The sequence below is a fragment of the Perna viridis genome, chromosome 13 (assembly GCF_037379345.1).
Source record: "Perna viridis isolate PV_CMFRI_1.1 ecotype Kerala chromosome 13, ASM3737934v1, whole genome shotgun sequence".
Lineage (NCBI taxonomy): Eukaryota > Metazoa > Mollusca > Bivalvia > Mytilida > Mytilidae > Perna > Perna viridis.
Window position 1 is genome coordinate 12,216,288 of NC_142457.1, and position 103,947 is coordinate 12,320,234.

Below are 103,947 nucleotides of genomic sequence, written 5' to 3' on the forward strand. Positions count from 1 at the left end.
TAAAGTTTTCCTTTAAACTGAAATGAAGTGTTGCTGCATGAAAATGTATGACATTTTTACTTACCGCTTAAGGAAGTAATCCACACGAGTACTTCGGGGAGGGTAAGCAAAAAGCTTAAAACTGTGCTTATCGCCTAGATACTGCCTCCTTTTTCGATGAATTGACTTTTGCTTTGTATTATAATGACATTTTGATTAGGTTAGTTTCAGTAAAGAAATAAACCACTAGATTAGGTTGTAGAATTAGTAAGGACTAAGTGTTGCTTAGCCTTAAATCTTGGATATTATAAGAAAATAATTTTTCAGGATATCTATAACAACCGTACTTATTTCTTCTTCTTTTCTGTAATGTGAAATGATAGGGTCTTCCTCAATATTTGGATCTGGTTTTTTTTTGTTTTGTTCTTTTGAACTAGTAATTTTGATTTGTTGGCTCTCCGCATTCCTCTAGGTTTCCATACTGTCCAGTCTTTTTAAGAAGATGCGGAAACGATCATCATCATTTTGCGTCCCTCGTACAGAGCAGCACCTACACCCGCAGACATTTTTAAAGAGTTAGAAATCATTTTTTTCCGTGAATTTGTTACAATGCGCCCTTTGTGAAATGTGACGAAATATTTTTTTTGTAAACAATGAAGATATAAAAACAATTACAAAATGTATTTGAAATGTGTGCCATTCAAAAAATATATATCCCAGCCGGGGTTAGTGAACGCATTCTAAGATATGAATGAGTCATGTCTTAGAGTAACCAAGGTTTTAGCGGTTTTAAAAAAAAATGTAATCCAGGGACAAAGACCAGACATGGAAAACAGACATACACAACACAGAACATAAAGTAACTAAAATCATACATGCAAAGTAACAAAAGTATATGAGCAACTCAGACTCCACTACAAACTGGGAGCATGGACCAGGTGCACCGGTAAGGTAAGCGTCCTCTGCTTCTCTAGAAATACCCACCGAGTTGCTCATAAAAAGTCAAGTCCGGGATATACAAACGAGGAAAGGAAAACTTATATATGAATACAATTAAGATGTCTGAGACGCTCGGTGTAAACCAAAGCTATCTTAGGATTATCCTTACTATGATCATCTTGAAAACAAGATCATCGATTGAAAACTAACATGGTCAATTAGAGGTCAAAGTTTAGACACATAAAAGATTCGAGCAGAGGTCCACTTTATATCATTTACTTTAATTTCAAAATTCGTTAAACACCTTAAGAAGTAAAGAAAGGAACCCGGTTTTTTTTTTTCGGAAAGTGTAATTTAAATTAAATTGACTTAAGTTATTCTATAGAAAGAATAAGGGAGTAATATTTGAACAGAGTATCTAATGCTATTACATAAAATAAAGAAGAGAATATGCCTTTAAGAAAATTCCGTGAACAGTGAATGTGAAACAAAATGATCTAATGGGTTATCTCTGCCCTAAATACTCTTTTTCATCAAATTTGTATATTCTTTCGTTATGACATAAACATATACAGCGTCCATGTGTGTTATTCTTTCAACTTATGACATCTTAAATTCATTATAAGTTTGAGGAATATTCTAAGATTATCTTAGAACACCTTTCGATGTATCCTAACTTTGAGCTCCGTTCATCATAGGCAAAACATAAACTCATACCATTTTTTATTTCTTATTTTTTGTTCTTGTTCAAATTTCCAAAGTATCGATTCATGGTATTTCCTAAACAGCTATTGAAAGTTCAGTGATACGCACTTGACATTTCCGAATAAAGAATGAAAATCGGATGTTTCGTTCGATGCTTCCATCGTATTATGGCCAAATATCCAGCTTCTAATGTCAATTTTTGACGATTGCTGTTGGGTTCCGGTAGACTGTAGGTTATCAGCTATGTTTCCTGTATCTCTCGTTCCCAACGAGATATCATGGAGATTACCAAAGACATAGATCACCATCAACATAGACATCGATGGAATGGCAAGAAAGTATAACAGTCCATGTATCAAGCACCATACTTCCTTAAATAGACATTTCTTAGTTTGATGACAATATATATTTTTAACAATCGGAATAGACAAGACTATCCAATGAATTGGAGCACTTGCATTGTTTACATTGTCAAACCGGGCCATGATTCTGATATCAAGGCGATATTTGGTCTTTGACGAAAACTAATTTCGTGCCTAAAATCTTTCTTGGAGGTTATCGTTCCTTTCAAATGTTTGTTTAGTTTTAAATATTTGTGATAAGTTATATTTTTTTTATATTAATATTTTAACCTAATAAATCTTGAAACTTTGACTTTTTGAATCTCAAAATTTCAGCACTAGAAACCTCGAAATTAAGACTCCAAACTCGAACAAGGTTTACACACTTAAGGCCTCCTGTCTTCCTATAGCACTATCTACTACAATCTAGCCCTAATTTGTTGTTTACTTTAATTTTCTAAATGAAGTTTCTAAATCAATTGTTCACGTCTTACTTTAGGGTGTAACATAGCTGATATAACAAACACAAGAGGCAGAAAGAGGGTAGTAACAGAGCACCACTTTGCCTCTACAATCTCCTTCAAAAGCCCTTTTACGACTTTTGCCAATGATGTTGGTACTTTTGTATGTACATGTAAAACAACTCAGCTTAGAACAAAATACCAAGTTTACAAATATTTGTTTCTTAGGAACCATTTCTAAAATAAATAAGGATATTCAAACTTTCCTTAGTTCCTATGTATGATTCCAATAAAATTATACCCATATTCATGGTCAGAAAGATATATTGGCCTCTTTGAATAAATGGCAAAGAAGAAAAGAAAATAAAACCATAAACAAAATGTAGGAAAAAGGCACTCGTTTGTGCAAACTGGACTTTTCCATTGGTTGGAGGATTTAAAAAAATAAATTCAAATGACGTTCTTTGGGACCACCCCCATTTTTTTTATTTTGAAGTGTACCTCTGTAGCCTAAGCAAAAATTAGCATCGTTTTACAGGGCGCTACATTGATAATTGAATAAACATGAAATCTTATTTTAACTATAAAATATTCAATTTTATATTACTTTAAGACAAATTATCTGTCATAGTCATTATTACTTTAAGATAAAAGTCGAACTTCTATTGCCAAATATTTGTAAGTGCAGTTAAATGTGGTCGTTTCTGTGCGGAAAGCTGTTTGCTGTTTGTCGAAGCAATTTCCTTCGTTTGAAACTTGGGCACAGTTATATTTGTTACTTTTACAATATGTTTTGCAAGCATCCATCAATTAAGAATTTTGTTGACTTATATGAATACCTATTCACCCTCTGGTGGACATTAAGGCAAAGGTATTCTTTGTTTTTGTATAAATGTAAGTTGAGTTTCCATTCATTTCTCTCGAAGATTAGTAAGTTAAGAATAACGGCTAAGATAATATTGCTAGGAAAACTATATGTATGTAAACATTTCAAAATTAGACACACTTGCGCGTACCTTGCAAGCAATGAAAATAATAAGATGGTCGATGAAAAGGGAATATTAATTATGAAGTGGCTTTTTAAGGGCAAAAATGAACAATAAATAAGTGAACAATAGCTACACCTTAAAGAACAAAAGAACTAAATTCCAATAAAATACAAATTAAAAGTGATAAAAGAAAGGAAGTGATTCCAAAATATTTGGCCTTTCGGTCTTCGTCAAGGGGCAGAACTAGTAGTGGAGAGGATAACTGTCAACCAAGAATATAGAGAAAAAAAGTAACGTTCAATATCGTTCTTGATCTTTGTAGGAAATACACACACATTTCAAAATGAAAAAAATAAGCAAAAACAAGTAGAAGTAATTGACAACTAGGCTAAGATTTGACAAAAACCCTGAGATTGGGCATTCATATCAAAGTGGTGGAAACTGACGATCCGTTGTTCAAGGATTGCACCTCCGCTGTTTGTCACCTGAACAAGGTTCCAAAAGATAAGTATTTTAATGTCATTCATACTGTGTTTGACCTCCCGAAAATGTCCACCGACTGTACATTTCGTCGTATATTGGTGAAGCTTTGTTTGTACTGACATCCGTTAAGTCTCGTGCAAGTGAAACATTTTTGCAGCATTTGCAATTACGGCGAAGTCGTGGAAGTCTAGATTTTGGAATAACATTTATGTGTGACTGAGCATAACAGGACTTGTAAGTTACATTGGCCATCTGTGGGTTTGTAAAAAATCTGATGCAAATATAAACATTTTACCATCTTGAATTTTATCACCTATTACATGAACGAAGAGCGAACCTCTTTTATTTTTGATAATGTTAATCTGAACTTTATAAAAATTCTTCTATCTTATATATGTATAGTATTTTTTTGAAAAAAAAGTTGTTAGTGAAGCATTCGTCTGTGTTTCACAGACTTTTATCAAAACGGAAATATTAACCTTTCACTGTATTGAAAACTGAAATACATTGGATTTCGGTGGCCTTGCAATATTGCTTAAACATTATCTATCGGGAAAGTTGCAAAGAGCCATCTGATACATTTATCTTAAACACACGTAACTAAGATAAGAGGCCAATTTAAACAGGTATTCCAGACGTCTCCATTCTAGGAATGTTGTTGTTCATATCGCCATTATTGTATCCGACAAAGGAGCGTCTATCGATGCTTGTTTTTTTGTTTTTTTTTTTGCAACTTATAAAAACAAAAGTGAAGGTGAAAGTTTCAAAATTCAATAAAACTTGATATGTGGAGAAATCTCCTGTCATCGACAGTAGACAGTCAAGATACATTAATTACATTTCATAAAAGTTCTTTTGTAGAATTATGTACAGCAATAAAATTAAGTAAAGAAAGTAAGACAATTTATGTTTAGCTTAATATTCTCAGTCGCCAAAAATAACTATATTTCTCTAGAACATGTTTAAATTCTAATAAGGAAAATATGCTGAATGAACTATAGCATCACACTTATTAGAATAGTAGAAATCTTTATTTGGTAAAGATATTTCGCTAATAAAACCTTGACACTTTCCGGCAGATAATGGAATGCATAACCACTAGTATAGATTTAAAATAAAAATACATGTTTGTATAATTAGGCCAACCATATGTTAAATGTATTATATCTACTAGTAACTGGTCTCTCAGAAGGACGAAAATAGAAAGACTGTTAGAATCTAGATATATATAATTCAACCTCTGCCAATAGGGTGGATGCGACCACATGTAGCGCCTACGGCAATATTCGTCTTCATTCTGTCCACGAGCAGTTGCACAGCTGACGGCCGAAAGTCTACGTCGCCATCCAATGCGAGGATAAACGTGTTTTCAGCAATAGTTTGCTTACTCTTTTTGCTCTTCTTCAATCTAAGTAGTTTGTGTCCCAGAAAATAATACATATACATCACCTACAATTGAGTTTGTTAAACAAATACAAAAAAAACGTATTAAAATTGTTGTACATTTTGTATGTTGTGAAAAACATAAGCATATCTTTTAAACAGGTAAAAAGGTTAGATATCAAGGCATATATTTATGCAAATGTTTGACCTTTTTTCAAATTTCAGCCTTTTGAAGTCGTATGTTATAAAGTTTAATGACTTTATGGGTGACTTTGATGTTATAATGAGAAATTAATTGAAAAATAGCAGTCTTTTTCAGCAACAATGAAGTTATTTCTCACACTTCTAGGTTAAACTTTACATGATGCAAATATTTGTAGGTAGCACGAGTACTCCGTATTAATAACCATGCAGCAAATGAGTTGCAGGTGCCTTATTACAATGTACTTAGAATAGAAAACTGTAGTTCGCATCATTGCAAAGGTGTAATTGTCTTTAAAATAACGTCTATACATGCGTACATCTCTGTTTGCGTAATTCTAACTCGATCAATCACCTATGCAGAGAGCACACTCGCTATTCCAAGGTTTTTACAAATTAACCAATATCCCAACTTTATGCAAATCAGAATTTTGTTACGTATTCAGTTTCGTTAGTCATAATACACATTTACTGTACAGAAGAGCATGTATGTTAGCGATGTGATACACAGTAAAAAGGGAAATGACTGCTGACGTTAAAAGAATGTATACAAACCCACAATACAGTAAATTGCGATAATAGATAGAGTGAGATGTTTTGTACTGGAACATTTTGGACGGAATACCGTTTAAAAATCCGAAAAGTCGGTAAACAGAATGGCGATAGGTCTGAAATTGCATCTAACGATATGGGACCACATATTGCAGTTGTGTACCAAATATATTGCGACTGTGATTTAAAGTTGTTTCAATTATGTTACAGAAATATTTCCACGCCCGGCCGACCAACATTTACCATACTATAAGCCAATTTGCCCGAGTGCAACCCAGCTAAAGATTGAACTTCCTTGGTTCCATCTCTTCTTGTGGCGAATCTTTTGTTTGCCTTTGAGATGAGCAATTAGCTTCTTCCATCCGGGAAGCGTCCAAATCAGCTGGCCACCATACGGAGTAGGGACCTTTTTAGGACGTTTGACCACTATCAGTTTATTGTAAACAATCCTGAAATATTTAAGTAGTTTTCAAATATCATCGAATTTCTAATCATTCTTACAACAAGATTTTCTTAACATGTCGGTACCTTGTTTGAAGTTCCTCTCTCCATTTTTATATATACAAAAGTATGTGAAAGTTGATATCATTAACTATGTTCTTTTTGCAAAAATTTTTTTAGAAATATCTTTTTTATCTATAAAATTCCAAACGAAATAAGTTTTGACAAGAAAACTACCCTTTGTCAGCAACGATATATAGGAGGGAAACGATGACAGGGTGTTTTTTTTTATAGCATTAAATAGGGAAATATCTGTTTTAGTGTGTTTTCTTTTTTATACAAATGAGATCAGTTCTAACCTCTCACAAAACTGTTCCACAGAATTGTCTGAAAAACACATCTATGACAGATTTAAAACAGATTTCGGACAATTCTAGAGCTAGCTATTCTGACAATTATAACAGGTGTCGGTTCTACTAATTGAACTGTTCTCATAAAAGTCGGCTCAGCTAGAACTGTCAGAAGTGCTGGATCTAGTAGTGGAACAGGTTCCGCTAATAGAACTTGTCAACTAAGCTGGCTCTAAAACTGTTCTATGACACCATTAGAACTGTTCTTGAGCCGGCTCTTCTGACAGTTCCCCTGAGAGATTAGAATTTATCTCATCTGTATTTATTATATAATTTTGTTTTTAGTACATATATTTATATGTTAAGTTTCTTGATTTAATAGAAATATTTTCACAGAGCTGTCATACATGATCCATCAATATCGAACTAAAATACTATTTTAGTTGCATATATGCACACAGCTTGGAAAATTCACAAGGAAGTGTATAAATCAATGAGCAAACATCTTTTCATATGGTGTAAGATAATATTTTTGAAATATTTGGAAATAATTTTAAACACAATATTGTTAAATTACAAACATTCATTTTAAAAAGCCTTTTTTAAAATGAAAATAATTTTGCGGGAATATGCAAGCAATCTGCTGTCTGACCCCTATGTTCTATTTGAGTAACAGTTTTAGTAACAGTGGCTATATTTTGTAACCGATCCTAATACAAACGGTTATTTTTTTCAAGATACCCTAAAACAGTAATACCAACTTTCATCGAATTCTGTATAGTAGTTTCTGGGGAGGAGATGTTTGAAAGTAATAACAGCAAGACAGTGAAAAAACATCCACAAAGGGTAATAACTTCATGGGTCAAAAGAGTTTTAACAAAAGTTGACAATATGTAGATCTCATCGTGCTGAATACTTTTACCCATGTCCGAATTTGGTTAAACCTAACCCCGTTTTGGAGTTATGTGCGAAGAAACAATCATATCAAGTTTCAAGGAAAAATCATATTTAGTTGCATCCACATTTATTCAGTAGTTTCAGAGGAAAAGATATTCGAATAGATTGTTAACGACGACGCGAGGCACACAAAGTGATCCCAATAGTTGGCATGGCCTACGGCCAGGGGAGCTAAAAAAAATGCAAAATTTCCTATAACTTCAAACTGATTATGGTGTTTGAAAAAACGATGGTCAATCCCCATAGCCATGGTCAGGACTATAACAAAATAGGGATTTTATGTCTAACTTTGATAAATAATTATTAAAATTACATGAAAAGGATTGCATTGTCGATATGGGGAAAATAAAAAAAACACCATTATTTCTGAAGTGATTCCTTAGTAAGGGGGCATGACTAAAATATGGACAGTGTAGGTTGATAACGTTGAACTATTCAAAATTTCACAGGAATTGAAATATTGCGAAATCAAGTACAATAAACTATATTGTTTTTATTCAAACGGTTTGAAATATGTCCATTAAAGGTCGTCGTTGAGAAAAGTTGGGAACGTATACATATATTAAGTACGATATGAATGTATTAGGTTATATTCTCCTTTAATCAGCTGAATTTATACAAACCTAGCAGCAACGCTAACACATCCTATTAGATCCTTGACGTAGGAATTGACAGTGTATTCGTCTATGTTTTCATCGTGGGGTTCAAAAGCATCGTCAAAGAAGATATGAGCTAATAATTATAAATTAAAGACATTAACAATTCTTTAGTTGCATGTCTATATGACTACTATGTGTTAATGAGAGGATAAATAACTTTATAAAAGTATTATTTTAATATGAGAATTGTTTTTATATTGATAACTTGCAATTTATAACTGGCTATTTGATCAGAATTTATCAAAGGTTTAAACGAGTGTAAAATTGACTTTTCTGCAGACTCCATATATCGACAACTCCTTTTTAACCACTTTTAATGAAACTCTGTAAATTGTTATTTTATCGTCCTCATGTTAAACAACCATTTAAATGGATGCTTCAACCTTTTTTTATTTGGATATGATTCACTTTGATTTGTTTTGCAGTATTTCGTGGTACAATACTTTAAATGTTCAAACATTTAACATTCAAAAAATTTACCAGGTGAAAAAAAAATATCACTCAAATATCTTTTTAGATTTTTGATGAATTTTTGTATTTTACCCTAAAAAATCAATATTGTACTAATAATATTTAAAAGAGAAACTCTATTTTATTATATCATTTTATTATTCTAAGAGTAGAATGGGAGACGGGGGAAATTTAGACTAAAAAGTGTGGGACAATGGAAAAAATCAAAAGACAGAATAGCGTTTTAAAAAAGATCTCTTTAAAACAATTCTTTTTACATTTATTGATAAAAATTAGACACACAAAACATTGTATTAACGTGTGAATTCATAAAAAAGGTATTTAACGTATGATACGATGAATACTGTCAGTAATGGAAAATAAACAGCTTTGGGAATGGGCTGTTAAATATGCAAAATATGTAAGGTAGGTAATGACGAGAATGAAAAATGAAGAAGATTTACCTTCCATTTCAAAGTAACCAGGATCGTTAACATAAAAAAAACAGGCTTGCATTTCTTGTTGTGCATTGTTCCTCGTACATTCTAGTAAAAGTAACATAAATGAAGTTTTCACAATTAAATTCTAATCTAAGTCGAATCAAAGTTTAATCATTTTATAAGGTTAATGGTGATGTTAACAGAAGTTCATATTTCTACTGAATCTATACATTTTTTGAATTATTAAGATTACTGGCACACAAGATAAAAAATGTATTTGATAATAAAGAACCAGAAAACACATTGAACAAAATACACCGTCTAGTCTTCAATGAATTTCATTGTAAACATCATAAATTGTTGACAATTCAAACGCGTTGCATTTTTCTATGCGTCATCATATAAAGTACCTGCAGATACTTTTTAGTACTTGTGTCATTTCATTCTTTGTTTCGTGCCACATGGTGGCACACATGTATATTATTGGAGTTTCGTTTAATCTCAGTTTCGACCAATCTTTTGATGGATTAAAATCTGGATTATCGGGCCATTCTGGGATCGGAACATTAGGTTTGTTGCTCTGAAAAAAAAAAACAAGAGAAAGACAGTACTGTTATTTTTTTTTGCTTAGTCACCTAACTGTACTGAGATCGTATTAACCCTTGATCACCCTTTGAAAATTGAAAAACTATTCGCCATCTGCTAATAGAGACAAGGAGATGGTCTAATGTCCATAAAGAAAAACGTTTTTGCAGAACAAAATAATAATCGGAGATGAATATTATTATCTTTTCGAATATGATTTGTTCAATTTGAAATATAGAGTGTATCGATTGTAAGTATATAATAAATACAATGGAGTGACACAATTAAATTCAACACTCTAAAGAATGTGTCAAGAAAGATGATTTTAAAATAGATTTATTAGAATTGTAAAAAGATTTGGGTTCTCATTTATAAGCCATAAATTATTCATATATTCCATACTTTTCATGTTTGCAATTTGTTCTTTTACACATGAAACACTTATTGCATGTAATTAATTTACTGTACTGTCTGTTTGCCGTTGTTTCAATGGTTGAACAGAATAAGGCATACAAGCGATGATGCATTGGTTTATTGAAATGCAATGGTATACATGTACGCTTAATCCATAAATATTCATGGGAATAAATTCAAAATTGGCTACTTTATGAAATGTATGAACTGTTGCATGACAAATATTTGTTGCTCTTATACGATGCAATGTCTTTTTGCACCTAATATTCGGCTTTTATCTTTCAGGCTTATCTTAAAGGGCATTCTAAATATTCGTAAATTCGGTAGAACTGGTACGGTTTCGTCGTAGATTGCAGGGTTTCATCAAGATCCGTCCAACCGGAAGTAGGTTTTTGAAAATTAAAATAGACGTCTTTAAAACGTTATGGCTATCCTGCATCTTCACTATTTCTGAAGCTTTAATGTACCCAGGTGTAGTATTTCGCTATGACAAAAGTTTCTCAAGTGTCAGTATACATTCAAGAGCGAGCTTAGCTTACTTATAATTCAAAATCTAATTGATTAAAGTCAAAATTAAAGTTAAAATTAAGATTTGTGCCTTCATGTAGTCATTTTTAGCTCGAACATATTTTAATTGCGGACTGCGAAACGATCGAGTCACAGCACCAGGTTAGTTTATAGAAAATAAACAATAAAATTAAATTATTGCTTTCAACAAAATGAAATGCAAGCAATTATGTAAATCTTCTTCTTTATCGAATGCAGTATGTAAGAACGAGCACATGCATAAATTTGCAAACAAAATTATCGAAAGAGTAATCAAGGGAACCAAGGTTATAGCGGTAATCAAAAGAATGTAACATGGAAAACAGACATACACAACAAAGAACATAAAGTAACTATAATCATACATACAAAGTAACAAAAGTAAATGAGCAACTCGAACTCCACTAAAAACTGGGAGCATGGACCAGGTGCACCGGTAGGGTAAGCGTCCTCTGCTTTTCTAGAAACACCCGCCGAGTTGCTCATAAAAGGTCAAGTCCGGGGTAGACAAACGAGGGAAGGAAAACTATGACCCGTTGAATAAATCAGTTTTCATGGTGCTGATGGATACACCATAACGATCCACGAGTTCATGATGACGACCATAAAACTTCTGTAATGATGACTTCAATCTTGTAGCAACATAACCCTCTTCCAGAACTCATAATCATATATCATGGAAGAAGATAAATACTAATTCAAACTTAATTTTAACCGTGTGACACTGCAATGAAATGATAATTTTTTTTTTTTTTTTTTTTTTTTACTAGCAGTTTACAATGCAACCTACGCAGTAATAATTTTACTTACAAATAGATGTTCAATACGTAAATGATGTATCAGGATTAAAGATAGATTAGTGACTGGCAGGTGCAGGTCTATATTTAGCACAACATTGAGTTTTGTGTGATGTATAAGTATTTCCAGTGACTTGCTTCCAACAAACATATATATCGTTGGTGAAAATTCTCTATAAATGCTACATTTTATTATGTGTGTGTGTAATTAATGTACTTGAAAAAAAAAAGAATAATAAAAAGTCTCAAGTACTGACGATGTCTCTTATGAAAAACAAATGCGTGATAAGAATTATGAAATCGGGTTGTTTTAACTTTCCAATGTGATGGACAAAAAGCAACTATAAATTTATACAATTGTTCATTTAACATTAAATTCTAATTAAGGAATGACGTCGACTGTTTTAATCTTTCGGTATGTGACGAATTAACCTAAACCACGTGACCACACTAAATAGTCTGTTTAGCACGTTAAATGCCAAGTGTGCACCACGGCCAGTGAGGTATTTTAAAAAGACCGACAACTCTTTCAAGATAATTCAAGTGTCAAAATTCATCAAATAAATCACTCTAAAAGAATGATGATGCCACATTTTCATTTCAAAATTTGAATTATGAGATGATGGTCAAATTTTTTTTTATCCAATCAGAAAAAAGTGTTGCTTCTGAAATTGAATCATTATGATATATTTATTGTTTTGTTGCGCTGCACTTAATATTAACTATTAAACCACCTGAAAAACTGCCATTGAAATATTTGAAATGTCAAAAAGTCTCTGAAATTCATGGTCAGTACTTTGTTCATAGAAAAGAATTTCTCGCTAATTCTATAACTTACACATTTAAATACACCATAAATTTGTTTTGTATTTGACTTAGGACCCAACGTCAGTTGACTTTTTTGTCATGAAATTGAAAAATTTTCTTTACAATTACAGACCAAAGCGGCTTTTGAACTGAAGGATTAGTTTGATAAAAATAATTTTATTAAAACGCTTAACAAAATAAAGAGTCAAGCTCCACTTAATATCGTTTTACAACATTGACTATATGGTGCAAATGTTCGGCTACAAATCAACATGCTCTGTAAAGTAAATTTGTAATAACTGGATAAGATTTACTGTTCGTATCGAATGTATTGCTTTCGTGGAAATTTCCAATTAAAAATGGAAGATTTTCACCGATAAAAGTATGCTCTACAAATGTATCTTCATTTTTCACAAATATGCGATTACTTTTATTTCTTCTTCTTCAGAGAGAAAGAGCTCTAGACCAGTCAAGTTCGTCATTAGGTTGCTGTGATTTGCGATAATTCAATAGATTGTGTATGAAATTGGCTTTTGTAAGTGTTACCGTTATTGCGTAAAGTGGGAGATGTATGTAGGGTTTTCCGAAAACAAAATAAAAATACAGATATATTTACCCAAAGGACTAAAGTTATGTAAAATACAGCATTTTGGACCAATATTCCAGACACTAAAAAACCTGAATCGCTCACCTTAATGAGACACATTCGGGTTTTTGTTCTTATGAAAGTTGTCATTTTTTTCTTGGATAAAACATCCCAACGCTTATTCTTAACGAAAAATCATATCTACTTTGATTGAAGTTTCACATATGACAAATTATGACAGTAATAACTGCTGTCTGACCTTTTTGTTCATTTTCTTAGTAACCGCGTTCATGTTTTCGATGTACATGTACCAAAAAACATCTGATCATTTCTAGACAGAATACTCTTAACAAAATCATACAAGTTTGGTCAAAATTGGTTTTTCTTTCCCTTTTAACTTACTTATTTTTGATGGAATTAAATGAGGTTTACTCACCTTTTCAACGGTAGATTTATATTCTTCATCTGTTCTTCTCCTATTAAACATCAAGGATTGTTCAAGGAGAACACCACAATAAAGTGGATTTACAAACAGTCTGAAAAAAATATTAATGATAAATACAAAAAAAACGATTACATTCATAGTTCAATTCATATTTAAACATTCAATTTTTGATATGCTGCACACATGTTTCAAGGAAACACGTCTGATCAGTAGTATTAGAAATACATAGGAAGATTTAAGTAAAAAATTAGTGTTTACAAAAAGTACTTAAACACTCGAAATATTACAGAAGGAGGAAAATCAAGCAATAAGATGTTCTATAATGTATTGTTAAAGGAACGAAGCGTCAGTTTTTGAGGAATTTTGATATGTAATACTGCAAATTTAAACTAAGAATATATGAAATACTTCGGGGTCAGACATGTCTGACTACTTGGTTGGTAATAACCCACGGAGACTCATGATCCATCAGTAGTGGTATCAACCCGATGGTTATCATTTAATACAAAAAATACATTTTATTAGCATATAAATAAATTATTGGAATGTCCTCATTTCATGTTTAAAGCCGTTTTTACAAAACAACAACTTTTACATTTTGTTCCTTGAACTAAAATTCCAAAATGACACCTTTACACGCATCACAATAAAATGGATTATATACCTAGACTGGAAAGAATTTGTAATATTTATATTACAATATAAATACGTTCAATAATGTTTTTGAAGATATTTTGTGTAATTAAACGACAACTTCAAAAACAATTCTAGTGACATCTTTACTTTGTATTAAAAATGAAGCCTTTATTTACTGGCTATAATTATGGATATTTGAAATAAAATTGCCTTTAATTATGCTGTAATTTGCAAATTTGGTTTGTTCCCATTTCGCATTAGCTGTCAAATTTAAAATACAAAACTATTCCCATATCGCCTTAGTGAAATTTGGAGTGAACTAAGGCGAAATGGGAACTTGTCATGTAATTAAACTTGTAATTAAGTGCTACTTTATTTGTTTAGCATTTAAACCTTATGAACACTTATATTTTGAATATGTAGATCTTTATATTGTTTGTTGGTATTTTTATATTAATTATTTCATTCATTTTTATTTTTTCGAATAATTAAGTGTTTTTTTTTTTTTTTTTGTTTTTGTTTTGGTTGGGGTACTGTCTTAATAAGTTTTATATAAGACCTTTTCATTTTTTCTGATTTTATCACTGGTTTAATTTTTGGATACAACATGTATGGATAATAATTGAAGAACTGAATTCAAAATGAATATAATATGATTTAGAACTCTGAAAATAATTTCACTCAAAAAAGCACATCCAAATTTGTATAAGTTTATACAACAATGAAGGTTCATTTCCAACAAAAATTGAGCAAAATCTTAACAAAATCATAGCAGAAAAAAAAGAATGGCAGAATACAGTTTCAAGCTGAGATCAGCAGCACAATATTGTGAAGATTCATAAACATATAATAATCACTGAAACTTCAAGACGTGTAGTGATGAATCCTCAAAAATGGATACATTTCCTTTAACTGTAGTAGTCAGACTGAAGCTGACAAAATGATCTGGTTATGACACTAGCATACATGTACCTCGATGTTTAAATTGTTTAAGGAGTTGTAAAAACAAAACTGCAACATGTTACAAAGCTTTAAGTTGAAGCAAGTTAATTTTCAATTAGACCATGTTTAGCTTATTTTATTTAAGGATCAATTATGTATGCACCCAAATAAATAATGTCAATTTATTGGTATTTAATACAATTTTATTTTTTTATTAGTCCACGAATTGTATGTGTACTAAAACATGTGATATACATCTAATTAGTTTCGTTTTAAAAATAATTTTTATCAAGACAAAACTTGAAAAGTATTTAAATACCTTAAATTAGTTGTTTAAGATTAAAATTAACTTAATAACTATTTTGTCTTATAATTATTATAACAACACCTCATTAGTTCACAGTTTTGTTTTTACAACAAAATATAAAAATTTCCATTTCGTCTTAGTACTTTTTTACCTTTTTTTACCTGTAATTTACAGCTAAGGCGAAATGGGAACACACCGCAAATTTTACAAGATGAAATGACAGGTTTAAAATATATTTAATTGCATTGTTCTTGCTTGTTTGGTATTTGCTGATTTGTTTTATATGTTAATTTTATCTCTGGATAAGAGTTTAAACAAATCTGCTAATATTCTGGGGTATCGAATTCTAATACATGTATTTTTTTTAAAGATATTCCACCCCGGACTTGACTTTTTATTAGCCACTCGGTGGGTGTTTCTAGAATAGCAGAGGACGCCTACCCTACCAGTGCACCTGGTCCATGCTCCCAGTTGTTAGTGGAGTCCGAGTTGCTCATTTGCTTTTGTTACTTTGTATGTATGATTTTAGTTACTTTATGTTCTTTGTTGTGTATGTCTGTTTTCCATGTCTGGTCTTTGTCCCTGGATTAGATTCATTTAATTACCGCTATATCCTTGGTTCCCTTGATTACTCTTCCAAAGATACTAATGAGCGATATTGTCGTCATTCTATGTCGACGTCTTTTCCTCGCAAAAGAGTATGTTGAATAAATGTCATTTATTGGAAAGTTCTTTAATTAAAATATATATCATATTCTGTTTAGAATTTATTAAATAGTTGTTATTCAATATCATAATTTGTAAAGACGAGACTTTATAGAAACTATCGCTTTATTAAGAAGTAATATAGAAGGAACGATATAGTTGGAGATACGCTTACCTTTCTGTGGAGTAGAGGCGATCTTTCTTTGGCGACCAAATGTAGTTAGTTATTAGTAGTAGCGAGAAGTAACTTAATACACCACCAACAAGCAAAGGCCAGAAATACGTATAGGAATTATCACAAAACTTTAGTACCGGATTATGGTCATCATTTAACCAATGTGGAAATCTTATTAGACAATTACCGAACATGAAATCCCCTTCGTTTTTGCCGTTATTCAGGTTTAATATAGTAAAGTAACTAAGGCGATAGGTGGAGTTAAGATCAGAGGTAATCCGAATGCAACACGTTGCGCAACCACAATACACGCTGCTTTGCCTACTTTAAAACACAAACCATTTCGAAATATGTACGTGAATGAAAGGATAAATAGAAGCCATTTCTTCATATGTTCACAAATGCTTAAAATTGATCCATCGGTTAAAGGAGTATCAACAAAAATAGTCGAACTTTGGACCGGTATATCACCCGAATGCTTAAAATATATCATATCGATAAAATCCCTGCCACAAAGAAAGGATCCATAAATTACAGGTAAGACACAAATTGTCAAGAAAAGATTCCAAAACATTGTTATGAATAAAATTTTACTTTTACATTGTATTAAAAATCTTTTTAAACCTGGTAACCCGCCCGATTCTTTTTTTCCTTTCAGAACGAAGTTTTCCCACCAAATAACAGATATGCACACATTTGCCACTACTAATAATACTACGGTATTTCTTCTTTGATTATCATGATCTTGGGAAGGAGAATTGATAATGTAATAACATATCAATCCAAGACTTCCGGCATGTATACGTGCTATAATTGCATTCATAATAACAGTAAGTATTGTTTTCTGTAAATTACTGTCGTTAAACTTTGCGTCATCCCCTTTTATTCCAGGTTCATTGTCATTATTCATGTTGATCTCGTCTTTGCTATATGCAAAATTGCCTCTGTTTTCAATGTCATTGCCTCTGTTTTCATTGCCATTGCCTCTTTTTTCAGTGCCATTGTCTCGGTTTTTAACTTCTTTGTCTCTGATTTCAAGGTCATTGCCTTTATCTTCATTACCTTTACCGTTGACCCATTCGTGATTACGGTTGTCCCTAACACCAATTTTTTTATTGTTGTCTCTCTCCATTGCCTATCCTTTCAGAATCGTTATCTTTAATTTCATCGCGACTGCCTTCATTTTCGCCGCTTTTTTTTAAGTTCGCGCTTCCATTTCCATATTGTTTAACTTTCTTGTGAATGTCTTTCCGTTTGTTTTTAGCATTCTTGTTCGTTTGATGACACTTATTATTGCTAATTATAAGTTTATTTCGGGTCGGATAAAGAATTTTTAACAAACCTGGAATCGTTTGAACATTCATCATCACAATCATACCGACCACAGGATCGAGATTGGGTAGGACGATGAAAACCAAAATGCAGAGTCCGACTGAGTGTATAGTTTCAAAGATGCGTGCCTGAAAAAATGACGAAAAAATAGGAAGACGGACAGTAAAAGAAGTCATATTTAGTAATTGAAAACTTTGTTATCTCTAGTACCGTATATTTGCAATATTGAGTACTCAATGTATGCAAGAAGCATTGATAATGTATTTTTGTTTAAGTATTGATATTTTGGATCACTTGTTGACATTTGTGCAATACTTTTATTTTACAAACAAAAATGATTGTCGTTCCGTTCTTTGCGCAATCGTTAGTAGTTGGTATTGACTGAATGTGAAAAGCTTACTGCTTTGTTCATTTTTGTATGCACATTTTTGTGTGAATCCATAAATTCAAACATTGCTTTTTTGGATAAAATAAACACATTTAAACATATTTTACAAAGACTGGAACCATACAAATTAAAAATTGTTTTAGAGGATTTCATTGGTATGAATTCGCCACCTCACTCACAAAATTTACATGAAGTATTTTGCTTTATTTCATTTGTTTGATAATTCATTGGTTCTGGTCACACACCGAAAAAATTCTTCAAAATAACACTTTTTTGCTATAATGACATTTCACAGTTGTTCTTGCCACTAGTGCATTCCCACTACAAATTTGCAATTTAATAATTCGTAGATACGTTAACGCTTAACTATAATGCATTATTAAATTTAGATAAAAAATTATTTACAAACCATACTTTTACTTATGACATTTGAAACACGTCAATTCTAATTCAGTAGAATAAGAATTAAACTAGTAATGAAACTCTTTATATGCAAAAAATCTGTAAAGCGATTATTCTAATCTTAAATGTATCAGAAAACCCAAGAGAAAAACGAAAATCGAGAAACATTGATATCAAGTACTTCATTCCTAATTGAGTTCATTTCGTGAGATGCTTCGCATTTTATTAATCAAACAACGGCATACCTGAAATTACATAGCTGAAAAAGCATATAGTGGCCCTTCTATATGTAGCAGAATGATTAACTGAACTGGCTTTTTAAATTACCATGGCAACAGGTGACAGAAATAATTGAATAATTGTAACAAAAGGCCTTTTTGAACATTTGAGTTTTCCCATGTTATCAATATTTCCTGGTCCTACCAAAACGTCAACAATACGTATAACAGCATGGTTTTAAATGTGTAATCGCTTTTAGTGTAATTTTGATATTCTTAATACTTTTATAAATAATGAGCAAAATAAGCAAAGGCTACACTATACAAAAGGAACTAACAAATGCTGCTTAGAAGTCAACAAAAAAATTAATCGTACGTACCACACAAAGCACTGGTATGTCAAGAGGTTTAGCCGTCTTAAATACGATTTTCTGGAAACATTTAACCATAGTAAATAAATATGGGGCGATTAGACACAGAATGATACCCCATATCCATGCCACTGCTGTTTTTTTATGCTGATAAACGACACTTCCATTTAGTGTTTTCAGACTAGACTCTACAGATGAGCCCCGTGCATTGAGCATTGACAGCATACAAGTAAGGTTCAGTTTTGACAAGACAGCAGTTGCACATACTATGGCAGCAAATATGGTGACGACCCCCAATCTAGTTCCCTTGATAATGATTTTCAACCACTTATCAGATTTACTTTTCGGGTTTTTGTTTTTTATCTCAAAAACGTCCCATGGCCTTTTTCTGAAAAGTAATAAAATAATTAATCAATTAAAGTGAATTATCTACAATTACTCAAGATGTTTGTTTTTTTTATCGCTGGTGATACTTAATATTGATTCCCAAATGAAAAGAGTTAGAAGAAAGCCGATAAGTAACATATTTGATAGCTGATAGCCGGTAAATAATTATGCAAGACTTATTAATTGAATATGTATAGCTGACTATATACATGTACTGATAAATATACGGAAAAACATTATTGCGGCCACAATACGGATGTAAAACAACAGGTGGTCTCATGACTGTATCTTCTTCTCAAGTGTTGGAAATGTCTGGTAGTAACTGCTTCGTGGCCAAGTATGCATCATGCAGGGAGATAGAACGACGAATAGGTGACTCGGACTCAGGATAACTTGTTGGATAGAAAGAAACGCCAAGTAGATTATAATTCCAGGTCGGTGAGTCGAATTTTTATAAGTTAGGTTATGTTCGATTGATCAAGGTTCCTCTTGGAATGAATAAGACTTCGCAAAAAGACGATCAATCAATCAACTAATTATTCATGGCCAAGTAACGCGTGAGTTTCAATCCTTGAGAATAAGAGTGTGTGCAAATTCAACACTAAGATCCCAAGATTTTACTTAGAGCATTTACGGGAGGAGTGTTCTAAAACTTAAATATATGTTAAAAAAATTAATTGGCACCAAAATTTAATTTTGTTATCAACGCAATATATCAACAAGTTTATACACGTGTAACATCTTTTCCATGATGTTGTTTTATACGTCATGTGGTATATCTTTTTCCAAAATATCACTTGTCTAGAGTATTTCGCGTCAGATTACATTCTTTTTCCCAAAATATCAAACTTTATTCAACTGTTTGGGCAATGTATATTATAATCAAGGATATAAAAATTTCCTTATTCAAGATCAGAATTAATGTAAACATTTGCCAAAGATGTCGTTATTATCACGATAAAAACTCATCCAAATAAATAATGGCTTATAGAAAGGTTTTAAAATGAAGTTTGAATAAATAAATAAACAGATGAACTTTATAAGGTATAATATGCAGACACATTTCTGGTATTTTATTATAAACTCCGAGAAAGTAAGAACAAATTCTCCCCAATAGTTGTCTTCCTTTAAATCAACTTACTTCTCCCTAGACTCTCCGTTGACTAAGTATCTGTTTTCGTATCCTCTCGGTTTTTGTCTGTAATATGACTCCTTTTTTCCGAACAGATGACGAGTTAGATAAATCATTGTCCGTCAGATCTTGTGATTGCTTGTCGAAATTTGCAGCTTCCATCCTTGACTTTCCTTTGACAGACTGATTATGAGTGCTATAACACGAATCATCACGTGAAGACCATGATATATAATAATTCAATGCGTAGAGATTAGCAGATTTTGTAGTCATTGGTTGTCGAAATTTATCAATCGCAAATTTAGGAAAATCAATTTTTGCAACACAACAGTGGTAATTTCATTCGATCATTTTTTTTTAACCTGAGAACTCTTATCAGAGGAACCATTGTCATTTCACAAAGCAATGCCAAAATACTGTCAATTAATATGATCGATTAATTCACAATCGACTGCTTACCTTTTATCAAAGAAAGTAAGAAGTATCCTATACAATATCTTTTGTAAATCGTTGTGTATCTTCCCTGACTTCTCGGTTTAGTCAGTATTAAGACTTAATAAAAAATAATATCAAAACACTCATGAGCAAAGTCTAGCAGCTACTTCACCACATTTTGTTTTGGTTATGTTAGTAAAGGTTCCAACTTTTGTTCACATTCAACTTTTAACGGTGTAAATGATTTGAATAGTGTTGAATTTTATTTCAAAACATTACAATATATCAGCGTATTGTGTACGATTAGATATCCACTTTAGAAACTAAAGAATTGAAAAACACCACATCAAGTGTTGGTCTTGAACATTGCTATTGTGGTTTTGAACTTTTGATGACATGTAAATATTCATCCGATATAGGAATCTTACTTTTTTGAGTTTCAGAATTTAAAAAATGTAGTTTTTACGATTTCAAACATTTTAAATTCACAATGATTTTTATTATTATGAATACAATTGATTAATCAAGTATATGAGACACGGAACTTCTTCATACCTACATAAGTGCAGAATTGTAGCCAAGGCAGCATTATTGCAGTTAACATACTACGTCTTTCATATCTAAATGAGCGATTTTGTGTTACGTATACCTACCTTGAACTAATAACTCAACCTTTACAATTTGGTATTTCGATCCTGTTTTAATTACATCTTTTTTTCCGAAGGGATAGTCATAACCTTTTTTATCATGACAGTGCGCATTTTCCCTCACAATTTTACTAGTAAATATATGCTCACTCAAAGTTTACTGTTTTTATATATTGATCGGAAGCTTCATGTGGTATTTTACGTTGATTATTTTAATTCTTTTATTTTTGGAAATCCATAGGGATTTTAGGAGATGACATGTGCACATACAAAATAATCTTTATTAATTTAATCGAATGTTGTTTCTCAGTCCTTGAAAGATGCCCTTGTTCAATTAAATTTTGAGATTATTGGAAATTCATATTTCTAAGAATAACAGTTATACAACGAAAACACGAGGGGAAAAATGTCCTAGTATTTTCTTCAAAGAAAAAAGTACTAAAGAGTTATTGTTTTTTTTTTAATTTCGTTGTATTGTTTAAGCATGTGAATTTTTGTTGTGTAATGAATACTTAATATGGTTTAAGGCTTCATTGTGGCGGAGCCATAAGTACTTCAATTATGTTGCTGATAAGGCTTCGCTCTGTTGTTACAAATGCTTTCTCGACCAACGGGAACATGTAAGAATACGCTACAATAATTGCTGTTCATATGCGTGAAAATTTCATTCAATAATTGTAAACGTAATCTGTATATATAATTTTGAATTAACGAAGGTTTGGATCATTCATGTTCCAGAGCATCTGCATATATGTCGCTGACGCTCTGTCCCTATGATAGTATATGTAAGAGCATTTAAAATCCTGTCCGAAAACAGCACGCAGCATATTTATCATGGTCTTTGCAGCATCAATATCTTGATCAAGACCCCTTTTGGAACGTCACACTGCGTTAATGCTATTACATTTTCGAAGATACAAGTATAGACTTTTGGTACAAGAACGTGATACAACACAGTTATTAAGACATTTTTGCTTTGGAATGTGGCATTGTATAGCTATCGTCTCTTGTTGCTTTACTGTAGAAAATCAAATAGTAATAATAATAATATATGTAGGTTGTTTACGTGCATAAAAGAATTTGAAATATTTCCCAGATGCGTTTAGCCATGTATAACCAGTAGTCAACACCGCATCTTTGCAGTTCAGTGTTGTTTACTAGAAAGAACTTCCCTGATTCCAAATACTTTGTGTTCATTCCATGTAAAAGTTCACATATGTCAAATAGAAAATAGCTATCGTCTCCTGTTGCTTTACTGTAGAAAATCAAATGTATGATAAAGAAGTATTATATCACAGACGGCTAAATTATTACTGATTCAAGACGAAAGCTTGGGTATTTAAACAGCAGTTGTAATTGATTAAACATAATGTTATCCAAAAAAAATTATAAAATCTTCCATTTGCATACACTGGCAAATATTGTCAATGTGAAATACATGTGCATCAAACTTCATTTGAAATACAAAAGAACTTTTAATCATATGAAATTAACCCAACGGAACATAAACTTCGTGTGAGATGACCACATGAAATTTGTAGAAAGATTCGAAACAAATGAATTTCACGTGAGCTCTGTTACATTTGTAAGCTCTCATCATGTGAAATACTTTTGCTTGATTACAAAAACCTCCGCTTTAATGTCTATATACATAATATATGTAGGTTGTTTGCGTGCATAAAACAATTTGAAATATTTCCCAGATGCGTTTAGCCATGTATAACCAGTAGTCAACACCGCCTCTTTGCAGTTCAGTGTTGTTTACTAGGAAGATCTTCCCTGATTCCAAGTACTTTGTGTTCATTCCATGTGAAAGTTCACATATGTCATATAAAAACTGAACAAGCAGAAATATACGGTTTTATCGGGAAGACTAGCGGTTGCATTATTGAAAGGTCTGAGGTAGGATGTAGGCTTTTTATGCTCATACATATAATTATCTTACATCTTACTTTTGTCAATGACTTTCATTATAAAAGTCAAGCTTGATTCAATGTTACATCACCTTGATACACAAATAATATATTTTAACACCTGTACCAAAGTTTTGACAATACTTTTTGAGTATGTTTTCTGTTGATAGTTATAAATAGCTAAAATAACTATATACAATGGGTGTTTTCACGACTATTGTAACTACAATGTGAAAGAATATTGCAGGCCACAGTACTTATATAATATGACAAAATGAAAAAATCAAAGGTAAATGCGCAGTGTTGATTAGTTTACAATGTTTCTTTATTTGTCAAAAAAAAAGGTAAATGTTGACACGCCAATACCGACGGAATTTTTTTTCAAACTGTTTGGATTGCCAACAAAAATCAAGCTAATACGCAGTAAAGAGTCATTCTTTTGTTATAGATATTTATACAATATGTGTCAAACGGTGAAAAAATTGTTGACAAAACACATCTTTCAATTTGATCTTAAAAAAACCAAAAGAATAACAAGTCAATCCTCACACCGCTAATACAATAAAACGTATACACAGAAACGAGTAGTAGAAACTTCTCTGCAAACTGAATGGATTCATTTGTTCCGGAAAGGTAAACAATCCATTTATTTTGCAAGATTATTTTTCGTGAAACAAAGCTATCTAACATCATATAAAAGGATTTTTTAGTTCACGGCATTGTACTTGGAACATCGCTTACATGTAGTTTCAAGATTAAATAGGAATAAAAGTACTTAGTGGCACATTATGAGTTCATGTAAGTCAAATTTGCAGGGTCTTACATACAACCAACATGCTGTTCATGAGAATCGCATTTGTATTTTATTTTCATCAATCAACGTTTATTGATTAGTTGAACATTGTCGTAATCCTTTGATCTTATACATTTAAAATCATGCATGCGCATGTACATTCATCTTGATCTTATATACGTGTAGAAACTTATTTTACCACGTAGAATCCAGATTTAATTAGTTATCTTTTTTTAAATGCAGTGTTTATATACATAATATTTTTTTTGCCCTTGAATGAATATCTGTATGTATCATTGTTTTCTTTTATATACCATCGTAAACAGAGTCGTGTCGTGGAGGTATAGGAATCACCGAAGAATGTATACCTGTTTGTCGGCCCATTCGTCTGTCCACACTTTTATAAACACAACTTCATCCGAACAGTTCGCTTTGATAAAATTATGTAGAAAGGTAGGGCACATTACATTATATCTAGCTGAAAATAATGAAGGCTATAATAGTATCGAAGAACTCTAAAGGAAGATTATTCACCTTTTACTTGTTGAAACCTCGTATGCGCAGCTACACGTACTCTTTATTGTCCTGCTTAAATTCTATAGGAAGGTTGTAAATAGTAACAGACTTAATTTGAGAGGCTAACACAGTTAGTTTATATCATTATACAGATAGCAGTGATTTGCCCAATGTTCCAAGTGTAATAAATTTCGATAATTCACACTGTGAAATAAAAAAAATCGGTAATTTCACTCTCGGGCTTACTCCTGCCAGAACTTTTATATCAATCCGCAAATGACAAATTTTAAAATTCAAGTTGAAAATATTGATAAATTTTGAAGAAAATATTGATAAAGTTTGAAGAAAATATATACAATAAATAGAATAATCAACTGGTTATCGTGAATAACTGAAATATGATCACCCGTGCCAAGAACGCATGAGTATTTAAATAACCGAAATATGATCATACGTGTCTAGAACGCATGAGTATTTAGATAACCGAAATATGATCACACGTGCCTAGAACGCATGAGTATTTAAATAACCGAAATATGATCACACGTGCCTAGAACGCATGAGTATTTAAATAACCGAAATATGATCACTTGTGCCGAGAACGCTTGATGATATAACTCGTGCGCGAAATTCATACAGAAGTCCGCGCACTTGTTAAATTCTTCGGCACTCCTGATAATATTTTTGTTATTTATCCTTTGCAATTAATTATCCTGTAAAGAACTAATCTTCCATGAAGCCTTGATGCAATTCACATGGAGACAGAAATTATATACACATAAATATGTTTACAAACATGCCAAAATAGTACAAGGAAAAAACAAACAAAACAAAAACAAAACATTCAAATATGTCATCATCATCATCATACTTTACTTCCTCTTTTACAGAGATATACATTCAACAATAGAAAAGCAAAATACACTACATGACAAAATTAAACAGCTATGGAAAATAGAGAAGAAAAAATAAACATGAAAACGCTTGAAGCATTACTTGTTAGTTAAATCGGCTCAAACAAGTTTTTTGAAACATTACTGATAAAATTTGCACACAGGTTAGAGAATTCTTTTAAGGATTGTTCAATTCCTGGACAATTTTCAAGTATACCAGTAGTACGTCCTTTCATAATATGAAGAAATTCATCAGGAGTTTTGTTGTACAGTCCATCAATAAAGAGGAAGGTCTGAATTCCGAAATTGTCAAGTATTGTCGTCCAAAAGTGATCCCGTAATTCTAAATTGCATTCACAGAAAAGCGTAAAGTGTTCTATTGTGTCCTTGTATTCAGAGTTGCATTTTTCACAAATTTTTGAGTCTGTTTGTGGTATACATGTCACAATTTTGGCTAAGAGGAAAGCGTTATGTAGCTCTGAGACATTTTTTGCCATCTTCCAGCCTCGGAAGCATGTCTGTTCTGGCTCACACACCTCGACAAAACGTTTAAAGTCATGACTGTTTTTCATTTCGTATTGTTCGTTCCCGGTGACATAGTTCAAAACACTGTTCCGCACTATTCTCTTCCATTCATGTTTATTGGGAGAAACTTTGAGACTAACATAGTTAACGAAGTATTCATCTAGTTCATATTTCACGAAAATCGCATGAATATGTATATATATAAATATATATATATATATATATATATAAACGGTATATAAGCATTCGTAGTCTTAATGTAAATGAGGAAAGTATATAGTCTATGCAAAAATAACTTTTTGGTTATAGTTCCTGGAGGAAGAGCAACAATTTTTGGAAAAATATCAGTTTCTTAATATCAGTTTCGTGAGATATGTCAATGACTCCAAGTAGTATTTCCACTATATCCGATCTGGTGCTTTCATTGGAGATGCTGTATGCGTTTCTGGGAGTAGTGTTGCATATTTTGCAACTTCTGCTCATCACGGGCTGTTAAAGAGGTCCATTGTTCACATCCATATAGTACTGATGTTAACACTACGGTTTTGTAAAGATGGAGGCTCGTTAATGGGTTAGTATCCATTTGTAAACCACATATTCCAAAGAGTCCGTGAGAAGCTTGACGTCCTTTCTCACACGCTACACCAATAGCTTCATTAGGCTTCAGCTGTGACGTCAGATTTACACCTAAATGTGTCTTCACTGTAGTAATATCAATTTTGTCGTCACCCAGATCCACTGAAACGGAAAGTCATTAAGCTTGCGCCCCTGTTTGAAAATTACAACAGCAGTTTTTATACTGCTGAATTCAAACTTCCACCGTTTTGAATAGTCAACACATATATCAAGAAGGGACTGAAAAGCCACTGGACTTAGTGCTAGGAGTGCAAGATCGCCCACAAAAGCTGGGTTTCCACAATCAATCTTATCAACAGCGGTCGCATACTTAGATGATTCTAAATCACAGAGCAGCTGGTCAATGTACAGTTTATATAGAAAAGTCAACAACACTTCTCCTTGACGGACACCATGGGATACTGGAAACCACTTGAAAGTTCACTGTTTAAAAAACGGCGCTATACATATCCGCATAGCTAACGTTGATAATCCTCAACATGTGTCCTTGTATACCAAGTTCCTGTAACTTGGTCATAAGTCCCGCATGCCATACTGTGTCAAACGCGCCTTTAATGTAAAAAATGCTGAGAAAACAATACTTTTGTATTCTACCATCGACCAGATCGCTTCCGTGCAAGAGAATGATGTAGTCAGACAGTTTATTTTTTTTGAAACCCCTGCTGCTGTTTTCATTTGGAAATGGCACATTATATAAGTCAATCCAAGTTTGAATTCTGTTTGAAATTGTGAGTTCGAATAGTTTGTATAAAGCAGATAACAAAGCAATTGGTCTGTACGATTCACATGTATAAGTTGGTTTATTACCTCCTTTGTGGATCGTGATTATCATAGCCTTTTTCCACACTGTAGGAATATATCCAACGGATAGCAGACGCGTGATAGCAATAATTCATTGTTGCCCAGCATATTTTAAGTGTTCGTTTTGTAAGTTGTCTATATCCGGGGCTTTTCCTAGTTTCTATGTCTTAATAGCTGAACTGATTTCTTCAAAAGTAATTTTGCCGTTTAAGATCATGTTCTCTGTCGAATCGTGGATTTCACCATAGGTTTCATCATATCTTTTGTCATTCGAATGTGAGATTTCACAGTAATAGTTCGCAAACTCATCGGCAATTTCTTTGGGAGTACGTATTGTTCTGTCCGACACCCGTATCTCGTTACAGAAAGTGCATTTCTTCTTCTTACGTCCGTTCCACATTTTCCAAAAAAGACGGAGATTACATTCATCTGCATTATTCAGTTTATCAGCAATGTCATTTTGATAGTTGTTATAAGCCTCATTTTGTTTACGATTAGATGTTCGTTTCGCTGCTTTATACTTCTTGTAGCTTTCGTATTGCATCCCGCGTGGACGGCCTAGATCGATCCATTCTCGTCGCATTTCTCTCGCAGCCCTGTGCGCTTCACGTACCTCTGTAGTCCAATACGGTTTTAATCTAGCTTTGTAGTTGGTATAAGGAATGTTTTGATAAGATGCTTTTAACGCAATATCAATAACCGCTCTATTCAGTTGGTCTATTTCTAATTCTGAGTTTGTATCTACTAGTGTACACAGTAAATGTCACATATCTCTATCGATTGATAACTGATAGTTTCATATATTTTCTGTAGTGGCCTTACACCAGGACACTGTTCGTGGTTTTTCGCTATTTGTATCGTGTTGCATAATCGGAACTTTAAGTTGGCAGTAAATTGGCAAGTGGTCCGAAGCTATCTCAGTGTATGAATTAAAAAACATGCTATATTCCGATACACAGTCAATAAACGAAAGAGAAATAAGAATATAATCAATGGTGGTCTGTAGAGGAGAAAATGTATAAGAGTATCCCGAACAGGTATTTGATTGGTTAACAGCAGTTAATGAATTCGTGTGTACAAAGTTTCTGAATAACTGTGCTTTGCGCTGCATTGATGAAGAGAGTGGAATCGTATCATATTGTGCATTGAAGTCACCCGCAATTATCACAGTCCCCTCATTCGAATAATAATTGTACAAGTCATGAATATAATTAAGACACTCTTGGTAATTTTCCAACGAATTGTCACTAGGTAAGTACACTCCGAACAAGTAAATGCATTGGATATTATTACATTTCAATTCTATACCGTGAACTCTGTCACAGAGATTTGTGTCGATTGTTTTAGTGCTAAATTCTATTCGACGATTGCCGAGAATTGCTAGATTTCCGCTTCCAACGTAGCGGTCGTAACTGTCATTTTCAAGGGTACATAACCTATACTTCGGATGCAGAGAATCTAGAAAAGTTCGGCATCTCTCGGACAATCTTAGTTCAGATATCACAACAATATATATATCTAGTGTTTCTAAAGTTTTATTTAAGCTATATGAGGATGAAATTACTCCTCGGACATTCCACGCAAGAATTGAAAAGTTCAACATTACGGCTATAAAATAGTACAAGTCATAACATGTGATCGATTCATGGGTAATTCATTCCATAAAATTGAACCAGGATATTCATAAGGCTCTCTGTAATGTTCAATTTTGAGTTCTTGGACTACAAGTATTTTGCTTTTTTACATCTCATTCTTTTAAACAAAAGGGTCGGGGCATCGTAAACTATGCTTCGGCTACACGATTTTCTCATTTTAGACAACGGTCTTAGTTAGAAAAATTACCTAGAGAATAAAGTACTAAAAGCTAAAAAAAAAAAAGAAAATAAATATAAAAAAAAATAAACGAGAAATTCTAAGGGTCACTAATACGAAACGGTATTAGTCGTGCAATACGGGGTACGGAAAAGAGATTGATATGAACCGAACCCTACAACATCCAAAAAGCCATCTAAACCGAACCCTACAAAATCCAAAAACCCGTGTAAACCTAACCCTACAAAATAAAAAAAAATCGTCTAAACCGAACCTTTCATAAATATTATTATCCACAAACCCATCTTAACCGAACTATACATTATTCACAAACCCGTCTAAAAAGAACCCTACATTAATATTATAATCCACAAACCTATCTTAACCGAACCCAACCGTTTTACTTTATATCATATAAAAAAACTATTCGCTTCTTTTTAAGTAGCATTCTTTATTCAAATCAGACAGGAGGTGATTCATTATGTCAAAAACCACCAAATTCAGTTTTATTTCTGTTCAGATACAGTTATTAATCACATAACCTGTGTTAATTTTTCCTTTGGTTGTTGCGCTTTTGAGACAAAAATAATTTTGATTGTACATGAAATTGGCACTTTGCAAATTTATCGTTCTTCATTTTGTCTGATTTGTCTTGATAGTTGTTGATAAACTTGTCAAAATCGCGACATTTAGACTGTCCGTAGTAGAGTGGTATTACATTTCAAGCGCAATTAACATGTACTGTAAACCTTGGTAAACCGAACACCTTGTTAACATCTAACCAATTTTATACTCCAAAAACGAGATTTATTTTGGCAGATTTCACTATATAAAGACCCGTTATCAAATAGAACTTGTATTCAGTATATATGTGAACAACCTATCAAAATTTCCGATGGCGTATCACACGGTACGGTTGGCATACCATATCGGAATTATCTATACATAAACCGCTGAGACTGGAATTGTAGAAAGCCAATACAAAAACCTTTTTACTGAAAAGGCTTCAACTACTAAATGCATTATCAATTACTTTTAAATTTGGCAAATTAATTTTGAAGTTTTGTCAGTGTTGTTTCTCTCTGTTTTCACTTTTTACATGTAGTAGAATTTTGTAAAAATAATTGAAATGTACAACATTATCATTCACTAAGCAGTTCTAATTACCTAACCTTGTGTCTGCAAACTGGAAGTGTTGAGCTGCACGGGGTTTTATACCACCGAGAAGTAAAAGCCCTTATCCGCCCTACATGTAAACCGTGCAGCGGGGAAAATGTATTTCTAATACATGTATGTAAAATATCATGGTTAAATTTATAACGGGTTTCGGATCATTGATTAGTAATTGAATAAGTTCATTCTTCAATTCTTATAGTGTTGATAAAAAGTCATGTGAAACTGTCTTATAAATTCGAGAACAAATTCTACTGTATGAACCAACTGATGTTTTAGGAGGACGGGGTGGCGGTGGTAGAGGCCAGTAATATTATAAATAAAATAATTTGGTCCTGTTTTTTTTTCTTCTTAGATCATGAAATAATTTGGTCAGCATCTGCAAGTAAAACAAATTCTGGTTTACATTTTGCTACTAGATTAATTGTAAATTTTCCAAAAAAACTTCTGTATTAATCTTAAATAGAAGAAAAATACCAGGGGTTTTTGACCTGTATAAAAAATAAAAGAACGTCCCCATTCGGATTCGGATATCAATTATCAATACATGTAAACATTTTCTATTAACTCAAATGATAATGTCTAACTTTTCTCCTCTTTTAGTCTCTCCTTTTCAAAAGGGGTGGGACAACAAACCCTAAAGACGCAGATCTCGACAGAGATGACAGGGTAATACCGTTATAAAACCTACGAATGTTTGCGGTCGTATAAAAAATAGGAAGATGCATATACAATGTATATGCATATCTATTGTATTTTCATTCCCCTTTTTATTATTTTTAAAAATTCTGGACCGTATGCATGATATTTTGTCCGTATTTTGTCGGCCCTTTATTGACATGTTATTGAAACAAACTACATCTTCGGTCTCGCTACATGTATGTTAATTTATCTGCTAAGAACGAAATTTCTAATTTAGTGTATATGCCCCCCTCCTCCCCCCCCCCCACAAAAAAAATCAAACACACAAATAAACAAATCACAAAACAAAACAACAAAAACAAAAGAAAAAAGATCACACATTCTTTGGTACAAGTATATATCTTGTACATATTACATTTAAAGATGTAGGATGAAATAAATTATACATGTATTTCAACTCACTGATACGAATTAGAACCCATTATAATAAAGAAATTGTATAAAACCGATTTCAACGAACGGCGGAACGAACGACGAGCGTTATGCAATATTGCGCCAGGAAGTAAGAGGTTGGGATATGGAGGAACGGAATTCTGGCCTAGTTCAGCCGGGAAGCCAGTGACTAATAATGTACATCCACTCGTTATTCTTAAGGTTTTTCGTCCCAGGGGAGACAATAAAAAATCAACCAGAAGGCGTGAAAGTCGTTGAGTATTACGTGTGGTTGTTTACATCGGGCACTCAAGGAATTCGTGTCTATTTGAATAATTTAGTTGATCCGTGAACATAAGGAAGAAAAAGTGTCAGGCAAATGAATTATTTCATATAAAAACAAGACTGAAAGCTTAAGGGCAATAATTTATATTTTATTACTAAAATACTTATAAAACCACAGCTATATTAATGTTGGATAAATAAATAATTCCTTTTTCATTAATGAGTATCTGCTTAAATAGCATATCAAAAGTACAATTTATGATATCTATGAAAAGCTTGAACAATATAAAGATATCATTAAATCGTGAAGTGAACAATGTTTGAACTTGTCGACATGAACTGTACAAGCCACAAATGAATGTTACACCACATATCAATAAAGAAGTGCTTTAAAATCTTTTACAACCATAATGATTATAAATATTAATATGTATTTGTTTTTAACTAATTACAAATTACGGTATCTAGTGTGATTCATCAGGTTACCTTGTTATTGAAAATATGTCGTTGAATGATACTATTTAGAAGAACAGGAGCCAAAAGGGGAATGATAACTCTTGATTTCACTTTCAACGTAAGTTCCTTCCTCAAACCATTTGTTTCATATGCTCTTATACCAGTAAATACAATATGCACATGTGTATATGTGTATTAAGTAGCTGTCTTTGTAAGAATCATGCAAAATCTGAAAAATGTGATACACCCCAAAAAAGGCTACATCTTTTACTTTTGTAATTAAGTTGTTTTATGGGTCTATACTATGAAATGTGTAATTATTCATTCAAATCTGCCTGCTCTTAGGTGATAGTTGACATCGAAAATACAGTAGATTCTATTGTATTTGATAGCCATTTACAGAGTTATTTTCCCTTAATTTTGAAATCAGTGCATTCTATATAATTTTTATCTCCTATGAGCACGGGTTATATGAAAAACCACATGTTTATTTCTGTTTACTTTGACATTTTAAACAAAATATCAAAAATAAAAATATGTAGGCTTTTTACCCATGAATCACATTTTGCATGATTCTTAGCTGGAGTGCTACTTAAATTATTTTATGCTTAAACCGTAGAAGCGACCGCTTCACCATACAATTCACTTGAAAGTACACAATAAATCAGAAAAAACACAACAAACTTGGGAGGTACAAGTCTTCAGTATGTCAGATCTCTATTAATATAATATCACAGAAATCTCTCTTGTTCATTAGATCGACTTCCGCGGCGCGCACTTAATTTTTTTTTTAATTAATAAGCTGCAAAAGATGACTCCAGGGTGTAATGTGACGACTTCCGGTATTTGGAAGAGTGAGGCGTGCCAGCTTAAAGCATTATTAATGATATGCAAGTTGAAACATGCTTGAATTTTAAACAATTGTTAACGAAACACAGATGATAACAACAATGACATCAGCCATTTTGAAGTTTTTCAAAGTTCTTTTCAAGCAACACACGGAGTTTAAATCGTTTAGGTTTGGTAGAGCTCAAATGAGGAAATAAAAAAAGTTTTGAATGACTTTTTTTTCATTTGAAAAACAAAGTATCAAAATATGTTACATGTAAAGAGACCGGTTTGAAAAGCTTAAGGAGGTAGGCCAAGGGAAAGGGACATCACTCTTGAAATCAGTGATATGTTTGTATCATTTTCAGTTTCACCAAAGCTTATCAAGCTTATATTTAAAACAGAATGAAATCGTCCAAGTTACTCTGATTCAAACATGAGATTGGTGTAAAATGCGAAATACTAACGTTCCAATGATTTGTATGAGTTGTGTCCCTTATCTTAGGTCTACCTCCTTAAATTAACTATAAAGCTACAGCATTTTTTTCTGGACCATTTCTAACGACATGACATACCTTATCATGTTACAAAGTTTGATGTGAAAAAGAAATATAATAAATCTAATGAAATAAAATCAATAATAATAAAAACGCATAATCTAACAACTAAACAATATATGTATCACGGTTATTTCCCTAATTCAAGAATGAAGTTACGATTGAGTTTTTCATTACAACAGTTATTTCTTACTTTATAAATGAGGCCAAACAACTATTAAAATAGGTGGGTTCTGAAATAGCAGCAAACTTTTAAAACATGGGTATTTACAATGAGTAATTAAACAACTTTTATACATTGTGCTGTACGATTTTTGTAAAAACGCGAATTTTCATTTACAACAGCGTTTTAGGACAAAGTCTGAGTCACAGTAAATTATACATATTTTACCCTTGACCTATCAGACCCAATGAGGGACTAATTTCAGTTCAACAGTAAGCAATCCGCTGTGTGAATCACGTGGTGCAAATAGGATGTTAAATTATGGGGTAACTCGTTCCGCTGAAAGTCGTCCCAAGTCTACTACCTATGGGGTCTCTCTAGCTTATACGTTTGTCCCCTTACAGGATTCAATTGCCTCATAATCGGATATCCAATATATAGCTAACAAAATCTCAAAAACAGTACTATAAATCATGTACGCCGCTGAAGAGGAATACGTATACTATCCTTAATTTTATGATAAATATGGGACCAATCGGGTGAGTTCTGAACAAGTAGACAAAGCCTCAATACAAAACAGGTTGTTAATATATTTACATGAAACACGCGATGTAAATTGTGGGATGCTTTAGCACTTAAAAAAAATCATGTAAAAAAAAGTTGAAATCATTTTTGTTTACGTATGTTTTTTTGGTAAATGTGAATACAGCCAAGTTTGTCTTAAATGATCTTCCACCGGAGAACAAAAATGGTGACCAACAGGTAGTCTTAATATACTTGTTAATTTCATAAAGATTGTAATACACAGAGCTTTATCTATCATAGCCTTTTAAGACAAATTACTTCTGAATAAATGTGGCTGCTACATGTAAGACAGATCTGACTGTATATTTAACCCTTTCCTTAAAACAGAACATCAGCATTGTGGAAATTACCCGGTCCTTTTAAGGAGCTAACATGGAAGCTACCGCGTAGCGGTTTCCCGCTCGATTCGTAGTCAGAAATGTCACTATCGTCGGATAAATGGTGACCTGAAACGATGTTGTCATCATCGTCGTCGCTGTCGGAATTCTCCGAAATATTTTCTGTCTTTTCCGTGACTGAAGGAAGTCTACTAAATCTATTTTCTGATCCAAGAGTTTCAGATGTAGGTCTTGAAGAACTGTCTATATTTGGTTTCAATTTTTCTATCTCACCCTCTATCTTTTCAAGTTTTTCTCTTTGTTTGGCTTGATCGACTAAATTTGCGAAATTTTTTCGTCCAAAGTGCTTCTTGACTACACCCTGGAATTTTGTTTTTGCCTTATCTTTTTGCAGTTGCTTCAGTTTGTGAAGATGCTCCGCCTTCTTCCTTATCTGTTCTTTTATACTATCGTTTTGCATCAAAGTTACAACTGTTCGAATTGACTTGTGCGTCAGTCGACTCGGCCCAAACGCTTGTCGTACAAAGCCTTCTCGTTGCTCATCTGGATTTTTGTCAAATTCGTCCCCTGGTCTAACTGGGCTTATACTTGCTGTTTCCTCGGCATCGACAACTTGTTTGAATTTTGTAAAATTTTTAACAAAGTTTTTACTTAGTGCGTCTCGCTGAACTTCGTTTTGTCTGTCTTTAAATTTTCTCATCATGTTGGTGGGTTTCTTGGTCTCTATAAGGTCGTCACCATATTCAGATTCTACATCACTCATGTCTAAAGAATATACGGACGATGTATCAGAATCAGTTTCTTGCTTATTGTTCTGGAGTTCTCTCACGAGTTTTAAACCTTCATCAGGAGTGATATCTTGTTCGGCAGACTCCTCGTCGTAGTCCTTGAAGAATTTTTCTTTTAGTTTTCTTTGCAAATTTTTCTGCAGATTAACTTCTGCAGTTGGTGATGCAATAACATGGATGAGAGTAGAATAACGATGGAACAACATACAGATGAACTGCACGAGAAGCATTAAACCGAATACAGCCGTAAAAGCAAAAGAGATTGGTTCAATGTGACCTTGACCGTATCCTGGATCGTTTGGCTTTTTTCCTGAACCACATGGGAGAGGTATTGATAAACTACCCTGTTCCTGTTTGTTTACTTCTGTTAGTGTGTAAACAATGGTCACAAACAAGGCATTCATCAACAGAAAAGCTAGACATACTTTGTTTCGGAGTTCAAGTAAGGACTTCTCCACACGTTTCTTGTGATCTTGGTCAAAATCTAAAGGTTTGAGATATCTCTCTATGAACTTTTGCCAAAAGTTGATCTCAGTCACTGCCATGTATTCTGTTTTGCTTCTATTTCCCTTCCTTGTACCATTTATTTCTTCTATCCAGTACGGGTTTTTCAGGTCATCTCTTTGTTTTTGTTTTTCTGGGGTGAACATTGGGTTGTCTGCAAAATAAACGGATATGCAAGTAAGTTTTCAAATAACAGATGTCACACATGTTTACAGTAACTTGTATTTTGAAAAATAAATAATTATATTAATTATTTTTATAGTTACATGTGCATTTCAGATTAAAAGGTGATCTGTACACATACTATAATGAAAATTACCAATTGTCGAAACAATAGGGTGATCATAACCCTGGAGCCCCTAACCACCCACCCCCCACGGCCCCAATCACACACACACCTACCTTGTATTGAAAAATGTTAACAGTTGACCTTTTAAGTAACCTTTCGAACTTTGACCTATACGATAGTGGATTTGTTGGATTTCACCATATTTGTTCCTTTTCTACATGTATTAAAAGTGTCTCAAAAAACGAAATGATTTGCCTTTGAGAGTGATTTATACATGTAAAATGTATATACCATTTCTTATTTTAAAGTGGCATATATATAAAAGAAAAAGTAGGCCAACAATACTGTAGATGATGAATGGATACGTCCTTTTACATGTAATCCAACTTTAGCGTTTTTTTACATGGTATTCATACTACAATACTTGAGTATTGCACAAGTGTGGAATGAAGTATATACAAATGTTTTTGAAGTCATAAAATACCGAGACGTCGGCTGGTTACAACTGAATTTTAAAATTTTCCCAGTCCTAAGCATTTGTCTCTTCTATGTCTGCCCAACTTTTGTGAAGTAATGTCAGCGGTAGCTAGGGAACTAAACCTGCCTTTGCGACTGATACCTACTTATCGGTATTTATATTTGCTTGTAGCTTCCATAAGATTAGTGTAGGCCAACAATTGGTCAGCATTGATAACGGCATGGTAGTTCCTTTTTTTCGTTAAAAAGACAAAGGTCCAGCAGTTAATCTCAGAAAAGTACAAAATTAATCGTAAGTTATGAAGTAACAATGCTCTTTTCTGTTGTAACCCCCATTGCTTAGGGGATGACCATTTGATTCTGAGGGGCTGGAAAAATTGTGGAATTTTTGTTTCAACATTCTCAGGGCCAGAATATTTATTTCAATGAAATGGTCGTCCCCTCTTGATAAAATTTTCACTTAGGCGTATTTTTGTGAAATTTAAACTTACGTCTTTGCTCTCCTGCCCCTTCGAACAGAACAGACTGATGTGAGAAGGGCGTAATATCTTCACCCCCAGCCAGACCCATCGGTTCGTCATCACGCTCGTGTGATAATATGCTTGGTCTGCTTATTGTGGTTAATCGGTTCTCCATATCATCAAGCCTATCCAAGATCGCACGAAGACGAGCATCCTCGGTTTGAGTTCCTCCCTGAGGACAGCACATACATCTGAACAAATGTGAAAATGCAAATTTAAAATGAACCGGCGTCAATATTTAACAGTGTGTCTTCATAACCTCTGCATCCTATCAACAATTAGAAAAAATAGATAAACCTGTACACATTCGGCATGTCATTACTTTTAAAGGCAGCTGAAAACATTTTTTTTTGTCACAGTTTCTATGTATCCAAGACATTTTCTCGAGCAAATTACATTTCTACACACCTGAATAAATTTCCGAATGAAAACTGGTAGTCGGAGGTTTGGTTTGGTGCTGCTTGGTTTGTACTGGGTCCCATTACCCAGTTCCTTATATCATCCACCCTTGATCTTCTCTGCGGGGTTCCGGAAGACTGTGGGGTACCAGCAACAGTTCCCGTATCTCTCGTTCCCCACGAGATATCATGTAGGTTTCCTAGGGCATAAATCATCATCAACATTGACATCGATGGAATGGCAAGAAAGTATAGCATCCCATGTATTAAGCACCAGAATTCCTACAATGGCAATATTTAAAACAATTCTGTAAGAATATTTTTAATCTGGAGCAAACTTTCAATATGTTGTGAAAAAAATTGTCACAGTGTTTTGGAGATTTCAAACTGAATTGGATTTTTTAAATATATTGCTGTGCTAAAACCAACAAACTTTTGAAAACTTCCTAAGTTTTGACATTACATGTACAAGTAAAAAAAATAACAATTACAGCCTAAAACATTTCATGTTCTTTTTGAATAAGCGTGTTATGCAAACATCAAAAATGAACGCATAATTTATTTTTAATCACTTCGGCGGACCTTTATAACCACTTCATGTAGATTTTCTTCCTGTCATTATTTATTTCGCCTTTATGGAAACATTATCTTAAAGCATTGGTACAACCAACTGTACAAATGAACTTTTTGTGTACACAGTAATTAATTTTCAAGATGGGGTTAAGTACTAAGTAAGTAATATATTAAAACTTTGAAATATCAAAAATATCAAAATTAACATTCCTCGCCACGATGGATCCAGTATTGGTCTTTAATGACCAATACAATAATTATTATGAGACTCTGGATTTAATTAAATACAGTAACTTCTCTGTTTAAGAATCAGGCAAAATATATATATAAGGTATGGCACATGAAGAAAAAAACGCAGAGATTTTATGGCATTATCCAAGTATTTACATCTCATGACCACCAGAAACAACAATCAAAGTATTTATGAAGTTTGCCCTTTTAAGACACTGATGGGTCAAATTCAATGTATATGAGGCATGTACATGGTCTTACCTGGGGATGTAGAAGTGCTGATATCACAAATGATAGTGAAACAAACAGCAAAAAGAACGTAGTAACAGAGCACCATTTTGCCTCAACAGCCTCCTTCAGGAGCCCCACTATAACTATCATCATAATGAGGGCGTAGGCCGTGGATAATATCGCTGCATAGCTCAACTGGGTAAGAAATACAAAGTAAGTTGTATAAATCGAATTCTCAAATACGGTTTTAAATTTCTTCAATTCTTTAATCACTTTTTGTTAGAATTGGGAGCGTATAGTTTCCTATCGTCATGCTAACTCATTATTTATATAAAAGGAATAGGACTTAGTAAACTTGGCGACATCGGAGCAAAGAAAGCTAACGTCGTATTCCTGTCCATAAAAAGAAGTTTTCATTCGCTAAACCTAGTCCTGATCGCGCTACATGCACACGTGTAAAAATCATTTATATTAACTTCCAAATATTAGTTTTGTTTACATTTGTCAGCTAATATATTATGTGATTAAATATGTAAAAAATAACTACGCAGTTAAAGCTTTTTCATCAACTTTTTTTTATTTTAACTCTTTCAAAGGCTTGTATTACCTGTGCCTCTTTCTTAGCTGTAAAACACAGAATAACCATGATAACTACAGGCAGCAGATTTACAACAAAAGCTGTCCAAGGCTGAATCGCAGGAAATGCAGTATAGAGGGCACCAAGGACCATCAACAGAATAGTACCAGGTGTCAAAAGAGACGATGCCAACAAGAGCATCTGATAGCCAACACACAGCAAAGAAATGTCATCGTTTTTAGAAGTGACGTTTTTCCAGTCGAGTAAAAGATCGATAATATTTGCCATTGTTGATGGAGACCATCTACGGCGTTGATTATAGAACTCATAGAATCCTTCCGGGGCAAAGGTCAACGCATCAGATGCAGCTACGTATTCAACCTTGTAACCTTGCTGCAACAATAGCGTGCACAACCATCTGTCTTCGCCTATGCAAGAAAATATTTAATCTGATAGAGAAACTGATAATGAACAAATCTTAATATATAGATGTAACTAAAAGCAATTTCTATAATACAATGAAGTCAAAGTAAATGCAATACTATCTTTTTGTGGTAATATTTCAAGCGTACACATATTAACAACATTTACTATTAAAAGTGCGTGTCTTCCGAAAATGTAAAGATCACTATTAAAGTAATTCGAAGATGTAACATCATGTGTACATACAAAATTGGAGTAGCGTTGTACTGAAAGTGTTCCATTACATGTCAAACGTTAATTGAAAAAAGAAATTAAATCACTATACTTCCACATATACATTTTTGTATATGAATGTACCTTTTTTACACACCAGTCATCCTTTGTTTATGTGTAAATAACATTTAATCAATCAAATTAATTATCTTTATCATGATTTGAATACATTAGTACATACTGGTGCATGTTTTTATTGCTAGAGTATAGACCTAGAAACACTAAGAAAATAGTTTTACATAGAAACATGTATTTCTGCTAACAACTAAGCAGTGCGATAGTGATACATTTACGTCACACCTACTGTATTCTTACCTTGATCATACTGAACATGTTGATATGCTTCTTGTGGCATTTCCGTGTACCGTCTCATGACGTTGTCGTCCATAAGGGAAGATCCTCTAAACAAACTGAAACAGCCGGGACTGCATAACACACAACCAATCATATTCTCTGCTGCTTTTTGTAACCAATGACTGACGGCATACTCAAATTTTTGGTACCAGATCATAGGCCCTAAAACAAATACATTTATATTAAAAGTTTGAAAAACAAATAATAATTTTTTCCTTGCTACTGACCAACTTTTTTAGGGTCTAGCATAATCGCCTTTATGGGAATTTGAAAGTAAAGTAGTACAGCCAACTGCCATCGGAGAGGAAGCCCAACTTTTGAGATACCTGACCAAGGCACTCGTTAAGAATGTGTCCTACAGTTGTACTAAAGCATTTATTGACACTTATCAAGTGAAAATGATTTAAAACATTTAGGGCCAATACATGATTTATATGTACGGTTTACTTGCTTATATTGATTTCTTTAAGCGAAAACCGATGTTTCATATATAAAATTACATCAAATAAATATCTATTACTGTATTATTTTGCAGGGGCGGATCCAGAAATTTAAGAAAGGGGCTATAATTCTGCACATTTTAAATCGCAAAATTCAACGTTTCCTACTAAAAGAGTATGTCCAACCTCCGGAACCCTCTTTCTTGATTCGCCTCTAGTATACACACTGAACACACTTTACCTCCGCCAATAGGGTGGATACGACCACATGCAGCGCCGACAGTTAGATTCTTCTTCATTCTGTCCACAAGAAGTTGCACGGCTGACGGTTGGAAATCTACGTCGCCGTCCAAAGCCAGGATGAACGTGTTTTCAGCAATGATTTGTTTACTTTTTCTGCTCTTTTTCAATGTAAGTAGTTTGTGTCCGAGGAAATAATACATGTACATCACCTTAAATGAAAACATACCAATATAGTTTAATTTTCTCTTTAAGACATGTTTTGATTGGCTGAAATAATAAGCGCTATTTTCAATTCACAAAATTTCTCTGTGTCATAACGTCTAAGCACGAAAGTCCTATTTCAATCTAAGTTATAAGGAATGGTGATATTTTTGTTTGGAATATTCGAAATAAACACAAATTGTTTATAAACACGCGCTTTGTTTATATATGATCGACCACAATTATCCCCCAGGCCACAAAATAAATACGAACATTCCTTAAAGAAGATAAAAGAAAAAATGGAAGTCCAGCAAATACATGTAATCTAGGGAAGGACCCAGAATTTCAGACTTTGTTAACAGAAGGAAAGAAGCAAGGCAATACAAATTTTGTTAATAATAAAAATAGTTTCGCAATACATGGACATAGATGCAATAATAGATGAGAGGCGAATGTCTGGCATGGTTATTCTCAGATTCGCACCAGGTGTAATCATAGTTGCATGGAACAGTATATATATATATAGAAAACGCTGATTTTGCTGTAAACCTCAATATTAAATATAAAATGTCAATGTTAGCTTAAAATGAATGAATGACAGTTTGCTAGAATAAATAGTGAATATCTATTGTGAATGTTGTAGATAGATTACTGCTAATTAATCAAACCTCATGTAAAAAAATCATGCAAAAAATTTCTTCACTTTGCGAAGAAATTGTATCAGCGGATGAATATACCTTTGTGTTAATTAAGCGGTTACATATATGTTGTCGTAAGAGATTTAGCTCTTAAAGATGTGGAACAATTATTTATTCGAGATATTAATTACCTGACTCCATCTCTTTTTGTGACGAATTTTCTGTTTGTCTTTTAAATGAGCAATAAGTTTGTTACCCCCGGGAAGTTTCCAGACGAGCTGGCCGCCATAGGGCGTAGGAATCTTAATGGGGTCCTTGATAGAAATTGCTTTGTTGTGAACAGCACTGAAAAAAAAGAAAATGTTTATTAGAATTGAAACGAAATAGAATTTGGTTTTTACGTATGTACCATTGCTTATTTAAAGGACCGAAAACAATCGATGAACGAACATAATGTTACTGGTATATGCAAGAATTTAAAAAGACCCTGAATGGCTGTAATCAATATTATAAAGGAAACAAATTATTTCTACAATGATTGAGATTAAACTTAAGATTTAGGATGTTTTAGAATTAGAACAATTCTAAGAGGAAATAACTATATAAGTAGCTGTCTTTGTAAGAATCATGCAAAATCTGAAAAATGTGATGCACCACAAAAAAGGCTACATATTTTTATTTTTGTATTTAAATTGTTTTATGGGTCTTTATTATGAAATGTGTAATTTTCATTCAAATCTACCTGCTCTTAGGAGATAATCAACATTGAAAACCTAATAGATTCTATTGTATTTGAGTGTCATTTACAGAGTTATCTCCCTCATGTTCGAATTCTACAGTGCATTCTATACAATTTTTATCTCCTATGAGCACGGGTTATATGAAAAACCAAATGTTAATTTCTGTTTACTAAAGCATTTTAAACAAGATATCAAAAATAAAAATATGTAGGCTTTCAAAAAATGTATCACATTTTGCATGATTCTTAGCTGGAGTGCTACTTAAAATCTATTGTTTCCTGTCTTCGTTTTGTTTTTGGGTATCTTTTGTGCAACGTTTATGCAGACCTACCTTGCAGCAACGCTTACACAGTCGAGAAGAATCTTCACATAGGAGTTAACAGTATACTCATACTCCCCCTCACCGTGTGGTTGGAAGGCATCGTCAAAGAAAATATGAGCTGCAATCATACAAAAGCGTTCGAAACGAAATTTGAAGTTTTAATATGACAGCTAGCTCTGTTACATTATGTTCACGTGACGCTATCATATCACTCTTTGCAGGAATAGGAATATGCATACATGTATTTACGCTGTAATGTTCTTCAGACACAACCATGGGCAGAATGGCTGATGTGGTGTGTCAACAAGATTTCAAATGACAATTATATGTCTCTATAAGCGTTGCTAACAATAACTGCAATCATTTCTGTAACATCGGAGTTACAAAGTCGATTTTCAGTTACTGTCGTTCTGTTTGTGTGTATGTATGTGTACTTTCTAGTTTGTTTGTATTTTTTGTATTTTTTTTCTTCGCTTGCGTTTTATATTTCTGATGGTCCCGGATGTAAGCCCTTTCCACAAATTTTCATGAACTTTTTCGGTAATATGGTCAGTACTTTATTCTGAACATTAAATTTTGCTGCGGCACTGCACAACAGTCGTACACCGTTGAAATATAATGTTTATAATCTGGTGGTGCTTTTTGTGTGTCATTAGAACGAGTTAGCTTTATCGTTTTAACGATTAGTCGTTATAACGAAATGGAAATAAAACAATTAACACATGGCATGCATTTCTCCAAAAAAGATAAGCATTTCATAGTATTACGTGGTTTTGAGTTGGAATACTATTATTTTTTCGTTAATACATAATGCTTTATATAACTAAAAGTTATGATTCAGTAGCCTCTTTGGCAGATAAGAAATATTATAACTGTGTTCGGATCGAATCACGTGACTACCTTCCATTTCATAGTAGTCAGGGTCGTGGATACTGAGATACTGCATCATATTTCTTCTTGTACATTGGTCTTCATCCATCCTGAACATAGAAAAAACAGTGGGGTTATTAAAATTATTTTCGGAAAAAAATTAGGTTATCTCCCGAAAATATGAATGATTAAGCTCCAAACGCACCTTTCAGTCCGTTAGTTCGTAGATTTCACAGGAAAATCAAAAGTTTGGGTAGTAATTGAATATTTTATAAGGATTTTGATTTCCTTGTTCGCCCTAACTACGAAAACCATGCAATAAAAACGAACAATACATATTTCACGATATGTGTAAATTTCTATACAGCAACTTTACCTGCAGATACTTTTAAGCACTTGTGTCATTTCGTTCTGAGTTTCATGCCACATTGTGGCACACATGTAAATCATTGGTGTCCTGTTAGTTCTAAGGAATGACCAATCGTCTGCTGGATTGTAACTTGGATCTTCTGGCCATTCGGGTATTGGAACTTTTGCTTTTCTATTCTGGAAGCATTCAAATTAAAGTAATGTCGATTATTTATGCACATACAATTTTTAATTGCATTATTAGCTAAATTACAGTCATAATATTTTTATCTACTGGTTTCTGTAAAATCATGAGTGATCTCCAAAAACTTTGCGTAGGACTCGTTATTTTTCTCAGTAACGCATCTATCGTTTTGATATACATTTCTGCATTTTCTAACGAAGTCATGACCTCGGGTTTCCAATATTAAACGGAACTATTAAGTTAAAACTAAAACAATATACGTAGATACCAACAACTTGCCGCATTTTTATGCATGGAAAAGAGGTTGAAGTCCAGCCGTCTTAGATATTAAAAGTAATGTTAGAATGATACTCACGGTTTCGACAGTTGTTTTGTATTCTTCGTCTGTTCTCCTTCTGTTCAACATCATCGAGGGTTCAAGCAGAACACCACAGTAAAGTGGCTTCACAAATAGTCTGAAAGAAAACATTTACATAATGGTCAGAGATTCTAATACCAGAGATGGTATTTGCAAATAGGTACATCGTTAATGTAAAACATATCAAAAAGTCTAGGGATGAACAATACGTAGTCAGCATACATGTACAACATATATATATATATATATATATATATATATATATATAGAAACTATTCGGTAAGTGAAACCTACAAACAAATAAGTAAAATGAATGCACACTATGTCGAGTATGGACAAGAAACGTCGGTACGGAAAGGGTCACAATAAGTGCCACTCTACATTCCAAAATTAGTTTTAGTAAGTAGGTGTGTCTTTATTTTCATAATGTAGATGTTCGTGTAGGCTAGAATTGGTTTGAGTTGCCTCGGAAAATTTTAATGAAAATTTGAAGTAATAATTCGAGGTCATCCTTTTAAATCTAATAGATGTAGTTGAAAGAGTAAAAAAAAGAATCAAGATTCTAGTGGAATTCAAAAGAATGTAATGTAGGGACAAAGATTACACAAGGAAAACAGACACACACAACAAAGAATATAAAATAACCAAAACTAGAAATCATTGGATGGACTCCATCTTTGTGGGACCCGCCATGATAATAAAGCCAAATATACGAAATGGATTAAGATGATATACACAAATGCCAAGTATCAAAAGCCTACATCGAAAGACATAAAAGTTACAGCCTGGACAAGAGCTTGTCAATGAAAAAGAACAGGAATTCAACCTTGAGGTCAAAGTCAAAGTCATAGGTTACTGTCCAAGGTACATAATCTATTGTGTTTAGGTGATCTACCCACATGCCAAATATCAAAATCCCACATCAAAAAACAAAAATATTCAACCCAGACAAGAGTTCGTCAATAAAACACAGGAATTTGACCTTGAGGTCAAAGTTCAAGGTCATGGGCCACTATCCATGGAACACAACATTGTCTTTACGTGGTCTACCCACATGCCAAATATTAAAAGCTTTCATCGATATACGAAAAAGTTACAACCCCGATACGAGTTTGTCACTAAAAAACAAGAATTTAACCTTGAGATCAGAGTTCAAAGTCATTGGCCACGATCCATGGTACGTGACACATTGTCGTTAGGTGATCTATGCACATGCCAAATATCAAAAGCATACATCCAAAGATAAAAAAAGCTACGGCCTGGTGGACATGAGTTTGCTGCGGACGGACGGACAAAGTGATCACTATAGTATAGTGTGACCGCCACTTTTCGAGGTGGGTCGCTAATACAAAGTGACAAAAATAAATGAACAACTCGGACTCCCCTAAAAACTGGAAGCATGGACCACGGTTATACAAAATGTACTTTTAAAGGTATTTAAATGGCGGAAGTCAAAATATCGTAGTTTTACATGGAAGATGTAACTGTGTGGTAATGATTGGATCGCGGCATGCCTTTTAATGTTTAGGGAGTCCCTCTTACGTTCATGTATATTTCTTTGTTTATTGCAAGGTTTACATGCATTTTAAAATTACGAAGGTTTAGCATAATATGATGGTGTAGCGTATTACCTTTGCAGACTATGATGCCATATTAGAATATAAGAGAAGAATGGATTGGAAGCCAAGCATAAGACCCTACGTAAATATATATGATGAGAAATAGAGGTTGAGTTGTCCCTTAGAACGGCTATTAGGATTAGAATGAGAAATGAAAAACAGACGTCCTAAGTAATGGCTTTTGATATGAGTGAGACAGGGGAGGAAGGAGCTGTCAAGGTCTGGTTTCATAAAGAATCTCAAATTGAGATTTTCCCAAAATCCTTCCTCAACTCAAATTTCGACCAATCAGATCAAATGACATTGAAGATTTGAGGAAACCACAGGGCATGAAATTCTCAACTTTAGATTTTTTATGAAACCCAGGATAGTTTACTTAGAAAGGCTATTAGGATGAGGGAGAGAGGGGAGGAATAGGAAGGTGTTAGCTATATCCTTAGAAAGGCTTTTATGAGTTACACACAGCCTACAACCGAGCAATGTACTTATACATCAAAATGTACATTTTTCTTACATTGGTTAAGTCATTGAAAATAGAGACGATAGCTGAAAGGATCGAGATAGGATTTGCAACTGATTAGCCATTTAAAAATAATTAAACATGCTGTAAATATTTTTAATTGTTTTTCTTTTGAGAAAACGTACACTGGTTCCCTGATCGTTTCTGTTAAATCTGATAACCAATCAGAAACGACCTTACATTTGATATCAAGAAAAACCAGAAATGAATATATTTTAGTATATTTTTGATATTCTAAATAAACATATTAAGTTCTGTAAAATATACTCCACAAAAAATGTTAAGGGTCACTTAATTTTTTCTTAATATTCAAATTTGGATTTTGGATTTCCACCATTACGACAGTGATTTTAAACGTTATTAAACTGTCATTTGTTTTTAAGGAATTTGTTTTCATTGTTATAGTGATTAATTTATATAATTTTTTACATAGATGCTGATAATAATAAAACTAAATTTATCGAATTTTCTATAATGGCCCTTAACATTTTTTGTCACACTGAGATATTTGTAACTTAGTCATTGCAACAGATAGATGTATGGAAAGATAAAAAGCTCGAGGGGGGCGTTGTTTATATCCTTAGAATGGATATTTGGATGAGAGATATGGAAGATGTTGCCTATATCCTAGAACGACTATTGGGATGACGGAGAGATGAAAGTTGTCGTATATATCCTTAAAGTGGCTATTGGGATGATGGGAGAGATTGAAGATAATTGTCTATATCACAATGGTTTTTTTGGATGAGAGAGAGGATGGATGTTGTCTATATCATACGTATTGAGGGGGTTTGTTTATGTCCTGACAATGGCTATCGGGGGTAGCATAGAAGGGGAAGGTAAGAGAGAAACCTCTAGCAAATGTTTAATCACCGCCCAGCTGTTACAAAAAGCGCCCTCTCTTTGGTTATTCAGCGTGCCCACCCGTTCTTCAACTCCTGTATATGCCCCTGACTATATCAAGTTTATCGATACTACATGACTTACTTGTCCGTCGATGAAAGACGTTCTTTCTTCGGTGTCCAAATATAGTTAGCCATCAAAAGCAAGGAGAAATAACTCAAAAGGCCACCAACAATCAAAGGCCAGTAATCATTGAACTGTTCGCTCATTTTAAGTATTGGGTTATGATTGTCGTCAGTCCAGTGCGGAAATATTAAGAAACATTTTTTTCCGAATTTGAACTCGCCAGCGTTTTCCAAACTTGGACTAGGACTACTTTTATCAGGCGTCGACATAAAGGCAAGTAACAGAACTAGCGAAATAGGTGGAGATATAGCCAAAGGTAGTCCGAATGCCAGTCTTTGTGCTACGACTTTACATGCAGCCTTGCCTATTTTAAAACAAGCCCCATTCAGAACAATGTATATCAATGCTATGATATATGGAAGCCATTTTTTCAAAGGTTCACAGCTGTTTAAAACTACCCCATCTACTAGAGTCGTATTCATGATAGAGGAGTGATTTATGACTTGGAGTTTTAGTTTAGGATACTTGAAGTATATCATATCTACACAATTCTTGCCACATATTAAAGAACCATAAATCACTGGCAGGATACATGTTGTCAGGATTATTTTCCAACACATTGTTATGAATAGTATTTTACTTCTACTCCGCATGAAGGAACGTTTTAAACCTGATAATCCGCCAGAGTCTCTAGTTCCCTTTGGTACAAAGTTTTCCCACCAATTCACAGATATACAGATGCATGCAACTGCCAAATAAATAACTATTTCACGCCGTTGTTGGTCAGTACCGTTTTCCGATGACGGATTAAGAATATAGTAACATATCAAACCGAGGCTACCAATGTGTACCAGAACAATGACCACATTCATTACAACAGATCCGAACATTTTTCCTAGGCTGTCCTCTCTTTCATTATCTTCATACCCGTATGCCACGTCAAGCTTATTTCGGGACGGATACATTATTTTCAGAAGACCTGGAACCGTTCCGACATTTAACATAACTATCATGCCAACGACAGGGTCGAGATTTGGTAAGACAATAAAAACCAAAATACATAGCCCGACTGAATGAATAGTCTCTACAAGCAGTGCCTGTAAAGAAAAATACAATATAAGATATGTGTTGTTATTTCATTTCAGAATAAGCAATATTATGCATATTTTTATTACATGTAAAACATGGTGTATTCTCTAATGTGTGTTAAAAATCAAAAGGGCCTAACCATATGTAAATGCCCAAAGCATTTAATGGCCGCTTCAGATTCTTCAAAGAAATAAAAACAAAATGCAAGTAGTTGCTTAATATGTGGATGGCATTTTCGATAAATTGACGGCCCTTGGGACGGGAAGTTTTTACCACCGGTTATTACTTTGTGTGTACTATTTTGTTTATTGTATTCCTGCATTTTGTTTGTCTGTTTTCCATGTCTTGTCTTTGTCCCTGGATCACATTCTTTTGATTTCAGCTAGAATCTTGGTTCTCTTGATTTCTTTTAATACTTTTTAAAAAAAAAGATATAAATACCTCGGAAATTTATTTCAAGTTTTTATATGACATTTGAATTTGTTAACTCTTTTCGCCAAAAGCCAACTATTTTTTTTATAATTGGTGCTGGAATAGCAATATAGTACAAAATATTGTAAATAATAGAGGTACATGTAGCTACATATAAACGGGTATTTTTTTTTTATCTAATTTCAAGTTGTGTGAGCCTGAACAAATTTTATAGGAACTTCTGTTGAAGATTTTATAGGACTAATTCGTTCCCGTGAATCCGCGCCTTTGGTAACATTTTTAGGATTTCATGTATGGTATATAATCTTGTTTATTTATTGTTTTTTTTTTATACTTTGTGGAACATTACACATGTATATTTTATAGCAATACTTACTGCAAGAAGAACTGAAAATTTCAGAGGTTTTGTTGTCTTGAAAATTATTTTGTTCAAACTTTTGACTAAGGTAAAGACGTAAGGGGCAAGCATGCACAACAAGACTGCCCACATCCACGTCACTTCCGTATAAGGTTGCTCATCTCCAAATGTATATTGGACACTTCCGTAGAAAGTTTTCAAGTTGGGTTCACTATCACCCGGTACGTTAAGTCTTGTCAACATGTACACAAAAATAAGTTTTGATATCACAGCTGATAAACAAACAATCACTGCAAACGCAGTGACGAAAACAATTCGTGTTCCTTTGGAAACAATTCTCCAGAACTGGTAATCAGATTTACTGATCGTGTCCTTGTTCTGAATTTCAAAGACGTCCCACGGTTCCTTCCTGAAATATACATGTATAGTCATTTCATTTTAATTTGAGAAAAGGCAATATGGTTTCTTCGCAAGCTAGAAAAGTGGCCAGTGAACCCTATCTAAACCGAACCCTGAAAAATCTGAAGACCTGTTTAAGCCAGACACTATCAACAGTCCAATAATATTAGTTTAAAAATGCTTTTTGAACCTTGATTAACAGAACACCTGTCTACACCAAACACTGTTCACAGTCCCTATATATCAATACATGTATAACTGTATTAAGAACCCGTTTCAACCGAACCTATTTTAAAATCCAACTGGTGTTCGGTTTAGACAGGTTTCACTTGCTACAAGTCCCTTTCGTTATATAAAAGAATATATGAAAAAGTTTATTGACAGCATGTATCCCTCTGATAGCAAATCTACTAATTATTGCGGGTATATATACCGGTATATATAATAAAGAGGGACTTGTACAAATGTAGCAAATCTAGGTTTCACTGTATCACATGTAAGTGTCATTTTCTGTAAGAATCAGGCAGTGGATGAAACATTGTACATATACATGTATGAAATAACCCATCATATTTAAAATATAATTTTACTGTTTGCACCATCAGAATCAAGACCAATGAAGACAAGATTTATTATATCATTTTGGTTAATAGAAGTAAACTCACGGCAAATGAATATTTCAGGGTCAGTATTCTGATGAAAACAAATTTCCCAACATATCCATTGACGGATGTAGAGACTAAATAAGAAGAACACGTCCTCGATTGACAGTACATGCATTTTGTCAGATCAGTTTTTTAATGCTTGATTCAGATTCTTCCCATAACCAATTTCGCCGATTCTTGCAAAGACTTTTTCTTAAAAGTTTTTCTTTTTTTTCTGTTAATTGCGACTACTAATGCAGTGAGGGCTTGCACGTAATTCATATGTATACATTATTGTAATATTATTTTAATGAATAAAAATAAGACAAAAAATGAAAAGTCCTGTTTTCTGCTTCCAGCAAAAATAAATGTAGGTACATGTGAGTAGGCAGGTATGGAAATTTTCTTTTTTTTTCAAAAAACATATTATATTGAGTTAATGAGGAAAAAATCTAGACTCTGACAGTCGTCGAGTACAAATAGTCATAAAATGTTTTGGTTAGGCACACAAAATACGTAGGTAATGTAGCAAGAAACAGACGTATATTGTTTTTGCCCACTACTACCGTTCTATGTTCAATAATTAGGTTTGGTGTGAAGCAAATAATCTGAAGACGAAAAACCTTGCAATCTATACACTACAGTAATTTGGTAAATATATACACCGAATTGTTTATCAGGAAGTTCTTGTCGCCTAAGCTCGAGATCAAATCCCAAACCCACTAAAATGCACTCCTACATGTTTATAAAGCTTGTGAAAAAATACTAAAGCTCTGTGAGAAGTTTTTGCACTGAAAACTGGTACCAAGAAAGCGTTACGAACTGATGGACGGAAAAGAGTAAAACAGTACCCCCTTTTTCCTGCGATCGAAGGGAAAATATCTTTAAGTCTTTCAACCTACTTAAAATATACTGTACAAAAATTTTGCTAAATATACAACGCTGGGCTAAGTTGCTGAAACATTTATTCGCTAAATATAATATATATCCATCTGCAACATTAAAACTGATCTGTTCAACGTGTCATAGTTTTCTACTTTGAACTAATAAATTCCTCTTTCGTCTACGCTGGACTTGACTTTTCAGCTGGTTCATACTCCCAATTATAGTGGATTCCGAGTTTCTCATTTACGTTTGTTACTTTGTGTGTATCATTTTAATTACTTAATGTTCCTTGTTGTGTTCCTTGTTGTGTTTGTCTGTTTTCCGTTTCGGTCTTGGTCATTGGATTACATTTTTTTTTATTTCCGCTACAATCTTAATTCCCTGGATTACTCTTACTCAGTAAAAAAATATAATAACAAAGCAGGCGTGTATCATACTCCTAGAGAAAAAAGTTGTACAATTTTGGATTCGAGAGAAGGCACTGATCCAGAGATTTTTGAAGGGGTTTAAGTAAAATGGGTGTTCAAGGCTATTATTTTCCTTTTAAGCCCATATTTTATAAACAAATCAACAAACTTTTTCAACAAAAGGAGGATTCAAACAACCGGAATCATGCGTTCGAATCCACTTCGACAGAAAATGACCCATTTAACACAGCATAATGGGTACACGGGCGTAGCTGAGGCCAAATTGAAGTGTAGGCAAAATTACGGCAGGGGGTCAGGTCCAGGGCGGAGCCCTGGTAGGGGGTCCAGAGGGGCGAAGCTCCCCCCCACCCAAAGCTCGGCGGAGATAGCGTTTTAGAGCTTTATTTATGCCTCCCCTGGATGTATTTTATCTCAAAAAAAAAATTGGCAAAATTAAGTGCAGGCAAAAGCTTTTTTCCCTAACGGCAGCTACGCGCCTTGGGTATATACATGTAATATTTTTAATTTTTATCAATGAGTTTCATTTATTTTCACCTAACAAACTTACATGTATATAAGGAGTGAATTAATATAGTCGTTCGAATGCTCAGATAGATACATTGTACTCACCCCCTTTTCTTCCCATTACGTAAGTGTACTCTGACGACATATTGAAGCCCTTCAGTGGCTCCAAGAAATTGAACCTTGGTTCGCTTTAGTTGGAAACATGTTATTTTCATTCTATTTATATTTATTTTTGTTGCACAACTTGAGAAAATATTAGAAAATAGTAGCCTTCATCCCTTTTTCTTTTTTATCAATTCATTGATTCACCCTTCACTCTAGCCAAAAAGATATCGTGATCACATGCCGAACCCTGGATAACAAAGATTTCTGGTAGTCGTTGAATTGATCACTGAGTAAAGACATTTGTTAACTTCTATAAGTAATATAAATGACAGCAGTACAAACACTGGCGATAATGCTCTATATAGCAAACTAAAATAATATATGTTCTAATAAAAGGTTCTTTTTTTCAATTATTTATGAATGACACAAATTAAGAAATAGTCGGAACGAAACTAAAGGGAAAAAATGTAAAAAGTTGCCTTTTTTTAAATATACATTGATTTCTGAAATAAGTCACGGTAATTTGGAAGCAAAATATTATGAAATTTAGAATAAATATATAGAAAATAGAATAAAAATTAATTCCAAACTTTAGAATAAGAGAGAGAAAATATGGATAATCATTGTACATGTAAGAATTGCATTTTAAAGTTATTTGAAAATCATAAAGTTCAATTAAATGTAAGATACTTAAAAGGAAAATCTTAGATAAAAAAATGGAATAATGTGCATATTTTAGGAAATTATATATTAAAAGTACAATTAAATATGTACAACTGAAAGCTACCAGACAATTCAGTCGAACAGGATTTTTATGTAGAATTTATTTAACTTACATCTTCATTGATTTTCTAGTAGAACCGCTCTTCTGTGCTATTGTTGGTGCGTTCCCGTTCATTACGGGTTCCTTTAAAATTGTTATATTATTCTCATGCGTGTCGTCTGCATCCTGATCACTGACGTCTGATAAGCTATTATTAGCCACTTCATCGCCTTCCGGATATGTGTCGAAACCATGGTTACGAAATTGAGTGTACTTCTTTGAATTCCCGATATCCATTTCGAAACTTTTCGGACGGCTTCCAATAAGGGACTGATAACTAATGCTATATCATTCTAACCTGTAAAGATAACATTATTTAATGGTTCCCTTTTTAAACTTGAATATATGCAGTTAATGATATCATATGTTATCAAAGGTCAGGTCGATGAAATGACAAATTTGGAAAATCCATTTGTGCAACATGTCAATATAATGGTTAGCTTTCTTTTTATCTTGTTTACGTACGAAACGTGGTACTCAATACTTCGAAACAGAATATTGTATTGTGTGATTAAATATTTTTATAAATGTGATAGGGGTAGTCGTGGATTAAGCTATCATTTACTCATTTTTTGTCGTATTTTTCACAAAAGTAAAAAATTATTCAACAATGAGGAAGGTACAACCCCGAACCCCTCTTGATCTGCCAATGAGGAGTGATTCATGGAATACTGCCTAGAATAAGCATGATAATTGAAGTGGTTATTAATAAAATATACAACTTCAAAAGAAGTACATTTTAATACTGCATTCATTGCGATGTGAAATAAATGTACAAAAAATGTACGACTTCTAAAGAAGTACATTTTAGTACTGCATTCATTACGATGGGAAATGAATGTACAAAATGTACAACTTTTAAAGAAGTGCATTTAATTCTGCATTCATTCAGATGGGAAATAAATGTACAAAAATGTACAATTTCTAAAGAAGTACATTTTAATACTGCATTCATTGCGATGTGAAATAAATGTACAAAAATGTACAACTTCTGAAGAAGTACATTTTAATACTGCATTCGTTACGATGGGAAATGAATGTACAAAATGTACAACTTCTAAAGAAGTACATTTTAATACTACATCCATAACGATGGGAAATTAATGTACATAATGTACAACTTCTAAAGAACTAATACTACCTTGTATATGTCAGTGACAGAAAAAGTACATTTTGTGTCTCATTTTTATTAAGTTGTTTCATTGTCGTCAGAATGATAATTACTGAACTTAATCTTGATGTAACAAAATCTGAGTAAACACCAATGTACAAAATGTATACGCATAACCGTAAAACGGACAATAGATTGACATGGTCTTTTCATAATGAAACTTTTGTTTTACGTGACTCTTCATTATCTAGGAAAAGAAATATGTTAAACATAATACGAGCTTGGATCTAAAGTAGGACTAACAGTTTGGTGGACAGACCATTGCTGGATAGCGAAGGAGGGTTCCGGGGGTTAGAACCCCACCCCGAACTTTTCGTCGGAAATTTGTGTAAGTTTTGACAAAATGAATAAGCTATAGCCTAGAAACCCCTTCTAATGATTTTATAATCAAACCCACTTTTTTATAAAGTGTCAGGAACCGCCTGTACACCAAATCACAAAAAAAACAATATTCCTAGCAACTAACTTAAAATATTTTTGCCTCTAAATTAAAGCTCAGTGGATGAAAATATCCCCGAACCCTAAAACAGACCCTGCAACTCAGGTCCAACAGCCTTCATATGTGTACATGTACTTACATCATACGAATAATAAAGCTGCACTGTCTATATCCTCGCTATGTCACTGGGTATGTTTGCCCATAATACAAATTTATGTTCATTTCGTTCTAATCCTTGCACTCACAAAAGTAGATGTCTTGCAGAGAATTAAGAAGACAATCCATGTAATATTGAATATAGTCACTTTTGGTTTATTAATGTCTTTATACTTTGAATGTCCTCAAATACAAGATTAAGAATTATCGACAAGACATGCGCATGTAAAAAGATAGCTGACAAGCAAGTCGTTTATCAGTTTCCTTTTATTTTTTTTTTAAATCATATCAAAATTATATAAGATTTTATTAGCTTTTTCTCTTGAGTACTTAAACAATATTATTTATGATTAGAAATGTTTCCTTTTTTTCAATTGATAAGCTTTCACCATAAAGGTACAAATTAAGTGCGAAACGATTGTCGAACTATCTTTAATGTGTGACCAATCGAGCGCTCCCGGGTTACCTACGAAGGAATGACCATTGGTATGTCTCAATATTGCCGGGTACTGACATTCGAGATAAAGGTAATTAATAGTTTCAATTGTGCATTTTCACTTCCTATTTGAGATAAATCTTCGATTTACAATCTGATTGGCATTTTAAGGACTTATCAGAACTTTCGTGTGATCATTAACGCTCCTTTTTTGTACTAGTTTTAGGACTTCGTGAGACTTTTTTTTTCTTTATTTTGTTTCTTGCAATTTTTATTGAAAGTTAACATCTTGAATTATACAAAATAACTACAAAAATGTACAAGTCAAGTATAATAAATGATTCATTAATTACAAAGATATACAATAATACTTGTTTACGGTGGTTGAGATCCAAATGGCGAAAAGTGCGTAATCGTTCAGATTGATTGATTGTTGAGGTTTAACGTCCGAGCAGCAATATTTCAGCAATATTCAGACAATGAACATGAAATGGATGGTAAAATGAACATGAAATGATGATGAATTGAAAAAAAGGGATGGGACACGAGGATAATAGGATCGAAAAATTTTGATTGCCACTAGAGAAAGGGAGGGATGGGTAAGGTCGGGCAATTTAGCCTCCTGTGGCGGAGTGCAAAGGTTCCTACTCCTATCGAATACCACGGCAGGGTTCTTTAATGTGCAAGGAACGTGGCATCTTTCCCAACACGGTGCACTACTATGGTTTGCGGTCAGGTTTTCCGTATTATAGCCTGACAACCCCAGCATGCAACGCGCCAGGGGTACCCCATTCCACCACCTGAGGCACACAACCCAGTTGCTCTGTGGGCAGAGCGCCTAGCCCCCGGTTCCTAGGTTCCTAGGTTCCTGAGCACTATTTAGTTGCCTTTTACGACAAGCTTAGCACTGCTGCAGGCCTATTCTTTTGACATCCAGACCTGCACGGGGCCTTAATCGTTTAGAGAAGCAAAGCTTGACTGTATTCACATCCTAAGGAGCATAATACATAATTAAATGCATTTTTAACGTCACTCTAATCATGTCCGTCTGTCTGTCGATTTCCGGGTGAAAAACACACTTATAAAATGGACAATAAAATATTTTCCTAAGACAAACTAAGAACACAATATGTAAAGATTTTATGCAAAAAAAGGCATATATTTCTTAATTTGAAGAGGCATTTAGCGACCCTTTCCTACTATATCCAGAATAGTCGATTAGTATGCATGGCATATACTTCCTCGAGGTATGGCTTGAGGTAGAAAAAAAAGAATTATCCTCGCGGAAGTGTATATTGAGCATGTTCATCGACTACCGAAGGATCTATTGCAGATTTTTGAAAATAACAAAATGTATTATTATATGAACAGGTATACTACTATTCATACATCCGACCTAAGTATTTTTATGGTGCTTATCTGAACAACGTGGTGACGTACGCAAATATGCACCACTCGTCTAAAACAATTTAATCATTTTTTTTTATGTAAGCGTTAATGTAATTCTACATGTACAGTCATATTTTTGTAAACTTTAACTATCATGTCAATAAATTTACCCACTACTAAATTATTTAAACCTGAGGCTCGTTGCAGTCAGATCATTATTCGGCCGATTCGCAGATAAGCGGTTACCCGTATTACACTCGGCAATTAGAATCATGGATACAGAAAAATATTCAAAATTTCGACGTTTTGAACTTCGATTTTCTTTTAACTCAAAACTAATGTCGACATTTATCGAGACTCCAACCAAATATCCGCTTTGGAACTCCGTATTTATCGAATCTCAACTAACATTTCGAATTTGTACTATTTTTTTTTAAACCAGAAATTTCAACTTTTCAACTTTTTAAGTCATACAATTTTGAGTGCGAGCACTATGATAAAATTTCGGATTTTCAAAAGTCCAAATTTTGAATTTCTGGAACTCGAAATACGAACTTTGGCGAAATAATATAATATGATAATATTTGGTTCAGTTCGAAATGTTTACTTTTAAAAGTTTTATTTTATTATTTTCATAAAATATGGAAATTTTCTCTTATCAAATCTCGAATATTTGAGTTCTGACCTGAAATTTGATTTTTTTTAAAGTAAAAATAATTTTAAATTTCTGACTGTCAAAATTTCGACACTTAAATAAAAAATATCGAAAACCGGAGAATATTTTTTATAGATATAAATGCCTAACGATGGTAACCTTAGTAAGTTACCGATGTAGCTTACAGTCTCGCATTTCATTGGACAAATGTGGAAGCAATCGTGAAATTTAAGGCGCCATTAAATTGAGGGCAATGGTGTCTGGAATGTTTTCAATTATTTTCATATATTAAATAATCTTTTTATATATTGAATAATTGGAAATTGTTTACTTGTGAACCAAAAAAAAATTGAAAGAGTAATCAAGGTAACCAAGGTTATAGCTGTAATCAAAAGAATGTAATCCAGGGACAAAGACCACACATGCAAAAGAGACATACACAACAAAGAACACAAAGCAACCAAAATCATACACACAAAGCAACAAAAGCAAATGAACAACTCGGACTAAAACTTGCGATCACACAATTCAACAAATAAAATCTTAATCAGATTTGGATATTAACAAAGCTAGAATGTGCATAAGAGAGTACTTGTTTAAAATGGGCTGACAAATGCCATAAATTTGACTGAAATTAAGTTGTTCGTGTGTTCATGATGCTACACTAGAACCCGTTACAACAATAATTCTAAACATGCGCACAGGAAGGCATAATTACGAGAATCGGTATAAAAGGAAATCGGATTATGACATGTTTAATGAATGAATATGATAAATTGCCATATTCAATACAATAGTTAGCAGATTACGATAGTTTTTTGTTTGCTTTGGCTTTTAGAAAACAGGGGGGGGGCGTGCGCCCATTAAGCCCTCCCCTGAACCTGCCCCTGTTCCTGATTCAGAAATAAAACTATTGGTTTTATAGTGAAGGGAACACAGATGATAAAGGATTCAAACATGAATTTTAGTTTAGACGTTTTTCATTGTATTTACTCAATACAAAATTCTTGGGAGTTACTTGCTAAAGCAAGCAATAACAGCCATGAGATGGACCCCTCCCCATTTGGAAAATATTATTACATGTAATTTCGCGTAAAATTTGGAAAAAATGGGTAAATACATGTAATAGCCTGAAACTGCTTTTTCTTTACCTCTTTTTGAAAAATGTTTGAATACGCTGCTACTGCTGACAATTTCTTTTACCTCAGAAAGGAAAACAAATAAGGCTGGATTCCTAACGAAAAATTCTAGGAAGACATACCTGTGTGCACAAAAAAACCGTATTACCAAGAACCGGATAAATAATTGATTTGCACAGCATGCATTGTATAATCAAGAACATTTTTTTTTAAATAATGTGGGGATTTAATATAAAGTTACGTAATAGCACTTCTTCAACTTGCCTCAGACTCTAGATTTAAAGTTTCCAAGCGACGTGACTTCCATTACAAAAGATTTATGGCAACAAGAAGCTACTTTTAGATTTTTAAGTCAATATACACTTTACAGAGAAACTGAGATGTAACTATTTAAACCGTAAAACACAGACCGGAGACAAAAGTAAATATACACCATTGAAATATGCATGTTTGTCACGTTTTTAAGTATAGTTTATTAGACATATGTGGAATGCTATTTTGTACTTGCTTTGTGTGTTATTGTTTAAACCATGTTTGATGATTAAATTTTTTTGTGATTGATATTTTTCAATAGCAATTTCATGTGATTAACCGTATTATCTTGCTCATTGTAAATTTGTCTCATGAGTCATGGGAAAATATGAATCCTTAATTTCAAAGAATAACAAATAGAAATCCAGTGTTCTTAGTCAGGGTCTTGAACGTATATGAACACGTATCCAGTGTGTGATAATTTTAAATTTATTAAATGGGTGTCACTTTATGTAATCCTTTCGCTTTTATACCCTGCCAACCGAATTGGTGAAGTATTATGTTATATCCTCCGACAAGTTGCGTGCCCGTCCGTCTGTCTGTCCGGGGTAAAGGGTAAGTCAAATTTTCGGCAAAATCCAACATGTAGTTTTCGAGTTCTGAACCATTCTGCAATCCCCCTTTTTTCACTATCACTTGGCGGGGTATGACTTAATGTTCCGTTTATATCCATTTTTTTTATTTTAAGGAGGTAGACCTAAGGTAAGTGACATAACTCTTACAAATCATTGGAACATTTGTATTCAACATATTATATCAACCTCATGTAAGCATCAAAGTAACATGGATTTATTGCATTCTGTTTCAAAGTAAAACTTGAAAGGCTCTTGTGAAATTGAATAGGATACAAACATATCACTGATTTAAAGAGTTATGTCCCTTACCCTAGGTCTACCTCCTTAACATATCATTGTTCCATCAAGTATATTTTTTTCTATCATGTATCATGCATTATTTACCACTCGACAGAACCTTGGTGAATCACCTTACAAAGCAATGTTGTCGACAAATACGAAAAAAAACATGAAAGTCAAAACAGCATGTTTTGGAAGGATAAAAGAAAAACAGAATATTTCTTACTTGGGTACAATAATCATGTATCTGACGACGTAAACTGATTATTAGCAATCATGTCGTAATCTTAACGTGAACGGTATATGGTTAAATATGGATATTTTCTGAGGGAGCGCAGTACATACAGGCCCGGTCGGATTAAGATTTTATATAAGAAAGGATGTGTACCGTTCAAGAAGTCGTAAAGGGAAAATACAGACTACAGTGTATGTTTTGTTCAATCTATATGGAAAAAAGGTGGATGCCGTTCAAACTGACGTATAAGGGGATTACAAACAATATTGTGTTAAATTTATATGAAAAAAGTATGGATGCCATATTTTGTTCTGTTTATATGAAAAAGGATAGGTGCCGTTCAAAATGTCGTGAATGGGGATTACTGACTATATTTTTATCATTTTTCGGATACTTTGCGCAAAATTAAACAAATTGTCCAACAAAGGTCATGCATCAGAAAGTATCGTACTCTGTTGCTTGAACATGATACATGTACATGTAATAACTCCAATTGATGATTTATACATGTACTAACTACATGTAGTAGCCAAAAGCTCAATTGTGGGAAGGGGTAACATATTCACAATGAAAATTTTGGATTATGAAACATGGAAAGATATTTTGTTGAAACTTTTGATTTGTGGCATACAGACTGGAAAGTTTTAGTGCTTTAAGTAGCAGTAGTTCTAAACGTAAGACAAAGAAGTGAATAATGCATGTCAAAAATCCACCGAACTCACTTTCATTTCTCATTAAGAAACATTTGTTGACAACCTTACATGTCTTAGTTGTGTAATTCGGTTGTTGTAGTTTTGATATAAAAACATTACAAGAGTTATCGTTCTTAAATATAGTTAATTTGTGTGGGAGATAAATTACGATTTTCTAAACATACAGTTCTAAATACAGAAATGAATCTTGCTACGAAAAGTTTAGTCTACAAAAGTATCGTTAACCTGTGTTCGTTATTTTTTCTCTGCACCACGAGTCCCATCTACATCACGCAGTGCCTGAGTTATACAAGGACCGGTACTAAAATGAAACGATTTCAATGAAATATAAACGCTTCGTGTACTAGTAGGTCATACGGTTTATTCAATATTTTTGTCTCAGGTTTTGATCGGATTTCTTTTATCAATCATTGTCTTCATATCAAAGGCTAGATTGCTTGTAGATCAGTGTCTCTACTGGACATTTTAGGAATTCAAATTTCGAATTAAATTGAACGACTATAGCCTTTATATTGGAGATTAATGAATCGATTTTATTTTTATATTTTAGAATGAATTTACTGATAAAATATTATGTAATCTAAAAATTAAAAACACGAATATAAATGCGTGACACAAAATAAATATTGGGTCAATGTTTTGTATACAAATTTTAATACAAAATGTCAAGAGTTAACTTGAATTTGATAAAAGGATATTCCTGCTTTTTTTTTGCTAACTTGAAAACTTGTATCATATTACGTTTTTTTGGAACAAAATAATTTCGTGACATTTAATGATATTCACTATTTCACTACCGAAGAAAACAAATATCAAAATATTATGAAATGTTCGAAAATAAAATACCCAGAAACAAAGTTACAGAACAGTATTTTTTGTCGTTTCATATTAAAATAGTTTTAAGATTTTTCGTGATTTTATCTTATTCTGCATGAGACGAAAAATGCCAAGTTCGAAAAACTCATGATTCATGCATGTCAAAAACGCGCGGAATTGAGTTAATTTCTTGTTCAGAAACCGTTACGATAGATCACATAACCAGTCTTAGTTTTTTTTTTGTTTTTTTTTCTTCTGGGGTTTGCTCTTTTGACATAAAAGTTATATAAATTGTACATGAAATTAGCATTTTGCAAGAGTTATCGTTCTTGGTTCGGTTTGATTTGGTTATTTTAATGGACGATTAAAGTGTAGTTTTCTCAAAAGTAGAGATCTAAATACAGAAAGGAATATTGTTACAAAATGTAGATGTGCAAATCTTAGATTTTGATTTGAATGATATATGGGGTTTCCCATAGCAAAACATGGACTTTGCCATTATTTAGCAATGATGGTTACCATCTCTTTTCCAAAACTCCTCCTAGTCTGCTGTATAGATGTTTTTGAATGTTTTTGAATTTTTTAATGAAATTTCATGAAAAGTTCACAGAATCTTTGTACATAACTTAGATATATACATTAGCTAGGGATGGGTTAGAGGTTACCATCCTTTAGCTGTGATACCTTGACAACTGAATAAAATTTCATGAAACCTCCACATTATGTAAATGTTTACCTCTCTATTTTAGATTTAGATCTTAATGACTTTTACATTTTAAGATGACATCTAAGGGTTGGGGTATCATATACAGTGAGCTTTACTCACAGACTTCTAGTTTTGAAAATCTTTTAAGCCCCTTGCAAAGTCAGTAAAACTTACAGTTGATGATATACAGACTAAACAAAAACAACTACGTTATTGATAACTTTCTCTGCCACCATAATGCTAATGTATAACCAGGTTTTCATGTTACGGAAATAACGGCCCTTGAATTTTAAAAATTTCAGAGAAATAACAGTTTTCTGGACTTTTTAGCTCACCTGGTCGAAGGCTATGTGAATATTCTGAATAAACTCCATTGCTCCTTCAAGAGTAAGATTTCAGCTGAAATATTTTTGGTGAATTCTTATATAACTAAAGTTTCAATAATCACAAAGTTTCATTCTGATTTGAAGACCCCATCCCCCCAATGTAGCACATAATGCATGGTTCTATGGTAGATTGGGTGTTAAAAGACCAATAAAATATTGTTTGACCCATGTTTTTTTTTTACACAAAGAATTACCTTACCATAAGCTGTGTCTGAATTTTACATGGACTGGTACGTAACAGTTTTACGGAGTATGTTAGTTACACTAGTTGGTGACATTTTTGTGATCTCTGAAAGTACTTACAGTAACTGAATTATATTTAGGTCAATATACGAGTGTCACCAAATTCGTTTTTTTTTTCTAATACAGGGAAACCCCATATTCTCTTTCTACACGCGCGTTTAAAAGCTTTATGTTTTTCATACTGTGACGTTCCGGTTGTAATACAGGTAGTATGCCAGTTCTATTATTGAAATGTGTTTAAAACAAATAAAATAAGTGGCCCTGTGTCGACCTTTGTTGGCCTTTTCCTTTAGTGTTCAATAGTCTTCCCTGTACTCAACAACGTGGCCTAGTACCAAATACAAAATTTTCACACGAACACAGAAAACGAGACAATACATGAAATCCGAGTTTACACTTTCTCTACTAGAAAATTCTTGGGCTTTAAGGACTTTTGTAGTCTATTCAAATAAATTGTGCAGCAGACCGTTACAATGTGAAACCTGTCTAAACCGGTCCCTTTGGACTTTAACATTGTTGGTTTAGACAGGTGCTCGGTTTATTAAGGTTCAGAAAACATTTAAATTGATAGAAAAGGACTAAAAGTGTGTCTGGTTTTAGACAAGTTTTAGTGATATTCAGAGTTCGGTTTAGACAGGTTCACCACACAGGAATTTCCGAACATAGATTCCAGAGGCAATATATGAAACCCACCCCTCTCTCCCACAAAAGTTCTACTTCAGCTTCAAGGTACATGTAACAAGAGTTTTACAGAGTATTTAGATTGTGTGGCAGACTATTACATTGTATAATGAACTAGCTCCATACAACGCAGTCAAAATTTTGATATCAGCTAAAATAAACAATACTGCTCTTGTTCAAATATGTACTTCTTTTATTCGAGTAGCTAGAAATCATTAGGTTATATTTAGTCTTGATAAAACATTAAATTTCGTTCAGACTTCGATAAAGTCCAAGGGGACAGATGCCTCCTTACTTTAAATCCAACTGTTAGATTATCAAGAGAAATAGCATATCTGAATACTTCAGTATTTATGTCTCGACAAACCAGTGAACTTTAATTCGCTTTTTCTAAGGCTCGATTAAATGTAACCGAAAAATCACTAAGATTCTACAAATTAAAAAACAAAAACTGATCGAAATTAACCAATAAACTCCTTGAAACTCCTCGAGAATTAGTCTGCATTGTGGTGCAGAAAATCTTTTTGCCGGTTTCGAGACATACATGTACATGACCGGAAATCACGAAAAAAATCGACGTGGTTATGATTACCAAAACCGGTCAGATCGGTACATTTCTATTTAAGCAGAGTTATGCTAGACTTGAGAAATAGGGCGACCATTGACTACATGCAGGTCCGTCATCACACCGAAGATAGATCAGCAACTCTGACGTAACTGAAAATTGAGAGTATGGACCAGGTGCCGCGACAGGGTAATAATTCAGTGCTTTTTTAGTAACACTCGTTGGGTTGCTTACTATTATAACAATATACCCTTTATCATGTCAAATCCGAGTTTTACTGAAAAGGGAGTAAAAATGACATTGTGAACAGATCTATCTTATGGTGGAGATGGCCACACCGAACCGTAAAGATATCTTTAGAGAATGTCAAGTGACACCGAAGAATTTTTGAAGCATATAATTGGGTTCTACCCATGTCACCCTAATTCAATACATTGTACGAATACACATGTTCATCTGCATAAATGCATCAGGGCTTGATTAGTATTACTGTAACAGAATGACCCTTAATTGTTCATGTGTGCATGAATTGCACGTTATCCTAGATTTTCCGATTGACTTGGAAGAAAATTACGTTGTGTAGTGAAAAATAACCTCATACTAGTTTTTGATAAGCGTAATTGTCTCAGTTGACATCAGTCTCAAGCTGAGTCACACTATGAGTTTATCTTAAAATGTAATATTGTCAAGAATACTCGAAGTTTTTGATTTCCACCGAAAAGATGACTTCGAAGTGTTTCTTTAAGAAAACAGAGTTATTTTAATTGTCTATTGGTCTGTACACGTGTATGAATATTTGTATAAATACATGTCAAGATTAACTTGAACATTTAGATGTATGTACATGTACCTACATGTATATGTAGTTTTAATGATTAGATAAAATCCTGACTCAATTGTATCTTAAAAATTAAGTTGAACGTCTGTACATTACATGTATGACGTATTTACAACCACTGCAACATTATTTGGGCACCAGAGAGGCAGCGTACTGACATACTGACAGCAAGACATAATATACGTTTGAAAAAGCGAATAATTTTTATCCGACAAGTTTAATGATTTAAATACGAATAGACTTAACTTTTTTCAAAACTCTCAAGCAGTGTCAGTAGTACGTTTTTTTTTCATATCTATTCATTGAGTCGCCGCTCAACTTTTAAATACTTCAAAAATTGTGCCCTACCTTTTACTTTCAAGTCTGCGGAATAGTTATATGTGAGCTACATAATTTCACTCTATTTATACACTTACCCCCAAAAAACAACTGTCTATATTATTCGAACTTTGCTCCAAAACTAAATTAAGCACAAACTAAAAACCGAAGTATGCGGCAAGGTGCAGCAATGTAAATAAAATCGATGTATTGTAAATGATTATTAATAGGTTTGATAAGGGGTAAGGGGGCTATTGTACAGCCTGGTTTAGATAGAGACTTTATGCGAGATTAGATAAATTGACGGTTGTCTATAACTTCCTGAACAGCCAGATATAGAAATATTATCCATTTAGTTTATCCATTTCGTCTTTCTGTATTTTGAGTCCATGGCGTATTTTCTTGGTTGTATTGTATGGATGGGAGTGTATTCTTTCATGACATTGTGTATGACTCTACAGATACTAATATCATACATGTACATATTTCACCGATCCATCCCGATTTTATCCTATTCTCCAACATAGTTTTCGGGGCGGATCCGGAAGTTCAGGTTTGGGGGAGGGGGCTTAATAAACCTAAATACCTGCCAGGCAAAGACATTTCTGAAAGTAGAAATTCCCTGCAACAAAATCCCAATTATAGGGGGCGTACTCCCGACACGCCCGTCCTTGGACCCTCACCTGCTTTTTCCAATTGCAAAACTATTTGTTTTCATTTTTCTTTTGATAATTTTGTACATGTACTTAACCTTTCAGCCATTTACAGCATTCTATATTCACATTTCACTTAATACCCCTCCCTTTTTTTCGGATATTCATATTTCTAATTCCCATATCCCCATATCATACACAATTTCCAATCCCTCGTTCACATATTCCATATTTTATCTTAAATTATTTTATTTCATACTCCAATCACCAAACCTAATTTAAAATTACAACCCTTCTTCTCTTTTCCCAATACATGTATTTCCATTAATACATGATTTCCCTTTTCTAATAACTGCAGTATTCACAATTTTAATTTCTCGCAATGCACAGTTCCCCCTTCATCATCTTAATACACAATTTACATCTTCTATCATGTATCCCATTTCCTATTGAATATATTGTAAACTGTCTTATCGACATTATACCCAACATTCCTTGTTGTCTGTTCTTATACACCACCACCCTCAACTCACCCCAACCCACCCCGATTTTTATCTCCATAGTTTATTCCCTTTTCTGTTTCAGTACACTATGAAACTTTCATTATTTATCATTATACGCTACTTTAAGACTGCAAAAACGAAATTCTTTTTTTCACCTCCATGTTTTAATTTACATAAACAGGAAATACAAATACTTAGTCTCATTCTAATACTAGTTCTCATTAACCTTTCACCCATTAAACGTACAATATGTATTTCCCATTTCTTGTCGCAGACTGAAAGGGGACTGTATTGTATAGGTTTTCATTCCGGTTGTCTGTCTTTGTGTCTGTCTGTCTGTAAGTCATGTCATGCCATATTTTTTGGGTTTTTTTTTTATCACTTCTGAACGTTCGCAGATTAATTTAAATGTAATTTTGGTTTCTGAACCACAAACAAGATCCAAGCTTTCGATGAAGTATCTAGTTGGAATTCTAGATACCAAATTAATTGATCAACAAAGATTCAATTTGGTATCTAGAATTTTCAACTTTCATTGAAAGCTTGGTTCTTGTTAGTGGTTTGGACAATGTATAATTTAGGATAAAAAGGTGATCTTGGTAATCTGAGTCACCTTAAGGAAAATGAATTGTTTCGTTTACATACTCGTGTGACTTGCCGAATTTCCTACATAGTTATCAATTTTTCAAAAAGGTTTTTGATGGTACTTATTTGTAGTGGATGAGTTTTTGTACAGAGTTTGATAAGATAGCGTACGAAGTTTTTTTTAGCTATATATAAGTAGTTCATTCTATTCCTAAAGTTTATGGGAACACATTAAGTAATATATAGAACGGAACTGTCTAAAAACAGCTGAGTTTACAAGCTCCACGCAGCGCCAGTCGTTCGTTTCCTCTCTTACTAACCGTTGCAGACAAGCCATTCGAATTCAGACCAAATGTCGTTTGACAATCGGATAACGTCGCGTAAAATCATTCAATTCTTTCCCGACTTTGCAAGATTCCTGTGTTTTCTGAGAGGGCTAGTGTTTAGAATATATCTCAAACGCCAGAACGCTGTTTCAGAGCTTACTGAATTTGCAACGCAGTTGGATACTTAAATTTCGTCAGTCAGTTTGTCAGTTTGTCCAACACCTTAAGAAATTCCAAGCCTTTACTTATACACGAATTTAGATATTTTGAATAATGATTTCCTATTTTTTCTAGTAAGAGTCTGGGTTCATTACCGCATTTTTGACACGTACACTCTGCGCACTATGTTGTTCTGGCGGTGACTGTAGAATGTTCATGTAAAACTAATCTTTCTTGCATCGTCGACGGTATCCTTACAAATTCTAGTAGATTTATCAGTACTAACGGCACACGCCCCCTATAAAATAGGGAAACTCATATTTTATTGTGTGTATCTTTCTTTTTTTAAATCATACCCAACTTTTATATTGTGTTTTGACAAACGTTTACCAAGTGCTTCTTCTGTAAGTAACTTAGGACAGTGGTCTATAGAAGGGTTGATAGACAAGTTTTAAATGTTATTCTTTGGTCGGTTGTGTAGAACGTCGGTAACGACAACTCATAAACAGTTATTTAACCTAAATTAAGGCTCGCTAATGTAATTTCTGACAAACCTGACAGATCATCTTTGACTTACGATTCGTTCGGACTTTATTGAAATATGATATGTCACCATTCCTTGAGCACTTCATTGAAGAAATTTTCATTCCGGACCAAAGACTCTGGTCAAAAGTCGTAAGTCAAACAATAACTATTTATGAAGAAAACAAATTAAAATTATTGGTACAACAACAACCTGACCTTTGGCGATATTTCAAAATCCACCATTCGTTTACAGAACACAGATTCCAAACACCATTGCAAAATCAATGAACTTATGGTATTAACTTATCTAGGATTGCTCGCTATTATAAGTGGACAAGGCTCTCTTTGTGACCGATTTACTGACGACATAGTCAAACATTCCATACTTCATTGTGAATCGCTTATGAATGATAGAAAATCAATGTTTTACGGCATTGTAGACTTACTTCCGGTACATGATTCAGTTAAATTATTTAACCATGTGGATGGTGACATTCTTATGACATTCCTTGGTGGCATTACCGAATTTGCTAATGAACTAGGCTCTGACATATGGTACCTGCTAATGTTATACGTCGCAGGTCACGTTGATAATTGTACACTAACTTCAGGAAAGTTATTTTTGAGTTAAGATTCAATACTAGTATTTAACATTCAATTACATGTAAGTGTATCATACTCAATATATGCTATATACCTAAAATTTTGTATTATACACTTTTTAACACAGTATAATTTACATGGTATAAAAGGTATTGCATCAGTTTGTGTATATATGCGTGTGTAGTTTTCTATTTTGTCAAATGACTTTTGTATTATATTTGTGATTTTTTTCTCTTGTTTTGTAAATCGTCATCTTTTGGAGAAAATAAAGAAAATAAATAAATCAATCAATCAATCAATCAATCAATCAATCACCGAACATGAAATCCTCGACCCGTCCCAGTCTTAACCACGTGGTATTGGTATGTAGTGTGAGGTAAAGTCTCGCTACAGTAAATACGGAGATTTTCCAGCAGATAAAATATTTTTTTTATGATTAGATGAAACATATCATTAGATAATAAAAAAATAGGATCCGGTTTTTCAAATAATTAATACGTTCGAAAAAAGTTATCTGTGTATAAATATTTTAATTATCTAGAGAATAAAGTATAGAACAACTAAATCAGCTTCATATTTTATGACGTAGAAGGTGACACGTACTACTTTATGTGAAATGTTCAGTGTTTATTTACTGATACATGGCACCAATCTCCCTCACAGACCTACAATGTATTACTGTAAACGTGTAAATTTTCGTGGAATCTATCATGTTACCTTAATCACTGATATCAAGTTTCGCAGCTTCAATAAAAATTAAATATCGGCGGTACTATTTTTGTGCGTATCTTTCCTCCTCGAATACAGCGAAATTAGTGTACCGCGATAATTAATACGTTGACAGTAATCGCTTCATGATCTTAACTTCGCAGATATGAAGAATTGCACAAGGCGTTGACACTACTCATTAGAAATCAACGACGCTGTACTAATTTGCACCACAAAAAACGACATTTAGAACTGGGGCGACAGAACATCTGGGCAGACGATATAATTGCTATTTTAAAACTTACAGCTCACATCTGTACGTCACACTTTGTACTAAACAACTCCTCCTTATGCAAACACGTGAAATAGAAATATGAAAAGATATAGTGAAACGCAACAAAATTTACCTTTATAACCTTTATAGAAATAGCGAATACTTACAGAGATCATCAAAAAGTCTTCATTAAGTGTAAACTCACCTTTAGGTAAGCTCTGAAAGGCCCCGGACAACAAAAGTAATAAAATCCACGGTATAGCTTTGAAAGGCCCCGGACAACAAAAATAATAAAATCCACGGTGTAGATCTGAAAGGCCCTGGACAACACAAATAATAAAATCCACGGTAGCAGAACGATGACACTTCTTCAATAAACTGAAATGTCAAATAACGACAATAAAACACGTTATAAAGACCAACATCGTCAAACACTATCGACATTATGGCTAAATCATTTATAAATTTATTTCTAACCATATATCATGCCGCCGAGTTTCTCATGATTGAAATAACAGTAAGCAGCGAACTCTGCTTTTAACTGGTGTGAACCTGAGTATCTCAAGAGGGTAAGCAGCCTCTGTTTCTTTAAAGACTGTGTTGCATGTGAAAGGTGAAATCCGGTAAAAGAAGAATGGTTTAGTTACTGGTCTGGTTTGGAACGATCAATTGGAATATATATGAGGGCAACATATTTTTGCCCCAGTAATGTTTGCCTAAGCTGCTGGGCAATAGTCGCAATGATTTTAACAATGCACCCAAACGTTTTTAGGGTTTGCACATTTCTTGGAAACATAATTTCTAGAGATACGTACATGCAATATAGCTGTGGGCTAAAAACGCATTAAGTGTTACAAGAAACAGCTTAATATTTCTCTCTTCAGTATTTTGTGTTGTTGTATTGAATAAAACGTTCTGTTTCAGTGGTGTGATATCTAGGTATTTTGATATAAAAATTTACCTTAATTCACTAGTATGATCGGAATGTTGTGATATTTTCCCTATTCTTTACGTTATTATGTATTGTGTTTGACGTTTCTTTCAAGTTACAGTAATTGAAAGCCATTGAAACCCGGAAAAGAGCTTTTATCAAATTTTAAGCTCAACTTTTTTCCCAAGATTTATGTGATCGATGTCGTGTATTAGAAGAGAAATTCAAATTCTTTATTTACATGTAGAAATTTATTTCAGGATTAGAACCGGGAAGATCGTGATTGATCAAATGCACTTTCGGGGACAGGTGATTTTAACCACCCCTTTACTTCGACAATAAATGGGCCAAGAAAGAAATTGGCAAAATTACGATTTTTATGAATCAGCCAGATTTACTTATAATGGTTGTCGAGGGAGAGGAAGATGGCCACAATCATCTGTGTCCTACATATCTGAGATAGGTGATAGAGTAGAACCAATTGTATTGGTGGAGACGAAATAGTGGGTGAAAATACAGTTCAGTCAATCAAATGATGCAGATGGATACTCTCAAACGATCCACGAGTTCATGATGGCGATCACAAAACTTTCAAAAGAATGCCTTTATCTTTTATCATTTTTATTCTAAAAACATTATTTTTTTACAAATTTAAATATCACAAGACATAATCATTAATATAATACCAAACATTTTTATCACCTTTGTAAACATTGTAAATATCACATCTATATTAATATACTTCATACAAAAATCTACAATTTCTATTGGAGAATCAGCATTTCTTTCAATATGCTGGTCCCTACACTGTAACTTGCTTTGCGAACTACACAATGATTAGATCAACCACCACCCACCCACCCCACCCCACCCCAACCAATAGATCACTCTTCGATTGGCGTACTTCCATTAAACAAAACTAAAAAAAAAAAGAAACAATGCAGTTATTCTGAAGCCTGTATGACATTTTGTCTTCTATTTCGAATCTTTCAACTCGGGTTTCGATAATACAAATATCAGATTGTTTCTATGGTAATAATGTTAATATTTTTGAAGGGAGTCCGATAGAATATAATTTATATAATTAATAACGTTAGTGCTTTAACTAAAGCTGAGTAGTATGCTTAAAAACAGAGATCGTGAACAAGTATATACTGATTAGGATAAAAAAAAGTATCAAAAAACCATTTCTATCTGGAATAAAAATCAAGGATTAAAACATAGAAGAAATAGTACATCATATCGTTAGACAGGCAATTATTCACTTTCATATAATGCTTTTTATTCACTTGATACGAAAAAAAAGAACAGCAAAAAAAAAAAAAACGGATATTTTTAAGGTACCATTGTTCCGATAAAATTGTCTAAGCAAAGCACCAATTACTCCTAATTCTTTTAACAACAAAACAAAAAGAAATGGGTTATCATTTAATTATATCTTGCCGGTCGAGCGTATCAAAATAGTACATCTGCATTTGACATGTCACCGGTTTTATCCTCGTCCTCTTCACTGAAAGTGACTGTTTGGCCGTGTGCAGCTGGTGGTGGAGGGTCCATGTTCTCCAATTCTTTACTGATTGCTTCGTCTATTTTTTGTATCCTTTCGTCTGCTTGCTTCTGTTTAACGACGGTACCAATGCTCACTCGATGTTTCATTCCAGCTTTGGCTAATAAAGCGACCCTTCTGATCCTTTCCCTAGTCCTCTCCTTTCTTAATTGTTCAATTTTATTTAGCTGATCTGCTCGTTTCCTAATTTCATCTTTGATGTTATCATTCTGTGCCATTGTCACGATCGTGTGCAACGATTTTCTCGTAAGCTTCCTTCTTCCAAATTGTTTCTGTACATTATCTAGCTTGTCTTCGCTACTCCCGAAAGGCTCTCCGTGCACCGGCGTCATGCTAGAAGTCTCTTCCGATTCGACCACTCTCTGCAATTTGGTAAAATTTCTAATGAAATTTTTGCTCAGTGTATTTGCAGCCATCTGTCTTCGTCGTCGCTGTAACTTGTTCCACAAATCTTTCCCTTTCGGTTCATCCGGAAGTACGTCATCGTGAGTTAAGCGGTCACCTGGATCCTGTTCTAAGGACGCCAGGGACAATGTATCAGAGTCATGATCTTGATCGCCTGACGACTGCATCTGTCGTACAAGATTTAAGCCATCCTCAAAATCAATATCTTCGACTCCAACTTCTTGGTCGCCTTTAAACGCCTGCTTAAATCGTTTCTTTATTTTCAGCTCTGCAGTTGCTATTATGTGCAACAATGTAGAATACCGATGAAAGATCATGCAAATAAACTGGAGAAATAACATCAGACCAAAAACTGCAGTAAACGCAAACGATATTGGTTCAATTTTACCTTGGCCTGTGTTACCGTTGCTTTGGTCACCACATGGAAGCGGTATGGACAGGGAACCATCAGATTTGTTCACTTCCGTCAAGGTGTATACAATTGTTACAAACAGAGCGTTAATAAGAAGGAAAGCAAGGCAGACTTTGTTTCGGAGCTCAATTAATTCGCTTGCCACCTTCTTTTCATGTTCCTTATTGCCTTCCATGGGAAACAGGTAGCGCTTGATAAAATTCTGCCAAAACTCTATTTCGCCATTGTCCAAAAACTCAACAGCGCCTTTCTGCATCTGCTCGTCATGGATCCAGTATGGGTCTTTTAGTTCATCTCTTTGCTTTTGTTTTTCTGGTTTAAAAAGCGGGTTAACTGAAATACAAACACAAAAATTGTTTGTAGCCCTTGACTACCTTAAAACTTAAAATAACGTCTAATCTTAAATTCAGGGGAACCTTTTTACAATGTAAAGGAGTTATTTTCTTTATGCGACATTACTTATTCATTTTGTACTTGTGTTATGCGTTGGTGCATGTCCATTATTTCTTGTGTATTTGCTTTATATTTCAAAAACATGAATTACACTAAATTGCATGTAGCAAAACATCGTGTGATTTCTTTGTCTTTGTAATATATTTGCTAATCCACAGCTGCTAAAGCTCTGTCACACTCAGTGCTAACCCATTTACACTATTCGTGTGTTTGTATGGAATATTGCTAATGCTTTGTGATTTTATTTTCCACATCCTGGATCGCTAGCGGATTGATAAGGTCATGTAGTAAATCAAGAGTGTGATTTCTATCTATATTAAACTATCAAGAGATATAGTATAATAATGGACTTCGTGTGATTTCCATATTGCATTTTCTTTCAAAGTCCTATTATACGCAGACAGTCTCGAGTTTGAACGGTATTTCTGCATTGAGATGGTTTAATTGTAAATTTAAAGCGCAAGGCTTGTCGTGCATTTTGATATTGAATATTTAATTATCGAGAGTGAACAAATGTTGTACTGCAAGATTATGTTTCTTTAATGTTTTATCGTCTGATATACAATGGAGGTAACCAATTATGTGTCGAGGACTAATAAGTCTGTAAAAAAAGTGTAAATTTGAACAAAAATTAGAGAAAAATTAATACAATAACATACCACGTTCACCACTGTCCATGATTACATCTTGTTTAGAAAATGGTGCAGGTTCTTCGTCTTTATCGGTTTTGCTAGAAGCTGATATACTTCCTCTCTGCGAGAACGTTGTCACTTCCGTCATCTTATTTTCCATGTCATCGAGACGCTCTAATATCGCTCTGAGTCTCGAGTCCTCGCTTTGCACGTCTGATCGAGGACAACACATGCATCTGTATGACATAAAATATATAGATTTTTTTTTTGTTCTTAGGAAACATGTTGATTTTCAGTTGCTATATATAGATTTAGAATATCGCAAACTAAAACATTTGTAATCATGGTATTGTTTTAAGAGCATCTTGTATACCCCTTGGTCCCTAGATGTTCTTTTTTTCATAATTGAGCGAGAAATTTGATTAGATACTTAATTCCTTTTCAAACAAATTACCTAAATAGATTCCCAAACGAGAATTGATAATCAGACGATGCTTTATTGTTGTCTGAAATTCCCATTCTTTCCAACCAATTCTGTACTGCATTTTGTTTAGGTTTTGCAGTCTGATTCTGTTGTGATGGCGTTGGCACTTTGGCTTCTCGTGTTCCCCATGATACTACGTGCAGATTCCCGAGTGAGTAGATCATTAACAGCATTGACATCGAGGGGATTGCCAGGAAGTAAAGTAGACCGTGCAGAATACACCAAAACTCCTGAGACGAAAAAGACCAAGTTATATCGTCAACAATATGCAGTCAATAAAACAGTGAACATTTTAAGAAAACAAGATTGGCAACGATATACAGAGCTCGTCATTGTTGTATTATTGTACTTAAGTGCCAGTCCAACAAAATTAGCTACTGCCTATGGTAAAGTGATTCATGGTGTAGAAAAACCCACGGAGCAAAAAATGCTTTTTTGGTCTACATATGCTATATTTTTATGTCACAATAGTCATATCTGTATTTAGATCTATACTTTTGAGAAAACAACTCTCTAATCTCCCATTAAAATCACCAAATCAAACCGTTAAGAACGATATATCTTACAAAGTGCTAATTTCATGTACAAACTATAAATTTTATGTAAAAAGCGCAACACCCAAATGAAAAACTATGACTAGTTATTTGGTCTGTAAGTGATTCTAAATAAGTGCATTTCGTTTTTGAAATGCATGAATCATCTCCTGTCTGATTTTTACAATGACTGATACTGAATAGTCTGTTTAGTACATTGTGTATATAGATCGTCTATATTTCCAGTTTTCACGATTTGGCTATGTACTTGAATTCTGATCTATCTGAATTGTTCTATTATTGACATTATTTTTTGCGATATGCAGTAAATACGACTAACGCAACACCAAAGGTCCATTTCCATGCTTCGGTTTACAGTAATAAATTTTGATTTTGTTGTTACTCCATTTTAAGTTACCTGTGTATTGTACCTGTGCATAGTCATGCAAATTAACTGTCAAGATAATAATAGTTTTACCTGAGGATGAAGTATCGCAGAAATAACAAAGACACCTGCAACATATACAAGGAAGAATGTCGTCACAGAACATAACTTGGCACCAACTGCTTCCCGTAGTAACCCCACTATCACTATCATCATAAGCAAGGAGTACAAAGTCGACAAAATAGCTGCATAACTCAACTGAAAAAAATCATATACTAAACTTTAAACAAAAATACGTACGAATTCCAAGAATCTATACTCCCACGAAGCTGTATCATTAAGTAGTACTCCAGCTAAAGATCATGCAAAATGTGACTCATGGGTTAAAAACCTACATATTTTTATTTTTGATATTTTGTTTGAATTGCCATAGTAAATAGAAATAAACATTCAGTTCTTTATATAACCTGCGTTCTTAGGAGATCACAATTTAAGGGAGATAACTCTGTAAATGACACTCAAATACAATAGAATCTATTGGATTTTCAATGTTGATTATCTCCTAAGAGCAGACAGATTGGAATGAATAATTACACATTTCATACTATAGACCCATAAAACAACTTAATTACAAAAATAAAAATATGTAGCCTTCTTCAGGGTGTATCACATTTTTCAGATGTAACATGATTCTTACAAAGACAGCCACTTAAATATTCAACAATAATATTTTAAAAAGTCTTCAAATAGCCAAAAACAACGATAAAAAAATTAACCGTTTAATATAAGTTAAGTGGGTTTTTTGTTTGTTGTAGATTTTGTTTTGTTATTATTTTTGTTTAATTTTCGAAATGTGACTTTCATGAGGTATTAACGTATACATTTTATTAATAATGTTCACACATTGGATTCAACAGTATTGGTAAACTTATCGGAAAGGATTATATATATATATAGAAAGGTCTGAAAAAATCCCAACGATGTTAGAACTGTCAAATTTGCGATGCAAATTTTTGATCGGTCGCTCCGCGGGACTCGAACTCGTTCTGAGACTTTTGTATAATATTGATTTGTTGTGTCATGCATCATTAAAAAACAACAAAAAGGAACATTTCTGATTTTATTACAAAAGTTATAATAACTTAAGATCATAAATGTTTAGAAGTCAGCGTCTCTGCTAACTACCTACCTGAACATCACTTTTTGCCACAAAACAGAGAACAACCATGATAACGACTGGTATCAGGTTTACAACGAAAGCAGTCCAAGGTTCTATTGTTGGAAATGCCGTGTAGAGTGAACCGAGGATCATCAACAATATTGTACCAGGGGTCAAAATTGAGGACCCCATCAAAAACATTTGGTATGCAATGTACAATTTTGAAATGTCTTCGTTTTTGGCTGTAACGTTTTTCCAGTCCATCAAGAGGTCCATGATGTTCGCCATTGTTGATGGGGACCAACGACGTCGCTGGTTGTAAAATTCATAGAATCCTTCTGGGGCATAGGTCAAAGCATCGGATGCTGCGACGTACTCTACTTTGTAGCCTTGTTGCAGGAGAAGTGTACACAACCACCTGTCTTCTCCTGCAAAAAAAGGAATTAAATTCACCACGATCGAAAGGACGGACAGAAATTCTTTGATTAATATTTCAATTGCTCAAAGTGCAACAATGTTTTAGTTAATGCAAAACAATTGCTGGAACTTGTGCGGAAGACAGTACTTATCGTAATAAAATTTGGTCGATTGAATAGGGGTTTACTTATTTACAACTTGAAACAAAACAACAAATCTCTGAAATAATTTTCGCTTCTACTCTATATTTAAACTTAAAATGTACTAGGGCGATATATTGTGTACAGGAATAACTGTACCTAATATTTCTTTTTGTAGTTTCAGACAAAATCTTACCAAGAGTTATTTCCCTTTTTAATTCAAAATCCCATTGTTGAAACTATGCTTGCTTTTATTTACTTCATGTAGATCAGTTTTGCGTTAATATAGAAAATGTTTTTAAAATATAAAGTTTACCTAACTGTTCTTTTCACATGCATACCCATGGTTTGATTGTCACTAACCTTGATCATATTGTACGTAATGCTGAGCCTCTGTAGGTGGAGTTGTGTATCGTCTCATGACGTTGTCGTCCATCAAAGCGTGGCCTCGAAACAGACTAAAACATCCGGGACTGCAGAGAACGCAACCCATGACATTTTCAGCTGCTTTCTGTAACCAATGGCTGATCGCGTATTCAAACTTCTGGTACCATACCATGGGACCTATTATAATCGAAACAGAAAATGACTGTATTCCCTTTTCCATTTGCTGGAGTACGTAAATGTATTTTTTTATATTTAATTTCGAAGTAAATAGCTTTTGAGTGTTCTTATGACCCGTTGATTTTGTATTCAAAAACTTTAATATACATGCTTTTAATTTCAGATTTTAATCTCATTGGTGTTAGAGAATTATCCCCGAACCCTGGGCTTCTATTTTAGAGTTTTTGTCTTACAACAACACAATATCCTGACACATCACACCAAAGGCGTTCTTAACAGAAAAAAAATACTACAACCATTTGAATTCACGCAAAAGTAGATAAGTCGTTTTAAGGTCGAAGTATTTAAAATGCAAACCTTATCTCCTAATAAGTCGAATCTAATTAACATTTGCCCTTTTTATGCATATGATTCGTTTTTCACTTTTTACGACATCATCGATGACAGTTTTTACAATAATGTAAATTCCATGTACATATCGTAAACAACATGTATATCATCGCTTCGACAAATAGTAGAGCCGTTTAGAGGCTTAAAACTGTATTATCTACTTTATTCCATCCATTTTCCGCACTGTATATCAAAAAAAAAACAATTTTTGAAAGAATATATGATTAGTAGCCCGTAAATACTTTGAATATTGAAATTGACAACCATGTCACGTTGTCGCATAAATGCCGCCATTTGCAATGTCAGTTTTGGATGTCAATTTCACTAAATGAGAGTCTACAAGAAAAATATGGATATATTTCAGATAGTTAGTGAACGGAATTATAGGAATTAAACATTGTTTTTCCAGAATTTATCGATGTGTAAAATCGGACCATTCACTCACAGTTTAATCCTATAATAAAGGCTAGAAACCACTAATTCCACTTCCCATAGGCTTCTATACTAATTTCACAATATTCAATGGCTTCTCTGGACTTCACCTTAACTTTAACCTGCAGAGGACTATATATCAACATGATTCTACACATGTCAGCTCACAATCCTCAGAGTAGCATGTGGGGTTAGCAGACTTGCAGTGCAGTACTGGTCACCGGAAGTGAAGGGTCTATAAATAGCACGGGAAATCCCAGTGTTTTCACAAGATAGGGGTATATTTAGAAATCATTATGGAGATTAGGCTTAACATCACAAGAAGCAAAATGCACCTATAAAATGTATAGAAATATTTTTCCTTTCAGAAACTGTTTAAATTTTTTAAATAAGATGAGAACTTTTTTCACAGCACTATGAGGAACAGAGGTAATTTCTGCGTAGGACTATTTTTGCGTACGTTCCAAATGCTCATTGGTTGAATTGGTGGTCTGTAACCTAAAAACAAAAAAACCTAAAAAAAATCAGACAGAAGGTGATTCATGCATTTCAAAACCCATGGAATTTAATATTTTTCATTTAGAAACAGTTACAGACCACATGACCAGTCTTGTTTTGTATTTCAGTTGTTGTAATTTCGAAATAAAAATGAAATAGATTGTGCATGAAATTTGCACTTTATCGTTCTTGATTCGGATGATTTTACATGTGGTTGGGCATGACAGTAGAGTTTTCTCAAAGGTGCAGATCTGAATACAGAAAGGACAATTGTAATGAAAAAGTACAGAATATGTACATCGAAAAACTTTCGTTTGTTTGGTGGGTTTTTCTACACCATGAATCACCTCTATCATAAGCAGTTTGTTCATTCTATGTGGACTGGAACCTAAAAGTGAATCAAACCTGATCCAATGGGATGAATACGACCACAAGCGGCACCAACATTTAAGTTTTTCTTCATCCTATCAACCAATAACTGAACAGCTGACGGCTGAAAGTCCACATCACCATCCAAAGCAAGCAGAAAAGTATTCTGGGCTATCTTTTCCTTTTGCTTTTTAGTTTTGTCTTTCAGGTTCATCAATCGGTGACCGAGGAAATAATACATGTACATGACCTAGAACAAAAGAAAGGGAAGAACGTCATTACGTTTCTATAAATTTAAATGTTAAAATTCGCATTCGCAAGGGAATTTTTATAACATAGTTGGCTGGGTTATGAATTCGTAAATTATCTTTTAGCAATTGAAACATTTACTTTCCTTTCTATTGGAAGTTGAATTCGAGGTTTAATCGAATCAAGATAACTACGAAAACTGGCACCTTTCTTACACTGTTTTTTTTTACAAAAAAATAAATCTTTCGCTGAAAAGGTATAAAAAGGTTAAGGGGCATAACTTTTACATATCATATGTACGTTTGTGTAAACTATTATAAATGTATTTTAAAAGCATGTAAGCATCTAAGTAACTTGGACTGATTTCATCGCTCTGTTTCAACTGAATGCTCGAAAAGTTCTTCCCCAAGGTGTTACCCCTTAATGTTTAAAATTGGTGTGTTTTGTATTAACAAGTCATTTTCACACTTTTGATGCTATGTACATGTATACTATATGATAAAATCCTCTTCCATATTACATGTACTTTCCCATGACTAACTTATTACCTGACTCCATCGTTTTCGATGACGTATTTTAGCCTTATCTTTCAGATGTGCAATTATCTTATTCCCACCAGGCATGCGCCAAATCAGACGACCACCATATGGCGTAGGAATTTTTGTTGGCGGAGGAATTTTCATCATGGTGTTGTGGACAGCGCTAGATATAAATTGTAATACATATGTTATTGTATGTATATCTAATAACAAGGGAAAACACAAACCTTTCAAGATCTGGTTAACCAGTAAAATAGTATCAAATTTATGGGTAAGGTCAAAAGTTGCTCATTTACTTTTTTGTCTGTTTTATGTTTTTTGTTGTTTGTGTCTGTATTCCATGGTTGTTTTTTCTCCCTGGATAACACTTTTTTAATTTGCGTTAGAATTTGGTTTCTCTGATTACTCTTAATATTTCATCATAGATGTTTATATGTTTCCTGATTCATGTAGCATAAATTGAAACATTATGACATGCTTTTTTCAGGGTAAATATAGTCATTTTTATTGGCTACACTGTTCATACAACATGCATTTTTTTTGCCTAAATGCAAGATTATATGCACAAAAGTTGACAGTTTCCCCTACGTTGCTTCATAGTGGTTATAAAGAACAACACATTTGACATAGCAATATTCATTATCTAAGATGAATGCCAATGCAAACACTGAAGAACATTTTGATAAATTTAAATTAGATTGATTAATCCAAATAACAATCTTAGTCCATTTGATTTCTATATGATTATGAAAAAAGTTCTTTCAAAATAAGATTTTTGTCAAAGCTTTAAAAAAAATATTTGAATATAAACAAAACCAAATCCCTGTACTTTTGGTAATTTAAGCATGACATGCGATGACCTATATAAGATCAAAGCCCTTCAATGGATTGAACAAACGTCAAGCTAAACTATACCAAAAGCACATGGTTTATATTTTTGTTTACATTTATCTGAGCTATTCCGTTCACCTGAGCACTTCTACAAAAAATAAGGTAATGAAAGGTTTAAATTTTGTATTAGGTGTAATGGGAAACTTTTTAATTTCACAATGATTTTGTTCTCGGTAAATGGTTTCAGGTTTCAAACGATGTTAAAAATGTGTTTGCCAAAACTATAATAAATTCTGATGAAAATCATATTTTTAATTGTTATCCTATGGCAATAAAATGGTGTATACTCTCAAAACCAGAAAGCCATTTTGTTATTTACCTATTAAATATATTCAAAGCAAATCAGGAGAACATTTTGACATAGTCATTTCTTTTTGGCAGTTAAGTCATTACAGTAGAACAACATTTTGACATGTTTTACTAGACACACAGACCATTCTGGAGAACAACATTTGGCATAGTCATTTGCTTACCTGGCCGCCAAGTCCATACAGGAGAACAACATTTTGACATAGTCATTCGCTTGGTATTCGTAGTCCTCTGTGTTGTGATACTCAAAGGCGTCATCAAAAAATATATGAGCTAAAATACATAAAACATTGTAAAATAGTTACCATAGAAACGTTTTTTTCAGATTAAAAGTAATGTAAATTTCAGACAACACCTTATTCGAAGTTTTTAATGCTTTGAACAGGTGATACGTTTTGTATCTCATTTGAGAAACGGGACAAAAGACAACTACATTGCGCAAACCGATAAACGTTTGAATTCTTTTGATTTCAATAGGCCCCTTTGCTGCAAAATCTAAAAAAATTACTGAGAAAATTCATAACTGTTCGCTACCTTATCAATATCAAAGACTTTACCTGAGGTTTCCAATGGCGGATCCAGGCATGGCGCGCCGAGCACGCGTCATCCCGTTTTTCGGGAAAAATAGTTGAAATGAATGCAAAACACTAAAGCATAACTGTACGCCCTCCTTATTTTGCAAGTCACCGAACCCTAGTTCTTCATTTCCTGTATCATAGTTACCATTGAAGTAAAGAATATTCTCATACTGAAACATTCTTAAACTTTTGTGGCGATAAGCCTTGTTAGAATAGGACGTTCATTTCCTAACGGTGATAATGCTCATGAGGGGGTCCTTTTTTTTCAAATTGTCGACTTTAATCTTGGAATTTCCAATGTTAATCTTGGAATTATCAACAATAATTTTTTAATTATCAGCTTTAATCATGGAAATATCAACATTAATCTTGGAATTTTAAAATTTAAAGTTGGAATTTCCAAGTTTAATGTTGATAATTCCAAGTTTAATGTTCATATTTCCAATATTAAAGTGGACAATTTGGAAAAAAAAGGATGGCCCTAATACGCTTTCGTATTTTTGGTCATTTCAAGTTCAAATCTTTGTTTGGCATGATTATCTTAAGACACGTGGTTTATAATGATTGTTGAAATAGACTAAACTACAATGATCACTAATTAAAAAAAAACTTTTTAAAACATTTGAAAGTACTCTCAATACAGTATTTTGTTCAAATCAGAAGATTTTTATCATGTCTTTTTAAGTGTAAATTTTTGTAGGAATCAGGCAAATTAAACTTACAAAATGGTGGTTTTTTATACCATGTCTCACCCATTGTATGATTCTTGATCTTTTAAGATAATTCTAATTCTATGAATTCTGAATTAATTACTATTTCATTTGTTTCTATTTGTTATGCTTCTTTATAATAATAGTTTTCATAATTTTAGATTTAAACAATAAAATATTTGATTTTGTATTTCTAAATTGTGTATTGTACTCATTAAGTAGCACTCCAGCTAAGGATCATGCAAAATGTGATTCATGGGTAAAAAGCCTACATATTTTTACTTTTGATATTTTGTTTGAAATGTCATAGTAAACAGAAATTAGCATGTGGTTTTTCATATAACCCGTGCTCTTAGGAGATAAAAATTGTATAGAATGCACTGTAGATTTCAAAATTAAGGGAGATAACTCTGTAAATGCAATAGAATCTACTGGATTTTCAATGTTGATTATCTCCTAAGAGCAGGCAGATTTGAATGAATAATTACACATTTCATAGTATAGATCCATAAAACAACTTAATTAAAAAATAAAAATATGTAGCCTTTTTTAGGGTGTATCACATTTTTCAGATTTTGCATGATTCTTACAAGGACAGCTACTTAATACACAAACACAAATAATAAAACCATCAAATCAAATGAAGCAGCATTGGCAAATGGAGTCAGGATGTATAAGCCGTTTGATATCAAACAAGTTCAAAGAATTATATTCATATATTATATTAATATGAACCTTCAAACTCGTAGTAATCCGGATCTTTAATTCCTAGAAACAGTTGTAGATGGCGTCTTGCACACTGGTCTTCATCCATTCTACAAAATAGGCATTTTATTGATGTTAACATTTTGTTAATCATATATGATCATGTATTCATATACTCATTTTTAAAAATTTGTCTTAGAGAAGTCTTTAATCTGTCAAAACTCAGTTGGACACTTGTTACCATAATTGATATTACTTTTTTGAATGCCTGATTTAGGTTAACGTGTTAACATTTGTTTATAGGACAATAAAACGAAAAAAGACAATTAAGACATACAAAACAATAGTTAGTTCTATGGTATTGATAAAATGAAAACTAGTTATTAAAATAATATCAAAATAAGCCTGTCGATAAGCGATCGACAAAATAACCGAATACTAATCCGATCAATAATCAATATGAGTCTAAAATAAATTGATAAAATAGATATAAAATCGCCGGAATAGCAACATTCTTGACTTGGTAGAGGCATTACAAACGAAATGATGGGTTAAATCTAGGTTAAAATACAGTTTTCCACAGACAAATTGAAAGGCAAACACACCGCTTCGTTTTCTTGAATTGCATTTAGTCACGGTAAAATAAGTTTGTACTTCTTTGGACCTTTGGTACATATGTATTAAAATGTTGTTTGTATAAATTTATAAAAAATGTATGCTGGCTTTAAAAGTCATCATGGCGTGAATATATTTTTATTAATTATAGTTTCAGTATTTCTTTTTTGCATATCAAAATTAAGAGCAGAGGGTCATACAGCTATTACATTCACAGAGAACCAGGAAGTCTAGTGCATGTATATAATTATACAGTTTGAATTGTGTTTAAGTTATCATTCAGAGCTTCCATGCAACGCAGACATATGTCTTAAATTTCAGTGGTGATAAAAGCATTACATGTCAAATACTTTAATATCCTAATGATGTAATGCAACAACTTCTTATCTTAAGTAAAAAGTCTCTTTAAGGACAAGGCAAAATTAAGATAATCTGAAGTATTTACGCTACGTGAAAAAGCTATCACGCTGTTTTCATTCAATATTGTCTTTTCGTTCGGATTTTTACATAATCATAATTGGAGAGTTCTACTAGAACATGATTTAAGAGTAATCAAGGGAACCAAGGTTATATCGGTAATCAAAAGAATGCAATCCAGGGACAAAGATTAGACATGGAAAACAGACATACACAACAAAGAACATAAAGTAACTAAAATCATACATACAAAGTAACAAACGCAAATTAGCGACTCGGACTCCACTAAAAACTGGAAGCATGGACCAGGTGCACCGGTAGGGTAACCGTCCTCAAAACATGCTTTTGACCGCGTTACCAGCTCCTGACTTGTCCATACTGATCATGTTTTTATGAATGGTAATTCATCATAAGTATTGATAGATGAACTATATTTTAAAGTTTGGATTTTCTACCATGTTTCACCAACTGCTTGATTCGTATAGAGACTGGTATAGAAATATTTATACGTGTCATCCAATAAAGTAATGCCTTGAGACAAAATCCTTCAACAAACGTGTCAATAAGATTACAATGACGATTTACAATAAAAGATTCTTTATCGTGTTCATTGAAATAAAAATCGATTAAGGTATTACTGATCAATGGTCATAGGTTATCAATAAAAATAAATCAAAATTGTTATACTTCCTAGTTCTACGAGAATGCATAATTTATGCATGTCATCCTGATAATTTCGGTGTTTTCATAATCCAAAAATCCCACTCACTTCAAATCATACTGAACGCGTGTTGCACCATGTTGCATTATAAACCCCATGTGACGCAGTTTTATGTACATTTGGAGTGTAATTGTATGAGCAATTGCTTAGTTCCATTGTATATCACTAAACGTCAGATGTCGTCCGTCAGTCAGCAAAAATATGCCATAACAGCTCATTATTCCTCTTTTTATCCCTTTCTTGGCAGATGATGTCACTTCCGTATTTTTGCCGAAAGTTTGTATTGCACATGCTTAATATTTTCTTGTGCTAAATCGTTTTCCTTATCCTGTATATTTCTAGATATACATTTGTTATCAAATTCTCCACAACTCTGCGTTGTATATGGAAATTGTCCGTCAATCATGTTTTCAATTTTTTGCCATGTATTTGGAATTTGATGTCTTTAGGTTGTCTCTTTGTTTTGATTATTCAGAATTTTTTCCGATATTTATATGGCATGAAAACGATCTAAACGCTTTTATGTTTTTTTTTTTGTTCACACATACATTTTTAATTCCTCTTCAGTAAACAAAATATTTGAATATTCTTTCATATTTTCAGTGCATTTATATTCTATAATACTTATACGCATATAGTACATGTATTTATATATACATTTTGATACTGCAGCGGATTAGTGGATTGCAGGAGTTTGAAAAAAAATCATTTTCATGTGTAAAATTGACATATAATCCTAGAACACGGTAAGGTTGCGTACTTTTTTCTCAATTAAGTGACAAATCATGAATCAGAGCTTCTTTGTATTGTATTACACTTACTTTTTTCAAGAAGGTCTTATGATAAAACTAGTAAAACATTCTATTATTCCATTTGTTTTTTTTTTTTTTATTAATTGGAAAAAAACATTGCATCAAAACTATTTCCATTTCATTTATAAGAAAATAGTTTTCATGATGAATAATCTCCTGTCTAAAATTATTATGTCATTATTGATATAAAACATTTCCCACAATACACGGAACCGACTAAATTTTTTTTCATTCTTTGCAAACGACCCACACTATCTAGTTCAGATAGAATAATAGAATGAAAGATAAATAGTTATTTAGATGACTGCAAAATGGAAAAATTATATTGGTTTGTGTTCACTTTATGTGGAGGGGCAATGTTAATTAAATTGAACTACAAGAAAAAAAAGAAAAAAAAAACCTTATCATGTATTGAAATACATGTGTTAAGGACCTAGGGTAAGGGACATATCTGATGAAATCAGTGATATGTTTGTATCATATACAATTTCACCAAAGCCTTTCAAGCTTCCCTTTGAAACAAAATGAAAAGAGTCCAAGTTGCATGAGATTGGTAGAAAGTGGTGAATACAAACGCTCAAATGATTTGTAAGAGGTGTGTCCCTTACCCTAGGTCTACTACCTTATTTTATTTACACATCTATAGTCAAATGATAATAGTGAATACGTGTTTGTATTGTAATAATTTAAAGTTCATGACCCCAATGTTCATTTCGTAATGACACAGTGTCAAAACCTAAACTCTTAACCCCGTGCAAGATAAAATTCTTTATAGTTATCCCATATTCTTGTTAAGATAAATGGTTGTATTATCAACTAGGGTCCCATATACTCATTCATTCCCTCAAGTATCAGTATCCGGCTTCTACTGTCATCCAGAGACTTGAAAACAGTATCAGGCAAATATATTATCGTAAGCTGTTAAGCGTTTGCGAACAAAACCAGCCTCGGGAAAAATTCTCTAGCTTCGATGATTAAATACACATCGAATAATGTTTTTGTTAAGATAGGGAAGGCCAAACAGTCAACAGATAAATTCTTTACGAAAATAACGTTCCCAGCCTTACCAATCATTCCTTATGAGTGCCCGAAAATTACCAATAAAGAAATATGACCATGACAAATTTGAACAGTGTAAAAGCACCGAATATTACCAAATTGATTATCCTTCATTATCCTACATTGATTCTTTTTTTAAACAGGTGACAACTTTACGTGTTAAATACAAGTATAATATAAAAAAATTTCCTTTTTTATTTAGCAATTTAATTTCTTCAGTGAATAATTTTCATTTAAAAAAATGAATTTATGGAGAACTAAAATTCCGTATTTAATAGCATTTTAAACATGTGTACTTAAAAGGGTACAAGAAAAAAGAAGTAATATGAAACATAAAGGGTTGATTTGATATCTGCTATTAAATTTTGAATACGGAATTAAATACTACCTGAAAAGGGATTTCAAAATCTGTGTCATTTCATTTTCCGTCTCGTGCCACATAGTAGCGCACATGTACAACATTGGCGTGTCATCTTTCCGAAGAATTGACCAGTCCTCTGTTGGGTCGACGTCGTCAGGAAGGTCAGGAATTGGAATGGTATTTTCCACTTTGGCATTGTGCTTTAACGATAGTTGTCAGTAAACAAAATTTTAGGTTATTATATTATTTAAATTTGTATTTCAAAGATTGAACATGTTCTATTATTAAGTTTTGCATTTCTAACAATTTTTAACAACTTCTAATAACAATTTTAATCACCATATGATCAAAGAATTAAACTTATTTCTGAGAAGCCAGTTTTAAAGTATTTCCTGTTCTGATCATTGCATAACTATGGAAATCTTGCAAATAGAAAACTGACCATAAATGATATTTGAATTTTTTTGTCATATTGTATGCCATAACAATCCCGTAATAAAAATTGTAATTTGAGATATCTATATGTTTAGTTGTCTCAATCTCAATGGAAAAAACACTAATTCTATCTACTTTATTTAAACCAAAACCATCAAACCAATGTCACCGTTACAGAGAGATGGTTCCAAACATTTGGAATATATCAACCAGTCATCGTTTTCCGAAAATATTCATGGATGTAGTATGGAACGCAAGTCATGATGTCATTATGTATATTTCCTATTACGCAAAAAGCGAACGAACACGTTAGCTGATTCAAATGGAAGAGAAGTGTAGGCATGTATCTAAATTGTACTCACTCTCTCCTCGGCAGACATGAACTCATCGTCTACACGTCTTCTGTTCAGAAGCATTGATTGATCAAGCATCATTCCGCAATACAACGGTTTCACAAATAACCTTGAAGAGAACGAAATATTAAAATTAATACAAATAATTGAGATCACAAAGAAAACAGGATATTTTAACTCAGAATTACGAATTGTATTGAAAGATCCATGGCTAGCGATCAAATAGTAATTATGTTGCCCACCCCCCCTCCAAACTTTTACCTTTGAGGTGCATGTACATTTACAGGTAAATTTGCCAAATCATTTTCGTGAAGTTAGTGTTTAAGTCACAGCTGAACTAAAGAGTTAAACCTAAAGCTTAATTGCCTATATTTATAACTAATCTGTATTACACATTTTGGTTATAGTCATTGGTCATAATAGCTATTTTTCTTAAATTTTACAAAATCAGAGAGTAAATTGTTCATACTATGTGACAAACAAATTTCTGTGGCAATATAGAACAATGTAATATTTTACTATTCTGAAATTTTATCGGAATTTCTGAAGATTTGGTGGGTCTTCAATACTGCAGGAATGAAAATTTTATAAAATGATAAATTTCGTACCAAAATATAGCTATTTCTGCAAATACTTGAGTTTTTCTTCTACATTAAATTTGTCGTAACTCAACCATCACTAAGAAGTATAATGTGTTAATGTTGTTGTACTTTATTTCATATTTAACAAAAATGTAGATTGGTTACGTTCTTTTGCCATGTTTAGAAATTCAACCTAGAAAGAGGTCAAAATTCATTCTCAAGTGAACCCACTTACTTCCCAATTAAACAGCCTTAGGCTACAAACCGACTCGTGTTTGGATAAATGTAATAAGAGCTATAACTCTACTTACATTTTTTTTAAATTTAGGGAATGTTTTAAAAATTGCATATTGATTTAACTATGTATGACTGTGTATGAAGATTATTGTTTAAACGTTCATGAAAGATACATCGATTTTGGGTATGATTATCACAATATCTATATGTCATATGTCTAATAACATTGAAGTATGCATTTGTATTTACAAATAGTGTTTGATTCGTTTATAAACCACTTTTTTGTCGTACAACAAATTGTAAACAATGTGCTACTCATGCTTGTGAAATAAAAAAATAAATAGTTGGATGAACCCCTATCTTAATCTTGTTTACCAAAACAGATGATACACCTGGAAAAATATATATAGTTCTTAGTAGAGATTCATCATACTTTGTAAAAAAAATAATTCCAAATCATCTTCCAAATATACAGAAGATGTTTACCAAATGCTGGAATTTTTAATCGACAGCATATTTTTATTTATATACCATTATATATGGTAAAGGAAAATTATTGACTATTCTTCTTTCGTCTACCCCGGACTTGACTTTCTATGAGCCACTCGGCGGGGGTTTCTAGAAACGCAGAGGACGCTTAACCTACTGGTGCACCTGGTCCATGCTCTCAGTTTTTAGTGGAGTCCGATTTGCTCATTTGCTCTTGCTACTTTCTATGTATGATTTTAGTTACTTTATGTTCTTTGTTGTGTATTTCTGTTTTCCATGTCAGGTTTTTGGCCCTGGATTATATTCTTTTGATTACCGCTATAACTTCGGTTCCCTTGATTACTCTTAAAAGGAATAACAGGTTCTCAGAAAAAGCAGCGCTCTCAAGGAAAGGGAAACAAAATATATGTTTTCACGAAAGAAACAGGTATTTATTCTCGTTGCAGATAAAATATCGGTTTATCATTCACTTGTTAGAATAATTCTTGGTCATTTCACTCAGGTGAACTCTACTCGTGACAAAAGACTTCAATTTCTGCAACTTGTGAAAGATAACCCGATCTTTAATCTTCATTCATGTAAAAACCTGTAGTTCCTTTTTCAAAGGCTTTTATTGCTTCTTCTATGCGTGTATGTTTGAAGAACTTTGAAGACGTCTATTTTCTTGAGTTTTTTATTTAATGCGACTTACTTATCTGTCGGTTGTAATCTTTCTTTACGTGGTGTCCATACATGGTTAGTGACAAGAAGAAATGAAACGTAGCTCAATAATCCGCTTACTATCATCAACCAATAATCTGATATATGATCCTGAATGATTCTGACGTCACCATCCCACATGGGAAAGGACAGCTTGCAACTGCTGACGTATACAGTTGTCGTCGACATAAACGCCAAGATAAACGAAAGCGCAATTGGTGGTGTAAGAACTAGAGGTAATCCAAACGCAAGTCTCTGACCAATCACCTTACAGGCTGCTTTCGAAAACTTGTAACAAACACCATTCATTAACACATGGACGATAGCAATCATGAATGGAACCCAGTTAAAATTTTCGCAGAAATCTCTAATATCTGTTAGTTTCGTATTCAAAATGTCGTTGTGAATTTCGGGTCCATCTGTGGTCGATGTCCTTATAAACAGAAAGTCAATGCAGCTCTGTCCACAGCTTGGGTCGACTAATACAACTGGCATTATACAAAGTGTTAGAATGATCTTCCAAGAGATCGAAATACATACGATCTTAGTTTTACCTCTATTGAATTTTCTCTTTAATTGACGTAATCCACTCGACTCCTTTTCACCTGTTGGAATGAAGTTTTCCCACCAATTTATAGAGGTAAAAATTCCTGCTAAAACTATTATGGCAATTAAAGATGTGTTCTCTGGTTCTAGCCTGTAACTATAATAGGCCGTAAAACCCAATCCAGCTAAGTGAAACAGTACACTTAGGATGTTCATAGAACGGATTATTGTCACACTTCTATTTGGCATTAGGTCGTCTCGAACTGTTCTCTGTGGGAACACTATTTTTAGCACTCCTGGAACTGTTGCAATATTCAACGTAATCAAAATGCCTGTTAGTGGATCAAAGTTCGGAAGAACTATGAATACTAGCAGGAAAAGTCCAGCAGAGTGGAGAGTTTCAGCAAGCAAAGACTGAAAGACAAAAACATATTTCAATACTTACAGACAAATGTATTTTAGTTTTATAATGAAAATGTATTATTCATATAGGGTGTTTAAACGGGAAAAAAGAAAGAGGGTTTCGTTATGCTCTAAATAATGGAGGATTTAAAAAACTCTTTTTGATGTATTATCAACGAAATCAAGACACGGTACAATGCCACTACATCATTTTTTTCTTTTTTCTTTTTTTTTCTTTTTTTTTTTTTTAAATGTCATACTATAGAAATGTAGATATGTAGATTCACATAAAATAATGTTCAACGTTTATCCGAATTTTACAATAGTGAATAACTATTGATATGTTATTCTTCTACACCGAAGACTGTAAACACATTTTATATTAATTTCCACTATATATACGCTTAATTCACTCAATGTTAAGATTTACTTACAATAATCAGAGGCAAAAGCTTGAGAGGACTTGTCTTTTTAAAACACAATTTCCGAAGACATTTGCATAATGTAAAAAAGTAAGGCGAAACCATTGCAACAAGTAACGCCCAAATCCACGTCACTTCCGTTGAATTGTTATCGAACGTCAGTTTGTTAAAAAATGTTCGTAATTTTGTTCCGTTAGCTGCTGATGGTGGAACATTTATGTTAGAGATCATTAAGGTGAATGTTATTTTTGACAAAACAGCAGACGTCAGAACTATCAAACCAAAAAGCAGTATCATCAATACTCTTGCAACTTTGAAAACGAGGTTCCAGCACGAGATGTCTGACGATGACACATTGTCCTCCGACGTCACTCTGAACACATCCCAAGCATCCACCTTATCTCTGTGGAAAAAAAAAGATAAACTTTTCATATGTTTGTTAAGGCGACTAAAGATTAAGTATATGTATTAAGTACAGCTCTGCCTGAAAACCAAGCAAAGGCTTATAATGGGTAATTCGTGTTTTTTTAATCCCAAATATTTTATTTCCATATCCTTCTGTAGGCCCATATAGAAACTATATTAGGAAATATAAGTGCAAATATAAGTAATTCATATATAATAAGTAGTCAAGATATTAAAACTTAGATTTTCGTAATGTTCTACGACATAAAATATACGGGAACTTTTACACTATAACCATTATTTCAAGATATATAGGAGATCCCAATTTTTTTTTATTGCAAATTCTTTAGTAGGTCTTCTAGAAACTGTAGACAAAAATAGGGAGTGCAAATGAAAGTTGTCCACTGGAGATATTAACACTTAATTTTTGGTTATGTTCCACTTCAGAAAAAAGTACAGGAAAACTTCCTGTCAAATTTTATACTGTAACTGGTAAAAAAAATATTTAAATATAAGTAGCAAATCCAAGCTCATGACCATAGGAAGAGTGGCTTTAGGACCTCAAAAGTGTATTTATAGTTTCATTGATTATCAATTAACATAAGATATGATGAATCACCCCTGCCTGTTTGTAACCAGAACAATACTTAACGACAATAATTTGTTTTGAAAAAAAATGGAAAACACAAGTGTCTTATATTGTTTTTTTTATTATTATTTTATGAAGTCATCCGTTCATCCATGCATGTTAATGCATACAATACAGTTCTTACTCAAATACTATAAAGGATATTCCGTGCCATTTGCAATTGCTCTGTTTCAATTTAACCCATTAATGAATTTATTTAGTAACTTTGTTCTGCAATTATTAACATAAACATTTTGATATCAAATACAGTAACTTGTCATAGTTGTAATACTACTGTAAAAATTCTTGCTCAAAAAGAGTCTAAAAGTATCTTTCAAAAATTGCTATTTTTTCATCGTCAAAATGCTATTTTTAGTGAATTCTGATTTGCAACTTGATTCCTTGAATGTAACGAATGTTAACCCCATAGCATATACGGAAATTTGACAAGTGTTATTTTTTTTCTATTTTCAGACAAACGACCTTGAATATGGTAACCATGGCAAAGAAACGAAAATATGATTTTTTTTATATAATTTCGATACCCAATTTTTTTTATCTTTTAATAATATTACCATCAAGTGGCCAAAATGTTCATATATATAGGCAGCATATAAATGAAAATAAAATATATTTCGTGGTAAAAAAAAGGTCAATATATTTGTTTCATGAATACCTCCTGAACCGAGTGGTAAATATTTATAACGCTATCAGTGATTATTACTAGGTAATACAATTGTACATCAGCTGCTTAGAACTTGTCATATTTTTTAACTTACTTCTTTTTCTTCTCGTCTCCTTTGATGGCATCTCCGTTCATGATCTTGCCATTAACCTTTCCTTCCTCTTCATTGATCACTGGCTCATCATGGTTTGACTCAGAATCACTACTCTCCTTTTCGAATACACCAATGTCATCAAAATTGTCGTCAACCGGCCGCTCAAAGGCCTTGTTTTCATAGCTGAATTTAAATAAATCACAAGAAAAAATATTTTATTTCTTTTTTTTCGTCAAAATCAATGATAACTCAAAAAGGCAGAAAATACTTAGTCATTCTGAAGATTGCTACCTCCTATCATCTTATTTGCAAAAACTTGTAGCGTAGCATTTTAAGATATTCCTTCTTCAGCCTGTAAACATCCACACAAACGTTTAGCGGATCTAAGTATAGGCACTACATGGTACAACATATATTCTAAAAAAATCATCGACAGGGGAACAATTCACGGTATGCTTAAATCATGTCAAACTAAATAAACAGTGACAAAATAACACAAATAAATCAAAATGAATCGAATTAAATTTATATAACAGAAACAATCATATGAACACAGATTTTTGTTTTGTTTTGTTTTTTGTTTTTTTGTTTTTGCTTGGGTTTTTTTTGTTTGTTTGTTTGTTTGTTTTTATTCTTCGGGTATTACCAATAGCTATTGGCTTTGGCTTTGAAAGATCAATATAGATTGACGTAAGATGAAATGTACCATACATCTATTTAAAGAGGTATACCTCGGGTAAGGGACACAACTCTTACAAATCATTGGAACGTTTGTATTCAGCATTTTACAACAATCTAATGTAAGCATCAAAATAACTTGGAGTGATTTCATTCTGTTTCAAATAAAAGCTTAATAGGCTTTGGTGAAATTGAATATGTTACAAACATATCACTGATTTCAAGAGTCATGTCCGTCGCGTTAGGTCTACCTTTTGTGTGCTTTTTACTTCTGAGTATAACATTGGATGCGTGTAACTGCTCGAAATGTTGTCTGTGTGAAACATGAACTCCTTCCACAGAGGTCATAGTTCTTGATCGAAGTTAATCTCAAGGTGTTATAAATTTTATCAATTTATGTTATCTGAACAATATGAAAAGTCCATATATATTGGTAAATCAGTTGGGATGCAAAAGGAATTTCATGGCTTCAACATGTTTTTTTTTACCATAACCTTGTTTAAATATTTATCTTTACCAATAGCCATTAGTTAAAATCTAAAGAATGAATTGCTTTATTTATTATTGATGTCCAATGAGCTGAAGTACTTTTTTCCAGATTAAATATTTTTAAATACAATTTCTGTACATATCAACTAAATCGAATCATCAGAGTCATAAAGAGCTGCAAACATAAGTAAACCATGAAAGCCAGTTTTTATGTCATACAAGATTCTGTCCTTAAAATATATTTACTAATTGGAATAGATGAAATGTGGACGATGCTACATTTGAATCACTTCTATAGATATATTTGTTTGGCGGCGTTTACCTGTAGTTTGTCTCAAAGCTGTATTTATTCCCAGGTTCTGAATCCATACTAATGATGTCTATTTCGTCATCTTTCTTTGGAACACTGATGTTACTGAAGAAGTTGGAACTCCTCTCTTTCTGCAATTACGGACAAAACACTGCAGTAATGGTCACTTTCGCTATTTTAATCCATCTGTTTTCGTCAACGGATTAAAATTTGAAATAGACCTATTTGTGCTAACGTTGGGGTAGTCGATGAACATGCGTAGAGCATGCTCAATATACACTTCCGCGAGGAAAATTCTTTTGTTCTACCCAAGCTCTACCTCGCGGATGTGTATATTGAGCATGCTCACCAATTTACCACAAAAGGGTCTATTGCGAGTTTCCAATGAAATATAGATTAAAATAAACCATTTAATTATTCCAGTCAGTCACTGTATTTATTATCTAATATTAATGTATTGCAATTAGTGTTTAGATTACGTCAGGTCTTTTTTTCTTTCAAAAAATGCTTTCAAAATCATGAAATCCGATTAGCCAATAAGCGAGGCCATCTGAACAGGAAGTAGAATGAACATTTATTGGATCATACGTGCAGTGACTAAATGCAAAATAAGTACGCTTAACATTAATTACCTTGGTTTTCATTTGATTTACTTAATAAGAATTTCATAACAGTTTCATTGAAATTCATCAAGCAGTTTTAGGTTACAATCGAATATTTGGAAAAGGACAGAACGACGAACAAGAACAGACTTGTGAGCTGATGTGCTATGACGGCGAAGGACATGAATTCACAGTTATAAATGTTCAGACAGTTAGAATTCTCTTATTCAAAGTCTTTTTAGTGAACAAGAAAAAAAAATAGACAATTGCAAATCAGAAATTGTTTTAACAAATCAGATAAAAAAATTTCACCATCTAAATTATTTAGTTTGTTTTAGTGAAATTAGAAATGAAACATTGTCAGTTTATAACTTGCAGTTAACATTTGCAATGCCAATAGTAAAAAGGAAAATATAGTACAAAAAATCAAAGGAATAGAGAAATGAAAAAGTTTCTAAACAAAAGTGTACTAAACCGGACGGATAGAAACATTGCGTTTTAATGATAAGCAAATTTTTGCAGACTTCGGTATTATCAATGTCATACATTTATGTTTATACGAAAAAATTTCAAAAGAATATTTTGATTTCAAACAATGTGATAAATTTATATTCCATAAATGCATTTATGCTTCAAATTCCAAAACCCTGACTTGAGTGAATACAACAATGCACATGTTTTCTTCAACAAATGAACATTACTAAAGCAGATTGTTGTTCAGACCACCCATACACTATAAATATAATTTTGAATTTGCTATAATATTCAATAGATACTCCGAATGATATAAATCTACTAAAAATATTATAAATTTGTAATAAACACAGCATAAACAAATTGATAAAAAAAAACAAACAAAATAGGAATCACAAATGAAAACGTTTAAAACAGACAAAACGACTGAAACCAGTCACTTGAAATTGAGTCAGATCAAGACAATTATTGTCAAGGAAACCACATTAGAAAGCCAAGGAAGAATATCATTGCTTATGATAAAATCAGGCTTTACTTCAACCACATTCACACTAAAAATCAAGCACTGAAAATCAAAAACGAATCACAAGTAAGTTTAAGCAACCGACAGAAAATATTTTTTTTTAAAATATAATTTTAGTATGCAAACGTTTTTCAGTATTCAGAATTTAAGATAAAAAAAAACATATTCAAAAGTAACCAAAATAAATCTGATGAAACAAAATATAATCTTATATTTAAATTGGAGTCCATCAACAATACTGTAATTGTGTGTATCATGAACCTTGGCGACGGTTGGTGCAGGGTGATTCATTTCGATTCTAATACGACTAGTTTCTTAACATTTGTTAACAGAAGCGGCGTTTGTGTTGACGAAATGTAAGTCATGTGTTTATCACCTTTGTACCATGACTTTTGCTTAAAGAACCTTGAAGAACGTCATAATAGAATAATCTTTAACGTTTTCAAATACCATTTTTATCCATAAATGCTAACTCAGCTATGAATTTAAAATGTCAAGCAAAATGATGACCGACTCTATGGATTTGTTTTGCAGTTTTCGTGTTGGCTTGATACATGCAATTGAATAGTTCTTTTTTCTCCAGACAATTTGATTTGATTTAATCAATTAAGTAATTTAGAGATGATTTTTTACGTAAAATATATTTCTTTCATGAATTCATGTATTGCATTTTACTACAAATTACTGGCGTTATAAACTCCTAACTGATACCGAAGATTTAAACTGCAGAAAAAAAAACAGCTTACCTTGAAGCTACCCTTCGGCTTTTTAGTTTTCCGAGGAGGCTTTTTAGACATAATTTGTGAGATATAGTCGCCCTCTAACCTCCCATGCTATACCTTAATTTCTCTCCTGTCATATTTATTGAGCCATATAACATTGTATATATTTGCATTGATGGGGAATTCTATAGTTTATATAACGGTAAAATTGAGGGTTCTTAAGAGAATGTAAATATAATTATTTACATATTAGAGATATTGTTCTAACGGCATGCCTTTCATTTATATTTGTGTCTTCTGGTGACGTATTTCTGAACGTTCTGTGGGTGTGTACCACGTGAAGAAAGAACTGCTATACTGTTTTGTTAGTCACAAACACGGTTTTCATAGCACATTACTTTCCTAATTGACAACACACGTCAAAGTCATAAACAAATTGAGAGACTAATACTAGAAATGCAGAAATGACACCCCGCCTAGGCATCTGTTCCGTGCTTCCGGGTTGCTCATTTCCTTTTTTACTAATTTCAGTTTTCGCGGTGTTTTTTTTTTTTTTTTTTTTTTCATTTATACTGTGTAAACTAAATATTTCTATCTATCTCTATTGGCTATACCATTGTAACATAGAGTGTCAAATTTAGACCTAATTTCATCCTAGGTGCTCGTGATTTTACTTAACATACTTTCATATTCCAATACAATGCAAGGAAAAGCTAATCTATTGTCAGTAATAAGAAAATGCACAAATGAAAGGAGAATATTTGAGGATATGTGTATAAGAGCAACACATATCAGCAAGTCATATATGTTCAGCAATTGAAATCCGATTTGAAGGGTACTTCATGTTTATAAGTGATCATAAAAGTGTAAAAAGTCACTGCATTCTTAATCATACAGAAACACTGTTCGAATTTCCAAAGTCTAAATTTTGCTTTTAACATGGAAAAACAAGCACTGTTAGACCAATAAGAGATGGGCCACTCATTGCTGGGGTGGAAACGGAAACATGCATCTTTTTATTATCTAAACTTATAGAATAAATAATTTAGAGTTAATTCTTTAGAACAAATATTTCATTTCAATATCTCATGGAAAAATATTATATGGCTTTGAATAATATTTGCCAATTAAAGTAGTTTTATAGTAACGTAAAAATAACTTGATGACTGTTTGGAAGAGTAATCAAGGGAACCAAGGTTATAGCGGTAATCAAAAGAATGTAATCCAGGGACAAAGACCAGACATGGAAAACAGACATACAACAAAGAACATACAGTAACTAAAATCATACATACAAAGTAACAAAAGCAAATGAGCAACTCGGACTCCACTAAAAACTTTATGTTCGTAAAATCAATAGTGGTGACCCGATTCCAAATATTCTACCTATTTTTGATTTGACCATTTGGAATTTTTTAGCTATATTATACGATCATGCAGTTTCAAATTTTTGACTGGAGATAATGTCTTGTAAATCAAGTAATGAGTACCCGTGGAGACGTCTCCTCAACTTTATTTCTTTTTCCTATACCCCAACTTAATCTGACCTCTTTAGGCGAAGGAGTTTTCTATGGACGCGTACTTGTAGATTTCAAAGCCTACAATGTTGACCAACTAGATTACCACGGCTATATTATGCCATAAATTTTGATATGAAAAATTCGTATTTGTTCATTTTCGTAGGTGTATCAAACAATTTCGTGTTTGTCATTTAAACTCTTGCTTTATATCCTTACACAACATTTCCAACGTAACAGTTGGTTTAATGATGTTTTTATTACTTATTCACTATACCTATTCATGTTAATAGTGCCTCTGCGTGTGTTCTAAAGCAATGTTCATTTTTTTACAAACAAATTGATACTCACGCAAACTATTTTATTACAGGGAGAGGGGTGGCTTTTACATGCTTTTTGTGGTTATGGAATGGTTGGTGCCTTCCTAACATTATACCAATGGCCCTTTGCATCACGTGTTTTAAACATGCAAATCAAAACATGCTGTGAAAAAACCTGAGAAAACAAGACTTTGTTGCATTCCTCGACGTGAAATAAGAACCTTCGACAAATATAAGCAGAGAGGAGATTTAAACGATCTTATGTATGCAGTGGCGGATCCAGTTAAATTAAAAAAGGAGGTGGTTAGTGTCTTAGGAGGTTGTTCGCTCCAGTGATAACCACATAACAAATGAATGTCTACAATCTAAGATTATCAACCCAAATTGTCGAGGATAAAGGGGTCGCGAATTTAAAATGTGCACCAGAAGGGATTTCTTTCAGCAATGCTCATTCGCAGGCTACTTTCATTGTCAGGAGAATTCTTAGATATCTTTTAGGACATTGATATTATGTTTTTCTTTATTTGAATTCCCAAATCTACATACATTGTTTGTTTTTTTTTTTTTTTTTTTTTTTTTTTTTTTTTTGGGGGGGGGGTTGTTTTTATTATTATTATTATTATGTAGAATGTACCCTATTACATTAAAGGTCATCGGAATTTGGTTCTTAAGTTCCGTCTTATGCTGATCATTTTGTCTGTCTTCTGTTTTAATATTGTGTAAACGTACATGCAAATTTATCTACGAAATTTTATTGTATTTTCAAATAACAATTAAACGATTTTCTTTCATTCCACTTTCAAACTTGATCAGTCAAATGTACAGTATGTTCAAAGAAGGGATGGTGCCTATCTGCTTGTTTTGTTAGTATTACTAGAATATGAATATTAATCAAATTTTGGTAATAAAAATTAGAACAATTTAAATAGCACCAATATATTTAACAATATCTTGTTCATATCCTTTAAATATCAGGTTTGGACTTATTAATACCCAAATAAAAAGATAAATATTGTCTGATCATTCGGACTATTATGATGTTTCTACAATTTAGATTTACTTGTTGATGTTTATTGGAACGTAAAAATATGTCGCGATTTGTTGATAGATTTATAGGTGTAATTTTGCTGGATTGACTGAACATTATGAAAACTGTTGAACGTGTAGATGATCTCTGAAAGTATTTACTTTTTTGTATTTAGGGTATACGCTGGTGTATTTGTTCCGTTTTACCATATCCGTTTTATTTTACAGAAAAATATAATTAAATCATTGAGTGAAGATGCCCCTTTCCAGAATAAACATGGAAGATGTTGACCACTACCTCTTTCATTATCCTTTATATATAATCCAAAGAAAAACTTTGTTTAATAATTTAAGCTGGCTCTGTGATACTTATCCACATCATGCAAACATTTTACTATCTGGAAGCAATGAATTAACATATGAAGAAAACATTTGTATTTTTCAGCAGGTTTTTCAGTATATAAAAGGGTCAAAAATATTACTTATTGTATGATTTGTAAACCAAGCTGATATTTTTTGTGATTTTGTGGTGTTATAGATCATCACCATCAGACCCCCTTTCAAAAACTGTTTTCCTCTCCAGCTGACTTTTTAGTTACATTCATTACAGTAATGTATAGTTCATATATTGTTACAGCATGCTCTCTTATTCTATATGTATTCTATATGTGTATATTGTATATAGGAAAACACTAGATAAGTATGATCTACTTTTGTCCAACCCATTTTGTTATTGAGCAAATAAAATAAACACACACACAACAAAAATGAGCTAACAATCAGTAGCATTTTAGACTTGTTTATAATCGTGCTCCGGTTCTGCATCATTTAGTTGTTTTGCCCATTCATGGAATATACCACATTGGAAATTTATTAAATTTTAAACAATTGTTTTTCTTTTCAACTACTAATTAGTTAAAATGTCCATATATAATGCCAAACCATTATCAAGTAACATTTCATTTTAAAAGTTGTACCTCATAAGAAAAATAATAATAAACTTACCCCCATGTAAATAGCAGGAAAATCCATTGTTCCTCCTTCTCCAGTGATCTTTTAGTTCTTACTTTATTTCAAGCAAGTGAATTGAGTGTGTAAATTTTTTAAATTTAATTTATTACTCTTGAAGTTGGGGCTCAAAAGAGATATAAAGTTTAAAAATGGTGTTTAATAAAATTTCAATTGACATAAATGAGTTATGGTTGGGATAAAGGGGCTTCTGAATTGAATAGGACTTTGGTCAGTTAGTGTGGTAAGTTTTCGTTTGATTGTAGTGACTACGCTATTTAGCACAATTTCGATCTAGTTTACAATATTTAGTATCTACAAATAAATCACCAATTAATAATTTTAGAGATCGCAATTCGACATAAAATCCACAAACAATGAAACACGCATATACAATAAACAAAACACACAAAGTCTCAGAAATGTGCAAAAAGATGCCAGACAAATGAGCCACTAAACTGTTTCAGGATGGTCGATAGGTGATGTTGGGATAATACATGCAACTCTACCGATTGTTAGTATATGCAGCACTGTGCGTACAGCTAGTGAAACATGGCGGGGGAGGAGGTGTGGGGAAGGGGGGGTGTCGGCAATACCATGAGTCTCGTTTTACTTTCTTGCAGAGAATAGGCACAGCCATGCATTTAGATCATGGGACAAATATTCCTGCCACGAGGAAATTGTTCACACTTTAAAATGATGAGTAGCGTAATTTAGTTGGTTCTTCTACACGCCAGTGAAAGAAAACTTAAGCTTACTATGTCCAAAGTTTACTACCTTGATGCATATTAGAATGTACTATAAGAACAAATTTATTCTGTTGAGCGATGAGAGAATACAATATCTTCATCTAATATTGACTTTGCTGATTTATAGTGCACCATTAGTAATATAACCATGTTCATGAAATAATAAACTTGAATTTATTGACTAAGGAGATAATATTTAAAGTCTTTAATTGACCATACACAGTATCATACGAGACCTATGTTACTGATTTCTAAATCATTAAATTAATTCAAACCACCTGTGCGATACCCCAAACTGGTTGTCAAGCATATTAAACTCCCCCCAACACCGGTCAAATTTTTAAGGTGTACACACGTGAGTTTTTCACAAAAGCGGTTTCTAAAAACTGTGTACACTACCCATTAGTTTTAACTGTAAACCGAGAGATTACGGTGTCCAAAACGGCGAAACTCCAAGAGAAATTCACAAAGAAAAAACTCAATTAAGATGGAATCTGAAAAATAGTTCTTTTGTCAAAATGATATTATTTTTCGACGTGTAAACAGTATTCTTAGAAAACTGTAAAGCCCTACTGATTTTTACATTTGCTATAATAATAGATGTGGTGTGGTTGCCAAGCAACGAACAGATAAACTTCTACAGGTCACCACCAGGGGCGTAGCTAGGCCTGTTTTAGTTGTACGCAAAATTACGGCGAGGGGTCTTGGGGGGGGGGTCGCTCAAGGCCCCCAGTGAGTCCGGCAAGGCAAAGCCCTGAGGGAAACTCCTGAATTTTAACGATTTTGGAGCCAGTTTTTCAGAGCCTATACTACGTTCATGGTATGCATATGTGATAAATAACCTTTATTTCATCTTTAAAATGTGTATTTTTATTTTTGTTACTTTTTCCGAAAGTACGCAACTGCGTATTTGCGTATAGGCAGGTATGCCCCTGACCACACGGTCTTCAATGATGGGCAAAACCCATACCATAAATCAAGCTGTATAGCCCCCTAGTGAAGTGAACCTACTCATAAAAAACGAAAAATTTATCTGAAAATTTTCAGGGGTACTATTTGTGAAAAATTAAAAAAAATCATACAAAAAATCCCTGGTTTTAGTGTCTATCGCCCGGCACGCCCGTCCGTGATTCTGTGTCTGACGTTGTATAAAGTTCACCCATTGAGGCCCGACAGAATAGTTAAGGACGTTAAAAAACCCAGTCAGACGATCGTTTTTAAATAGACGTAAAATGGAATATACTCATAACAAAAATATTCTGAACAAGTGTGGACTTTCTTTCATATGGATTTATCAAATACATGTATTAATGTGACTACTTGTTAAAAAATAATAAGATATCCTTCAAAACCAATTTATTCAAGCTAGGATTTCGAACTCTCCCAAACACTGGGTTTACAAACAGAAAATTACTTTTGAAAACTATTTCAATACTAGTATTTTAGATGACAAGGATATGTTCACACCACGTTTGGGAATGGCAAGTCACAACCTGCCAAAATAGAAATGTCTAAATAACGTTTTATTATTTTTTTCTTTAATTTTTAATTTTTTCATTTTTTTTTCTTTTTTTCAAGAAGAGAGTGTATCAATAGTAAACACATGGCAAAATGCAACATATTAAATTCAACGCTTTAACAAGTGCATCAAAAATGTATGAATTACTAAAGATTGTACAATTAAAAGAAATAGTAATGAAATGGTGGATTCTCA

General features: G+C 33.1%; 2 protein-coding genes and 1 pseudogene across 5 annotated transcripts; all 3 read right to left on the reverse strand.

Moving 5' to 3' along the window:
* Positions 1-20,621, reverse strand: part of LOC148599612 (chitin synthase chs-2-like) — a 26,140-nt pseudogene extending 5,519 nt beyond the window's left edge.
* Positions 20,622-32,136: 11,515 nt separating this feature from the next.
* Positions 32,137-65,988, reverse strand: LOC148599613 (chitin synthase chs-2-like). Of its 3 annotated transcripts, none has more exons than XM_088559521.1 (16): positions 65,865-65,988; positions 53,728-54,012; positions 49,945-50,335; positions 48,066-49,144; positions 44,937-45,036; positions 44,405-44,574; positions 44,059-44,138; positions 43,168-43,276; positions 42,288-42,441; positions 41,256-41,466; positions 40,536-40,736; positions 39,555-39,952; positions 38,978-39,142; positions 37,923-38,194; positions 37,485-37,705; positions 32,137-36,381 (listed from the first exon to the last, which is right to left on the reverse strand). In XM_088559521.1, the coding sequence occupies exons 2-16, from the start codon at positions 53,949-53,951 to the stop codon at positions 34,916-34,918; spliced, it is 5,241 nt and encodes a 1,746-aa protein (XP_088415647.1). In that variant the 5' UTR covers positions 53,952-54,012; positions 65,865-65,988; the 3' UTR covers positions 32,137-34,915. The 3 variants fall into 3 exon arrangements, with proteins under 3 accessions (XP_088415647.1, XP_088415649.1, XP_088415648.1); XM_088559523.1 differs by lacking the exon at positions 65,865-65,988 and adding an exon at positions 65,797-65,861; XM_088559522.1 differs by lacking the exon at positions 65,865-65,988 and adding an exon at positions 55,464-55,665.
* Positions 65,989-71,637: 5,649 nt separating this feature from the next.
* On the reverse strand, positions 71,638-101,568 carry LOC148599614 (chitin synthase chs-2-like). 2 transcript variants are annotated; one of them, XM_088559525.1, is made up of 17 exons: positions 101,482-101,568; positions 95,305-95,423; positions 93,816-93,998; positions 92,016-92,406; positions 90,626-91,593; positions 88,637-88,736; positions 87,867-88,039; positions 83,885-83,964; positions 82,026-82,134; positions 80,671-80,824; positions 79,910-80,123; positions 77,984-78,184; positions 77,094-77,491; positions 75,998-76,162; positions 74,957-75,216; positions 74,530-74,738; positions 71,638-73,750 (listed from the first exon to the last, which is right to left on the reverse strand). In XM_088559525.1, the coding sequence occupies exons 1-17, from the start codon at positions 101,506-101,508 to the stop codon at positions 72,489-72,491; spliced, it is 5,013 nt and encodes a 1,670-aa protein (XP_088415651.1). In that variant the 5' UTR covers positions 101,509-101,568; the 3' UTR covers positions 71,638-72,488. The 2 variants fall into 2 exon arrangements, with proteins under 2 accessions (XP_088415651.1, XP_088415650.1); XM_088559524.1 differs by lacking the exon at positions 101,482-101,568 and adding an exon at positions 97,638-97,688.
* Between the last annotated feature and the right edge of the window lie 2,379 nt (positions 101,569-103,947).

Bases quoted from the DNA above. Each gene is read 5' to 3' on its own strand.
- LOC148599613 (XM_088559521.1), bottom strand. From the start codon at position 53,951: ATGGATATCGGGAATTCAAAGAAGTACACTCAATTTCGTAACCATGGT. The intron at 49,145-49,944 runs GTAAGTATTGCT...TTTTCTTTACAG, and splicing joins AATTTTCAGTTCTTCTTGCA to GCACTGCTTGTAGAGACTAT. The intron at 36,382-37,484 runs GTAAGTTTAAAT...TTTATTTTGCAG, and splicing joins AGGGGCAGGAGAGCAAAGAC to ACAACCCAATGTTCACCCCA.
- LOC148599614 (XM_088559524.1), bottom strand. From the start codon at position 97,688: ATGTCTAAAAAGCCTCCTCGGAAAACTAAAAAGCCGAAGGGTAGCTTC. The intron at 88,040-88,636 runs GTGAGTACAATT...CTATCGTTAAAG, and splicing joins TCATGTCTGCCGAGGAGAGA to CACAATGCCAAAGTGGAAAA. The intron at 75,217-75,997 runs GTAAAACTATTA...TTTTCGTCTCAG, and splicing joins CTGCGATACTTCATCCTCAG to GAGTTTTGGTGTATTCTGCA.